Source organism: Liolophura sinensis, chromosome 1, assembly GCF_032854445.1.
Source record: "Liolophura sinensis isolate JHLJ2023 chromosome 1, CUHK_Ljap_v2, whole genome shotgun sequence".
Lineage (NCBI taxonomy): Eukaryota > Metazoa > Mollusca > Polyplacophora > Chitonida > Chitonidae > Liolophura > Liolophura sinensis.
The window spans coordinates 81,131,611-81,251,318 of record NC_088295.1 but is presented as its reverse complement, the minus strand read 5'-3'; the positions used below and the strand labels follow the sequence as shown (position 1 = coordinate 81,251,318).

Sequence of the window (119,708 nt, the reverse complement as noted above, 5' to 3'; positions counted from 1 at the left end):
TTTTATAATAATTTCCAAACACGGATCTCAGATAGCATTACCCCGATATGAAAGCATATACTACAGGTTGAGAGATAACAAATTTTATTTATTGAAGTTACACGAAAATTACAAGATGGTTTTATCAGAAACAGGGTTTAGGGCGACAGCTGCTTACAATTTAGGTAACTGATGTTGCTCACGGTCAAAACATATTGAACTCTGCCTACTATCCTGCACATTTCTCTCCAAGCTTTTTGGAAGAGCAAAGATGTGAATATCTTGTTCTTCAGATGGGCTAACCATGTGAAAAACAAAGAGCAGAGCAGACCAGACCAGGTGTCCCAAAAATTGAAATAATTAATAGGGAAACTGGTGTTGCTGTCCGTTAGAACATACTGGACTGACCATTATCCTGCATGTCATTTTTTTTAAAATAATTATGACGTCACGTGAGGCAACATGAAGTTCTTCATGTGTTAACTATTCCATTTTGAACATTACGACTTTAAAAAGAAGGTATTGTACCTGCATTTCCTTTGGCAATAATATAAAGTTCCAACATATCAATTAGTACAGTTGAGTGTTTCTTGTCACTGACAGAATGGAATTCTGATAGCAAGTACGATTGATTTGAAAGTGCGGAATACTGGTGACCAGTTAAAAGTAACTCACTATACAGATACCAACTGGTCCCATTTACACCAACACAGACAGTAGTTCTTCACAGCTCTAATGTTTGATATATTCTTCATCCCAGTCATTACTTCCAAGAACTTAGAAAACCTCAAAACTGGCATCGCTAAGCCTCAAGACGTCTAAAAATTAAAGTCTGTATCACAAAATAGACCACTTAAAACTATGCATAAATATACTTTTATTTATTTTTTTTGAAAAAGTTAAAAGCGCTCAAACATTTGAAATTTAAGGTGGACTTTATGGACCATACTAGATTTTAGGAACTCTGATGTCGCACAAAGTATATCCAACTCTAATCACGATACTGAATATTGGAATAACATATAAGTAAAAGCTTACTGAAATAATGTTCCAAAAATTTCTTCCTTATGGTGAACATCAGGAAAAAAAAAGGTGTTGTGACATCAGATCATAGATACCATTTGTATGGCTCATAAAGCCCACTATAGTATTCAAGTATTTGAATGCCTTTTGACAATCTGAAAAATAAACGAAAGTATTTTTACACTGTTTCCAGCTGTCTGCATGATGAACCTTACTTCATATTTTAGCTTTATCTTAAATTCAAACATAATCCAGTCCTTGGAAACTTTTGAAGCATGAAGTCAGACCAACATCTACCATGTTTTATAATAATTTCTAGCAAGGCAATGTTGTAATGTGAAAATTTCATCCCAGTGACTTTTCATTGAGCAATGTGCAGCATTGTGTGAGTAAATTTTTTGGTCTGACCAATTGACCTCTTGAATCAATAATTTAGGCTGGATCATATTAAAACCCAGTTTGCCAATGCTGGTGTAACATTTTGTGGAACCAAATGATTTGGTTATCCAGTGTATATTAAACATGAGGGCTGGATCGAGGTGTGAAGGAAAGAAGAATTTTCTGCATGGAGATGTTTAGCTCTAGCAGGCTTACTCATAGATTATCTGTAGAGGCTACGCCCTAACTTCTTCCTCTTCCCTGCAGCCACATAATACCAACCTACCGTGCTGTCCCTCTCAGTTTGATGCTGGCATCAATAAAACATTCATGTCGGTATACCCCATGACCAAGCCGTTCGTTGTACAGAGTCGTCTGGTGGCATGGGCCTCTAGTGAGCGCATACAGGTACATATCGCCTTACAGTAAACTCATTTTAGAAAGTCTTTAGTACTGGACAGCCATGTTGACACTACGTCATCATTTTGGGGGCCCCTCTTGTCCAACACTCGGCTCTTGCCAGACTTTACCAACATAGTGAGCAATGGTGCAGTCTCAGTCGGTAAAGTCAAGCAAAAGTGAAGTGTTGGACATGTGGGCCCCGAAAATGGATCACTATTAATGATTTTTGTGCCCGTGTGCATTTGCTATAGACTGTGCAACCGGACAACACGGGACAACGAGCAGTTTAGGCACGGGAGTATGCCGACATGAATGTTTTATTAATGCCAGCATCAAACCAAGAGGGACAGCCCGGCAGGTTTGTATAATACGGCTACAGGGAGTTGGAAAAAGATAGGGTTTAACTTCTATAGACAATAATCTATTGGTAAGCCCGCTACAGCTAGGTGTCCTACATACAGTAATATGTGCAAGCCAGTCGAACGCTAGTATATAACCTCTTGTAGGCCTTCCCCTAACATGAAAACACTGAGTGAACGAATTGATCTTTTCACACCTTTATTTTGATTCTTGTAAGACACAAAAAAGCCCAGTTTGGTTTTGTGTTCAATACTGATCATCTACCTCACCTACCTGGGTACTTACATCAGGTATCCAAAGGAACAGAAGATAGGAAATCAGCAATGTGACAAGTATTCCTCATGAATGGCTATGATGCACCCACACTAGAGAGCAGTCTGTGTGGTATTTTTCCCCGTCTGCCTTAAGCTGCAAAGTCCAGAAGCATGGTTCCATGGTTGTAACACAGATTTCCATGCATTCGTTCACGTATCCTTTCAGCACTGTTTCAGCTGTAGAATGACAGGCAGCAGCATGATTTGAGGTGGCTTCAGGATTCAGAGCAGCGAAACTGGGCAAACCTCCAAACACTGGAGGAGAAACCAGACTTGCATCTTCCGTTCTGTACAACTGGCAAGTTCTGCTTTAGTCACTCTTTCCTGAAACAGACGCCTAAAACTGCTGCAGTATGATACTGTAGGAGTTACATTTTTTAGTTAACGACTTATGCATAACTATTACAAGGTATAATTTACTATATTCAGTCACCCTTAATATGAGAACTTAAGATGATGATAAACTGAAGTTTTAACCCAATGGAAAATAACTGCTGATCATGCTGAATGTCTCATTAATAAAATGTACTAGTAGAACAGACAATACCTTTTTCATATAATCACACATTAAGGGAAACATTAGCTGCCAAGGAGACTGGATATTACAGCTACAGAAAGTTTTGGCCACTTTCAAAAGTTAGGAATTTAAAATTTTTAAAACATACAATTTACCTTAGTAATAAAACTTCTCAAAATGTTATGCCATTCAAAACGATTTAGAAATACAAACTGTAAACCCACACCTGCATGGTTATGCATAAGTAACATTAACTTGCTACCCTGCATAAACACATGAACCCAAAAGTCACTAATAATTGTCACAATGTGCGTGCATCTACAAGAAATATTTGACCACATAAAATATTTGTGCACAATACCTTCATCACATGGGTACATATTGTTACCTTGTAGTGAAAGCATCTTGTGACTAATTATCACAGAATTTTTAACCTATAGCAAGTGATTTCGATGTAAATCCCATTGACAGAACACCCAGCCCATTCCCATCCCATTTACGCGCCCAAATATTTTCCATCCTTGGGTAATGTCTTTCCTAGTATCTCTGAAAGGTGCACTAAAGAGGAGAAAAACACTGAAACATCCAAAACAAACATTTAATTCAGCACATATCATGCCTAATGCATATCAATACAAAATTGTTTTAACATGAAAGCACTTCCGGAGAGTTGAGTCACAATGTAAATATATATACATGTACAAACATACGAACAATTCACATTAAACTACTAGCAAATGATCGTAAATACAAATGGTTCCTCAACAATGACAAATGATTGTTGATTATTTTCACTTTGATTTTTCTTATGAATTCTCTAAGTAACGTATACCACCTTAAACCTACACAGATCCTCCGCCACCCTCACCTCCCTTTTCCCACTGAAGCTCTCAAGTCCTCAGACCTTTCATCGAGCCATCTTGGTGCGTCACTGTGCAGGGTAAAACATTGCCATCAATATCAAGTCTACACAAACATCATGACAGTTAAATGCACATGAAAAGGGTATATAAATAAGACAAGCCGTCATGCTTTAATTCAACTGTTGCTTTTCACACACACACAAAAAAAAAACAATCAAGTACTAAGAGAAAAACTAGACATTCAGAATTGAGTGTCTATCAATGATCCAGTCATTTGAAGAGTCTAATGTCATTAATTGACCATCACATGGACAATGGAGAGTAGGAAATTACACAACTTGTGATTTTCTTGGAGCTTAATAATCTCAGTAAAAAGACAGTAGGTCGAGACTTAAGTTAGAACTCTGCAAAACTTGCAAACCAATTTCAATTTTCTGTTCACAAGATGAAAGGTGTTTCTCAAAGATGGAAGTCTACATTTTAAGAAATACCCAAGGAAATCAATGACTCCCCAAAAGCTTACCATGAAAACTAAACTGTTGGGGGTGGAGCGAAGAGTGCAGGCCCCAGTCCGCCTCAACTTTCCTTAGTCAGGGTACAAGCCTACAAATGAAAACTGATAAGAATTCATCTGAAATCAGAAGAACAATATGAAAACATTTTACAGTGAACTTATCAATATGCATTCATTGAAACAAAACAAAAAAAATGTTAGTTATTGTTCAGTAATGTCTAGAATATGCATACTGTCTACATGTAGAACAATGTCAAATTTCACCATCACACTGTCTCGATAGATAACTATCATTTGTGTCAACACCTTCCTACCAACTTCCTTCCATCATTTGTTGTTTTTTTTTGTTTTTTTTTTTCGGGGCATTTTTTTTTTCATTGATACAAAGCTTTGCTGGGAACCCACTGCCTCAGGTCATCTCAAGGTCTTGTGCTGCTGGATCTGAAGTAGCCCCACTTGCCACCAGCATAACTAAGTTGATGATCTGGTCTGTGTGTCGCTGCAACATGAGTGAATGTCTGGACCAGTTTCAGCATTCAAGCCATCAGTCACTTATCTACACCACTCTTGGATGCCATCTTAGCACAACGAGAACAAAACTCCAAGGAGACATTCTCTCCCTCCACATGTAAACACACACCACCTTTCCTGAGCTTTTTTGCAGCACCCTTGTAGTCATGGTCTTCCTCAGCATTTCTCTTTGAAGACAAGAATGAAGATGATAATTTCACTTTTTTCACAGATGGAATGTTCTGTAGCAAAGCTGATAAACTGCTTTCATTGGCAAGCACAGATTTCAAATAAGACACCTCCTCTTCCAGTGCACATTTTTCTTTCCTAAGTGCCTTTGCTTCCTCCTTCAATGAGTTATTTTCAGTTTTGAGGCCATCAACCTCATTTTCAAGACCTTTTATGTAGGTCTTCTTTTTTTCTCGATTCACTTTGGCATTTTGAGCGTTTTTCTTGTTTTTAACTTCAATAGCTTTCACAACTTCTTCAGTGGTGACTGATTTCCCCACAGCTATAGGGGTCACCAACTTAACTACTTTAACAGCCGAGTTTTTGGTGGACAACGGGGTAATAACGATTTTGTCATTGGCCTCTGTCATGGTGTTGGCCACTTTGTCTATTTTTTCACACAGCACCACAGGGGATTTGGATGGCTTTGGAATATGATTTGTAATCACGTTGTATGAATTTTCAAAACTTTTAGTTTCCTTCACATTCATATTATAGTCTAATGATTCAGAGTCTGTCGTACTCTGCTCAACATGGCTACCTGGTTTGTCCTCAACGTTACCTTCTCCATCAGGGCTCATCAGAAATGACAGCAAGTCTGGATCGGCATCAAATAAAGGCTTTTCCTCTGTCAACTCCATTCCTTGATAGTTTTCAGACATGTCAGAATGTTTAAAGTCCATCACAATATCTTCGCATGACAGAGACAGTGGGCTCATAACATCCGACATGTACACACTTGATAAACCACTATCAGATTCATGGCCGGGAGACTTATCACTGGTTACCTGTTTTTCCACACATCCATCTCCAAGGCTAAAGTAACCATCTTCCCAGAATGGCAGTCCATCTAATGTGGAAGAAAAGCACGACCCTGAAACACCATCAGACACACCGAGAAATACATCTTCCATTGTTTTTTCGCGATCAAAGTATGTCACATGAACAGGGGAGTAGAAATGGAACAAAACTTTTGATAAACGAACAGATTTGTCCGAATATCTCGTAAGTTTCAATCCATACACTACGACCTGCCAAATTTGACTTTAAATATGCACTAACGTTGTACAAAAAGGTAAATACAATCTCTTAAGTATCTATACCTGAAAAACACAATCTTCTCTCTATAACCACAAAGCAGGGAGTAGCCACAAACTTGCTCAACTCGTCACCAAGCTCAGTGTCAAGACGTTCAGTGTACGTTCGCAATGTCAGCCAAATAAACACGAACCATAATTGGTCAGACAGAGTCACGTGACTCTTAAGATACAGGTTTGATTGGTTAGCTAAAAATAGCACTGAGTTCACCGTCACAAGACAGTAACGTTCGAGGTACGTATGTTGTGGCCGAATCACCGCCTATGGTGAATTGAGAAAACATAATCCAGATACTCCAGCATTTGCGTTTGCGTCATACTGCTAACATAAACTAAATCTTACACAACCGAACCATACCCGGTAGATTTTTATGTTTATGTCTTGGATTATATTGCTAAAGTATTTTAAACCATACATATCAATACGCCAGTGAGTTATTTTAATGATCAGCAACAACAAGGGCAAATTATTTTGAAAAGAAGAAATGCCGTTGAAAAAATAAGAATTAAACACGATTTACAACACCCAGTGAAAATTACAATTTCTTGTTAAAATATTTCGCTCTCGCGTTAAGAGATTTAAGACCACGTGGTCAGTGTATCGAAATGGCTGCCTCCGACCATCCGGAAGTTTTAGATAGCTTGATTCATCTACAGGATACATTGATGACAGGAGAAATGGAGATGGGGTTAAATATGCAGACACCTAAATGGGATCCCTGCTTCTGCGGGGACTGGGAAAAGCCTACTCCTCAGTGTCTCTTAAGGATTAAAAGGTCAGTCACATAAAAATCACTATCACTGTCAAGCCACTCAGCCGATGTGACTGTCACATTCACACTGTGTCAGAGCTCTTGATATTGACTTCACAGAAATGATAAAATGGTGTCATGCTCAAGTCTATGAAATCGTAAAGCGATAGGCCTTAGCAGCATTTGTTTCAATGATGCACATGTGATGAGTGCATTGCTATCCAAACAGGTTATCTCCCTTCCCATAGACCAGGACCCGGTATCACGAAGCACTCTTAACGTTAAGTTCACTCAACTACCACGGCAAACAGTACTGTGAGCATTATGTCGTCATGGTAGTTGCGAGTTCGTCACATTAAAAGAACTGCGTGAAACTGGGCCCAAAGCTTAAAATGCAAATAAGGATAAAAGCACTCTAAAACCTAGCCTTGTTCTCTGACATATTCTGCGTATTTTGAGTGTGACGTCAGGTACATTACAAACGTATCTGCCCTACAGTTGGTCATTTATATATAGTATGTTCGCAGTGAAGAATGCCTATAAATAAAGTATAGCTATGAAAGGGTTGTTGTGCTGTCCCAACTCTAGGAGTTGACATGACAGTGTACAACATATCAGAAACAATGACCCAAGGTTAGTGATGAGATCATCGGAGCTGATACGCTGTTCCTGCCCCAATTAGCGCCATCTGACTCCAGGGGCAGGGAACCAGCAAATCTAAAACTCAGTCTGATTCCCTTGACATCACATTCAAGGTGTACATTGCAAAGCTGCCTGCCTTACGATTGATCAGCTATATGTAGTATCACATTCGCAGTAGGGGAAGCCTATCAACAAGGTATGGCGTATTAAAGGGTTTATGTGACCACCAATTGCTAGCCTAGAATTTGACCTCGCAACATACAGCAATACTGTGGCATCACAAAGCTACACACAAATATAACAGTAGTGGTTACATGAAGTGCTGCATCAGGAACAATGAATTGAGTTCAGTTATGCCGTCACCGCACCAAATCTGTTGAGACGAATTTATTCTGTGCCTGCCCTATCGGCTGAAGCGATTAATGCCATCTGATGTCAGGGGAAGGGAACCAGCCAGTCTAAAAACCTGCTCTAATTAGACATCGCACAGGGAAAATAGTGTCAAGTGTGTTAAGAATGGCCATGTATTTTAAATCATTCTGAATTTTTCCTCAACCTAAAAATGACAGTATAACCATCCATACATTACAGTGTGTTAGAAGCAAACAAGTAGATGGGTCATGAGTAGTACTCGCTATGTCATGGCCTAGATTGGAAGTGATATTTTCAAGATTAATGCATTTCAGTTTCAGCAAGAAGTGTTTTGGTGCTTTTGTATGAGGGAAATTTTAACACCCAAGATTTTGAAACTTTCACATGTGCCCCTCCACACATTGTGTGTTGAAAGGGTAGAAGAATGTGTTTTCTTCGAAGTTGTCCATTATGATTTGACTCTGTCCATTATAATATGGCTTTGTCTTTTTAGCTCGCCTTACAAAGTAAGGAGAGGTATTGTGAGAGAGGGATCAGGTGCTGTCAGTGGCAGTGTCAGTGTTCAGTTTGGTTAAAGTTTTTGGCCAATCATAGAGTTGCAAAGGCCACCCATAGTGCACAGATACTTGCCAATCATCGGTAGTGATTTGCATATCAAAAACCAAAGGAATTCTTTTACTTCATAGCTCAACAGTTTGCTCAGCTATTCACAGGGTTGCAGTTGCCTCCTATAGTACATGGATTGCCAAATGCAGTTCGAGATTTACATATCAAAGACCTCTGTGCTAAAGCTGTATACTTACTCCCCACAGTTTTACCACCACAGTGATTTACAACTCCATGACATATGAAGTCACTGCTCTGCAATCCTTACCATGAACAGTGATAGTTGTGACAGTATAATGATTTTGGTCTTTCTTGTTGATTTAATGGCAAGATCTTAGCACTATATATTATAATTAGAGGATAATATCTGTGTATGATAGTGTGAATCATTCTACTTTTTTTTGGCTAAGAGGTCATATCACATGACTTGAACATTATGCAGTTTTACAAACTTCTCAAACAGGCGAGCTACCAATATTCTTTGAATGGCTCGTTATAGTTGAGACTCGACCCTTAATCTCTTGTACATAACTTCTGTTGCCAGTTACCTATAATGGACTGAATACTGACAGGGCTTGTATTTCAGTAATTGCACTCATAGATGAAAGACAATGTACTCACTGCAATGTATTATTACACACTGTCACATGATGGAAAACTACATGGCCTTTTTTCATTTACAGGGACATTATGTCAATTTACAGTGAGCCCCCTCCAGGAATGTGTATTGTTCCTGATAAAGATGACATGACAAAGGTAATCTACCATTTTCTTTAATACACATGATTCATTTGTCTCATTCAGGTTAAGAGTTATCATGACATTGATATATTGTTTCATAAATGTGAAAGACCTCACATTACCTGCTCTTTTGAAATGAAGATAAATTTGAACCTGTAAGGGTGTTATGTAAAATTTAAACCAGCCCTAAAACTTGATAACAAGAGCTAAAACTCAATACTAGTAGTTTGATATATTTAGAGAATAACCTTTTCTGGTAACCCACTGACACTGCAGTTTCATATGCTACCCTTCAAAAGTCTCCTCATGTGAATTAACTCATAAAAGGGCATAACTCTTAGCGTTTTATATATTGCAAAGTTTGTAACCGTAACTCCAAAACTCATGGTACTACATTCAGTTTACTCCAAGTGCTCTGGTTTTTTCCACCAATGAAATTGATCTCTGTCATATTTCTAAAATATTATCTAGTGTGGCAAAAATAGATACATATATATATTTATAATTTTCACTGTGACTGATCAATAATTTTTAAAGTTAAAAATGTACAGAGGTTTAATGCACACAGTTGACAGATTAGTTGTGATATATACTCCAGTTCCTCAACCTTTTTACATGTTTGCAAGGTGTTTATTCAAGCATATTGTGAAACCTTTATTCTGTGTTGACTGATAAAATTATACTTATTGTGAAGCCCTGAAACTGGCCAATCCAACCAAATTTAGGTTTGTCTCCAAAATCAACCTTAAAATGTGCATAAATTACACTGAAAGTTGATCTTTCGTATGTGAAATTATTATGGTATTGATTGTTTGCTGTTACAGATCCATGCCTTAATTACTGGGCCTTTCGATACTCCATACGAAGGGGGATTTTTCTACTTCCTTATAAGATGTCCACCAGATTATCCAATCAGACCTCCCAGAGTAAAGTTGTTAACCACTGGAGGAGGCTCTGTGCGTTTCAATCCAAACATCTACAAAACGGGAAAAATCTGCCTCAGCATTTTAGGGTAGGGTGATGGACTTGTTTGAATGGAGTCAGATTACCATTTAATGTTCTTGTGTTCGGTTTGTTGCAAAAACTTTTTCAGCCATGAAAAATTTTCTGATCTTCTGTCTATAATATATGTGTCCATAAAGCTTAAATTAAATAAGCAATAATAATTTTTTTAGTGTGAAAAGTGTATATATACATGTTACGCCATTTTTGAAGAGTTAATAACGGAACGCATAGAATTTTGCATCTTTTATTGTCTTGACATGTGTCAGCTCATGTTTTGAGATGTATTAAACAGATATTTTGCGGAAAGAAATTCAGATTGTTTGAGTTGATTTTGTCAAATACAAATGAGTTGCATTTTGATTCTTAACTTAACACCCCAGGCCTATATTTTCCAAGGGTGTCAATTAAGAGCATTAAAAGGAGAAGTCTTCAACTGGTCTAAACTGTCCTCCTGATGAGATAACATGCATATGAATCAGCTTCCAACTCATAGTCAGATACTTGTCAGTAGACGTGGAAATCTTAACTATATTTATATGAGGTTGAAAATAACAGCGCAATTTTTTGGCCCACAGCATGTGTTTCTTATTAAAGATGTCTTTCTTTGTCTACTCACAGCACATGGTCTGGTCCAGCTTGGAGTCCAGCACAGAGTTTATCCAGCGTTCTTGTTTCTGTACAGTCACTTCTTAATGAAAACCCCTACCATAATGAACCAGGCTTCAAAAGGGTGAGTTCCATCAGTATACAGATCATGCTAGGGAAAGATTGTAGTAATATGTCTGCAATTTCCACAAATTTTTAAGCACAAGTTACACCTATAGTATGGGGTCATGGGGTCATATAATATGGTGCCATCATCACCCTAGGGGTGTATATAATTCGACTGGACAGATATGTTGGGCTAGCTTTTACCCATTGACGTTTGGGGGCATGGCCTGCACATTTACCTTTGAAATATTAAGAAAAAAAAGCCTTTTGGCAATGGTAGGTCAAAAGTGTATTGTATGTGATCTGTAACTTTTGAGGTGGAGTGGCAAGCAAATGTTGAAAGGGACCATTTGAATTGTACAAACTAACAGTTGTTATTTCAGTAGTGTCACCTTAAATGCACATGTAGGTATTGGTTTGCCAGATGTCTGGTTTAAAATGGACAATCAGTCCAGAAAAGTGTTTCAAGCTGTCATGCACATTTCACACCCATGCAAGTTTTATTTCCATGAAAGTTAATGTTGAGATTGCTTGGTTTTCTAATCACTATATTGTACACTAACTAAAAGTTTGATATGTAAGACTATCACAGCACAGCGATTGCCTTCGTCCAGTTAAAATTTATGCAGAGCATATCTCAGCAATTATTATGCATAGGATTCTCAAACTCACACAAAGTGTGCAAAATAACATGAAGTTATGCAATGAAGTTGTGATTTTTTGTGTGGTTGTCTGCATTTGCTCAAACGGCAGAATATAGGTGTTTTACATGTACGTGTATCTTGGGCATGATATGGCATGTATGTAGGATTCTCAAGCTTACACATAACCCTCTGTGGCCGAATGATCCAAGGCGCTTGCCATGACGATTGCTGTAGCCTCCTACCAATGAGGTCAAGGCTAGTATCCAGCTCATGCTGTATTCTCCCTGGCTTTAAGTGGTAAGCTTGTCAGCGAAGTACCATGGAGCATGGGTTCTGTCAGGCTTCCTCCCACCATAATTCCTGCTGTCATATTAGCTGAAATTCTAGGTACTTAAATTTGACATGTAGGATTCTTGAACTCTCGCAAAGTGTGGCAACTGATCTGAAGTGATGACCGAGTATCAGTTTAGATGTAGAACACTCTGGTGCTGTTCTCTTTCATTGCCTTTCTGATATTTTTGATGTATGTTCATGTTACTTAGCATGGTTCCTGGCAGAGTGGAAGGGGTACTACATCTTTGCAATCTCTAATTGCTTTCTTGTTTGTATAATTCTTATAGGAACGGAATCCAGGTGACGCAAAGCGATACAATGATATTATTCGTCATGAGACGCTTCGTGTGGCTGTGTGTGATATGATGGAAGGGAACCCACAGTGCCCAGAAGATTTAAGGTACATGCACAATTACACAATGTACTGATTCTTTACATCTAAGTGCCAGTAAAAGTGCCATATGGTTTAAACCTAGCACATTCGATTGTTTAGATAATAGGTTCAAAAATTTGGCAAGCCCCATTACATTAAGAACGAGAAAATGATCATTTCTTCTTGGAGTGTATACTCCTTTAAAGGGATAATGGCATTGTGACAAATTTTCTAATATGGAACCGAACTTCATATATACTTACGTGCGCTTTGTACTAACCGAGTGAACGCAGCCAAACCTGCTGGTAGATCATGTCCATCACTAGTTTCCACTGTTGACTATATGGCTAATGAACTCGTATGTCTGCTTGTGACGTCATAAAGTCCCAGGAAGTTAATGAGTGCAAACAGGTTTTGGGGCAAATCCCAAAGTTGACAAAACACACTGAGAAAATCATTAAATTTTTAAAAACTCAACTTTTTAACCTACTCACTTTGAAAACGATATACTAGACATTTTACTTTTTGGGTAACATGTAATTTTGCTGAACTAGGACTTTAAGCATAGTTTAATCATTCAGTGGTTCAGTAAAGATTGATAAAAGGGCACAGCAATACAGTGTATTATTATGAGGTGATGAGGAAGTCTAGCTGGTATATTTACTACCTCTGACATCTTCTTGTTTTCTAGGGAGGTAATGGTCAAGTCTTTTCCATCATACTACGATTATTATACTTCTGTCTGTGAGAGGAACAGTCATCAAAGCCAGTGTCCAATGCAGGTGAGTTAGTAACAGGTATTAGGTAACATTACTTAACGAGTTATCTGAGGACATGAAGACGTGAACTTTTTTGTGTTATTTATCCACAGGAAGAGAATTGCTTTTGTAATAAATGATTCAAATAAGCCTTGTTTTTTTTTTTCAGGATCCTTTTGGTGAAAAGCGTGGTCATTTTGATTACCAGTTAATACGACAACGCCTGGAGCGTCTCAAAGCTACAGTGAAGCAGGAAGAGTCTTCCTCAGATGAAGAATTGTCAGATTCTGGCAGCTCGGAGAATAGTTGACAGCAATCAGGCAGAACAGATGGCACAAACATTCTATCAAAGGCGGGTGGCAATATGTTTTAGGTGGTGGACAAGGTTGTCACACCAATCCTGCTGGAGCATTCCTCTGAAGCCCCCTGAAGGGCACAACCCTGGCTGGAAACAGCCATCAGTGCTAACATAACAGACGGTGCGCCCATTCCCTGCTAGTGTATAGTCAGAAACCCTGTTTATCATCAGATACACGAATGATACAATCTCTGCGCCAGTTTTCTCTGGTAATTCTTGTTATCACTGGTGTTTCAGTGAATGATAATTTCTTTAGCGAAAGATCTGATTGTTACCTTGCTGAATCATGTAGATTGGAGAATCTGATCATAATGCTTTGTTTGTTTGTTGTTGTTGTTCTTGTTTGTACTAATAAATCAAGTCACTAGTCAAGTATACCAACACACATGGCACTGGTTATTGATACACATTGTGAAATTAGGAATTCAGGTTGTTTTTTTTGTTCATAAAAATGGCAGCATTTCTGAGTGAAATAGTATTGCCAGAATTTATAACATTACAAAATTATGGCTTCATATTTTTACAAAAACTGCTTATCACCCATTCCTGGTTTACTACATATATTTTCAACAGTTCCATTGATTAAGTTTAGAAATCTGTTGCAGATTTGCCAGCTTTTTCACGATGATCAAATAGAAACTCAACTTGCACAAGCAGTGGGGAAAAATGTGTCTCTAAGCTCCAAGCAGCAATGTGACAGTTTGGCTACTTACCATGCAGTAGTGCCTGAGTATTCACTGAGTATTCACTGAGTATTGACTGTAGCAGTATGACTACTATTTGTTTGAGGCAATAGGATTATTTAACCAAATCCAGTGGCTTAACTCTCTGCCAGATTTTAGAAACACTGCATTGCTGAGTTAGCGAAAAAATGTATAAATTCAGTGAAGTAGGCAGTATCGAAAATTAATATTTTCAGACAATAGTTATGCAGCTTTATTGGAATATTATCTTTGTCAGTAATATCCTAAAATCTACTGGACAAGGCTCAGTAAAACTTCAGACATCTCATGGGTTAACTGGCTGTCCCCTGATTATGGTAATCACAACTGATTTCTTATTTTTCACAATGATAAATTTAAACTGGCCAGAATGCTTTGCAAGGGAACAGAGCTAAAATTATGACAGGTAATTTTGCATTTTTAGGACAGTTTATGTTAAGAATTATAACGTTTTGTCCAGGATGCTATGACTGTCTGATATCTTTGCTCTTAGCTGTTATGCTCTTTCTGTTCTTGTGCGAGTAGCATGAGTTCTCTGGGATGGGCATTTGTAACTAGATCTCCAAGTCTTTCTTCTGTAACATACATGGGATCTGGTGGAAGTGCTTTTTTGGAACATGTACTTGGAATGTCCCTGAAGAACTATAATTTGTACTTCATGAGTTGACATGTTTTTGTAATGGGTGTAAAATTTACAGTGTGTTTATGTAAAGTACACAACACTTCCCAGATGTGTTTTTGGCAATATGCCTAGATCTCCAGGCAGTGCTTGTGTATAAAGGTGCACAAGCTCGGCAGGACAGGTAAATGCCACATATTGATGATGTACTTCTGTGTTGGGGACGAGATATACTTGTGTAAGGTGCAGAAAATCTCTAGGATGTGCCTAAGATGTGAGCATGCTAGATCTCCATGCAAGATGTGTGACCTCGCTAGGACTTGTTTTCATAAATATGACATGCAGGTAATGTGTGTCAGCTTAACTACTAAACTAAAGAACCTATACCAGGGATTTTGGCAAAATGTCAGTGTTTGTTAATCAAATAAACTTTTCTCTGTTTTAGCTCAAATTATTGCCTTTCAGAAAACATCAGACTTTATAGTGTTAACATGATTCTAAAGTTTGAAGAAGTTATAAAGTGAACGGTATTATAGATTTTGCGAAGTTCATTGCCCATTTTGTACGGTAACGCAAGGTACAGTGAAAGGTGATTCTAAAATAATAGCAAGAATTCGATTGGATTTACGCTGATTGATTTTTGCCAAATATCTCTGGTGTTAAAGTACTTCTTTAAAATACTTTTACAAAACTTAAACGTTTGAAGAAAATCTGACAAAATGGTATGTATTCTTCACGCATAGTGAACTATTTTAATTTTCTAAGTTATTTTTGTTATTATTTTTTTCTCACTGTCCTGTATATCTTGTTGGCTTGCCTGCACAAAGTACAGGCTTAGTTAATGTCATCTCCTGGCGGTGTCCAACAAAATAGAAAGCGATATATGTTCTCCAAAAGTTCTTAATGTATTGAAATCAGGTTTTGCAAACATGGAAAATGCTATTCAGGAAGGGGTTGTTCCATCTTTGATTTCCTATGCCCCTATTAATGACAGTAAATTACAAAATTCAGGACTTTCCTCTTGTATGTTGGAATCAGAGTTGAAGTAAATGTAAAGTCGTATCTCAAAAAGCACACATCTGGTGAGCTCAAGTTTTTGTATACGTGTAAAGCACTATACCACAATAGGGATATTGCATCGTTGATGTTCTGTGTTGAAGTAATTGCCATAAATTATCGAATTCAAGACCCTCCCGTCTCTTGTGTATTAGAATCCATGAAAAAAATTCTTTTTATATGTACAAGTGAGCTTTTTGGCAGCCTTTGCTTGCAACCAAATTAAAATCTTAAGGTTTTAGATGTAATTGCTACCAAGTTAACAAAGCTCAAAATAGTAACGGAATCAATAACTGACAGTCATTGTTTCATGTTCAGCATATGTGCTGAGCTACTCTGTGGTTATGGTGCTAGAGCTAGCACTGATAAAATAATGTTAATCAAAATTTCTTCAGTTATTTTGTTTTTTTTTTTTAGCTTTTTTCCCCAATGCAATGGGTTATTGGAGATATCACCTGTCAATGTATTGTTTTTATTATCGGGACAGTAAAGATTCGATAACCGTTTGAGCACATGTCAATGGAAGAATGCAATGAGCAGGCGATCTATTTTCTGGTTTGCTCAGAATAACGACACCTGGTTTCTTTAATAACGTTTGCTTTGTTTGCTAAAGTATGCTAAATTCCCATGTTTGAAGAAGCAGCATTCGTTTCTCCAAACCCATGCTCAGAAGATTGTGAACATGTCGACCACGTGTTCATGATACTAGTAATTAGGGGCATTACACTAGTTGGAAAAGTGTTAGCAACGGTATGAAAATGTTTCCCAGCGGCTTTGAACTCTTAAACCCAGAATAAGGCTTCTAGTATCAAGTGGGTAACAACCTGTCTGAAAATATCTTTCCTACCCTCTTTGAACTCTCACCCAGAACAAGGCCTCTGGTATCGTATCAGTAGGCCTATCAAACTGCATGGGTGAAAATGATTCCACCCACCAGGGGGAAACGAAGGTAAAGTTACAAAGCAAAAATATATAAACGTCACATATGGGCCACCTTGCTAATATCCCAAATAACTGGACTGCTGACCTGACCCCAAACATTTTACAATATACATGTATATAATATCGTCTGAAATGGCTTGAAAGTGCCTTACACTTCTGATGTATGTGTGTATGTATACGCTTGAATGACCTGGTTGCCAGGTCAGTGATCAGTGATCCATGGCCTCCGACCAATGGAGTCATTGTGAGTTCAAGTCCAGCTTCCTCCTCCTCTGTAGGCGGATACATGGTTGTGAGGTATCAACACGTGGTGCCGGGTTTCCCTGCATCATAATGATGTCAAACGTTGTATTAGTGAAAAAAAAGTACCAATCAAATAAATAATACATCTATTCAATTCAAAGAGCACATACATATTGAAATCTCAGGTTATGTAACATCTTCAGACCTATTCTATCTGCACTCAAGAGCCTGCAAGTCCCTGCGCCAACAGGTAAGGAAGCAAAAATGTACAACGGCCCGCCGTTGTAAGAGTTTTTATTTTGTATTTCGTCAGTTATAGCTCTTTTCTCTCACGAACAGACCTATACATCTACCAGCTTTCACAATTCGCTGCTCCGAACACGACATACGTCCCGGGAAATCCCCTGTATAATTCCCCTGTATAATGTAGGCCAACAGGTACTATTAATAGAGATGAGTCAGAGCTGTAAAGAAAATTCAGTTCATACGTTATAGTTGCCTATATACGTCTGTGACATTCCTCGTAAACTAAACAGGAAAACTACAGGTTCGAACTACACATACGTTCGGGTTATTACTGCCGTGGCTGTCTGAACCAAACGGGAGGTATGGCGTCAAGTAGCAGTTGGGACCCTGACAGCTCCGATGAATCTCCGCTTCCCAAAAAGACGGTTGACCGTATTCTATAGTAAGCTAGACCTCTTCTTTTTTGTTTCCTGTACATGTGAAACATTTCAGCTTGTCGGTAGTCGTACTTTGTGCAGCACCAATTCAGAGTTATGGCCAAATCAAGATAGTTATGGCCAAACCTGATCTTGATTTTGTAGTTTTTTCGATTTTGAACTGCCACTAAAATTAAATCATATTGAAGGGCGAGTGGCCTAGGCCTATGAAGGCCTACACGTACAGGCCTACATGTAAATGTGAAGTGTGTTCAGATCATGATAATTACTTGCGCAACGATACGCCTGTAGGCCTATACTAGTACAAGATATATATGCATGCATAGTTTAAAGAGGATCGCTGCTCATGCTGTCTGACTCCAAGAAACGATGTTGTACCGATATAGGCCTATAGATAAGCTAATCAGTAAATTTAATTATGTTTTGCCTTTGTCAATTATAAGGGAAGATATGGAAGAATTCAAGGAAGGCTGTCCTCTCCCATACACATATGTATACTTCAACGACGACGATATTCGAAAGGTACTTATTTATTAAATACTTGGGGACGATTCCATGAAGTCAGACTTTGAAATACGATTTTCAAGCCTTGATGTTACCATTTTGACCATCAAATCAACGCTATCCTATGACAAATGTGTCAAACTTTCTATTTTTAGTACCAGTATCGAAAACTAAAGATTGTGACGAAGTTTTAAAGTTTAACTTAAGTCAGAATTGGTTTTGTGAAATTGGCCCCTGTATGGACCCGCATGTAAATATGTTGACGCTGCCCTTTGTGAAAAACTAGAAAGGACACTTATATATATGTTGTTATATATATGTTGTTCTGCTTCAACTGCTCAACCATGTAATCTGTGAATAAAACATTGTTCACTTGTCATGGTATAACGGAAATATCCTTGAGTACGGGGTAAAACACCAATAAATAAATAACAAAAGAAACAAATAAACAAAAATTGTCCGCTGAAGGTTTGAAGCTATTTTGTGGGCTTGAGGTGATTGTGGTAGTCATACAGAAGTGCTCTAAGCATAATCAATGTTAGAATCCTGGCTGATTCGACTACACAGTTTACAGTAGGACGTCACCACTGTCCAGGTATATGGCGAAGAACAGTAGTTTCCCTGGAACTCTACACAGTTTCCTCCTTCTTGACATAAGCCTAACGGCAGTCATGCATAAAGTATATGGCAACTCTTCATTACAGCTATCAAGCCATAATCAATCAAATGGGTAAACACTGATCTTATGCATATAAGGCACCAGTAATAATGTTGCACACGCGAGTGATTAATGATTGTTTGTTTATTACAACAGTTTATATCTATGTAGATTAGATTATAATACATACTAGAATCAGTACATCAGCCCTATACATCTAGTACCCATACCCTATGATGTAACTTTATACATGTACATGTACATTGGCAGTGAAAGCACCTAGAATATAAAGTACCCTTGCACAATACAAGCTAGCTGTTTGACACCATCTTGGTTCACAGAACTTTCAAATCAAGGAAAGTTGTAAGGACTTATAAATTGTTAACATTCATTTATTCCCATGCAGGTGGATGTCCTTATGATTGGTGAACCACATACGCCATACGAAGGAGGATTTTTTTATTTCCGGATTCACTTCCCTCCAAGCTACCCGAAGGAGGCACCGAAAGTAAAACTTGTTAATACAGGCGGGGGCAGAGTACGTTTTAACCCAAACATATATGCGAATGGGAGAATATGTCATACCATGTTGGGGTACGTGTGCTGTAGTGAACATGTCATTGTGTTGACATATATACATATATATATACGTATATTTTAGGTATAGAATGCAGGGCTAATTCATTCAATCTAAATGCATGCGTGTTTGAATAGAAAAACAATTTGTACTCCCTAGCTGCATGTGTATATACAAAACAAATTGTTTTCAGCTCGTGTACCTGTATATCAGTTATACTGTCGTTAGTATACAACATCTAATTCATTATTTTTATGCTGGTTTTTGCCTGCGTTTTTATTTTTCTAACTTGGGACGCAAATTTGAGGGGTTTGTTTTGTATGTTAAACCATGCTCTCAGTTGTAGAAAACAAATGTAGGAAAAAAGACTGTCTTTTTAGGGGTTTTCCATAATTCCAACTCATATCAGCAGTATATGCATGTATATATAGGCGTAAGCATGATCCAGCACCTAAATACAAAACCTTCTGTCTGCATGTATTTAAATTTCATTTCGTATGTAAAAGTTTTGGATGACCGTGACCTTTATATTGTGAATATATTAGTGAATATTCTACGCAACGTGGCAACATACAGGAGTGGTAATATATAAGAGTGGTTATATGTCGGTTTCACTCGAAATAACCATTGCAGGCAATGATATGCATATATATCCGTGCAGCTGGTTACATTATTTATGCTGATAGCTGAAGATACATGACTAGCTATTAAATTTACATGACTAGATGATTTAAATTTACAGAACATGGGAACAGGAGAAGAACAGATGGAAGCCGGAATTCCGCCTTCTCGATGTTCTCTTGGTGATTCAGGACATGTTACAAGAGAATCCGTACAAGAAGGAACCTATTGGATACAAGAAAGAATTTCCTGTAAGTTAAACACCAAGGTAACTTGCATGTGCATGTAGTTCCTTCATTATCCGCACAATCTGTATATAATCGATAAAGCATGAATCCAATTCAGTTTTTTCATAATTTTGCAAGCTTTTTTATATCCTCTCAACGAAGTTAGGGTGTGTTAGGGAGAGGGAGAAGTATACTGAAATCATCCTGTCTGTCTGTCTGTCTGTCTGTAGACTTTTGTCCTTGCATCTCCTCCCAAACCACTGCTCCGATTTCGATGAAACTTATCAAACATCTTGACTATCATCTGAACTTGTGCATGCTCAAGTTTAAGGGCAATTACTCTATGTAAGACGTTCAGATCCATTCAGATTTTGTCTATGCAACTCTTCCTAAAGTACTGAACCTGACTCCATGAAACTTAACGTATATCTTCCTGATTATTTAAACTTGTGCATGCTTAAGTTAAATTACAATTGGGTAATTATGTGTATACTTACTCCTGCTAAGATACGTATAACGAAATTTCATGTACACACATTTTGCACATGCAACTCCGATCCTGCTAAAGTATTGCACCAATTTCACTGAAACTTTGTGTTTATCTTTTGCATCATCTAGACATCTACATGCTTTATAATAGTGAAAAATTGGTTATTATTTTTATTTTCATTTGCTCTCTTTTATTTTGGAAATGTTGGTTTATGGAAAGGCAGGAATTCAGGAATCCGAATTCAAGTTATACAATTGGTGTTTATGAAGCGCGTATAATAAATTTTTGTTAGAAAAATTTATTAAGTCTGAAGATTATGTCTTACACGATGTGACAAAATAACCATGCAAAGAACAGAATATAAACTTGGGAGGCATGATCTCAAAATAATATAAATATAAGGAGGTTGTTCAGAAAGCATGTTTTGTAAGTAAAATAACGGTAAAAAGTGATGCATGCCTTCGATGTATATGGCGTAAGCCTGAAACTAGGTAAACATTATTTTCAGCGAACTGGTGTATAAACACTACATGCAATATGAGAAAATAATACACGATATAGATTTTTTTGTATATATAGAATAGATTCTACAGACCCTATGCTTGGTATAGAAAACTATTAAATATAAAAATAAAAATAGGCACACAGCATAATCCAAATAGTTTGAAGACTGGGTGAATCTATACTCCGGATATATGGCCCGATTCTCTTATAAGGCCACAGACCCCCATCAGTTTTCCATAAGTGGCAATGTTAACGTTCAGCGCTGTAGCTCAGTCCCAACCATTCCGTGGCCAATAAGCTTTGGTGCATAACTGGCCCAGCCTGTGAGAAAGAAGCCATAAAAATCTTGACATAGGTTGACCTTCAAAATCCGGACCTTTCTCTGCCGGCAGATGGGAGGGGTGCCTAGCAAGGCCAAGTGGACGGCACTCGCAGCCTCATCACCACCTGTCTCCTTGTGTCCTCTCTCCCAGAATTTCAAACTTTCATCATTAAACTCATGCCTGCCCAAAGCTGAGACAATTTCCATCATTTTGATACCAAACATGCACGTGTACACCAAAAAACGGCAGGCTGGCAGCAAAAAAAAAAAAAAGAAAGGCTTTACACCCTAAAATACATAGAATTACATTACAAAACGGAAGTTGTAATGGGGGTCTGTGTCCGTAAAGACTACTGAAGAGGTTTGTCCAGTACCTAGGCTCTTTTAAATCACCCACTGACTCGTATAACGCGTCCGCCGCGATAAGGGTAAAAACAGGCATTCGTATACTAGCCGTCAACCGAAATGGACGTTCTAGGTCAATAATCCTAGGGCCAATTCCCAAAACAACACAAACCACCAAAGAACTGAAGGAGTATAAGGTATGAAAATTACGAAGGATTCGTGCGAAGAGAAGCAGTTTACAGTTTTCCATTATGACGGAAAGGCGCATGCAATGTTCGAGGTGAATGGATGAAATCAGTATCTGTATAGCAGACCATATTAGTTTGTAAGTTGTCAATAATCAGAATATGTATCTCAGCTGCCCTTGGATTGCAAGTGTTCATATGTAAATACGCGGCGATCTAATTCAACACGACAAATATATTGTGCTTAGCCCCAGGTTTAGCGGAATTAAACACAGTGATAAAGCAGACTGCCAGAGGTTCTGAACACTCTGTCCATATTTACTTTCAAGAGAGTTACGCTCATTGTAAAAGAGTGAAGGTGTTTGACGGAATGACCTACACACACCAGTCTTTGCTGTAATAACTTTTGGCGATGGTTGAAATAGTCACACAATTTACACACATTATCTAAGAAATGCTACTAGGCGAAATGCCATGTGCATATGTCAAATTTGAGTTTATCCCTCGTCCTAAAAGGGCCAATGGCCTTTATCATGAGATATAATTTATTAATATATAGATATTTATTGATAAAGCTATATATACATTTCTTGATATATTATTTTTAAAATATGAGGGTTTTCGAGTTTTAACTGTTTTTGGTTATTCTAATCTGGATTTAAACATGTCCAAACATATGTTTCATTCTTGATCATCATATCGGAAACCCCAACCGCCTCGTGTTTTCACCTTGCTCTCGCCACGATATGGCTGAAATATTGCCGATGTGGCGTTAAACCATAATCATTCATTCGTTCATGCGTCCTAAAAGGGCGTGACAGGAAACCGTTTTGGTCTTTGTACAAATATAAGTCCAGATAAGATGTTCCATCTGGAGAGTCTGTAGTTTCCTTTATATCCAAAGAAGATGGAGATATGTTTCACATATTTTTGTCGTATTCAAACCACAAAAAGGGCAACCAAAGGGGGCACAGTTTGTACCCATCGGAATACCTATAGGGGTTTTTTTTTCGCCCCTGCCATTAGGTGGAGCGTATTATGTTATAGCAATTTTCTCCGTCTCTCCGTCTGTCTGTCTGTCCGTCCGTATTCGTGTCCTGTTGTTTTCCATGGAGAGTTTTACAACTCACATTTGTTCATTTCCGCGGTTGTAGTAACCAGATAGGCATTTTCCTCATATATATTATATAAATAGATATGATTTCGTGTCCGGGCTGCAACTCCAATTGTTTCCTGCAAAAAGTTTTCATTTTTGGTGGACACATTTGTCCACTTGCGCAGTTGTCATGGTAACCACATCATTAACACCCATTAAGATTCCCCTCAGGGGTTATTCTCACCACAGTGCTGCTGGTATTCTTTTAAACGTCTTAAATAAATGCATTTGTTAGGGCGTTTGTTCACCTGAACTCGTCTCGATATATGGTTTTATATATGGATATATGGTTCCCGGAATTTCACATAAATTAGAAATTGAAGCATCTCAATAAGTAACAAGACATCCCATGCATGAAGCTGCGACAGATAACATCTTACCAGATAAGTCTTTGTGAGCAATAGTAGTATTGAGAGTTGAGAGTATCCCAAATGGATATATCCTTTAACGGTGTTAAACGTTCAGTTCCTCTACATGACGTTTATAGTTCTAAAAATCCACATGCAGTTGACTCCTGATTTGCTTCCAATTGCACCGTACTTTTTTCCAAGATGACTGTACTTGTTACAGTGACTTCGTTAAAAGAGTAGATACAAGTTTAGTGGTATACAGCTTCTTGACAATAAGGCTGGCTGTGGTTGGGGATGTATACATTTTTGAATCCAGTAGTTGTGGTATATCGGTGTGATGGGAAGGTTCAGATGACCTCCTTCTTTTGAGAAAGGACTAGTGTATTTAAATAGATTCTGCAGAGGTTAGGCCATTAAAGATTACGTTGACGTTGCGGTAGTTGTTGTTGCAGTAGCTAGCTCCCTTACAAGAACCTGATAGTAACTGGGAAGAGCATTACAGGGAATGAAAACCGTATTGTTTAGCCACTCTCCAATACTCTTCCCAGGTAGTAATAATTCTTGGAGACAAATATGATATTGTTAGGATCTTTGACCCCAGGAACAATAACGTATTTGATCTGAGGCCATCAAGTACCCGTTGCGCGGTAGCTAGGGTCCTTCTGAACTTGTTTATTTATTTATTTATTTGATTGGTGTTTTACGCCGTACTCAAGAATATTTCACTTATACGACGGCGGCCAGCATTATGGTTGGTGGAAACCGGGCACAGCCCGGGGGAAACCCACGACCATCCGCAGTTTGCTGGCAGACCTTCCCACTTACGGCCGGAGAGGAAGCCAGCATAAGCTGGACTTGAACTCACAGCGACCGCATTGGTGAGAGGCTCCTGGGTCATTACGCTGCGCTAGCGCGCTAACCGACTGAGCCACGGAGGACCCCCCCTTCAGAAACTTGTTTTGGGGTTACAGGAGCATTAGCATTTATGTATGCACAACCTTTTTCTTTACTAGCTCAAGCCCGGTGTCAAGAACTGAAGCTTGTACCTTTTCCCTTTTTGACCCCAAGTTTTCAAGTACCGAAAGGACAGTTTTCCTATCCACTTTCATGTTTATTCTTTTCGGCTCTCTATACTTCGGTATTGTAGGGTTACCATGCTGGGCAGTGTTTGTATTGAAGATAAGCTTTACAAACAGGCCAAAAAGAGGTAAAGATGTTAAGAAATTCAAACCAAGTAATCTGCTGTATGTATACATATTATCTTACGTAGCCTCTGTATAGTTTTATTGTTCTATAACTCGCGTGTTATAGAAATATACATGTATATACTTCGATACAGTTTGATAAATAATTCTGCAGGATGACCGTTTCAATTATAATACTGCAGGATTTGCCGGGCATGGAAAAGTATAATGAAGTAATTCGTCACGAGACGCTGAGGGTTGCAGTGTGTGACATGCTGGAGGGTCAGGTGATCATGCCGGAGGAAATGCGGTAAGGCCGTGTGAATTTATATTGTCTAATCAAGTTAAAGAATGAAGAAAAGACAACTGCGGGACGTGCTGTGGCTCATAAGGATCATTCATATGATTTTTAGGTTTTACGATATTTTCTTTTTAATTGAATTTCCACTCAGACTGAAATGAATTTGCTCCCAAGTGATATTATTTTACACTCTAGCAGGATGATTTTCACCCAATATGCATTGATCTTCACGCATACAGGTCAACCAGATGAGGTCTTATTTTCACCCAGGTGAGAACTGATTACTGTCCAGTCTGGTATTTGTCAAACACATGCATACACAGAGGACCTTGCCGGCAGTAAAATTAGAAAACCCCATCATCGTTGGGTTCACAGGTGTGCCCATCACTTAACAGTCAGCTGTTGAAAGAGGAAGCATACATTTATTGTATTGAAATGAATGAATAAATCTATGGTATGCCAACACTGAATGGTCAGTGGGCACGTTTGGTAACCGTCTGTTGTAGGTAAATGCCCATACAACTGTACAATTATATATAGCTTCCAGATCTGACCCCGGGGATGGGGGGCTTCAGCAGAGAGAGGAATTTTCTACTAGAACTGAAAGGTTTTGACCACCATGACCGTAGCTCGTATACATCTAGAAAGTGGTCGATTCGCAGAGCGCCCCATGGAGTTGAGGACTGGGGCCGATTGTACAACACTTCTTAAAGATTTAATACCAAATTTAACTGCATAAGCCAAAATCTTCATTTTTGTACATAGCCAAAAAATAATTTCATATTGTAGTTAATGTGAACTAAATCTTCGGCTGTTTGACTTTGGACAACTCCATGGCTGCTGAGTTTGGCTAATTTTTTATAATATGACTGATTATGAACGATGACCCTGATCCACTCTGACTAGCATCTGTCGCTTGAAACGGAAGAGAGTTGCAACTCTTGAGTGGGATATCTCGCGTTTTTGTTTGTAGTCTTTCTCATCAAATTTATTTACTTGCCCGGTTTTGAAACCGATGATATAGGTATGGTTTTCTATTATACGCAATGGAAAAACTCATACAAGTCAAGGATGTCATAATTTATCCTGGGTGGAAGGCAGTTGTCACCTTAGAGAAAAATCATTTTCAGCATGGGTGAAAATCAGTTGCAAGCTGTTATCGATAGCTTTCATAAATATGTTATAAAATATATTTATGTTCTTGTAAAAAAAATGCGTATTTGTCATTCTCTGCAGTTGTACAGTGAAGAGACGGTTTCGTGAATTCTATCCCTGCTACATGAAGACATGCACAGAGAATACCCGGTTGAATGGAATTTCGCTAAACGATCATGTAAGATGGTATTTTATTTTATTTGATCTGCTGTTGTACAATCTATTAAATCTTTCGCGGCGGCAGCCCATATATACGCCGATAGTTTGCATATGTTAGTCTGGATTTTGTTAATTACTAGAAAGGGCTCTATCTACGACAGCATGGCTTAATTATCAGTATTTGTGGTCTTTTTCAGGCAATATGGTATGGCAATCTATATATGTCACACGTCCATGGAAAAGTTAGTCAAAAGCAATAGTCGGTATCTGGAACATCGGTTTATTCCAGCCATAAAAGTATAATTGCAATCATACATAATATATAAGGCAGTGGAAATTTCTTGAGTAAGGTGTTAAACAACAAAGAAATAAATACACATAATTTATTTATTTATTTTTCTTCTTTTATTTCATGTACGGGCGCCTCCTCACCAGGATCCATTTTCACACATTGTTGATGGACTCGTTTTTATTACGCCTATTGGTGTTCTTCCCTTATTAAGGATGGTAAACTTGAACCCAGAACCTAGAGAGGGGAACTTTGACTATTCCAAAATCCAAGAGAGACTGCACAAGATAAAAGAAAAACTTGGTGAAAAAGAAGAAGAGAAAACTGCTTAATATTTGATCATTGATGAATGTTTATCGACCGTTAGCCATATATACGATCTTGTAGACAAATACATTGCCATGCATATGCATAAATATTTGCATGTGACGTATTAAGTAACAGTATACGTATGCATTATCGTGTTCCTGAATTACCTCATCAAATAAACATGGAGGTATTTAGGTACAAGTATACGGAGTTTTGGGAAGAGAAAAAATTAAAAAAAAAAACTTTGGGTGAAGAGAAAATTTTTTTCTTACGTCGGGGGGAGGGGGGGGAAGGGGCCTAACTGGCCGATCACAGGTCGTTTGCTATCAAACAGCCACAGTCACAATATGGCAGCCACAGGCGAGCATCTCTCACTGATAACTACATGTTTTGACTAGGATCTTACCATGAGATAAATAACTTGTATTTTAAATCAAGAACGAGGATTTAAGTCAAGAACGGCTTGATCGCACCACACGTCAATTCCAATCTGTTTATGAACACATATTCCCAGCGGCCACGCTCAGTGCTTGTGGGCTTATGTACGTGTACGACGGGTACGACTATATATGCAGGTTAGATATTCTTATTCACGTTAAATAAAGTCATATACCATATATACCATATATGTTGCGAAATGACTACGTCACTCGTTTGGTCAGGGTTAGATTGATACAACTATGTATGAAATGAAACAGCTGCAATTGCTCCGTTTAGTTTTTACAAAGGAAAATATTGAAAACGTCTTTGTATATAATCGGCAGAAATAATTGCGCCCGAGCATTGGAATATTCTTTTGCGTCACCACTTCTTCAATTTTTTTCAACGTTCTATTAAAAGGAGAGAAAACCTAAAAACAATTAAGCAGCAGTAGAAAGCCTTTTTTTATTTATTTATTTTGTTGTTGTTTGTTTTTTGTTTTGTTTTGTTTTGTTTTTTTTTTTGCTTTTGTTTGGTTTTTCGTTTGTTTTTACCAGATTTTGGACACACGAGTTCACGGTTTCACGGGCATTTGCTTAGCAAATTCAAGCTCTTTCCGGCGTGCTGACAGCTTGTGTACTATTATATATACTGTGTAGCTACTTATATAAAAGGTGACACTGTAAACTCGTGTAATGTATCAAATTGCCGCAAGTTGTTGATATGTCATGCATGTATTCCTTTTAGCCTTATCAGGTTATATTGATTATGGATTTGTCACACTTCAAAGGACCATGATCTAATAAATTAGAGTGTTTTTCCAAAGCAACAATCTATTAGTTAATTCACTGCAGTGACACCTTTCCACATGCCATGCATGTATACATTTATCTTGCGCATACGTTCTTGATTTGCTCGATGTTCTTTCCAAGCTTATGTATACTCTTATACATAATATATACGGGGGTAACTTGTTTGGAATAACAACCTCATACAGCTGCACTGATACCACGATTCCCATACATCGGAGATACAAGGCAGTTTAAAACGAAGATAATGATTTAAGGAAAATGAACAAAGTTGTGCCCCCCCCCCCCCAAAAAAGGAAAAATAAAAGTTATGTGTGAGGCATGTTTCTTGTAAGGACGACTTTTAGATTTTGGAGGGGGGGGGGCATCTATTTCATCAGTGGTTGTTATTGAATTTCGTTAATGACGTGGGTGACATATCCATGCATATGTGACTATTTATATTTGTCCGAAAATGTGCCAATCTTTGTTTGCCTCAATCTTTGTCGTTATTTTACATAGCACAACGACCAATGTATGTGTCCGTCCCTCGGAACAGAGATATGCATATTTTGCTTAACTTGGTTTTAGCTTTAAATTTTTAATAACCATTAAACATGACCGCTGCATCCCTATCTTAACTGTATCCCTATCTATACAAATAGGACACCCTTCTCGTATTTAGGGATATTTATAACAATATAGCAATGTCAAATGAATCATTCAAAGTTTGGTGTTATCTCATGCAAATTACATATCTGTGGCTGTTCAACTGGTGTAAACTGGGTTCCCTGAACTGTGAGATGAACACGACAGGATACTTTGATTGGTGTTATAACCCGAGGCTAAACACAGCGCTACATGCACAAATTGTCATAGCTAATATATACGTGTATAATCCATATCAAGACAGAAAGAGATCTGCACGTGTTATCCAGCTCACGGACATCATGGCATATCAGTGTATCTTAGCACATACTAAGGTCAGTCATATACTGATAGTTTTATCTAGCATACGGTCTTAGGGATTATTTTCAGCCCTTTATTATTGTGCTGTCATCAGCACAAACCTGTAGGTAGAACATGGCATATTATATAAACCAATATATGGTCGAATATCTAGCAAATTTTCAGATACTGGACATCAGTGCAGTAGACCCTTATATTATGCAGCCCGGGGCCCGTCGTCAGTACGGTAGGCATCTCAAATTCACGAAGTGCTTGCCATGTTAAATCTAAAACCACCCATTTTGTCGTAAATGGACCATCAATAAAGAATCTAATATGTGGGTTGACGTTAAACGTCGTTAAACTGAAAGAAATGCATAACGGAAATCCCCTGAACTATAAATAGCAAGCCAATGATGTGGCGCTTGCAATAGCTTATGGGCGAATCAGATTGTATCATGACAAACACGTCAGAGAAGTGACAGAGAGAATTGCGAGTTGGAACGAAACTGTCCACCTTGCGGATTCATACATCGAGATGGCGACTGGAGGCGACGACTGGGACCCATTCTGTGCTGGGGACACTGGACTCTCCAAAGAATCGAGAGAAAGGATCCAGAAGTATGGTAGTTTATATCCTTGAACGTGAGCGTGTTGACACGCTGATCATATAGTGCATATGTATCTTATTAATAGACAATTATTATTTTAAATATTCTTCAGGACGGCGAATCAAATAAATAATATATTATTATATATATTTGCAGACATGTATGGCGCTTAATCTGGTGTGGTTAGATGACTGAAAAGCTTTCCACTAATAGCGAAATTTACATTGTAGGCCTATACATGTTAGCCTTTTTTTTTTTCTTTTTTTTTTTTGACGCCATCTTAGCATCACGTACACGATATGCACGGGACGCAGCATAGAAAGTTAAATGGGACAAAGGTGGGACAAATACTAGGCTGAATGGCATATTATAGTACCAGGTCTGTTATACGATTTATACCTCGAGTACTGTAGTTTTATGAATATTTGTGTGAAAAAAACATGTATTGTCTGGTACTATACATGTTTAGTCAACCGATCATTTTGATTTATTTATTTGATTAGTGTTTGACGCTGTACCCAAGGGTAGGCCTATTTCACTTATATGACGGCAGCCAACATTATGGTGGGAGGAAACCAGGGAGAGCCCCGGGGAAACCCACAGACATCAGTAGCCAGTCATTTTGAATATCACATGGTGGTAGATGCATGTATGCCTTATGTCTCCTTATTCTACATTTACACAGGGTAGACATGAAGAGATTTTTTGAAGAGAAAAGCCTTGAGCCTTATATATATGTGTACTTTGATGAGGACGACATGGCAAAGGTATATATGTACCTGTACATACTTAAACGTGTTCAGTTCAGTTCAGTTGCTAAAATCATTGAATATAAAATCATACAGGAACATACATGTATTCACTTCAGGTTTCTTCATTATTAAGGGCATTGCAAAAATAATTTGATTAAAAGATGTAGTATTAATGAATAAATGATTAGGCTTGAGTGCCAGAAGGTGTACTAGAAGCATTCAACCTGTTGATATAGTCAGATTATTATGAATGGAATTGAAAAATTAAGACATTAAAAGAATGGTATGTTTATTTATTTGTTTTGTTGGCTGTAAGTTTTCACTCCTCTGACTCCTGCGGGTGGAGGAAATTAATTGGAGTGCCCAGACTAAACAACTGCCTTTTGCCAGCTACCTAACAAACCTCCTGTCTTATAGCTGGACGCTGAAGCTCTTAGAGCAGTATTTGAATATGCTAATTGTAACTCATTGGGTAACGGTCTCAAAGTCATAGTGAGCTAATGGTTTAATCATGTGAACCAGAGAGAGCACACAGGAATAACACAAATGTTGGTCCTGGTTTTCAGGTCCATGTGTTAGCTGTTGGAGAACGCTGCACACCGTACTATGGAGGCTTCTTCTATTTTGTTGTCCGATTTCCACACAACTACCCTCAAGACCCCCCTAAAGTTAAGCTAATGAATACAGGGGGAGGCAGGGTTCGATTTAACCCCAACATCTACATCAATGGTAAAGTCTGCCATCCCATCCTAGGGTATGTATCGTGAATCATTCTTAATTACAATCTACACAATATCCAATGATTAGTATTGATCGGAAGCACAGGCCATTATATACAGCTGGTGATGTCGTCAATTATTTTCATTTGGTACATAATGAGAAGTTGGTTGCTCACAGCCACAACATAGAACCACAATATGATCACTCCAACATCAGGTAAAGTGTTCACTCACTTCAGGGTTGTGGTGCTTTTTGTTTATATGAAAACGGCATCGCGTTGAAGGAGGCCAGCATAAATGCTGACAAAGTAGTGGTGCCCTAGTGGAACTCACTCATACCAACTTTAAAAGTATATTTGGACTTGGTTGACTTGTGCATACCCTATTTCTTCTGAAATTTGTGACACCTGGTCTGCTCATTTCAGCCAATATATGCCAATATATTTGTAACTCAATGTAAATGTTGTTTCTTTTTTCTCACATGGTTACACCCTCTAATGAACAAAGGATAATGTTTGTCACTTATGGCAAGCTCCAAGTGATGGAAATGCAAGAATTGTAAAATTGATTTAAACACCTTATACACACTACAATGTGGTGGTGATGATGAATGATAGTAAATTCAGTTTGTTTTTTTTTTGAGATCTTGAAGTGAAGTGAGTCCTACACGGGCATTTCTGACTACATTTCTATATTGTAGTTCCAGTTTTAGTGTGTACTGTCACAGTGTGTTTTAGCATCTCAATAAGGTTTTCTTCTATTTGGGTGGGTAAACTCGCCTAGAGCATCGTTCTTGTGAAGCACAATACTTATTTCATGAAACACCATTATTGTGAAGCACAATACTTATTTCATGAAACACCATTATTGTGAAGCACAATACTTATTTCATGAAACACCATTATTGTGAAGCACAATACTTATTTCATGAAACACCATTATTGTGAAGCACAATACTTAGTTCATGAAACACCGTTATTATGAAGCACAATACTTAGTTCATGAAACACCATTATTGTGAGGCTTGTTATAATAACATGTGGGTGTTCAGTACAATCTCTGTATAGATTTCTGTGTAGATATATGTTGACAGTTATTTGAGTTTTTACTCAACATGTTTCACTTGGCGTTAAAGCTCATAACTGGCAAAAGCCAGATAGTACGTGGGGAACTCCACCACATTTTGAAATCTATGTGTAAAACTTCTGACAAGGTGGCAGCTGGAGTAGCAGGAGCTGGACTTGATCTCACATCCTCAATGGTCAAGAACGAATGTTTTCCACAATATTAGATGGTCTTTATTACTAAAGATTGATCATTGTTGCTTTTGTTGCACAATTGAAATGTTAATAAGTTCCCAGAAAAAAATTTTATAGGGAGTTTTAGTAGTGCTAATTAATACTTTTAGCTATTGTTATGTTTTTTTTGTTCCTTAGGACATGGTCAGAAAAGTCATGGAAGCCAGAGAATCAGCTGTTTGATGTGCTTTTAGAGATACAAGCTATGCTGAATGAGAGACCATTTGAAAATGAGCCAGACCCTTTTCATCCAGGATTTCCTTTCCCAGTATGTTGAAAACTGTTTTATAGCAGATGATTGTATTATTTATGGTGTAGATTTGTTGTAAATTCTTTTTTTTTATTTTTGTTTTTTAATCTTTCACAGCTGAGGAAGCAGTAGCTCTTATACAGGGGAATGAACTCCAAATTTGAGGTTGTAGCTTAAAATTATGCTCATTGTTGCTCTAAGAGGACATTATCAAGAGTCCAGGTGAACCAAATATATTCCCCAAACAAAGATATTCCCATTTTATATACTGGTACCGGTATAGTAGATATTGGCAATCTTTAGTTACTGGTACCATGGCAGACATGAAAAGATCCAACACAACATCACCTTTGTACTTGTCAGTATGTGTCAACTAAAAATTAATACTGCTCATGCAAAATAATTCGGACAAGAAGCCAGACCTATCTGTACAGAGGATGTATATCTGTAATGATAACCTGATAGCCAGTTTCCTGTTGTCCACTTTATACCTGGGCCATTCATATGCAGTACAGGCCAGCTCCACACTGCAGGTATTGAGAAATCAAGTCAACAAAAGTTCATATTAATACTTTGTCGCAGCCTTATATGATAGGTCTTGCAACATTCTTCAGAGACAAATTGGCATCAGATGAGATACTTGTTACCACCACAGACTGTTTCAAAGCGATGTTATCTGATACTTCTCAGTCCTTTTATGGGTCAAAATCCTATGAGGGCATTTCTGAGGTAGCAGTAGTGAAAATTGTCACGGATATATCGAAGTAGTTGGAGTTTTAGTGTGACAGTAGCGTAGTTTGTTTTAGCATCTCCATAAGGCTTTCTTCTGTTTGGGTATTTGGTATTTAAATCCACCTAGAGCATTGTTATTGTGAAGCACAATACTTAATTCATAAAGTACCGGTCAAATTATGTTTATTTATAATAAAATTTTCTTGTTGTCTGTTCACACCCAGGGGTTTTAGTTTATTTATTACTGTAGTTACGAGACCTCAGTAACTTATCAGTCATTTTGTCGGGTCTCCCATTGTTTTGAAAGCTAGAAGGCATACTGAAGGTACATACCTTCACCACAGCTAAATGTGCAAATCACTCACTACAGATGGATACAGACAACCTGAATATGTTGAATCTTTCAGAAAAATCACTGCATTTGGATCCAGATCCCCAATAAATATAATCGACCAGTGCTTGGTTTAAGGCCGGCTGTGCACAGGTTTAATCAAAATATGCCTGTAAGACATCTTGTGAACTGCCTAGTGTAAGTCGAAAGCTTATTCTGTCAGTACAGGATTTTAACAAACCTGATATTGTTGAAGAAGAATGTCAGTGGACAGGGGTTGACCATTATCTCTGCTTGACCACAGTGGGTACCTTGTGTGATTGTTAACATAGCTGGTGCAAATCTGGTTAGTTCGATATTTAAAGTGACTTCAATGTTTCTTTTTGATAGGAACTGCCTGGTAATGACATGAGTAAATATAATGATGTGATTCGTCATGAAACATTGAGGGTAGCCGTGTGCGACATGCTGGAGCCTGGTACTGTTGTCATGCCAGAGGAGATGAGGTAAAGATGTAAAATCATGTTCAGAATGTTATGAGATAGCTAATTACATGAGGTCTTCTCACAAGACTGTGTGGGTAGTGATATGTGTGTGACATACTGAAGGCTGGTAGGCCTACTGTCATGCAAGAGGAGGTGAGGTAAATTTGACAGACTATATGCATTTAAATACTTTATTGAAATGTAAAGGATACATGAAAAGGAACAATAAAACACAGATGGTGTTTCTATGCCAACCTAAGAAGATTATTCCATGGAATTTTTCTTTAAAAAAATTTCATTTTGGGGTATTTTTATACCTGTTGATTACCCATCTATATTATGCATATTTTCTGTCGATGGTCGAATTTTACCAGAAATTATGTCATTGTTGATCTTGCTCAGAACTTGGTGAAACACCCCAGATATGCCCCGAGCCCAGTGAACCATGTCACTACAGTGTGGGCAAGGTGACATGTACGCAGATATTGCATGGCTTCGCTCAAATCCCCGCCTGCCCCATAGAGTTTTATTTAAACAGGTATCATTGCTGATGTCACCGCTGCAAGCTGCTTAATTTCCAGACTGACTCTGGGGCTTAAGAAAACTGTAATTTGAAGCCATTTTTACCCCCCAAAGTGAAAGCTGAAGATTTATTTGTACAGTTATGTTATTACACATCACATGATAATCTGCACATAAAGAAATAAAACCAAAGCGTTTCATGTATCCTTTAAAGTAAAACTATACGTACCAACTTCAAATTCATTAGACTAATAGAAGGGGAGAGTAGAGAGCTAGATTGGTCACTGCTGTCAAACTTCGTCTGCTGCACAGGCATCACATTCCAACCAGTCTGAGCCGGATTTGTGTCATTTCTTGCATCAATTTGTATTCTTCAGACACCAGTTTACAAATGGATCAATGTTATTAATTAAAGAGATTTTTTGGTTATTATTTATTTGTTGAAATATTTATTCTGTGTGAACTTCTTCTTCCAGAACCAAGATTAAAGATATTTTCTTTGACAACTACAAAGATTATATTGGCATTTGTAAAAAGAACAACCACTTAAACGACATCAAACTGGATGATCATGTAAGTGTCATCATTTGGTTTCCATTTCAAACATCTGACAGGTTAAATACTATTGCTTTGAAGTATAGTATGTGATATTTTCATTTCCACTGATAAGCTTCACAAAGTAGAGTATTGTGATAACTCCAACAAAAGATACAAGCACAATAGTCTACCCAGTATGTAATATTAAGGCAATGTTCAAGGTCTACAGAATCATGGGAGCATCAGTTTAGCTGCATTTCTCAGTGTAGTTAACAGCTATGAATGCACAGCAAACCACTAACCCTCCATCTTTCTTCTCTGTGAGTCTATGTACCCAATGAAATCTTAAGATGGATTCTACATTGGCAGATAAGCGTTACAGTAAATAATAATATCCCTGCTCGCCTATTCCTGTGGATCTCGTGAAATTTCCGTGGAACTTGAATAAAGTTTTTTCTAGAAAATGGAAATTTTATCTTGAAATCAAGACTGTTGAGCGGAACAGCAGGTCTTTGTCCAACACATGCTAATGAGTAACCTGAACAGAGCTTGGGGATTATTACATGCCATAAGGCCTTGTATATGTGTTTAACCTTTTGAGAACCATGTGACAGTAAAATCATCTGATCATTCAGCCTTACATTATTATATTTGCAGGATCCATTTGGACATATAACTGTCAAGATGGGCTTAGCTGATCATGTATGGAACTTCAATTCCCATCCAAGAGATGGAAACTTTGACTACCACAGCATACAAGAGCGCATACAAAAAATTAAGCAGGAAGTTGACAAAGAGAGAGAGAGATCTGTATTAAATGACTGGCTACCCTAATTATTTATTGCCTGTGGACAGAATTAAAATTTTTTACATTCACATCTATGTTCAAGAATAATGACTAAGTTAAGACTAAGTATAACTTACGCCAAGACACCATTGTGATCCTGGGGCATAGTCTTAACACTGCAAAATGGGGGCAGAGGTACATGTTTTTATGAACCATTTTCAGGTGTACATTCTATGCACGTTCTGTACCTGTACCTGTATCACACAATTTTTCTCCGTTGCATTGACCATGAGACTTCAGTCAACATTAATTTGAGTTCATCAATATCCAGAAGGGGATGGAAAAAGACGAAGCAAATCTAATGACTCTTTGATATAATTATTAATTGTATTCATCCAATCCACGGAGACAAATTTCAGTGGCACTTCAGATTATTTTCACTTTCATTTCATTTTTATGTTTTATGACAACCACTTTTATGACTAAGTATGACGAAGTCATGTTCATGGATAGACAGATAAGTACAAGTCAAATTCGTCAATAGACGGGGAAGAACCTGTGCATTTCATGGATAGACAAGCCAGTTTCATGAATGAACAGAAAACAAAGACGGAGGAACTGGGATCAACCATTTGCTTGTCAGCCATGTGGCGTGAAGAAAACCAGTCTTGCATCATAATCCAAAATTATAAATCTTAACAGTTCACGGTGATATCTTCAGTTCATACAGATCAAAACATGGCCAAAGGTTGACTTTTTTACCAGTTTACCTCCCCTTGTAGTGTAGACAGCAAGATGTTCAGTGAACTTCAAATCTGAGATCATGCTGCCTTCCTCCCCGGCTGTACGTGGGAAAGTCTTCCAGCAACCTGCGGATGGACGTGGGTTACTCTCAGACTGTGCCCGGTTTCCTCCCACCATTATGCTGGCCGCTGTCGTTCAAGTGAAATATTCTTGAGTACAGCGTAAAACACAAATCAAATAAATAAATTAAATAAAATCAAATATCAGACCTGTTGCGTTTAAATTATGGAGCCCATGATGTAAATTCAGTTCTGCCATAGAGACCGTTGGGAATTACAAATACTTTATATAGTAGACTTTCAATTTATTTTCAGTCTGTCATATTGTATACTTGAACGATCCGTGAGAGCACCTTGCATTATGTGAATCTCTGCACTGGTTCATTTGCATATTATCTCGTTCGGCAGACAGTGACGGATTTTCCCATCCAATTCTCTCAATATACCACTTTCAGAAAGTATATTTATTTTATTTGATTGGTGTTTTATGCCATACTCGACAATATTTCACTTATACGATGGCACCCAGCATTATGGTGGGAGGAACTCTGCCTGGAGAAAACCCACAACCATCCACAGATTGCTGGAAAACCATCCCACACACGGGAATCAGCATGAGCTGGACCTGAACTCACAACAACTGCACTGGTGGGAGGCTTCTGGATCATTGCCTTGGCCACGGAGGCCTTCCTTGGAAAATATAGGCCGACATTTAGGAGCCGAATGCAACTCATTTTTTTATTCAGCTGAACCAACTCAAAAATTCTGAATTTCTATCAACAATATGTCCGTTTAACCAAAATAGTGAAAAGATGGTAAAGAGATTTGCAACAAACTGTGTAAAAGTTTCAATTTCCAAAAAGCCAAGCCAAATTTCTGACTAAAAGAGTGTTATTGATGAATGTACATAGTGGTCTATATATCTGTGGTCTATATTACAACCTCTTATTAAAAAACACAGTGCAGTGGACTTGTTAGTTCAAGTTTATTGGAATGCAGTCACACCAGTATTAAACAGTTCTGGTAAAATAGAACTACATGTTCTCTGCTCTAGTTCCTGTACGGTGGCCTTTGTGCTGTCTACAAGATTTTCATTTCCAGCTGTTTCTGACACTTGCCATATCTATGTATACAGCCTACACAAGATTCTTCTAGAGTTTGATATACGGTGTTATATTTTGTATTTTACGTCCAATATTTCTGATATCATTTCTATTTTCTGCATGAACAGATTTGAGAAACATAATTTACAATGACCAATAAACAAAATGATTGAAAAACAGCTTGAATTTTGTTATCACAATTGTCTGACATCCATGACTAAAAATCAATTCTCCCTCCCTCCCTCCAAATAGAGAAAACAGCCTGAGCAATTATCAGAATCATGGCAAACTACATGCAAAGAAGAAAAATAAGAAAACAAGAGGAAAACAGACAACTATTCACCAGGGACATCCATTCCAATGTAACTTACTTGAGCTTTCCTGTAATATTTAAGCTGAACAATAGTGCAGTGCAGAATCAGCATCCACTTACCCAAAGCACCCCACATTGACAGGTTTTAACTGTATGCACGTCACTTTCCTCAAACAAACATGCATTCAATGCTGCAGTAATCAAGTGGTTTATGTATGGATTGACTACAAAGAACTGCTTATTTAACAAAAGAAAATTCTTCCCCCAAAACACCATATTTTTGTTACATTACCACTTAAGGTGGGCTGCATTCATGTGTTCATCCACTTTTCTATCCTACATAATAAGAGTCCACACAGTGAGCATGTAATAGTCTCATCATTTGATGTACAAGTACAGTATTTGGAAAGGTTTACAGCCTTCCTCAGCACCAACTTTGTTACATATGTTCTGGATGGTTTTTCAGGCAGTTGATGAAGTCTTCACACTTGAGCTCACCCTTGCAGATTCTGTGAATAGCTGTGAACAATGGAAACCTGAAACACAAGCATGACAAGAATCTATAAATTTACAATGCATAAAATATCAACCGTAACTGTGTGCATTGGTTAATATTACATGTACTATACTATCATAACTGCATTTTCCTTAAAGGTGAACTGTCCTATTTTTATTTCTCTCTTCACCTGAGTTGCATACCTGTGATATGGATAAAAAAACACTCACACTCACATCGCTTGTCTGCCCTTGAATGGTGCTGGTGTGACAAATATGTGTGAAGTTACAGTGGTACTCTGGTTAAGAGGCACAATGCCGGCTACATTGGATGTGATCCGCGCTCTTTGACAGGAAAACTGCTTTTGTGACCAGGAATGTTGAAAATAGAAGGTACTGCTTCAGGTTCCAACCACCATCGGATTTTTTTACTTTCCATTTCACTTTAAAATCCAATTCCAAACACCATTTTTAGTCTCTAAGCTGGGTCAAAACACACCTCAAAATAGTTGGAGCATAATTTTGAGTGCTTATTGAGCAAAAAATTGTCTCGTCGCATGGCGATTATCCATTTTCATCGCATGGAGGGGTCTGATGGGAAGGCATGAAAAGTAATCCCATAGTAATTCGGTGTGCAATAAGCACAGCCCCAGAGGTGCACGAAACGGCATCGCTCCACTGTGATTTCATAAACTAAGGAGACATCCAGGGCAGATAAACATGTAGAGAACATCAAGCACCATTAAACTTGTCCTATCGGCCTTGAAAAAAATGTTTTTTTACAACATCTAGCGATTTTAATTCTTTTCATCACTTCGGCTCCGTGTTTCAGATACCTCTAGGATATACTGTGTCAGTTTTGCAACAAAAATTTGATCAACCTGGACAGTTCACCTTTAATCTTCTATGCATAATGTGAATATTATTACTATTTCTTAAAAACAAGTAAAAAAAAAATCAGCATAGATGTGAAGTTGCCAATATAGTAACTCTTCGTTTCTGTCCTGAAAGAGTAAAAAATCTGATACAACCATGAAATAATTATTAACATTGCTATGGTAGATAACCACTGCTCGCATGTTTAGGAAGCAGACTAAGATGGGTACTTCAGAGAAAACCCAATTCAAATTTTGGGCATTGTCCACTAAGCACTTTGTCACCACATGTTCCGAACGTGTGTTGTCAAAATGGCTGTTACCTTAACCATTAATAGACTAGTGCCAGCGAAGCCTAGCCAAGTACATGGCTAAAGATGAAGAGATAGAAGGCATATAATCCCAGCAGGCAACACCCATCTCTTCCAAACAATATTTACAATAATATTGATCTGTATGTGTTCACATTTTCTTGCCTTTTTCAAGAACAGCATTTATACTGTTAGGAGTATTGAAAGCTGAGACACATATTTTCTCAACATTCATCAGCCATCATACATGAATTACATACTTTTCCTCAAAGCCTTTGTTCTTTAACATGAAGTTGACCTCAAAAGCTGTAGGTGGTCCTTGAAGTTTCTGTCCATTCAGCATTTCTTTTTCCAACTCCTCTATACTCTGTCAATAGAAGACAATAAATTGAACACTGGTGTTTTCAACAATCATAAAAGAAAAGTCCTGACATTCCAGAATCTCTCCCTGTATGTAACCCTGAATTCTAAATAAATTTTGGTGACAATCAGTGCAATTCCTCAACCCTCCTTGCCTGCATAAGGGTGCTCCAAACTGTGTGAAGAGACTTTATCTGCTCTGGCATTACACTGCAGTACCTGTGAATTAACTCTTTGCTTACGAGCAAAACTGTATAAAACGTTCACGTATTGTATAAAGAACAAATCAGTACACCACTGGATCGACTACTGACAGGCAATGTACCCATGAACACGGAAAAGGATCAGGAAAATAACCTACGATAATGTTCTAAGCATCACAAACTGAGCAGTGGTACTGTTTTTCAAATGTGCTCTGATCCAACATAAGATTGATTCATTTGATTGTGTATACTTTTTTGATACTTTGTCATACTCCAGATATTTTCACTCATATGGTTGTCAGTCGAGGAGATCTTACCCACAAAACATTTGTCGAGTACCTGACAGACCACTCAAGTCAGATGAATGTGGGGCGGATTCGAACGCACCACCCCACTGGAAAAGGTCTAGTGGCTTCCCAACAGCAGCATTCAACTCCTTCTGCCAGTCAACACAATGAAGTCAAAGCTACACAGTGCTGTTGATGACAAATTCCATTTTTGTTTTCTTCATACTTTTATGAATGCAAGGAATAAAACTGGGACAAACAAAAACTAGAAGAATATTTATGGCAATAGTTACTGCGTAACATACTCTTGTGCCAGCCATTTGCAGAATACACAGCATACATTCTGTTTGCATCTGAATTTCTTTTCAATGAAAGATTAAAATATATTGTGCAAAAAGTAAATCAGACCTTTCCGGTTTTTGCATAAGCCTCTGCTACACGTCTGTTTCGTCCACCATAGCATGTTGTCACTAAATCTGCCACTCCACAACTTTCCAGGAACGTGGCCATTTGTGAACCTGTATTACAAAAACACACAGTTGACCTACACAGCATCTATCAAACATTCACATCACTATGTGTCATCATCACTAAAATGGATACAAATTCAAAAATATCAAGTGTATTATACAGCAAAAATCTAGCGGAGCATGCAGACAACGGGCTCCATGTTAAATCTGCGCACAAACAGCACAAACTTTAGCAGAAAGTGCAATCCAGTAAAAGACGTTTGGGACAATGTGCAATAAATAACGCTCAGAGGGTGCAGAGGAAAGACTTGGTTATTTATTTTTCAGTCGAACTCCACTGCACTCAGCATTATTTCACAGTATATTTGGCATTTAGGGCAAAATTGTGAAAAGTAGGAACAGCTTAGGTGAAATATAAAATCTACTAGTTACAGAGATTTGCAAATGAATTCAGCCCCAGCTGCAAAATTGTTTGTAAACTTTAAGTCTGTTACATGAAATCTTTTTTAATTTGATCAGAGGTCATTCACAGGTTTTGTATTTATTTTAAAGGTGAAGAAAACATAAAAATGATGTCAAAAGCAGATGAAAGAGCACGAAAACTTATCCTCAAATATGGTCTTAATTTTTTTTTTTTTTTTTTAGATTAGTCTGTTTAGGAAAAAAGGGTACTTTTGCATGGTGGATATTTGGAACCACCTCTTGGTATATATTGTATTTACATAATAATGTCACAATTCAGAGTGTGAGCATGTCTAACAAATTTATCTGAATATAATTTTGTTGTTTATATACAAACAAACGTATTTAATCTAAATTATGATAATATTTATGAATATATTAAAAATATAAATATAATCAAAATCCAGATTGAACACATTTGTTAGCTGAAAATACAAATGTAGTTATTAAACATGTGTTACATCCTCATTTATAACATTATTACACAGACAATATACTAGTATACCAAGAGGTGTTCCTAAACATTCACAATAACAAATTTATTTTCAAGTGTCTTTTTCTCTTTAAAGTATAAGACTGCACCTGGTTATTGTTTATTTTCAATCAAAGACTAGTATTCAAAGTAACTTAAACCACCATTAAACGTTTTTTTGGATTTTTTTCAACCCAATAAAAGTTTAGAGAAACTGTGATTTGGACAGCTCTTCAACATGTCGCCATTATCCTGAGAAGTGTGATGTCACCTTTACTCTAGCTCTTTAACGTCGAAGATATTTTTTGGTATAATCGGCTAGGCAGTATATTGCTGGAAAAAGTTGTGGATGTTGGTGATGAAAGCCCAAGTAACCAACCATGTATAGACAACCACAGTGCAATATTCTTGGATAGGCACCTATTGCATAAAACTGCCATAAAACTGATCAAACTCTCCATAAATAAAATAACTGTTGGTAGAATAGGCCTACTACCATTTACAGGGATCACTGGCTCAGTATTTGAGTATGTGCGGATTCGTCGCTGGCACCTCGGTTGCAATGTAACATAGAATGTACGGCCACTGTAGAAGGGTTGACCTGGGATCCAGATCAAATCGCCTGCAGATACAGTTGGCATTTTTGGTTCAGCAAAAGCACGTTGTGAGAATAGCTCCATGTACCTCTACACCTTCCCAACGGGGTTGAGCTTCACAACATTCTATTTGATTTTCTTAGAGTAGTGCCCAACTTCTGCCCACTAGCACCTCAGGCACTTTTCTTGTGTCTCCTGCAAAAGTACAGACCAACACAAATATGCGTGCTACAATTTCGACGACCTCACCTTCATTCCTTAGAACATTGCCAGCCTCGTAGATCATTGTACCTTGTTAGAACTAAACCAACCTGTACTGGCGACTGCATCCCGTGTGTAACAGACCAGTGGCTTTCAGAGCAGTTGGCCCCTTTTCAAATTTTGCAGAACTGAATTAGTGACGTATGACCACACAGGTGAACTAGGTTTTTGGCTAGTACTTCCCATCTGTGTGAGTGAAATATATTGTAACAGTTGTAGGCTTCAAATGAACTAAGTTAAGACGGCTTCGGTGAGAACTCTCCACACACAGTAGGCGACATTGTTTATACTCGCCACGGCCATCGTGATGCACAGGTTTCATTTTAACATGGGCAATAATCTTCCAGACTGGCAATCTCCTAAGGAATGAAGGTGAGGCCGCCAAAATTGTAGCACGCATATTTGTGTTGGTCTGTACTTTCGCAGGAGAACTGAGAAAACAATTTCAAAATGATGTCTATGTAGTAGTTCAGTGTTATTAGCTATCACTTCATGATGTGAATGATTTAGGCAACGTCACATCCTTGACCGCGCAATCAAATTTAAACGCATTTGAATGGACATAATTCCCAAGATGGCTGTCTTGCTTCACATCAGCTGTTAGCTCAGTATTGTCATTTTATTTTATCTCTTATACGGTGAAATCACGTCAGAATAAAGTACAACATTTTTTAGAAAACTTGAACATCCCACTTTTGGGTGAAATATGTTTTAGCCAGGTGCTGTCTTCTCCTTTTAAGAAAAATGTTTAGAAAATATTCTTGACCACATTTACAACTGACTTTTTGAACTCTATGTACTCTTAATGTTTTCTCTGCCTTTAAGAATACTTTCTCACCTCCTTGTTGCTTGATACATACAGAAGAAAAAAAAAATTAATTAAAGCAACCCAATATCCTACCTGGATAAAATTCTTCACAAAACTTCACCATCTCCATGAGCCCAAGCCGTATAACTGCTGCTTTAGTGTTGTCCCCATACCCTAACCCATCAGCTATACCAGCTCCTACGGCAACTACATTCTGCAGTACAAAAAGAATACAAAACCAAAGCTAACGAGCACGGCACTGCCTTGATCCATTTCAATCTACCACACATTCCCTTAAGCAGCAGAAGCAAGAACAAAACCACACATGCAAAGCATTAAACCAGTTAAGTAATGAATAAAAAAAAAGCAAGGCTGCCAAAGGGCTAGCCTGTAGGAGACACATGAATGCAAAACTTCGAAAGTTGTGAATTTGTTAATTTACAGTAATGCGATGGAACAACCCCTTGTCATTGTGCTTTATATGCATGTAAAATTCCAGGTCAATACATGCTGTACTATCTGAGATACCACCCCTAACATTTACTGGACTGCTTTGATGGCCTAATAGTTAGAACATCTGTCTAGAGTTTGGGAGACCACAGTTCAACATGACTCGGTCAGGTGTCATGTCTGGTGTCTCTGGCATAATACTTCAGCGGCAGCAACACTTGGTCGGCATGGACTCGCAATGCCACAAGAAGACACAGCCTATGCACACACCTAATAACTCCTCGTCATATGACTGAAGAATTGTTAAGTACGACGTTAACCCCAAGCAGTCATTCATTCATCAGTGCTATAGATAAGGGGTGTACAGATCTAAATACACTTAAAAAAAACTTTTTGGAAGCAACTTCTGCTTCTGTATTGCAGAAAATCATCTTAATATCGCTCCCAAATGTCCAATTTCAATTCTCATAAATCGTCACTCCGCAGTGTTAAGGTACCACTGATGGTCCAGCTCCTGACATATCGATGTACTTATGATTTCGGGAAGAGAAAAGCTAATGCAATGGAATAAAAAAATATTCTGAGAACAGCTAGCAACATATGCACAAAAATACTTCAGGATTTATACTATATACTGCCAATAATTAAAGCACAAAATACTAAATTCTTGTCTACTATCAATATCAACAATCGTTTTATCATCATAGCAGCCTATGTATAAATGTATGCACATGTAGGCCTATGTCTTTTCTTCACCCCCTCCCACTCTATCAACTTCATACTTTCCAGGTGTATTACCGAAACAGTGAAGTGTTGAGCATTTGAAAAAAAACATGTGTTCTGCGGTACCACGTAGATGGAAAGTCAGAAGTAACGTACTCCGTCTCTTTCAAAGTCAGGAGAACAAAAAATTATCTGTAGCACAGATTCAGACTAACATTTAATTTAACATGATTCTAGAACACAATACATGTGAATTTTGCAATTCAACGAAATTAATGCACACAGCGAATCAAAGATGGAACACCCCCTCATGTTACTGTGCTCTAGATGTGCCCTAAATGGGAGCTTAATACATGCAGTTCTTTTTAAGACACCACCCCTAACATTTTGTTCAACATTGCTTTCCCTATAAATTGGATAACGATGCTCGAGGTAGGACATTTTCAAAACACACATATCATGTTATTCTCAGTCATTTAAGCCTTTAATTTTTTTTGTTCACATGGTTACTTTTATGACACATATAAGCTGGGGAAATCTGATTTCTTTTCACATCACAGCCTTGCTTAGTTAATGGCAGTTCAAACAATGCTGTTGGATAAGCTCTGAATTTAGTCCAGCATGTCCCAAATCAATAATTAGTTCCACACAACTAGTATTGAAACTTGCATCTCAAAACCATGTGAAAATAATAAAACAACTGAGAAGAGATAGTGAGACTTCAGTTCTTTTTGAATGTCACAATAGTAGTTCTATTTCATTAAATAAATGATCTCTCTATGCAGTTAAAAAACCAATTCATCAGAAATGCAAGAAATTCATGCCATGTAACTACAACACTGAAGAGACAAAATGCGTAAATATGTTCTTACCTTCAAGGCGCCACAGACTTCCACAGTTTGTTCATCTTTTACACACACTATTCTGAAATATTCCGTTTGAAAGACTTCTTTGAGTAAGCCACTATATTCATCAGATTTGCAACCTGTTGGGACGAAAAATAAATAGGTAATCACCTTTATGCATACCGTGGTTTTATTATTGTACATGTAATTTCCAAATTTCATACAACTTTCTGTGATAAGTATGTACATAATACTTTTTCACAATATATAACTGCCTGATTAAATATAAGTGTCATATAAGTTGGCCAGCCCAATATCTGCATGTAAGTAGAAGAGAATGACAGAGTGAAGATCAAATGGTCTATACAACAAGTATTTATGGTCTCTGGAGTTCAGGATTACTGTTACCTATTGTAGCTTCACAGTAATTCTCTCCAGCAACTTCATTTGCTATATTTGCTCCCATCAGCACTGCACAGGGAATCTGCAGGGCCTGTCTAATTACGTCAGAGATAAGAATAATGCCGCCTTGCTCCCCAACATCAAAGCCCTAAAATATAAGTTGAAATCATATTTAAGTCACTACATTCTTTTTTTTTCTTTACGTAGAAGGACATAAATCATGTTATACGTGTTTTACACTGAAACCAAAGCTAGTCCTCCTAGATTAGTTGATATATGCCTTCTGGTTTTCATCTTATTTTCAACTCCAATGACCTTTTCACCCGTGGATGAAATAAGCTATCCATAATGAATAAGCAAGAAACAAGAGCGAGCATGTACGCCTTGACCAGCTGCAAGAGCCAGTCTGCAAAACTTTTAGATGTAATGCTTAGGTAGGTTGCCTTGTCCCAGCAATTTTAAATGTGCCTTATATGTTTTCTCCTACATGACACAATCAGGAAATCTGCTAAAAATCTGCTACACTGTCAGACAATAGCTTATGAAAGTGCAGGTTTTATTCATCGATGCTGCTAGCAAACTTATAGTACATAGTTTCCAGTGGCATGATCCCTGTGTGTTCACAAACCTTGATAAGAGATACAGCAATGGCACCTGACTTCACACTTCCCTGTAGCTGCTTACAAATGCCTTTGACAAACTGATGAGGCACAACAAATATTAAAATATCTGCATCTTTGGCTGATTCCTTCACATCAGGGACAGCTTTCTGTGTGACAAAAAGAAAAAATGCATCACTACACCTGTTTTCATTGGAGAGAATCTATAATATGTGCTCATTAGTTGACTTCCTGAGCTGTGCAAGAGCTGACCTACCAAAAGAATACAAATACCACGATGTGATTTATAATGGTCATCTGCTTCTGAGAGCCACCTAAGATGACTGAGCCTAAACTCATTTCACTGACCTTCAGGCTAAAATTAGTTTTTCTAGACAATAATCATTTCAGGAGAGGAACCTGTTAAGCTTTAACTGAAGTAACTGCACAAAAGTTTCTGTGTAATTAAACACCACATCACTCAATGTGCTCCTTGTCTGGAAATACTGAAAGCCCTTTCTGAAGTAGGATTGGTCCCTGCTATTGTTATTTAAGGTGCTGGCTTAAACAGTTTGTATGGCCGCCTTGTTTCCCAAGTAGGTAGTCCCCACAAAGGATGTCAAAAACTCCATACATGTAACTTTCACACTCTACTGCCACTGGAATCTTGCACTAGTTGTCATAAATGCTTCCACTTAGGCCACTTTGGGGGACTTACCCGTTCTTCAGTAGATTATGGCCAGTTACCACCTATGGGACTAGAAACCATTACATTGGCCAATAATGGATCTCTTTACACAGTGAAATTTAAGAACGTTAAATACATGTATGGAAACACTATTTACATGCAAAAGAAATCCTTATGTTACACCTATCTAACTTTTACATAATGTTTAAAGAAGGCTTTTATGTTTACCTTAACCGCACACAACACAAGCATTAAGAAAAACTGACATTTTTGGGACCTCCATTTTTTGTCTCCAGCCCTTCGATTATTCTAAAGGACAAAAATAATCTGCTCCTTAGTCCCGATGATAAGGCCTGATAAAATAGATGCTCCAATCTTGCAGGCTACTAGAATTCCAGGTTGCCAAGGTTTGAATCTAAATTTAAATAAGTGAAAACAACTGGATGTTCGCTGACCATTTCGAATTTCCTAAAGTCCCCAACTGATCTCTCTGAGAGGCTCACTGGGTTATGAACTTCTCTGGCCTTCTTTAATCATTTTTGTCAACAGCCTGCAATTACCACATTCTCTGGTAACTTGTGACCGGGCAAGTACTTGACATTCTCGTGGTCGTTGTTGATGATTTCTGTTAGTTTCTTTCCATTTACCATCTCCTCATACACATACATACACACTTCTTCCTGGAACTTTTTAGACAATTCTGGGTCCTTCACATTATTTCCAATAATTTTTGCTATTGCTGATCCCCTGAAACAAGTACAAATTGTCAATATTTTATTTTGCACCCTTGGTGACATGACATTTAAGTGGCAATATGGTACATGAATCCATTTAAAAGAGTGAAACAGATCTATCTTATGTACATGTAAGTAGGCAGTACATAGCATGGGTTATTTTTAAATATCAGAACAGTGTACAGAGTTGTAACTGAGACAGCAATGTTTAGACTCAAGTCTAAAGCTCAGCCCCAGTGCTGTAAGGACGATCAATGCTGGCCCTATAGTTAAGTTTAACACTTCCATATATACATGTAGAATGGCCTGAACTGGGTCAGTTTTCCCTTCTTCCAGGTGCTCCTAGGCAAACAAAAAAGGAGGTCAGTAATGAGTTCTACATGTAGCTCCACAATTTAACCACACACTGTACACTGACTAAAGTCTAGACTGTGTAAATATAGGTTTTCCATGTCAAAACAATTGCTAGAGAATGAATCTATATATACAGCAGAAAATATACAATTTGCAATGTACTGTCACATGTAAGTTTGTTCACCCCAGATTTATGATGTAAGTTTATGTAGCACATGCATTACAACCTACTGTTAGTCATTACAACCTCACACCATTTAAAATGGCTGATTCATGCCGACTGATTTGTAACCCTTGTCCAGAATGAAAGAGGTTTAAGAGTCCTGTATTGTTTTCAACATATCCACATCCAGTAGTGACAGTTACATTGATAATCCCCTCAACCAACTGAAGGCAGAGTAAATACTGGACCCAGCTGCTGCAGCATGGCAATGTCAAAAACCTAAAACTAGCAAGTGAACTTGAATGTTTGGGTTCTAAGGTGGGCCTAATATGTGGTGTAGAGGTCTTGTGTGGTGTAGAGGAAAGCTTACAGCTTTTTGTTTTAGGCTTCAGGCCAGTAATGAAATGTCATGTTATTTAAACATCTGTGAAGGCAATGCATTCAACGGATTCTGAATTATCACACACAGCAAATAATGGGGACGTAATAGCGCCTAAGTAAGCTGGTTGAAATAATAGGCGTTAGGTTCTAACTTCTCCACAGAAATTAAAAGATAATTTCTGAGTGACTAATGAATCTGAAATTACCCATTCAATCCAACAAGATGCTTGCCTACCTAACAATGCATTTAAGTGAAAGATTCTTACTATGGCAGAAGTCATCAATCAAAAATGGAAAACATGAATGGGCAGGCAAAAAAAAAATTAACTTTCACATGGAAAGAATATTTCAACTCCTTCAGCTGTAGGTTTAAAGCTATACAGTGCCTACCAATGAAATGAATCAAGTTGAAAAACACCTACATGTATCTAAAATTCTCAGTTCAAAATTGAGTTTCTCCAACTTGGCTAATACTTTATTTTTTGTCTATCAAGTATGAATTTCACCAAAGACATTTCTATACAAACTCCACAACCACTCCCACTCCCAAAGATTTACAACTGCCCCATCTACATGTAATGGGTCAAAAGGGTTTAACCATGAAGGTTACAGTTTATAATGAACTGCTCTTTGTAAACAAGTTCCTGTAAAAACAACTGATGTTGGAAAATTTCCAAATCTCCAGTACTTTCATTGACTTCATTAAGTCATCTGGTTATGCAATGTTTAACAAATAAACCCAACAATGCCTCAAAAAATATCCAGTGCAAAAGAATAAACACAACCGGTGAAAAGTTTACTTACTTGGCCCTCAGCCAACATGGGGTCCCTTTTTTTCACGTTATTTGTCAGTGCTTTTACCCTTGGCTTTTTCAAACTTTCTCTCACATCCACCAAAATCAATCACATTGGACCAACAATGATCTTCATATACATATACATAAACTGTACTTCAGCCTTCACAGATTCAAGTTAAGTTCTTGCTAAATGACCATGTTTTATAAATTCTGACGGACTCTTCTGTACTGTTGTAGCTAGGCGACCTCTCAATAACTGCATATGTCTAGAGTATCGCCACACCACCATACATTTGGTGCATGAGTAAAAGCAAATTTCAATGTTACTGATTCTCATCAGTGATTTCCCCACTACCGAGTCAGGCCAAAGCAATGCTGTTACCAGCCGACGTTTTGAAACAGTTGAATTTCTGACTTGTTCTCCGTGCAACATGGCTGACAAGAATATCTGCCTTACCTATTTAAATTTAACTTTCTGCAAGGTACTTTAATTTATTATTAGTATGAGTCTAATACACTTCTTTGCAAGGGGGTGACAAACTGAGCTTTATTGATGAAGACAATGATTAACTCATCACTTCATCATTTGCTTTTTTTTTTTTCAAAGCCATTTTGTACGAATTGGAAATAACCCACCTCACAATCTCACACAGGCACTTCTACCTACATAAGAAGCCTTGCTTTCCAAAAAACATTCCACTTGTGTATATCTTATCATTACAACAATCCCACAGGCACTGGTTTTACACTGTTTTTAGTATTATTTACTCCATATTTCTCATTATTCTTAAACATATATTTAGTTTAGCAAATGAAGAAAACTGATAGATCCCAAAAATGCACAATAAAGCAAGCATGGTTGAATATTTCCATGTTTCATGAAATCATGCAATAGGTTACTGGTCCGCAGGCTTACAGTGCATGTACAAAATCTACATGTACATTTAATCTGTACACATAGCTGTCAATAACGTGAACGCAATACAAAATACTTCAGATGTTTGGAAAATGAGACTTCAAGGTGTTCAATGTAATTTCCAACAACCTTGATATACATAGGTGTGTAGGCTATAGGTCTATGTATCATACAGCTCTTCAATATTTTGTTGCAACTGCATGTGTATCAAAGCTTTTCTACATATAGCATTTAGCAAAAGAATTTGGAACATTTTAAAATGAATATGACACAGCAAATGAAAAAAAATTAGTGCAAACATTTTTTTCACAACTTTTAATGCGTCCTGTATAGAAAACACTGACTTACACATGAAAATTTATGTGCTTATTTTTTACTTAAATTAATCAGAGTAGAATTATATACACAACTAACCATCCATGATCATGCTTCTTTTATACGTAAATTTAATTTTTTAACACAACAATGTTTGCACAGTGGTACGAACTTGTAAGCTGACTATATGTACAATACTGGTACGTATATACTGCTGCTCGTCTGTGTACAAAACAATGAAGTATTATATATGGGTAGCTATAATGGTCCGATGAAATAAGTTTGATCGTACCAAGTGATCATTCTACTCTTGAAGTGCTACTGGATTCTGGAGAACCATGTTTTTAATACTGTGCAGAAGCAAAGGGAGGTAACTTCATAAAATGAAAGCATTTAGGGGCACAGTGGCAGTACGTGTTTATCGTTCTCTCTCCGCCTTTCTGTAAACATTGACGACCACATATAAACCTCCGAATAAATTTCATTGTTTGATGATTTTCAAATTCCCTGAAATACTAAAGTTAAGATCTATAACCGATTAAGGAATATTCAAGCGCTGGATACAAAGTGTATTGCCTAACACGAACAAGGAGACCCAAAAACTTCCTCCAGGCCAGCTGAACCTGTATGTGTGTCTTCGATCGATATTGGATTTTGTACAGGATATGGAAGTCCTTGAACAGGTTGAGCGATATAACAAATAGGTTGTTTGGAAGTATTCTGTACATTATGAAGTGGTATTGTACGAGTGACAGCTCAATTTAAGTTTAGCTGTGTTCAAAATCCGTACTGATGACACGTCCCAAGCGTCATTTAAGTCCAAAGCACATTTCCAGTCAAAAAAAGGAAGAATAATATTAATAATATTGTCTTTAATTTTCTTGGGTCATTTTTTATATCTTCCACGTCTCTACATTCACTAAACTGAACATGCCTAAGATAAACAGGTGCTATGATGCAAATAACTTGAAAAACAGGAAAGCACCATCAGCAGTGTACTTGCTCTAATATTAAGAGATCGGCCGAGCTGGTTTGTTAACAAGCCTTTTCGAAATCGAGGCTGCGTATCTTGGTATATGCGTATGTGCTTTTTGGGGCTAAACACAAAACTGAAGACTTGGCTTAAAGTTAAATTTGGTATGAAGTCTTACACCAGTTTTGAACAATCCTGCTCTTGTCTACAAGGTGGTTTTATGTTCAACCATTTGGGAGGGCTCTAACAGGATTTTTCATGTTGAGTATTAAACGTTGGAAATAAAAATTGTCAGAAATTGTTCGTAAAAAGAAAAAAAAATGACTCCGCAAGTTTTATCTCATCATGGAGCTTGGATAGGTCTAATAGATATAAATGTCTGAGAATGATACATTTAATGCGTACAACAGTCGAGTATTGAGGCCGTCCGTCGGTAATCTACGTACACTCTGCCACGTCGTTTACTGTGCTCTCTCTCCAGCTACACCAGTGTGGGGATGTCCAAGACATGCGTGTAGTAGTACACCGAGCTACCCTTGCTAGCCCGCTTACGGGATGTAGAGTCAGGCAAGCGATCACCGTCCCCGGGTTATTCTATGTAAGCTAGCTCAGCAGCTTACCTTAGACCAGCCTCCCGTTCTTTTATGCGGACAAACACAGTAACTAGGCAAACATGCAGTCCTTATTCAATCGACGAAATAAGTCGACAGTGAATGGGAGGCACGGTTTTACAGGTCAGTCGAAAGCACACGAAACAACTTCTCAACTGTGAGTGTGTGAATTGTGGTAAGTCCACGGGAGACTTGATTTGTTCGACTTGCACGCATCAGTGTCTTTAACCCAACGCATCCCTCAGGCCTGCACTTACCAATTCCCAGATCCGACAATGCAAATTTTCTTCTTATCGGACATCGTGGCGTGCTTCTAAGAAATACTCCCTCACACCGAATTTTGTTTTAGCAGTTTACGTCGTCGTCTGCCATGTCACGTGGTCTAACCCTGTCCTTGACCCTGACATTTGATAATAGACGGGCGACTTTGATTGGTTTAGGGAAAATGACGCGGGAAACTTGGCTAAGGTTGTCTCTCTCGTCCGTATAGTTTTTGTCAAATTTAGATCATACATAGCGTACCGTGTGTGATTGTTTTATGTTATATGAATTACTAATTCACTTTCAAAAAAGTACACATCATGCTTTTCCCGAAATTATAAATGAACAAGTTGACAGCTATAACAGGGTATTATAGATTACTCAGTACTAACTGTCCGTACACCTTTAAGACAATGTAAAATTTCGTCGAGTTCAAAAAACTATTCTGTTCAACAGTTCATTTTCCTGACCTTGAATACAATGTCTTCAATAATAAATGATCATGACCCAAAACATCAAGTAAAACAAAGGTTTATTTTTTGTATATGCTACAAAGTAAAAAACTTAGTGTAATTACAAACAAAACAGCAACAATTTTGAAGACTTGTACAAGTGAACTGAGAGAGAAATATAGACATAAAAAACACACAGAAAAACAGTAAAATTTTGAATGACTTGCCAACTATATTGACATACAAACATGGGTTCCCCAAATCACAAGTTATCGCTGTATTTTTAAGCCTTGGATACCTTTGTCAAGCACTAAGTACTACCCAATTCGCTCTAAACAACACAGACGTGGACAAATGCAATAACTCACACTCCACCGCAAAGCAAAGCATTCATAATCCTGAGGGAAATCATGTATGGTTTATCCATGACGCATTACATTAATTCCATTGCCTCAATTCAGTACAAGAAACTGTCAACATACACTTTTTTTCAAAATTTTTTGCAAAACACATCTGTTTTTTTTTCTTTCTATAACTTGGAAGAAAATACTTGCCCTGAGCACAGTTAATATGCCAGCTAGCAATAAAGATCCATGAACCTGCATCAGCATGAGCTAGTAGGTTAAATGAATACACAGCCTAAATACACACTATGACTCTTAACTGCTCTTACAAGCATATACAAATTTGCATATTTCTTATATAGCTGAAACTATGTAAACAGTTAACACGACACATCACTAGAAGAGGACCTCTGGCTATAAGCATGTCACTTGTGCTCTGTTCTACTCCACTTGACTTTGGTCAAACCTGGGATTAAAATATCAGTCTATCTTAACCAAAATTAGCTTACTACCCAGGCTGCATTGTGTGCTATTTCTGAGTTACAGTATTATGGCAATGGTATTTAAAAGATGACAACTGCATAACACCACATTTTAGTGGAGATTACTAACTGTAATCAAATCTTTAAAAATTTTTAAAGTTTGGGTTGTCGTATCTTCTCGAAACAGGTTTTTCTGGCTTGATAGGGTGGAATAGTGGAGTTACTGTATGGTTATCAGTTTACTTTACAAAATTCTTTTGTCAAGAGTTATATTTACTTTTGCACATTGTCATAATTGGATGTTATTAGAAATTTACAAGACTAAAGTCATTGTTTTGGTATACGTCTCAATATTGTGTAATAGCTATAACAGCAGTTTCTGCATCGTCAAAACACAGTTAAATGCCTAATGTCATAGTGCCTAGTTTCACATCTTACAGTGACATTTCTCTGCATCTACCAGTTCAAAATGACACAAGATTTGGCACATAGGGTCCTAAATTATACATCCAACAACAAGTTAATAAAGAGTAAAAATTACACTATTAAAAAGTTTTGTAAGTATGTAAGTAAAAATGTAAAAGCATGTAACAAGAAGGTCCATGAGGAAATTAATGGAAATGTTCCAGCCTCATAACACTTGTAACTTGAACAAATTGTACTATGTTCTACCACAATAGCTATATACAACATCCTTGACCAAACTGCTGAACATCACACTTTTCTCAGACAGGCATGTCTCACATTTGTCCCGTCTTATGACTCTTCACATAAACTGCCAGTATATCCTCCATTCCACATAGATAGAACTTACATGGGGTAGCAAGGCTACCAAAGAGCTAGCCTGTTGGAGATACATGAATGCAAAACTTCAGCTCAATACATAAAGTATGGAAGTCATGAATTTGGTAATTTATGGTTATTAATATACACACAGAAAATCAACAATGGACATCCTCTATATGTGCGTTATTTTTTAAGATACTACCCCTAACATTTTGTTTAAAATCGCTTTCCCTGTTATTGGACCCAGCCGAAGCCGATGCTCGGGGTATAAACATAACCTACACCTGTTCAGGACCAAAAATGAGGGATAAATTCAGAGAAAAAAGAATACTTTAACCTTTCACCACTATCATCAATATATCAGATTGTGCATGAAGTATGAATAACCCATCATCAAAAAAAAAGAGACAGATCAACAATATTAACAAAGAACAATAGTCTGCCACCATCGCATCCAATGCTCTTTGTCAGTTTAAAACTGTATAGCTTTATTTAAGTATCCCTACACTCCAGTAAACTGCATAGGTGTTTTAATAACTACAGCAACAATAAGGGTATATCAAACATGTCTAAAGGTAAACATCCTCCTCTTAACACACATTTGCAGCCACCCACTGCTTCATTATTAAATATGCATTGCAAAGCAGATCTGTAACACATACCAAAGGTTATGGTAATCAATATATTAGACAAAATGCCACTGCACAGAAAATGATGTACAAAATGAGGAAACCAAAGTAAACCTCAATGAGAAGGGGCTGTCATGCCCCCATGCCTTTTCCCTAGTAAATAAATAATCCCTAGTATAAATAGACATGCAAATGTACAAGAAAGTCAAAAGTACCAAATAAAAAATCACAGTTTATGTTCAATACCGATGCATATTGAATGCTTGAAATACTGAGTTCACTGAACATCACAATCATATAGCATTTTCACAGATTTTTATACAGTAAATAGCTCTGTAATGACCCACATCATCCACATCTACATCACTAAATGTAGGACAGATTATTGTCTATAGATAAATATGCAGTATATTAGATCAAACATTTATGGCTTCTTACACTCAAGCATTCTTACCCAGACGCAACATATGTCAGTGTGTTAAGTTACAGTCTTAAAGATCAGTGGCTAAAATAATCTTATCTGAACATTATAACTCCACCAATCCCCAACACTTCAGCAACACTTGAAAAACATCCACAAGCAACAGCACTGAATATTATAATGCTGAGCTTTATACAGTTGTTCACAGGTCTACATTCTATTAGAGATCCAAAGTACTTATATTAACATTAACATGGATGCCGTACAAAACATAAGTACTATTGTAGCATTAAGACTAAAGGTTAAAGGTGTTCTGGATGATCACGTAAGCAAGGGATGAACTCTTTTGGATCAATTATTCGTGCACAAATTTTATGGATTGCTGTAAAGAGAGGAAAGCTGAAATGACAAAACCAAGAGAAAATTATATCAAGATTAAATCATATTATATGTGCATCAATAACATGGTTCACAAAATATTGAATACAGTATTTAACCTCAAATTTCGCTCATGACTAAGTAACTCATTTTGTCTGATACCACTCTTCGTAATAAGGTTTTTTGGAAGGCAGGATGATATCTGACTGGAAATGTTTCAGCACGACAAATAACATTTTATTTGCTTGTTTGGGGCAAATTATTAGGTCAAATAACTGATCAGGCCAAAATACAGTACATGGTTTAAAACTAGGATATTCTTCACGTGTACGGAATACATGTATTTGTCACCCACCTTTCCTCCAAGTTACTTTCCTTGAGCATTGTATTTATTTCTCTTGCCACCAATGGCCCCTGAAAGCTCTGACCATGTAAAATCTCCTTCTCTAATTCCTGGATTGTCTGCAAACAAGACAACAGAGTAGATTTACAACAATTACAATCAAAACGGAGAAACTATGAATGCCTTCATGTCACTGTTTTCAGCGATTAAGTAGCTATGAGGTGTGCTACAACAGGAGGATAAAAACTAACTGCTGGCATTCATGTTCTAGTTCAATTCACTGTATTGAGGTAGGGAGTGGGGGGGGGGGGGAGGGGTGCACAACCGTGTACTTCAAGCTGAGTCATCAGGATTTGTTTGTGGTTATATTTATATTTTGACATTATTGCTGATTGTGAATTTGAAAGTTTTAGATGTAGGCCTTCATAGACATGATATGTGGCATGATATCGTACAGGACATCTTGTAGGACATGATGTTGCACAATGTATACGTCCTCTTAAATTAACTAAACCTGTATTAAGACATCATCCCACTGAGCTCTGACTGAAAGTAATAAAACAAAATTTTCTTTTTTATCGTTGTGCGTCTGGGTGTGAAGTGTCAAAATCTAGTGAGAAAAGTGACGTCTAACATGTAAAATAACACTTTCATCAAAGAAGAAAAACCTGACATTCACCTGGCCTTAAATATAACTATTAAATATGTATATTTTCAAAAAGCCTGCAGTTGATAGTGAAGCAGAATATATCAAAAATACCCTCAAATATTGCAAATGAAATACAAGGTGAAAGTAAACCCTTGCCTTGAATGAAACTGATGGGAGAAAAACAGAATGATAAGTGCATGTAACAATGTATGATGTTACCTTTCCGGTCTTGACAACAGCTTCCCCCAGAGCCCGGTTCCTGCCTCCATGGCATGTGGCCACCAAGTCAGCCACTCCACAGCTCTCAAAAAAGGTAGTCATCTTAGATCCTGTCAACACCACAACAATGGTTTCGGGAATGTACAGCATATTTAGTATCTTACATTTTTCACTACAACAAGTGTGCAGTACATGTGCAGATGTACAATGAAATGTGCAGATGGTACACTAAATTCCATAAGTAGTAGGAATGAGTTTTTGTGGTAATCACCTTTAAGCAGATTTAGGTCAAGACGTCAGATCTCAAATGGAGTTCACCCAGTTGCTACCTAAATTACTTTCTATTTTTTTAATGTATTTTATTGTTCATATTTGATATGTTTGATACATGCCACAGGAGCTCTTATCTACTCATCACACACTATACAGCAAGGAGTGAATGTCAGCCATTTGTAATTTTTGATTGTAGGCAGAAATTGAATCAAACATTCCATGTTTCAAGTTCCGAATGATTTCACTGCACTGCAGTCAAACGAATGTTACACTTCCAGACACAAAAAAGAAACCAAAAAACAATTTCAGCTATTAAATTAAGGGGAGATAACTCTTCTAATGTCCTCAACTGTGCCAAAACCAATGACATAACTTTATATTTTAGAATGCATTACACTAGTAAAATTTTCTCACAGATACAAGGCTTACTAAGTATACAGTTACCTGGAAAGTATTTCTCTCCAAATTTTACCATTTCCATGAGACCAAGTCGGAGGACAGCTGCTTTGGTGTTGTCCCCACAGCCTAACCCATCTACAATGCCAGCTCCAATAGCAACTACATTCTGCGCGAAGATATTCAAAGTAAACATACGTTAAACATAATGAATTTGGGATAGAAAACACGTTTAAATACAAGCATGTAATACATGTATCAGATATAACTTCAAATGTAAACTTAGTGGACACGCCTTTAGAGCAGTTACATTATCACAAGAAAAACAAGTATGTTAACCAATGGCATCAAACAACAATCAAATAAGGTTTTGTTCATGCTACACATCAATAAGTAGTTGACTTAATGATGTACTAGCCTTGAGGGCACCACACATCTCCACTGTGTCTTGGTCTTCCACAACAGAACACCTGAAGTATGGGGTTTCAAATAACACTTTTAACACCTTTCCATTTTCAGTATTTCTTGTGCCTATGTAGATAAAAAAACAAAGACAAAAAAAAAATTTACAAAGTAACCACTTAAACTGTACTGTACATACATGTAAATACAGAAATAACAGCCAGCTGCTCTTTTGCAGAATTATTATCCGACAATTAGCATACATTTAGGAATGTTACACTTCTGTCTCCTGGACAAAATCACCAGTAGTAACTTTACATACCCTGAGCAAAATGGATAGGTACATTGTACCAGGTATATGTTATTTGCAGCAAATCAAAATTTCTAACCTCTATATGCTTACCAATTGTGGTTTCACAGAACTGTTCACTAGCTACTTCAGGGGCTAGGTTAGCTCCCATTAAAACACCACATTCTATTTGCAGAAGGTCTGATATTGAGTGAGAGATCAGTCGAATGCCCTTTTCTGCTTGTTCAAAACCCTGAAAATTTAAACCCACAATTAACACTTGTACACAAAGAGACCTGCTTATGACAATCATCATGATCAGACGAGAGCACATACATGTATGCCTACCAACACCAAAAGAGATTTATTATAACCCTAAGACTGTTCTACTTTGGGTCACATCCAAATCTAAAACATAAAGCTAAACATAACTAATGATGCTTTACATGAAACCATTCACAATAAGCAGGATATTTCAGTTGAGTGGGCACAATAAGTGAATATTTGAAGAGATAAAATTTTGTAACTTCGTATTTGGGGCTTGTTGTACTTGCATGAATTATTTTGTATGGAGACAATACTGTTGGCTTATTTGCATGCTTGAGGAAAAGTCACAATGTTTCAGTCATATCACAATGCTTTAAAATGTGTCACCTGTGGAGGGATAATTAGCCTTTCCATTTATGTTGCTGAGTCCTGATTTGACCTGAAGTCTTAGGTTTGACTCACTCAACCACTTAATAATTTCATGTTTTCTTTTCCCATCACAGGCCAGTGGATATTTAACAAAACACGTAAATCTCACACAAGAACATGGTAAACAGTCCACACAAATATTTCATCCTAAATGTTTACATCTTTAAAGTATTTCTGGGACAAACATGGGCCAGTTGATCCAGGCAATTAGATAACTTGTATATACCTTAATCATGGATACAGCTATTGCATCCTTCTTGATGTGTCCTTTCATCTCTTCACAAAGTTTACGAACAAATTGATGAGGGACAACAAAGATGAATATGTCTGCATCCTTTACAGTTTCCAATAAATCAGGCACTGCTATCTGTAAAAAGGAAAAATAAAATAAAACAAACCATAATGTGACGTAAAAGGTGAATCTTGGTACATGTAATTTAAGCAACACAATACCATATTGCTCATCTTAAATAATAGATGCACGTCATATTCCACGACATTTATATAATATTAATTTGAATGAATTTCCACATTAAATACTACATTTTAACTCATTTCAAAGTTTATAGCCCTCCCAACCTCATTTATACCACAATATGGTAGAATGGCTTTTTTCATCAAGAAATTTTGGGATGCAATTTCGTCAACGTGCTTTCAGAAAACGTGCTTATAAGTTACAGTACTTCTATTTTCTTACCACACTGTCTGGCACTTTGACACCGGGAAGATATTTCACATTTTCATGTTCTCTGTTGAAGATCTCAGTTAATTTTTCATCATTGTACATTTCCTGGTACATGTACATTTTTACAGTCTTGTCAAATGTATCACCCTTGTCCAACACGTTCTGGCCAACAATCTTTGCAATAGCTGAGCCCCTGCATAGATGAATACATAAATAGTATTAATGCAGCCAGCAATTAACTTAAAGGCTTAGTGTCCAGATTTCCTGCTGGTCATAATTATAAAGATTATAACCTGTTTAAACAGTATATTACTGAGAGTGCTTCTGAGAAACATAAAAATGACTCTAAATATAGCAGAAACAACACATTTACTGCTCTAGCCCATCCGCAGTTGGCCGTCCTATCAAGCAAATATACTGCCGTATCAATCTGAACCCACCGACGATGATGTTGAAGTTCCGATTTATGGCACTGACATGACTGACTTCCAAGTCTAAGTTTTCAGATGTTGCATTTGATGTTTGTCCAGGCATTTCCACCTGCACTGGCAATACAGACTGGTAATCCATAGCCTTATCCTGTGCAACACTACATTTTGTGTGTTTGATGTGGCTAACCTGCTCAATCGCCATGTTTGACATGACAGAGATTTTGACTTTTTGGTCGAGTGCACACTTGCAAGGTAAATCATATCACTAAACTGACACACATCGGACGTAGAAATGGACATGCAGGGATTGCTGATAACCACATCATGCAACACATCAACCACAACAGTATGTTGAGGGCAGCACACTGAGAACCATGAACTGCAGGGTACGTCAATACTTACATATTGAGCTATGTTTGTGCAGAAACATATAGCCCTATATCATATGCAAGCATTAACTAATATCAGTGATATAAGTTTAACAATGTTTTAGGGTATGCATTTATTTATTTATTTGATTGGTGTTTTACGCCATACTCAAGAATATTTCACTTATACGACGGCGGCCAGCATTATGGTGGGTGGAAACCGGGCACAGCCCGGGGCAAACCCACGACCATCCGCAGGTTGCTGACAAACCTTCCCACGTACGGCCGGAGAGGAAGCCAGCATGAGCTGGACTTGAACTCACAGCGACCGCATTGGTTTTAGGGTTTGCAAGTTGATAGTAATCATTATGATGTACATGTAACTTTTGTTCTTCCTTGAGACTGTGAACTTAATGTTATGATTAATGCAGGACAAAATCTTAGCTGCCAATGACAAAATTAGCGCAATCCATTGTTAGATGCTAAATGAAGCATTTACTTGCTACCGGCGCTGCGCCGGGAATAGGCCTACTCCGGTCTTCAAAGTGTCATGACACTGTTACAACAACAACAGTCCTGATCAGCACGATAATTTGGATCAAATACACCACACAACACCCACCAGTTTCCCGATCCAACGATGCAAACTTTTTTCCCACCCATGTTCAAGCTTCTCCACGTCAACTTTCTGTGAACTTCGCTAGCCCATACTTGGCCCGTTTTCAATGACCTTGCCAATGTTATCGGTAATAAGCCCCGGTACGCCACCTTGTGAGCAGACGACAAATTAAACAGAAATGTACGAGTGTTAAACATGCTCGAAAACAACGCCAACGCTGCTCAACCTGACCACAGGGATGCCCTAGCGAAAGTAGTGATTTGTGTCAATACGGTAAGCTTGCTTTCCCTTGCGATGGCGCTGAATGATGCATAACAGCTGTACCCTACCGACATGATACCCTCTGCTCAGGTTTCATAACAGTTCCCTGCAAGGTGTAGGCCACTCTTCAAAAGAAATAGCCTGTTCAAGCCTACAATATATAAGAAAATAAAAAGATGCAGTCGAGAAAGGTTTATTTGATGATAGTGAAAGAGCCCACCTCCCTCTTGGAAAGCACAGGATTTTTTTTTTTTTCAAGCAGGTCTAAAACAAAGAAAAATGGCTAGTTACTCTTTTATAAAATTCCCCTGGTTTCCTGTAAAAATACAAATAGTATATATTGCACCACTGTGGAAATCAAAGTGGTTATACTATATTGCACCAAAGTGAAATATATTATTCCACTGATAGTGTACATTTTGGTTACTTTACGTACGATTCACTAAATTTGCTGATATTTGCTATAAGAGATGGTTATTAATCGCGTAGTATAATTAAAACACAGATCTGCCAGGGCTTGGCCAGCACCTTGTCCCGACGCATGATCCAACTGACGTATGGGAAGTTAGCCTACCACTAGACCACGAGTACTGTTGGCCTATAGGCTACATCAGATTGGGATAGTACTTTCGTCCGATTCCCGTAACATTTGGCTAGTTCTAATTACTATTCAAAAGTAAGGAACGATGCATTGTATAGGCCTGGTCTCATGTTGACAGGAATCACTAAGGGCGAGAATTTAGATGTTGAACAGACTTTCCTTACATATAGGCCTATATCCACCTTAATGACTAAATTTACACTTCAAGTGGCGTGCAGAAACGGAAACCAATTTCTAAGTAAAATATATGTAATCATTTCAAATGTTCATATTGATAATTCAGTTAAATATATGTCACACTTAACTTAATTCTGTATTATACAGTCGATCTTGTGAAAGAAGGGCATTGCACGAAATACCCCTGCCTGTCTTGCACGAATGCGTGCATGCAGGGCTCTTGACCGATGAGCTATACAGATATAGCCTTTCTGAGTCTCGTGCACCTCCTGATATGTTGTCATAAACTTATATGTGAATAAACATATTATCTTCCTAATCACGATCACAATTCATTTATTTGTTTGGTTTGTGTTTTACGCCGTACTCAAGAATATTTCCCTCATACGACGTCAAGCCTTATGGTGGAGGAAACCGGGCTCAGCCCGGAGGAAACCCACGACTATCCGCAGGCTGCTGACAGAATTTCCCACGTACGGTTGGGGAGGAAGCCAGCATGATCTAAACTTGAACTCACATCTACCGCATTGGTTCTGATATTATATAATGTATTGGTCACAATTAATTGCCCATTAATGATTAACAAGGCAAAGCCAGTTGCTAAAACGTTTTGGGCACCACTGACGTTTGGCATAGGCCGACAAAGTTTCATACACATGTAGGTTTTGGCCAAATCTGGGACTGTATATAACCATGGCATCGTACCTGTACATTCGTGTACAGGCATGTGCGTGAATTAATGCAGAAATATATGTCCATATGTGTTTTTAATTTTTATATCTGTTTATACAAATGTAAGTAATCAAATATTTGTATGTATATCAAGAATTCAAAGTTACGTTCACAGCTTTATATATATATATATATATATATATATATATATATATATATATATATATATATATATATATATATATATATATATATATATCAGATCAGTGATGGCCAATTATACTACGAAGAATGCATGCTACTGTATAAATTGCAAATAGCCCTATATACTGTTACAATATATACATATACATTAATAGGCATTATTCTAGAGGCTCTGCATATTGCCAAAAATATTTACTAGTTCCGCTGTTTTCCATCATGTTAACTCTGCAGGCGTGGATATACCTTTGGTGCCTTGCTTTCCCCAAAGCATTGTCGGGTTTTTCATAGGAACCTTTCAAAATCGGTAATAAAGTTTAATAAACGTTATAACGTGTCCCTTTGCTAATATTATAACTTGTTCAAACGCAGAATCATTTCAACACGATATAATACAGCTACGGTCTGATATTTAATGAAAGCTTATTCATGTATATTGAGCTAGCGCAGCGTAATGACCCAGGTGCATCTCACCAATGCGGTCGTTGTGAGTTCAAGGCCAGCTCATAGGCCTGTCGGCAACCTGCGGTCGGGGGAAACCTTCGGGCTGTGCCCGATTTCCTCCCACCTTAATGATGGCCGCCGTTGTGTAAGAGAAATATTCTTGAGTACGGCGCAAAACACCAATCAAATAAATAAAATAAATAAATCATTTGGTAAATATTAAAAAATGACTTTATTAGCTAATGTTTTTATTTTTTATTTTTGTTTTGCCAAAAAACCTCCCGGTATATAACTTAACTGCAATATTACTTTCGATTTAGAATATACATGTCGATTTATGCATGGACGACGTTAATGTTCCGATTTATGACACTGGCATCTGTGGTCAGATTTCGATCAGATTCCGAGTTTTCATATACGTTGAATTTGATCTTAATTTGTCCAGGCATTTCCGACCACACTGACAACACGGACTAATAAGCTATAGCTTTATCCTGTTTTACACTGTGCATTTCGCGCGTTTATCTTAAGATTCAGTATTTATTTATTATTCTCTCCCTGCATCCGCTTCGCCATAAATATCATTCTAATCCCCAAAGTATTCTAAACCCATACCTGTATGGGATGTCAACTACGGTACATGTTATTGTCGGCATTCCCAAAAGCCCATGTCTATAGGGCATATAATTGTGTGCAACATAAATAAATGTACGATGTGAACGTCGGTGTCAGTGTACAGACATTTACTGTCAATCAGATTTCATTTCAGTTACTAGTATTTCATATCTACTGTGTACAGTGCCATTTTGGTTTTTCAGCTGTATTCCTTTCGTAGCTTTCAGCTGTGTAATGGCTAGAGCAGACATGGCTGTGTTTGGTGGGTACAAAATCCTTATGTCGTGCTGTAAATCGAAGCCTTTCTGAGGGCCAAATCGTCTGGAAAGTTGAAAAAATAACTCTTGGTATCTGGGTTCCTGGGCGAAGCTCTGACAGCTCGTAAAGCTTGGACTTGTACGACGTAAGGGGGCCTCAGTGGCTCAGTTGGTTGGCGCACTGGCGCAGCGTAATGACCCAGGAGCCTCTCATAATGCGTTCGCTGTGAGTCTCCGCCTGTACGTGGGAAGGTTTTTCAGCAACCTGCGGATGGCCGTGGGTTTCCCCCGGGCGCTACCCGATTTCCACCCATCATTATGCCGGCCGCCGTCGTAGGCTATAAGTGGAATATTTTTGAGTACGGCTTAATACGCCAATCAAATAAATAAATGTACGACGTAATTCGGCGAAGACTACCGATCGATTGTTGGCGGGAAAAATGCATAAATTAAAGCAGTGTCATTACCTAGTTATTTGAAGTGCCATATTACGCAGATGAATGTACCCCTTTTCAGTGTTTTGTTTACACTCAATTTAACAATATATGCAGGGGTGTATACTTGTGAATAAATAGTAAATCTGGACACTAATCCCTTAACTAGAGCTCATCTCAATCAGTCCGCTGAATGCATACAGAATTAGTTTATCTCTTCCTCTAACGAAAGGACGTGGGTTCAGTGTGAATATATAAGATGTTATCGTCCTTGTCAATTTGCCCCAGCCATATAATTATCACGGGGAGAAATGGGAGCGTGATGAAAGCACGATTTATTTACCGTGATGCAATTAATGTAAGGCCTATGTATAAAGCGAACCCGGACTCGTCATGTTATAACTGTAACTTGGACGCATCTTCGCAAGCCTACGTCCTCTACGTCGCTTTAAAAGCCAAACTGTGAACAGGAAAAAACTCAAATTGTGCTTGGTCCCCAATAAAGTATACAATAAAGTATCGGTTTGCAAAGCATGGCTTCCTGGAGCAAAACATTATAACTAAAGCTCTGTTCGAATTTTTCATTCAAGTCTTAAGATGTTTGATAAGCAGGCCTTTGTGTTCTTGTCCGCGAAGCTATTCTAAGCGATTTTCTAGGAGTAAAATAGACTTTAATCATATCAAAGCATATAGGCCCAGGCCTAGTCTATGACGGCTCCGCGCAATTCACAATTATAATGTAAATACACCGCTCTAAAACCTGCCTCATACTGCGTCCAAGATTGTTTTTATCCGTGTAGGTATGTTTTTATAATTGCTAGAAAGTGTATCAAGTCCTATAAATATGTGGGCTAGTTGTCTACATACACCAATGTCACAAAGTAAAATACGGCTTTGCGGCTGTGCACGTTTTCATGCTTGCTCTGGAGGAAGTTTGGCGGAAGGATGGCAAAGTGAGGTCAAAACAGAAAGATGGGCATTATCGTGTCTAGGTTTAGGGTAATGTCTCCAATTTGACATCTGTGTTGCTGAAATACTTTTGTTTATGTTTAGATTACACACCACCGTCTTTACTTTTCAGTCACATGGCCACTGCATGTCAAATTTTCGATCAAGGCGAGTGTTGTGCCCGTCAACAAAGTTGTTGTTGTTGTAAATGTATCAATATGATTATGACTAGCTGTCATGTTTATATATATATATATTGATTGATTGGTGTTTTACGCCGTACTCAAGAATATTTCACTTATACGACGGCGGCCAGCGTTATGGTGGGAGGAAACCGGGCACAGCCCGAGGGAAACCCACGACCATCCGATGACAGGCCTTCCTACTTACGGCCGGAGAGGAAGCCGGCATGAGCTGGACTTGAACTCACAGCGACTGCATTGGTGAGAGACTCTTGGGTCATAACGCTGTGCTAGCGCGTTAACTAACTGAGCCACAGAGGTCATCAGTGTCGTATAATTCACTGATTGACGACACAGGTATCAGATTTTTACAGAGAATCTCTCTTCTGTCTTGTAATTATATGAGATTCAAGTAAAATTATGGTTAACCTGTCCCCTCACTAAATTCAGAAACATTTTTCTTGACTAAACTGCTCAGAGGCGTAGTTCAGTTAAAGTAAACATTTATATCTATTTTCAACAATTTCTGACATTTACCCACCTCAATGTTCAGTTGTTGAATTCTAAAACACTTTAGTTCCATTCCACAAGGCACTTTGCAGAACAAAAATGGCTGTTAAATCCTTTCCAAAATGGTGGCACATGCTGATTTCTGGAGTGCAGCAAAGAGAATAGGACCTTTATGACCACTCCTGCAAATGTTAAACCATTCCCGAGTTAAAATGTTGTTGAAATCCATAGAAACATTTCCTTCTCACTGGTCAAAGTATCTTGGTGCTGTCATGGCGAGTTTGGTGTACTTAAATCTTGGATCTGCATGCCAAAAGATACAGAAATCAACCTAACAAGACTAACCACGCAGCCAGGCTTAAGTGACAACTTCATCATTGATGTAGAATAGAAAGAACAATTTGCCCTGTCAGTCAAGCGAGAAAAATTAATTCTAAAGGCTCCTGTGGCTATCATGAGGCATGTGCTTCATTATCTGTCTTTTCTGCACGTGGGATCAGCTACAATCTGGATTTGAACTACCCAGAGACAGAAACTGAAATAGACCAAGATTAGTTTGATGTTAGCTGTGGCAAAATTTTGTTTGGCCAAGGATGGCCTCAAACCAACTCCAGAGCGCACTACATTTAAAAACCTAATGCAGTTGGTCCAGCAGTTTGTTAGCACGATTTTAGGGCTAGCATTCACAGTCTAGTCCTACCACCTCACTATGCTTTAACTTCTAAACATCGAAACTTCGGCTGGATCTTTTCCTACACAGTCATGTTTTGACATTGCGATCTCACCTTGTCGTTAAAGCATAGCGAGAATTCACAATCTGGCCCTAAAATTATTGTAGATGTTTGCGATAAACCAAAGTACCCTAAAATATGTTTCTATGGCCTGAAGTTTGCAGACACTAATTTTCCTTACCTTTTCGTCTGTTGATTTATCGAAAGCGCTACATCAGCCAGTTATATCCTAGGCTGTGTAGGCCTGAGATTCCTTGGTGATGCTCAAAGTGGCCTACTGTACTGACAGCCTCATCATATTTGGCAAGGACAGTTAACTGTATCAGGTTTTTAAGTTGCTCTGATGTTGGGGCTGAGGCCATCCTTGGCAATTTTTTTTTTTTTTTTTTTTTTTTTTTTTGCCGATTCTAACATTTAAGCATCCTGAAACCAGCATTTAGGGCTTCTGCCATGATGAAATGCAATATGAAACTGACTAACTACATCGGTTTTGACAGAGGCCACATGCATGTAAATCAGACACCCTATTGTTTAGCTGTGAAGAAGTTTTATTATATTTGTTTCAACCCTGATGACGGCCTCACAAGACTTCTTTTTTCCTGTGACCACTGTGAGCTATAGTTGTGACATTTTGTTTCCATGTCGCATCCATCTGTTGTTGCAGAGGAGTGCATTTTTTACATGTTTATAAACATGATGTATGTGTGTTAATTCATAGCATTTCATGCCTGGTAACACTTACACGTGGTTTGCATATCTGTCAGGTGACGTAAATATGGAGAATAAATGTAGGTACAACAGCAACCTGAGCTACTGTGTGATTAAGATTTCCCTTTTTTATCCAGCTTTATTGTGAAAGTGTGTTATATACTTACAATGATTAATATCTCCACAAGTATGGTATTTAATGGCAGTTAACATATTCTTATCCATCCTTAAATTGTTGTCACATGAATTTTTGTATTTTTGTATTTTTTTAGAAAAAGCAGACGACTGAAGAAATCTTAGATGGTATTGACAAGGTAAACCATGCAAAGGGACAAATGCGCTCAAGCTTTCTAGTGATTTAGGACCAGATTTTAACTACATATTCAAGTTCGTTTCGTGAAAATGAATGTTCAGATTTAGAAGATTTAAGGTTACATTTTTGTCATTACTTGCATAGTTTTTGTTATTGTCATGAAATTTTTTTTCCTAAAACAGCATTACTTTTTTTTCAGAGAGTGACAGAACTACAGAAGTTTCGATGGCGGAATCAGCAACTGAAAAAGCAGTACATTGGCAGCTTGATTCTGTACTCAATTGTCATCTACATTTTGGCAGCCTTGGTTTTTTTCTTTTACTATTTACCAGACACCTGGAAAGACCGTGTAATCTACTCAACACCACTCTTAATCTTTCCAGTGATGTATGTATATGTATTCCTTAGCAATTGACTTTGCCTCTGTTGTTTTACAGTGGACTTAATTTATTCCTAGAATTGCTTGTCCTGAAATACTGTCTGTTTCTGTGTTGAGTACCTTCAATTTCGTAAGTGTATAAATGCATGCACAGTGTTATGTGTGTGAGTGTATAACTGAAAAAGAAGAATAAATGATTTTTTCTAAGACCGCAAACACATGTTTCAGTATATGTACCTTTGCCTACAGAACGTTGTACATCAGAACAATATATACACCATGTCCATTTGGTAAACATATAATGAATGAGTTGCCTTTGTTAAAGTTGTTCTCCCTTCGTTATTTCGACTACTACTTTACTACTACCAAACTGTGACTCAAACATTTAATTTTGTTTTCAGAGTATGGCTACTGAAGAAGTTTCTACATTGGTATTTCGTGAAACGCATTGCCCAAAATGGTAAGACATTGAAAATCTTTAAGGGGTTTTATGAGGTAATTGGTGAATGAAGTACACCTTGAATGATAATCAGTATAACTTTAAACTATCTATTTTGTTCTTTTTCAGATATTGAATTGGAAGAGATTAGGAGCAAGAAGAAGCAAATTGTAAGTATTTTATATCATTTTTTAAAGATACATGTATCAATATTGATGTATTCTCTAACAATGATTCTAAAAATGCTGTTGTGTTTAATAGTAAAAAATTGTTTGTTGTGAGGGAGTATTCCTGATCAGAAGTTATCTACTCTGAAGACTTCAGTAACCTTCATGTAGCTGGCATGAGCATCATGGTACATTGAAAGCTCTTACTGACAGAGCTGTCAAATGAGATATACCATTACCAGCATACTGTTCATCATCAGTAATATTTTTTAAGGATATTTATAAAAGGTCTGCTGTCAGTAATAATTATGAGAATTTCTGAAACATGTTGGAAATATTCTCTGGAAATTTATCCTTTTGTTTTGACATGCAGCTTGAAGAAGTCATGGAGAAAGAGACGTATAAAAAGGCTAAGGAGATCCTGGAGAAGTACGACCCAGATAGATTTAAGAAGGTAGAGGTGAGCATGCTGAATGGTGTACAAGTAGTGGTAACCTCAGTTGATGCATGTGCTGAAAGCAGCTGCATTTAGTAACTCTAGTTTACTAAGTTATCATTAAAGTGCGTCATTTGTGTTTAGCCCTTTTGTTTCACATATTTTTCATACTAACAGAATTGTAGTGATTTTCCTACTAGCGACTTATGCGAAACTATATGTACAGGTTTTTTTGACTGTCAAATGCTCACCATCTGCTGTTACTTTATTCAGTATTGCAGGGTTCAAATCAATGCTTCACCTATTTAAACTAGTGAGCTTGCTCCATTATTTTGGCTTGTTCAAAAGAGACTAGTGGACCAGTTAAGTCACCATATCTGACCGGCTGACAAAATTAATACTGTGAACACTCAGCCCTTGGTCACATGCTATTATAATGATGTTGCTGCTATCAGATGTCCCTGCATTAGTTTGTGCTTTATCATCTCTGCTTACTCTTCCGTTTGAATTGTTTACTTGGTTAGACTGCTACAGGAAATGTTGCAGCCCTGTTCTTTTATTTATTAAGACTTTGAAAATATTGAAGATCAAGCAGGAAGGTGTTTCAAAACATGTCAAGTCATGCTCATTTTGAAAACGAGATTGATGGAAAAGGAAATGACACTTTTCTACTGGATGAACACTGAAAGTTTGGGTGCTTGAATACATTCATTGTATATACTCTGATATACTCTACTTATGCACACTGTGAAATACATGGTGTTACGTGTATATGGATGAAACAAGAATTTTAATATTTTTAGTTTTCTGGAAAACATGGATTGAGTTTTTCTGATGGAACAGTCATAACAATGTGAGATGCTGACTTATGGAACATGTAACAAGATTATTGCTTGTCCCATTTCAGAAAACAGTGATAGTTACTAAGCCTGTGATAACTCCAGCCTCATCAGGTAAAACTTTGTTTACCACATTTTGTAGTTACACTGTCTCATCAGTATCAGTCAAGCATAAACAAATAAGTTTTTCATTTGTGTTTTCATTTCAAAACACAAATGTGAATTGATGGATAGAGCTGACTTCACTACCTATAATACAGCAGTGGGAATATGATAAGCAAAGGATGAGCTTGGAAAGTGACTAAGTACAGTGTATAAGATGCAGCTGAGAGATTGAACTAGAGTGAATTTTATACATGTATAATGTTTCCATGTTATATAATCAATGTCAGTGGTTAGTTTCTTTCTAGGAATGTATGGCTATATTATAATCATTATTTGTATGTTTGATTTGAATTTTACAAAACTTTAGGTCTGCGACAAAGATCTGTGGGGTTTAGAGGTCCATCACCTCAGTCTGGAAGAGGGCGTGGCATGTCTCCTGCAGCAACACCACGCCTACCTCAGGGTCGTGGATCCCCTATGCAGCCTCGCCAGATTATGTCTGCTGGCAGAAATGGCAAGCCAGTGATGAGTCCATACAGTAAGTGACATTGTTCATCCCTGTAAAAGGAATAGGTGGGTTGGAATGTGAGGTTTTGCAATGAGTTACCAGTACTGCAATTCCTGAACCTTTTCTCAATGAAAGAAACTTTAAGTGCAATTTATGCACAATCTTATTTAGATTTTGGAAACAGAATTACATTGGTTGAATTGGCCAGTTTCAGGGCTTCACAAAAAGTATGATTTTATCAGTCAACACAGAATAATGCCTCAGAATATCTGTGAATAAACACCTTGCAAACATGCAAAGAGGTCGAAGAATTACAGTAGTTAAACTATGGTTCAAAAAGTTAAAATTACAATTGCTGTGTGTCAGCTGTATACTTGCTAAGCTTTACCAGTTTTAACTTCTAAAAATTCTTAGAAAGTTTTTGAATGCAGATTTAAAATTTTGACTTAAAGTTACATGTAGAACCAGCTTTGTGGAATCTGAAAAAAATGAAAACAGAATTATATGAAGCAAAATCTTTCATATTTTTGCTTGTGGAAATGCAACTTGTAGTGGTATTTTTGGCACATTTTGTACAGAAATGAAAATATGTGTTGATTTGATTATATTGCCTAAATTTGTCAAATTATTCATCATGACATGATGAATATATAATATATAAGTTCTTAATGTTCCTTTGGTATTGTGTCTGTAAGATGGCTTTTGTTTGCAGATCAGCCACCTGGGCCTCCCTTACCAAGACCAGTCTTACCACGAGAGCGGGGTAAAATGGACAAGCTGGTCGAGTACTTTGTTGGGGACGGTCCCCAGAACCGTTACGCTCTCATCTGTCGCTACTGTCACTCTCATAATGGAATGGCACTCAAAGAAGAGTTTGAATATCTCAGTAAGTTTGAAAGAGATTTCTTGCCTTATGTTTTAGTCGTCCAAGGTTTATAATTTGTTTCATATTTTTCATTATCCTGTGTATCATGTTGAGTAATTAGCATGATCTGGTTTCCTCATGGAAAAGGCAGGGGAAAAATTCAAGATCAAAAGTATACAATGAAATTATTTTTGTATAGGCATAAAAATAGATTTTCTAAATATATAATGGATTTGTGAAATCTATGTATTTGAGATTTGGAGGTATACATTCTTCAAAATATGTCAAAGTGTGCTGTTTGAAGATAGGCTAAAAAATATGAACCGTACTTATTATGAGGAGTCCAGGAAGGGAAGGATGTTGTCTACCATGGTCAGAAATAAAACCTGAAGCACTAGGGTGTGGCCTACTTGGTGGTAGCCAATCATTTGTGGCCTTCTTAATGCAAAGGCTTTCCAGTCATCTTATTTCGATGAAGACTATAAAGTTACTTTCTTTTGTGAGTTGCATGTTACTAGAACAGCAATATGGTTTTACCTTTGTGGTGTGCATGCACTTCAATACAGCTTTATCAAGGAAGCTTGAGGTTTGTTAACTTCTAGTCCCAAAGCAGTGTCAGGAACAGTTTTTTCAAAAAGAATGATCATTTCTATTTTTTGTTCTTTTTTTTTAGCATTTAGATGCTGCTATTGTTACCAACTCAACCCAGCTCGTAAGCAGAGACCATATGCACCAAAAATAGACTTCACCTCTCCAGCCCCATCAGGTAGTCCATTTCCCAAGGGCCCCTTCCAGCAATCTACTCCAAAACCCACTCCTACAGGTATTTATACTCTGTGCTCTTAACTTGTCTTAACTTTTATTTTGGCAAATTGTGGTCCTTACCACATTTTGAGCATAAAGATATATTTATTTGATTGGTGTTTTATGCCATACTCAAGAACGTTTCACTTCTACGATCATCATTCTGGTGGGAGGAAACCGGGTGAAGCCTGGAGGATACCCACGACCATCTGCAGGTTACTGGCAAACATTCCCACGTATGGCTGGAGGAGGAGCCAGCATGCGCTGGACTTGAACTCACAGCGACTGCATTGAAGAGAAGCTCCTGGGTCATTGCATTGCATTGGATTGCTAAACCCCTTGGCCACGTAGGCCTTTAGCATAAAGAACAGTAGTATTTCAAAGTACAGGCATAGCCTGTGTCATACCCAGAAAGTTGGCTTGCGTCAGCATCGCCGTCTAGTAACTGGGAAAGCATCGTTATAGTAAATGATAGTACACGTATCTCAAAAAATGGTGGTACCTAAAAGAGTAAGTCATGTATACAGCCGAGGTTTTTTATGCATGTAAAGCACAAAAGGGAACACCCGTTGTCAAGGCTAAGTGTGTGTATTAATTGATGTAAATTACGAAATTCATGGCTTCATTACTTTATGTATTGAGCTTTCCTACCAAATCTCAGTCTTTTTTGAACATATTATATATTGTGAAAATCGTCTAATTCATTGTCTCGAACAAACATTAACTGTTTTTCTGTAAAAAAAATAACAGACTAGTAAGAAAAGCAAAACTACATCTTCACAGGATCAAAACCAGTGAGATCAGGAGCTGCAGATCTGACTAAAGGCGAGGAAGATGGTGGCTATGATGGGGAAAGTGATGAGGATGAGTCTGAGTCTGGGGAAGATGACAACACAGAAGATGAAAAGGAGAGTAAGGAAAGACTAGATGCAATTGAAGATGGTGGACAGTTACCTCCCCCTGGTACAGGAAAACAGGAAGTAGAGGGCCCGGCCTCTGAAATAACCAATGGTGTTCCAGCTCCTCCAAGTGAGCAGCACACGAAGACAGTTGCTGCGTCGAAACCAGACATTCATGTCAATGGCCAGGACATTGAAACAGAGGAGTCCTGTCCAGACCATACCAATGGCCAGTCAAATGTCTCCTCACTGATGCAAGAGATGAGGATTTCATAATGCTGTGTACAGAACATTGCATAGGCAAGTTTTACTGCATCCATGTTGATTGACTAGTTTTGTCAATCATCATAGAGGCCAGTAGAATTGGCCAATGATAGCAGTTTGTTTGACTAGTCCCCTAACATGACATAATGATATATCTCCTGTCAGAGGCCATCCCTTCATTGGCATTGTTGTTACCAAGTAGAACTGCTGGTTCATCTAGTCTTAGGAACTGCTTGATAAATTCTAGATTTTGGGCTTTTGGTTACTTTGAAGAGTAAACTTCACAGCTATCGCCCCAAGTGAACAACTTTGTAACAAGGGATATGTGCAAGGCCAGTGAATCAGCAGGTCTTCAGGTAAAAGCAGTACCACTTGCTTTGTACCTGGAAAGTAGAACTACTGTACCTCTGTTAGAGTTATTGTGTGTTTTACTTCTGCAGTTTTTACAATTTATGTCACCTGTGCATCACTAAGTATGGTGTGTTGTATTCAGCTGTTGTACAGATTGAAATTTGTGCAATGTATGGATTGTTCAGCAAGTTTTCAGAGTAAGTGTGGTTTCTTCACACAGTACTCGTCACAGGTATCCCAGAACTAAAGGGAGATAAGTCATTATGTCATGTCAGACAGTCTCTCACGGAAAAGAGGTGCTGTAGTTAAAATTTTGACCAATCAGGTTATCTCAATACCCATCTGGTGCAATAACATGTTACTCTCTGTAGTAGGTAGACCAGTGACTTGAGATTGTGGCCCAAGTGCTATTTACATTTGTTGTGTTTTGGTTTCATGTACTTCACTATTTTGAATGTTATGTAATTTATTCATTCCCACAGTGCTGTGTTATTAATGCCTTGTATAGCTTATGTTGCAACTCATTTTCAGAGGCTGATAATTTACACACAATATTCTGGTCATCAGTTTAAATTACGGTCAATGAAGTAGTGGTAAAAGATTAAACAAGCCAAGTCTTCATCCACCAATAAACTTGCCATCACATGAAAGCATAGATATTGCGGATCCTAGGTTACTGCTATGAATATGGCAGAAAAACTTTTGAATCATGCTACTCGTCCATTAATTCAGACTGTTTGTGGGTCTTCATTATGCATAGTAAGCAATCTGTTAAAGGTTGTACGTACAAGTTATAGAAAATGACATCGAGTGAAATAATGAGTGTACATACTGATGTGAAAAATTCCTCACCTTGTCATTGTACAACTTTTGTTATTTTCTGCTATCTATGTGCATATGTACAGGTTGTCAGAAATACATTTTTGCCAAGTTTTTTGTGCCAGTATATTATACCTATCCATATTATAGAAGAATCAAACACTGGCTGAAATACTGCTGTTCTGAGCTGTAATTATGGAGCAGCATTTGAAGAACAGGTTATCATCTTAATCAAATATAGGTTATGACAAAAGCGTGTTTGTCATGAGCAGTTTTATGTGGTGCCTGATATCAAACTCTTGATCTCGTATGTTCTTTGGAGTTATCTTAACACTGAGGCCATTCAAGATCCATTCCAAAAATCAAAGCCTTACTGATGTTAAAATAAAAGTACTTATTTGTATTTATGCTTGTGTTTAATGTAACACACCTTGCTGCTTAACAATTGGGTGAATATTGTTACGCTTCCAATTGAATATTTGCTTGTTCAGGGTAGTCTCAGAAAATTATACAATTTCAAAAATGTCATGACATCTAAATCAAGCACATTGTGTACTCCAGTGTATGTCTCATCATGTTCCCCTCTGGTCCTAATTGCTCTGTAACTAGAGTGTGTGAGAGTTGTATGCCTCTAGTATATACATATATACATGTATGTACCTTCTTAATACCGAAGTAACTTCATCAAGTCTTCATGATGACTAAATCTCAACTCAAAAGATTTCTGTCTGCCAATGAGACACCAAGTGTCAAAACTGGGCAACAAGAAACAGGATTGGACTAGTACTTTAATAAATGAAGTAGTAAATTATGTAGTATATAGATTTATATTTGTATTGTGTTGCTTACAAAATACTTGTATTTGTTCTTGTTCACACGTTTTCTGGTTTGTTGGATGGCTATTCCAAAAAGAAACAGCTATATACATGTACATTGGGTTTTGTGAAAGTCATTCTGGCTGCCAAGGAGAATCCAGTGCAAGTCTGATTTCAGTTTTGTGTCAAAAGTTACTCTCCATCACACTGGTAGACAGCAGTTTTTTTTTTCACTTGTGATCTGTTGATATGATTTACCCATATCTAAAAATGTAGTCAGTACATGCCTAGTTGCACATACATATAACTACAGACAAGTTTACCAATTGTGAAGTGGTCGTTGAATTTGTCATTTTCCAAGTGTAATCTTAGTTTTTAATAAAACTTTTTCCAGCTTATATTCGTAATAGTTTGGGTAATGAAACATACTTCCAATGCATTATGCGTCATCTACTAATCAAATGTACAAAGCTACGGACTTCGCTTGGGCAGTGCACCGAGGTGTGTTGGAAGGCTTCAAATACCAGTGAGATCTGGTGACCTGTAGATTGATACCTGAAAAGCCACTTTGGCCAAGGACTAGCCCATGTAAAACAAGCCTTGGAATGGAAAACTGCTTATGGGGCCCAAGATGTTAAAAGTGGTCGAAGATGCTCGTGTGGCCATTTGAACAAGACCACTTGTCTTCCATTATTACAGTATGCATATCTCCATGTCAAGCAGGAAGGTTCATGAGTAACTTGCCATGACGGTGTTAAGTAACAAACAAATAAATAATTTCTCTAAGAAAACTCATTAACAATTGTGAAACACCATCAAGAAGTTTGCTTAGATTTGGTAGCAGGGCTACCAGAAGCTCATGCATGAAGTGTGAAACTCATGCTGGCTTCCTCTCTGGACTTATGTGGGAAGGTCCGACAGCAATGTGTATCAGGCCGTCATAGTATAAGTGAAATATTCTTGAGTATGGCGTAAAACACCACTCAAATAAATAAATTCGCGTAGGAGACATGGAAGTATAACTTCAGCACAATATACAAAAGTACTGGCGTCCTAGGTTTTCTCCCATCATAATGCTGGCCATCATCGTAAGTGAAATATTCATGAATACAGTGTAAAACACCAATCAATAAATAAAAGTACTAAAAACATTTACTGCTAAATGAATTCTCATACAATGAAGAAAAAAAAATAGTAAGGTCATGAATTTTGTAATTTATGGTAATGAACACATGGTGGCGATAACACTGGAACATCCCTTTCATGTTATTGTGCTATATATGTATGCAAAACCTGAGCTCAATACAGGTAGGACATTTTGAGATACAACCATTAACATTTAACTTTACATCACTTTCCCTGTTATGGGACACGAGGAGTAAATTTATAAAATTTATACCAAACTTGCTTTCAGTGTTGAAACATGACAAAAACTGTATGTGACAGATGTATTTATTTCTTACATAAGATATGACTGATGAAATGTACAATCAGGGGAAGGGCATTAAAATGAAAAAAGGTTGTGAGAGATTCAATAAATAGAACAATACATGTGGAAGGGAACAATTATCTAGAAATTCATAACCTGACAAACGCTGGTAAAAGAAAATATACGCAGGATTACTGTATGCGTAGCATCAGACGGGCAGTTAGTGACAAACCTGTTTGTAGAAAAATGCGTTACTCTGACCACTGTGGTCTGCTTTCATATGATCGACGCTAGTATCAAGATTTATTAACTTCTGCTTCAGATTATCACGTTTGATACCAAAATTTCATTGTGAAATTATAATGACCATAGCAGCTCATTTCCAAACACATGACACTTCTTACAAGACTTTACACTCAGCTTTACCTTTACCATACAAAACAACACAGTGAGAACATGTCACAAAGCTCAGGAAGTACAAATGGTACTAAGACAGTTGAAGCATGTGAGTAAGGTGTCCTCTCGTAGGTGTGGTACGGACATGATGCTGACCTCCCCTGTGAGGTGTGATTTGAAGACAACAAAAACAACGATGTACAGACTGTGACCCTGACAAATACCACCCCTATGAGCTATGGTTTAGGGGAGGGTGTAGCTGGGGAAGGTGTGCCAAACCTTTCCCCTTCAGGACCTGAAACAAAACAATACAAAATGTAAACATGGATGCTCCATAAATTTCTCCAAAAGTAATACACAAGTCTATAATCATGCAAGGGCTTTCTCATCTGACAATAAATATTCTTTAAAAACAATAAGAATATTTCACTTATACGACGGCAGCCAGCAATATGGTGTGTGGAAACCGGGCAGAGCCCGGGGGGAAACTATGACCATCTGCAGGTTGCTGGAAAGCCAGAGAAAGCCAGCATGAGCTGAACTTGAACTCACAGCAACTGCATTGGTGAGAGACTCCTGCGCTAACCAACAGATCCACCTAGGCCCCTAAAACAAATTTAAGATACACAAATATTATTTATATCTCAGAACACACATACTGGTGTGAAGACATAAAAACTCAGAAAGAAGAGGAAATGATAACCTCTTAGTTCTGCTGAAGGATTAACCATAAACCACCTACAATTTCCTGAAATTTTTCACAAACTAACCACCTTGCAGTATTAAGTTGGTGTAAAATGCTGTGAAGTTTTTTTTTTTTAATTTTTCATGGGTTAATGACCCCTGTGTACTACAGTTCATACAGTAGGATGAACAGTTGAAGAAAAATTCTGTAATACAATAGGGGATTTACTGTACTTTTGCAGATGAGCTTTGGTCGTAATATTCACATCTCTTCCATTAAGTTACACCACTTCACAATTTAAAAGCAGGGTTCGTTAGAAATGAGAAGTTCTGTTTATACCTGGAGTACCTGATCCCATTGGTCTCATTCCCATCTGTGGCAGGGGTGATCCCATGGGGGGCCCTGGGCTGGGCATGGCAGGCATGTGGCTGGCCATGGGGGGACCATGGGTGACCCCTGTGAAACCCTGGCAATGTGAGGAGGGGAAGTGGCCGCCTATATTCTGATGACTGATGGGTGTGCCTTGGTTAGGGTAGCTGGGTGACATGGATGAGCTCTGACCCAGTGGTGTGGGAGCTGAGCTAGACATTCCACTGTTCATGGGTGTGGCCTGATGTGACCCTGACGGAGGAGCGGGAGAGCCGTGTGCGACAGCTTGGGGGTGGGTGGCCGGACCCTGGGGTGGCATGGGTGAGCCATGAGAGGGGTAACCCTGAGCCACAGCTGCTGCTAGGGCTGGATTCTGACTTGCAGCACTTGCACCACCAGGTCCTCCAGCTCCTGAATAATGGGAAAGGAAATGTTACATCATACAAGTCAGCTGTTAGGTGTTAAGTACAATCATACGTTTAAAGATAGATCTTCAATGTCCCGATTAAATTTAATTATTTCAATGTTGTCTAACACTTCACTTGTTAATATTTTGTTTACATCCACAGTTAAAGCCACTGAATACCAATGAAACCACTGCACCCACCATAGATGCTTTATACCAGGAATAATGTCAAAATCTGAATCTCATTTTCTTTGCTTAATTATTTGACTATTGTTTTACACTTGACTTCAGAATATTTCCCTAAAAGCTAAATCCCTTCAATCTCCAGGATAAATATAATTATTTGACTGTTTATTGTACATTTCACTAAAGAATACTTTGTTTATATCCATAGTTACTAAAGCCAATCAATGTTCCCGTTACATTTAATTATTTGACCATTGTTTTACACTTCACTTGTTAATATTTTGTTTATATTGAGGGATTAAAGCCCTTGATTAAACCACTGTACCTAGCCAAATCACTTTATAGCAGGAATAATCTGTAAACATCTGAGTCTCATTTTTCCTTATGGTAATGAAACAAGCCTTTCCATTATGTTCTTACAAAAGAACATTATGTTGGTGAACAGCCACCACACAATAGTAAATGGTTTGAGAAAACAATAGTCACTACCTCAGACAATAACACTTCAATCATTTTCTGAGAATAAAAGAAAAGACAGATTTACCTGGATCTCCCTGCTGCTGTCGTTGTTCCTTGTCCAGTTGTTGAGCAGCAATCTGCCGGGCGCGGTACTCAGCTGCACGGATTTGTTCCATGTGGAACTGCTGCCTCTCCTGTAACAGCTGTTGTCTCTGGTACTCCAACTGTTCACACAAAATTCATGTCATCACTTAACAACCATGAACTGACTGAATACATATATGAGCTCCATTTGCCAAAGACTGGGACAAACTAAGAGAGCATGTTAAATTTGCTGATTTGTATTTATTTATTTGAATTGGATTCAACTCCAGTCTTTTAAGAGTGTTTGGAATCCAATGTTACCATGTTTTGGGGGGCCTTGGTGAATATAAACAGCTGACAGGTCTTACTAGACCACTTCAACTGTGTGAAAACTCATCAGTAACATCCCAAAGGTCAGTACCTCAGGCACTCCTGTTCTCTCCACCATAAAAAGGCCCCCATCATATATGGATCCTGTACTCAACAATATCTCACTAACATGATGGCAGTCAAGTTTATGTATGTAAAGGAAACATACTAGAACTTGGAAAAAAACCTACAGCCCCTTCACCAGGTACCTCACATTCCTCCTGACTCAAAGCCATAGCCAAAGCTAGGTTCGCGAAAGCAACATTAAGAGACAAGGACTGATCAGCTATGACAACTGAAGGCTGCTTTAGTTGAATTAAAAACGGCCATTGCAGATTTATGGTATGTCTCCAACTTGTGAATTGTACAAACACAGCAAAGAAACAGATGTCCTAAGGTGTGGTGAGTTGGGATAAAGATTGACAGTATTTCGCAGCATAGATTATCCTTGTCAGGATCAAATTCACTGTTTCTTTTAAAATTTGGGACACCTTGTCTGCTCATTTTAGCCAATATATATGTAATTATAGCAGGAATATTGAGTTTCTTTTTTTTCACATGGTTAAACCATCTAATGAACAACATACTTGTATCTTTACTTTTCCAAAAGGCTGATAAAGAAATTTAATATTCTACTTTCAACACTACTAATATCTGTCGCAAATTTTAGAAGAATTAGGTAGACACTATTACAAATTTGTGGAATACTGACACCCTTATGTGCTATGGGGAAAATAAAATAGTTTGTAACAGAATACCAGCAGGTATATGTACATTTTCCTTTCCAATTGTGGTGGTAAAACAATATTTAACATCAAACTTTGCCTGCTATAACCAGAAAAAGCCAACTTACAGCTTCTCTCTCCCTGTCCATAATTGTTTCTAGCTCCTCAAAGTGTCTCAGTTTGATTTCTAACTTCTTCATCTGCGTCTCTACCAAGAGAGCGACCAGACTCTTGATCTTCCTCTCCTCAACAGCTGCTAGGTGCTGCACAGGAAACAGAAAATATGGACAGGTGAGATAATGGTAAACAGCCAGCTGGGATGACATGTTCCTACAGACAGGTGGAATAATGGGTAAGAACATGCTTAGAGGATACACTTAAAAAACAATCAGGTCAATACATGCAATAAAAAAACAAAACCCACTCGCCATGATACCAAACCAAACAAATTTATAAATTGAAATTTATATCTTTTTTGATTGGAGAAACAGTCATTACATGACAGCCATTCACACATTTAACTATTTCAGCACCATCCTGGATGAATAAACACAAGAATTATCAGTTCATATTGACTAACCTTGGCCTTAACAGCAGCTGCAGCAAGTGCGGCTGCTGCAGCAGTGGCAATGTTACCACCATCATCTTTAGGCTTGGCAATGGATACAGTCCCATCTTCAGGCTTCTTCTCTTCTTCTTCCTCCTTCTTCTCCCCATCCTCTTCCTGTTTCTTCTGAAATCGCAGAAATATGGAAAACTAGAATCCAGATGTCCAAAATACCCACCAACATTTCCAAAAAAAAAAACAAAAAAAAACTAAGAATACCTTAAAATAAATGACAGGATGAGGTGTTGCTTAGTTTACCTTCATATAGATTATTTCATGGGCCATTCATGGTGTGCACTGATTGCACTACTGGTACATCCAGTTCGTAAGGAGAAATGTAGCAATCAGAAAAGAATACAGTGTACACGAAAATCCTTTACTGCACTATGCACCTGAACTGGAGTAATTCTGAAAATAATTATCCCGACTGCCATTAAACTTAACCATGCATAATTTCAGATGATAGGCAAGATGTATGGTAAGTTTCATCAAAATCGGCAGTAGTCTGGGAGAAGATGCATGGACAGCATGGAAAAGTATGGTTACGTAAAATCCTAAATGAGCAAATGCATGGACAAAATCGCATCTACACAGAGAAAGACACCCCGCCCCGGCTAACTTTAATTTATTTATTTATTTGATTGGTGTTTTATACGGTACTCAAGAATATTTCACTTGTACAATGGCCGCCAGCATTATGGTGTGAGGAAACCGGACAGAGCCCGACAGATACCTACGACCAGATACCTGATCCGCAGGTTGCTGTCAGACCTACAGCCTGAGAGGAAGCCAGCATGAGCTGGACTTGAACTCACAGCGACCGCATTGCTGAGAGGCTTCAGGGTCATTATGCTGCGCTAACCAATTGAGCCACAGAAGCCTCCCACCACTAACTTAGTTGCTGGGGGTATAACAATTGGTTTATCTTCTGTTCATTTAAATAACTATCAAGAATGGCCAATTAAAAGCGCACACTTCAGTTCATTTCAATCAATTACTACATCCAGCAAACTTTTGAGGTTGAGCAGAATGCACACCTCTTTTTCGCCTTCTTCTGAATCCTTGTTTTCCTCGGTGTCTGCTTCTTTTTTCACCTCTGCCACCTCTTCCTTCTTGGTTTCACTAGTATCCATGCTCTCCTCAGTCTTTTCCTCTTTTGTTTCCTTCTCCTCTTCCCCAGCCTCTTTCTTTGGCTCCTCTGTTGTGGTTGTGGCTGATGGGGGGTGTAGAAGGAGTGGGTGTGGTCTTGGAGGGTGTGGCTTGGGTGGGTGTGTCTGGCTGCTGAATACCAGGTTCTGCAGGCTCATTGGTTGCTGTATGGACATAAAAAGATCCACATCAAAATGTGCCACACTCAGATATCAGAATTCCTCTTTAAGTAAGTTACTATGACAGCCTGGTTTGTTTGGTAATATCAACCAAATTTTGTTTGTATTGGTTCCTTAACGTTACATCAGATGTTTTACAGCATGTTCCAGACAAATTCTCACACTTTGTTACATCAAAGCTACATTTGTGACATACGCAAAAAGTATGTCTGGAATGTACAAATTTTCTTTAGATATAAAGAATACATGAGGAACACTACAACAGCAATTTGAACAAAAATCTGAACATGTGGGTCTTTGAACTCACCCAATACATCAATGAAATAATTCACACAAACCATTAAAAAAACTGCACAAACGTAATATTTAAAAACAGGTGAAGTCAAGTAACAGTGCCAAAGATCAAGGACTACCAGGTACCATTTACAAACTGAAAAGGCCAAGGGAGAGGAGGCGAGTCATCACACATGGCCAATATGTGACAGAGACAGGACAGTTTTGGTGGGTCAATTTACATTCAGTTAAACACGGAAAAAGTTGTGGAGTGATTCTGAGCTGACACCGAAGGTCAGTTGATCTTGACATTTTACTACCTTCTTCCTTATCAGAGCTTGTACCCGCAATGCCGCTCTTATCCAGTCCGAATGTGGCCGTCACCTCCCTTCCCGCTGTTGATGGCTGCCTCCACTGAGCGCACATGGGCGTCAATCAAGGCAGGCGGAACCTCTTCCTTCATCTTTGAGAACTCCTCTGGAAATCAAGCCCATCGTGGCAATCAGAACATTTATATTTTTTATTCAATACAGTATTGTTACCTATTTTCATTTGAATGAGTAACCTGAAGAGTAAACTGTGATTCCCAAATCTTTTTGAATATTGTGTGCATTATTCTGTTTATCTTTGTGTTAAAGATGAAAAACAGTGGAAACAAATATATGATCTTCTGTCCAGGATAAGAGAAAGGAAATCATCATTTCATAGAAAAGGTGCATAAAAAAATATGGATGAGTATTTACACTGTGAAAGCTCAAGTGATTTAGGGACTTACCCAAGGCAGACTTGGCTGCGGCACTGGCTACCCTTGGGTCAACGACTGAGGCCAGGAAGGCCACCGTGGACATGACAGGATTGCCACTCTGTGAGAAGGGCACAGGTTGGTACGTCAGGGGACCTGTACATAGGGGAGAAAAGTGGACTGGGTTACAGCAAACTTTGTCAAATTCAGCGATCGGTCTTTATTTCTTATATTTCTATTTACGTGTATTTATAAAAACTAATTAAAGGATACATGATATGCTTGGTTCGTATTTCTTAACTTCTAACGTATAGAGCTACAAAAAAGCTCATTAGCTTTCTTCTTGGGGCTTCAAACTGCAGTTTCTGTAAGGCTCGAGCGGTGAGTCTGGAGAATAAGTAGTCTGCTGTGGTGATTGTGATACCTGTCAAACCTAGTGTGTTAGAGAGAGAACCTGACCTGGAATGATTGTGATACCTGTCAAACCTAGTGTGTTAGAGAGAGAACCTGGCCTGGGGTGATTGTGATACCTGTCAAACCTAGTGTGTTAAGAGAGAGAACCTGGCCTGGGGTGATTGTGATACCTGTCAAACCTAGTGTGTTAGAGAGAGAACCTGACCTGGAATGATTGTGATACCTGTCAAACCTAGTGTGTTAGAGAGAGAACCTGACCTGGGGTGATTGTGATACCTGTCAAACCTAGTGTGTTAGAGAGAGAACCTGGCCTGGGGTGATTGTGATACCTGTCAAACCTAGTGTGTTAAGAGAGAGAACCTGGCCTGGGGTGATTGTGATACCTGTCAAACCTAGTGTGTTAGAGAGAGAACCTGACCTGGAATGATTGTGATACCTGTCAAACCTAGTGTGTTAGAGAGAGAACCTGGCCTGGGGTGATTGTGATACCTGTCAAACCTAGTGTGTTAAGAGAGAGAACCTGGCCTGGGGTGATTGTGATACCTGTCAAACCTAGTGTGTTAGAGAGAGAACCTGACCTGGAATGATTGTGATACCTGTCAAACCTAGTGTGTTAGAGAGAGAACCTGGCCTGGGGTGATTGTGATACCTGTCAAACCTAGTGTGTTAGAGAGAGAACCTGACCTGGAATGATTGTGATACCTGTCAAACCTAGTGTGTTAGAGAGAGAACCTGACCTGGAATGATTGTGATACCTGTCAAACCTAGTGTGTTAAGAGAGAGAACCTGGCCTGGGGTGATTGTGATACCTGTCAAACCTAGTGTGTTAGAGAGAGAACCTGACCTGGAATGATTGTGATACCTGTCAAACCTAGTGTGTTAGAGAGAGAACCTGGCCTGGGGTGATTGTGATACCTGTCAAACCTAGTGTGTTAAGAGAGAGAACCTGGCCTGGGGTGATTGTGATACCTGTCAAACCTAGTGTGTTAGAGAGAGAACCTGACCTGGAATGATTGTGATACCTGTCAAACCTAGTGTGTTAGAGAGAGAACCTGACCTGGGGTGATTGTGATACCTGTCAAACCTAGTGTGTTAGAGAGAGAACCTGGCCTGGGGTGATTGTGATACCTGTCAAACCTAGTGTGTTAAGAGAGAGAACCTGGCCTGGGGTGATTGTGATACCTGTCAAACCTAGTGTGTTAGAGAGAGAACCTGACCTGGAATGATTGTGATACCTGTCAAACCTAGTGTGTTAGAGAGAGAACCTGGCCTGGGGTGATTGTGATACCTGTCAAACCTAGTGTGTTAAGAGAGAGAACCTGGCCTGGGGTGATTGTGATACCTGTCAAACCTAGTGTGTTAGAGAGAGAACCTGACCTGGAATGATTGTGATACCTGTCAAACCTAGTGTGTTAGAGAGAGAACCTGACCTGGGGTGATTGTGATACCTGTCAAACCTTGTGTGTTAGAGAGAGAACCTGACCTGGGGTGCTAAGCTAGTCCTGCATTCCCAGTATGTTCATCAGTGACATTTCCCAATATTACCAACCATTTACAGAAAATATGAATGAAGCAGAGCATAAAATATGCCTCAAAAACCCCAAAACATTTATTACTTTTGGGGCATGTCAAAAAAAAAAAAAAAAAAAAAAAAAAACTCTTCACTTTATAGTGCTTTTTCATGTATTATATTAATTTGAGTGTGTGTATGCATGTTATCATTGATAAAATTATCTTCTCTGACTGCGTATGTGGCTAAACACAGATCCCATCTGACCAGGTAAACCATAGGGTAACACATGCCTGCCTGGAGACCTCAGAGAGCCACTCACCCAGCTGACCATTATCGTCTTCCAGGTATGGGTCCTCAATGGGTAGACGCAGAAAGTGTAGGATACACTCATCTTGGGTCCTGCTACCCACGTGCTCAGACACCTTATTCCAGTCATCCTTGTACATCTCCATAGCTTCCAACAACAACAATGTCTCCTGATCAGTCCATTCCCTGGACCGAGTGGCTGCGCCTTTATCCTGCCAAGCAAGCAAGCGTAGTTGTTACACTCTGAAGATCACCTCTGGTAAGGCTGATCCACTTTTGTACATTATATTAGCATAAAATCCCCATGGATAAGGGGACAGATAAGGACATTCAACTAATAAACAACAACAAGTACTAGTTACAAAAACAGCAGTCTACCAACAGGCAAAAATATGACTACTGTATAAATTCTTCAGCTTTTTCGCATCTTTGCAAGATTTTTATTCAAGCATTTTCTAATAGCATTATTCTGCATCAACTGATGAAATTATACTTTTTGTAAAGCCCTGAAACTGATCAACCTATCCAATGCAGTTTAGTCTCCAAAATCAAACTAAGAAAGTGTATGAATTCCACTGAAAGTTGCACTTTCATATGCTAGAAGGTTGAGGAATAAGGATACTGATCTGTATCGCTCATCAATGTGAAGGTATTAACTAAGGTATTTGCACAACTTGTCACTACATGTAGTCATGTACCAAAATTACACCTTACCTTAAGGGCCTTCTTAGCATACATATCTGTCCTCAGCCCAAAGTTCTGGTCCCTCTCTTTGTCACCATCCTTGTCTTTGTTCCTGTCTGTGAAATTCATCACCTGCTGAGCTGCAGATGGCTGTAGGACAAAAAAATAAAAGATACTGAACAGCTACAAAGCAATAAAACATGGCAAATTATGAGGTTTCGATTTGATTTCGATAAGTCACTCGTTCACTTAATTTATGCATTCCTTTTTCCTTGCCACACCATTGACTATTGCACTTAAATATATTACACACAACAGTCATAATGATGGGTGAGGAAACCAGAAAGGCTTGTAGGAACAAGCACTTCACCTCTTCTACTCAGTTTAACAAACTAAGTGAAGTATAGCTCTAGCAAAATCATCACCAGTTGGATTGGTATACTAGACCTCATTTATACACATAGTTAAAGATACAATATGGTAATTTTTTGGTTCTTTTTGAGCTGGATGAAGTTATGGTATCACTTAGAACTTATCTCAAAGGACATGCTTTAAAAGCTCCAGGAGATGTCTCTTGTGTTTTTACCTGTGATGTCTTGGGAGGGTTGACTGGCTGAAGGCCTGATGGAGTATCAGCCAGAATGTGAAAATGTGAAGTTGGAGGAGGCCCCATTGGGGTGGGTCTGCTCTCAGCATCTACCTGGTAATTCACCAAGCCCCACTGCTCCAGAAAAGCATGCACTCTGAAAATTAACAAGAAGAGATATATTTACATTCTGCCATATGATGCTTATATGATGAACTGAAGTGCTTGGACAAAGGACTCAAGGCATGTAATATCAAATACATCAAAAGTTTAAGGTTGTCTCAAAATGGTTCAAAGTAATCATTTGATAAGAAAAAAGGACAACAAATTAGTTTTTGTTCTAATGAAAAAGGTCTCTGAGCAATCAAAAAGAAAATTATACCTGTGTACAAAAACTACCCTACCTCATTATTGCACAAACATCTCCTGCCAAGTTTCGCCGACATGCTGTACTTGTGAGATACTCCTGGGGGTTTAATCTGTATGTGTCCAGCATAAAATTCCTGTATGCCATGTAGCTGAAAAGAAGAACACTCTAATATTATCAATACTGTTATTTCCACCAGAACATTTGTGAATTATTTCAATAGTATACGTGTGTTGAAACATACTTCATGCACACATAGTGCAAACATAAATCTTGGCAGTTAAAAATGCCCATACTCATGTCAAGTTTGTTCCACAGAATTCTCTTGCAAAAACCACTTAACCTCACTCTAGTCACCATATCACCATTCACAACTCTCTGTGTATCTTTGGAGATAGTCTTGGCAAATGCCACAACTCACATTTCAGGTGTTTTTGATTTATTCTTGCCATTGAAGAATTCAGGCAGCCCCCTCCTCTCTATGGCGTGGATACTGTTATAGTCAAACCATGCTGAGTAACTGGGAATGATGATGTGATGGGTCTGTTCTGTAACATTGTCGTCCTGCTCATCTTTCTTCTCCCCTTCCTTCCCTTCCTCCCCAGCTGGTGTTCCCTCTCTTGTCCCTGTCCCCTCATCCTTCTCCACCTGAATCCACACAGCAGTAATTTTAACATCAATTAAAACCTACGTTTTACAAATCAACACTGAACCTGAGGTAAGTGTTGACTGAACTTTAATTTCTTCTTGTTACTGGTACTTTGATAAAAAACCTTGGCAATTACCATGTATAACACAGTTTCAAAGAAAATTTGAGTAAAGATAAAGGACAAAGTGTTGTAGGAGAAAACAAATTTGTGTTTTATACTGTACAAAAGATATTTCACTCGTACTGAACTGGTTAGGTATATTGGTGGAAAAGACCAAACACAGTGCCTTTTTCGATGTTTAGGTATATGGGTGAGTGCCTATTTCAATGCTCAGACGAGTACCTTTTCTTCCTGATCTTCATCCAGATCCATCATAGTGCCACCCTTCACAGGCTGAACCTCACTATCTTTTTGACTCCGTGACCCGGGTACTAGATGAAACAAAACACAGACATGATCACACACAATCACTATGTCCAGGAAAGCAGCACAATAAATAACGACAATGGAGTTAATGATCAAAGTATTGATGCTAAAACGTATCACCAGTCATAATGCAGCTTGACTTTACCTTGTTTGGCTAGCTGCACTTCTTGTATGTTAGGTTCTGGGGTAGGATCCTCCATGTCTTTTGTTAAATCTTCTTCTTCTTCTCGCCATGATTTCTTCTTGGGTCCTGTAACTGCTGGGCTCCTCAAGCTACAAACAAAAAACAGTGCAGAACCAGAACACATTACATTACTATAACTCAGCATGATCTGCTTTGGTCGTTCTGAATCGCAGAAATATGAAATATTTGTTGTGTTTTAAATACACATTTTATCTGTTTGGGATTTGGGGGGGGGGGGGGCTTACTTTTTGCAAATTCAACTTTGTGAAGTTACCTTTTTCTCTTCTTTTTGTCTGCACCTGGTGACGGGGAGCGCTTCCTCTTGCCTTGTTTCTTCTTGTCTCTCCTGTCCGAGTCTGGGCTGGGCGTTATCTACAGAAAACATCACCACCATGCTAGCACTTATTACACATAAATTTGTGCACACTTCTTACAACCACTGTTTTCCTCTACAGGTGAGGGGAATGTTTGGTATCATGCTGCGCCTCACATTAAAGTTGGGTCAGACAGACAACTGCTATAGGTAACAACCCCTAATTTTCAGATCAATGAGATAAAGAGAACACAATGAATTGCCTACTATTTAATACCAGAACAGTCTGTTATGATATGCTTGTATTGGAAAATATCTACTGTTCTAACTTATTCTATGACACTTATTCATATTTTACAGGAGGTTATTTTTGTTCCCTGAGTATAAAAAAGGAGGTCATTTACAATGACACCAAATCAAAAACCAAATAACAGTTATTTTTTTATTTCCAAATCAACTCAAGCATTGAAGCAAATCTAACCACTAACTTCCAAACAGTAATATAACACCAGATCAAGTCCTACAGCAAGACACATATCAAACACTGGAAGAACTGACATGATTGCTTCTTTACTTTTCTCGCACATTTCCACTCAGTGGCCTGATACAAGAGTTAACACCTTCATCTTGGGTTTTAAGGGTAGTTTTCACAAACCTAATCCAGTCAGCTTAAAGGCATCTAGCACGTTGTACGTTCATTACTGATGGTGAAATGTGACACTCAATGGTGGGTAGCATAGGGCCTTCACGCAATCTACAATAAAGCTGGGCACACTGATCTTAAGATAAGACTTACATCATCAAGACTGAGCTTGACCCGGCTACTGCTACGCTTGCCCTTCTTTCCACCACTGCTCTCACTCTGTAAAACCGTACATATAGCAGCACATTAACACAGGTCACATGCAGATCCTGTCTACACCCTCACCCACAAACTGTGCCGCCCTACTACTACTCTCCACAGTGTCTCTTCAAAATGTGGACATCATTTTAAACAATCATGTTTATCAATCAAAATCACAGCAATACTTTAAACTATATCAACAATAGGAAAGGCGCATGATAATTCTTGCTAAACATGTAGATTTATCACCGGTTTGAATCAGCTTCACAAAGCACTGTACATGTATTAAAATTAAGTTGCAAACAGAAAGGAAGCATCTTTTCCAGCATCTAAATAGCTTTAATATCTATGACACACATACAACTACAGCTCCATCACCAACACGAGCAATGACAAAGGTCAAATGTAATCTACACAACCCAGGATTTGTCAACAAGTTTAGTACTCCACACTAATACATTTGAAAAGACTGAGTGAAAACGTTAGAATAATAATAATTTGGACACTAAAAGTTTCAATCTCAAAATGCTGAACAATGACAATACTTACACTGGAAGTTTTGGATGCTGTTAATGGATGTCATTGCAATTACAATTAAGACTGATATATATTTTCGATGATTCTGGCCACCCCTTCTCCTCGTGTGTACGCTCATTCCATCTTTAACATCCTAACATGCAACACCCCTTCACCATGTTACCATGATCCATGGTGATCTACTTACGCTGCTGTCCTCGTCCACAAGGTAATCCTCTTCATTCATCCACTCATTAAACTCTTCCAAATCCAACAGCCACCTGGCATTCACCTGGCCACAGACAGAAGTAGGGTCATAAGGTAAACAAAATCTTAGAATTAACATACTACATAGGTTATGTCAGACATCAACAGATGTGTGTGAAATGTGTACCACTGCCATTTGGAAACTTGGGAATCTGAAGCCCATCAAGTATGGTCAGATTATTGTTACACGGCAATACTTACTTTTTTTTTCTTTACATCATTATTGCAAAACTGTGACTAGGACATAGAGTACATAACACTAACACCACTTTACCAAGACCATTCCACATTATCACACTGCACCAAACTGAGCAAAATGTAAATATTAAATACATCCACAGTAAATCAGTCCAAAGACTACACTCAATCGAACTTAAAAAGTTTGACAATCATACATGTCACAAGATAACAGAATATCCAGTCTCCAAGACAATAATTAGTAGAATGTAACTGTAAATGTAATTATGTAATTGTGTATTGTGAGCTGTGATCACTCACCTCCCAGGCTCCATTGGGTGTGGTTGGGGGCTCCACATCCTGATCTATATTCACATCTGCAACCCAGGTGTCATAGCTGTAACACAGAATGCATAAATCAATTCATTTATCAGTGGTCCTCGTGATCAGTGGTCCTCGCCTCAGTACCAGAGTACTGTAAACTGATGAGGTATTAATTAAGTACTTGAGGATCTTCAGGAAGAAGGGTTAACTGATATATATATGAACATCTGCGCTGTGATAAATCTGTTTGTACTTCTTTTGTAAGTGTGTGCAATCTTGACAGATAAAAATCCTGCTGACATCAATCAAGTAATGAAGTTATTCTGATGGTTTCAAGAAGTTAAAAACTTCTTGAAAACACACAACAATGACTTTATTGTCTTTTTTATAATTCATAAATACACTTTTGATTTCGTTACAATACTTTAAAATGCTTAAAGCATTAAAGAACACAACAAAACTAACCTCAGCCACATTCTTCTAAAGATGAGGTAACCAACATTTTAAAAAGTCTAAGTTACCAGAATGAAGCCAAGCACGAGTTGCCAGCCACCACATTCATACCTGTCAGGGAAGTACCACCAGTGGACCATTGTGTGGCGATCTCTCTTTAGAACAGGTCGCAAAAACTCATCTAAATGGCGAAAAAAAAAAAAAAAAAAAGACAATTTGTTTCAATAATAATTTGAAAAGACATTCAAAGAAAAGATATGGGTTCCATAATTAACAGTAATTAAACCCAAGCCTGAATTATGTATAGCTGTCATATTTTCCCAAAGAAATAATGAGCAATACAATGTATGTATAAAACAGGTAAGAGGTGTGTTTTAATACAGACAGTCTAACCATATGTCTACAGATTATTAAAACTGGGGAAAAGTTTCAAAGGAACAGGTTTACTCAGGAAAGTTGGCTTGAGCTTTTTTACCAGCAACAATGTGCTAAATTTCAACCCATATCCGTAAATCGCCTTCCAGTGATGATAACATTTAGAATGAATGAATTATTATGGCTTACAGCCTGTTGGACAATATTGCAGCCATATCATAAAGAGATGCTAACATTTAGTTACAAATGACTATATTTATCATTCAATAATAGCATAAAAAAACCCATAACTTTAGGTTTATACAAATCGCTAAAATTGTCTAGAGGCCAAAGGGATACTGCTGACTGCTTTTAAGTGTGAATTAACTTCAGTATTACTACTCAAAATGGGGCTTTACCTTCATAGTAACTGTTAAATGAATTAATTAATTAACTGAAGAGGGGGCCAACATTCAGACTATGTTCACTGGCTTAAACAGAGTCTTTGCCTTCAGAGTTTCTGTTGACTGGTTTATATGGGACCTAAATTTAGGGTTACCACTGAAGAGTTTAAGAGGGGTCCTACATTCAGAGTTACAGTTGACTGGTTTCCTTATTTATTTGGTGTTTGGGTCATAGCCAGCATGATGGTGGCAGGAAAGCAGGCAAAGCTTAGGGGGGAAACCCACGACCATCCACAGGTTGCTTGCATTCAAACACAAAATTTTTCAATAAAGTGATTAATTGTAATAAAGAATTGTCCCATCTGCTGTGAAAATCAACATTATCATGTAAAATCCTAACTACCACATGTATCTTGTTCCACAAATGAGCAAAACCCGCTGAAATGTTTTCATAAACCCTTTCCCTGATTGCACCACGATATTGGGATTAAGGCTGTTGTTTTTGTTAACATGTACATGTATATGAGATCCACACCGCCTGCTTCAGCAGATGTCTCTATAAGCAGTTCACAGTTTATACAGTTCCCAACTGGTAGCTACAAGCTTAACATTTACCAGGGGCAGGTCTTCACAGCATGTAATCCCTCAGTGAGTAAATGCCCCTAGTCTGAGAGAACTAAGGAAAAACAATAGCACTGGTTCTACTTTTGGCCAAATTTAAGTATTTACAACTCAAACATGGTTTTCATTCTTTTAAGTGAGTGGAAGAATAAGAAAATGTAGAATCAAAATGTTAAACAAAATTTTTTTTGAAAATTTCACCTCTGAGGTGTTCTAATATGATTCTAGGTAAGGTCTTAGGAATTACAGTTGACCTGTATAAGTAGGGTCTTACCTTCAGGGTTACTGTTAACAGGAAGAGGATGAATGATGTGAGTGGCATCATCAGGATTGTCTGCAATCGTGCCCTGGTGACGCTTGATGATATCCTTCAGTTTGGGAATCAGCCCACGGTCATTATCAGGTCTTATGAATATATGAGGTAGAGTTAGGCATTTGTTCTGTACCAAACTTTTCTCTATCTGCATGAACATTTCAACATTCCTGTCCATGCGTGATGGCAGCTGGAAGTCAAACCGACGCCTGCAACCAACATAAAAATATACATGTACACACTGTGACTACTGTATTTCACCTAAAGCTGTTGCAGATCTGTCACCTGATATGTTTGGGTTAGAAGCACATAATGGCCTTAAAGTTATACTTTTGATGCCAAAATTAAAGTCTTCCTGATTTAATGTAGCAATTTAAGGTGAATGAATGAATCAAAATCGAGCAAAAGGTGTCATCTGACAAATGTTAAACTTTAGATGAATTATTGTACATTATTATTAAGGCCTGAAGTGATACACATTTTTCATCATACCAGATTATAAATTAGTTTGCAACTATTCTCAAACGTACCATCCTTGGTCACTCTTGAATTTGTAAACTGCAGCCAAAATATGGCACAGTGCCAAGCCAGGTTTGAAATCTAAGAAGCATCGCATCTGAAAAAGAACATAAAAATGGTTGCAAACGGGTATAGTAAGAGTCTTTCCATTCCTATGTTTCAGTATTTAAAACTGTACAAACTAAAATAAGTGAGTCATTTCAATTCTGACAATTTGGCAGTAAACTTCTTCTCTATTCATTTTGCATGAAAGTAAGTGGCAATTCAAGTTTAGTAATTTACTTACAGGCAATTTTGTCAGGGCTGGGTTGCTGACTTGCTTCCCAAAAGCATCCTCCTGGAAATGTAGCAGCTGTACTACAAGACTTGCCAGGTTCTTGTTCGTCGGCGGTTCTGCTTGAATGTACTGATTTAAATAGAAGCAGAAAATGCAAGCTGAACTCATTAAAAGTATTTCACAGCAACCACAACCAATACATTCACTAAGACTCTATATTGACAAATGGAATACATTAGAAATTTATCCTGTCAACAAATATATATGTATACATGAATATCATAATATCATTGTCTATTTTTCTTTGAGACAGCATTTTGGGTTACATCGGAAACTCTATCGTTTATTTACATTGTATAATACGAAGGACAGGAACCTGTAAAGTGACACGGCTAATGTTGTAAATACAATTCATGAAAGACAAACTTTGGGGTTACCAATTAAGGCAGAGGTGGAAGATGGACTGACAAGATTAGACAGCACATTTGGCAGAAGTTAGATTTTATAACATGGCAGACATCGCTTTGACTTCCTTCAAAAGTTTACATGGCGGAATTACTGTTAAAATGATGGTTTACTGATGCTGGCTTTGACGTGTCTACACCTAGGATTAGATCAATTAAATTAAACGTTGAAGCCTACTTTCAACAATTTCTAATATTTACCTGACTCAACTTTTAATCGATGAATTAAAAAATCCAGTCGGTACATTTTGCAAAGCGAAATGAAGTGGGCCTTTAAACCAAATTTAAAACAGGCTGCTAGAATAAAGGTGAGGCCACCGAAACTGTAGCATGCATATTCGTGAAGGTCTGTGCTTTTGCAGGAGACACAAAATAAGAGCTTGAGGTGCGATGCAGCAGAAATCTGGCACTACTCCAAGAAAAGTAAAATAAAATACAAGGTTTCATAGCTCTGAAAAAGTGCAAACAAAGATAGAGATATTCAGAGCTAGGGAATCAGTGCAATACAAATAAATGGACGTAAATGTCAGTGAAATTTATTGTTTAGGGTCAAATGACAGTATACTTGAGCGCTACGTAAGGAGTGCTCAGATAGACCTCGAGCTGTAAGTCCAATCGGCATTTAAAGGGTCTCACGAGTTGTTCACATGGATATCAGCGAGGCGCAGTAGGGTCTCTCACCCTTGGATGAAAGGCGTTATTTTATGGTAGTTGCTAAACAGAAAACACATATCTGTATGCCCACTTGACGGTGGCATTGGCACCTAACGTAAAATCATTGTCTTTTAGCCGTGGTTCTTTACGAGAGCCCCCACCTAGGCTAGGCTACATCTGCCTGAACTCCTGAGATGCCTGAAATGCCGACTGGAATTATTGAGCGAAGAAGTAACCAGAATCAATGAGTTATTCCCCTTGAGGTATGTCACTGATTGCACTTAAGCGTTGTTGAAAATTAACAACAAATACGGGTACCATCGCTGCTTTTGGACAACAGTTCACTGTCCAATACGCGTCAGCACGTACACAAACTTTTTAGACCAGATCTTAACTCATCGCAAACTCACCAAAACCGTAAAACAAAACAGAGGACACATAGGCAGACAAAGGACCGTCGGCAAACCCACGCCGGTATGCTTGCCTTGAAAACTTTGATGTAGTTTCAGAATTTCGTACATTTAATGGGCTTAGCGTTTGTATACCTTTTTGCAGTTTTTGTGGAGCCATGTTCGCACAGAATCGAACTGTGCGATCGTCTCTACAGACTCAAAAAACTTCACGTTGGGCCCACCGTCCTTCTTCCTCTGAACCGCCATTTTGAGTGCCTAACACTCGTACCTTTTCATGAGCTGAATTAGTCTCTCGTTATGCTCCTGTGACCTATGACAGGGATGTTCCTGAGGTACTGATAATTATCAGGTTTATTACAGCATACAGATGCTGGCACAACAACTTGCTGTGGTAGGCTCAGGCGTTTGTTAAAAAAACATGTTATATTATAATTAAGCTGATATATTTCAGTTTAAAAGTTTTTGAAAAGTTATTTTTTCAGCTTAAAAATACTCATTTTTTGTTGGAGGTAAGGTAAAAAAGTAGTTTTTAAATAAGCATGCACACGAAAGAAAATCCTTCATATTTTGTACACATTTCTTTCATTTTATCTTACTTATTTATTTATTTATTTCGGCGAGACACGTCTGCCCGATCCTATGATCAAAGAAACTAGGGAATGACTTAAATTTTCTGTTTAAGCAATTCAATCTGGTTTCTGTATTTGCCGACTTACGCAGTTTTCTGGTTTTCAGCAATAATTAATTTTCTTCTTACAGTTCCATTTCGACCTGAACTACAAAAGTTAATGAGCTTTACCATATATATGGTTGTAGGAGGCCACATACGTCAGTGCGCCACATACGACAGAATATTAACGTCGCAAAAACATGCAGAAATACGTGGTTTTCTAACCTAATTCTTCTTCTTGTACATGTATAATCCAAAGCTACTTTATTAATATACAAGTGACGATGTAGAAATCCTCTGGCATGTCTCTCTCTTTTTTTTTTTTTTTTCAGAAGCGTCGATTTTCCAGGCACACAGTTTCCAACATAAAGCAAAGGAGAAAGGTTGCTTTGCGAGACTAACAGTATGGATTGACCGCAAATTGTTGGACTCAATCAGATCACATCTTACAAACAAAGCATGGCAGGGCGTCATTCGACCAATCAAATGCCACAATACAAAGCCCAAATTCACAGCGAAGTAGAAAATGGTGAAACAACAACCACGTGTGTATTATTTACACATACGTACAGCTATAGATTAGGTACCTGTGTGCAGTACCGGTATGGTACCGAGCATTTATAGTTTAATAATAACATATTTTTATTAATGCATGTACCTTATAGCATGAAAAAATCATTTAATCGCATTTGGTTCGCCTTTAAACGTGTGAATTTTAAACCTTGAAATTCCGACTGGGGATCAGGATTCATATATAGTTTCGAGCACCGGGGATCCTGGCAGTGACCAGTACGTCATAAGTAACAGAGAGGTAAATGGACCTAAATGCTGATTTTTCTGGTGCAGCAATTACTTTAGTTTCCCATTTTGCCACTAGGGGGCGTTATCTGGTAACTCCTGTTCGTCCCCCAATTTTATCAGTGGGTGCAGTATTACAAGACAGTGTAATTGCAAGACACCGTGGGGTCGCTGAGTTAAATTATGATTTAATTATAATTATATAATTACAATTTAACTTAGTTATAATTCATGTACAACGCACAGAGCATATTCCTGCAATTGCTGCCCTTCACAACTATACTTCAACTTCAGTTTGGCTTTCAATACTTGTTTGCAACGTAAAACACGAATCAAATGAATAATATAATCAACACATGTTTGCGTACATGTATGTTGGCACGGTAACTTACAAATCTTGTAGGTAAGGTGCATTAGTCAGGGGCTTTAGGTCACCGGGTGTTGTTCTGAGTGGCTGTGTAAACAAACATATGTTTCATTGACAACTGGGTTCCACGGCAGTGTATATGTGTAACTGGAGCAGCTTTCCAGTGCTTATACTAGCAGTAGTTAGCAGGAATTGCCCGTTAGCTCAGTTGGTAGAGCGCTGGACATCAGCTGCAGAAACCCGAGTTTGAATGTGACCGACGTAGTGAAATCTTTCAACCATTCCACTGGTACCTTGACCCAACAGGTTCCAAGAAGCGTGGAGCTCTGGGCCAGTGATCTTGGGTGTGTTTTGGGAGAGAGGGGAGGATTTAAGTGGGGAGGAGTGTAACAGGAGCAGCTTTCCAGTGCTTATACTAGCAGTAGCTAGTGGAAATTTCCCTTTAGCTCCGTTGGTAGAGCGCTGGACGTCGGCTGCGGAGACCCAAGTTCGAATCCTTGTGTCACCCACGTAGGGAAATTCTTCAGCGATTACATAAGTACATGTAAGCAAATTGTACACTCATTCCAAGTTGGTAATTCTTAACTTGATGTATTGTTATCATACATTACATTCAGGCTACCATATTTTATCCTGGCCAAACGAAAACTTTCTGTGTATTTCACACTTGTACCTGTAATCTCAATTCGCTGGAAACTACCTCAGCATTCTGCAAATAAGTATGAAGTTATGTTACAAAATTACCACTACACATTTCTTTCAAATTCAGTTTCATAAAGGTCAAAGGGGAAATGACAGCCATTTTGCAATAATCACTTCTCATTTCTCATTTTGTTATGTGCATGGGCAGTTATCTGCTGTAAATTTCACTCACAAATATTAAAATTTACCCTCAAGTTCTTTTATTTCAAGCTTTCTCTGATATTCATATTGTTCTCTGTTTCAGTGTGCATGAAGTAGGACCATACAATGTGCACTCTCATCAAATGCGCTGTGAAGTTCACGCTGTCAACTCTAAAGTCACATCGATGCACCTTGTCAAAAACTCAGGCTTGTTTGTACTCTTTATTTTTTTTTGTGTGTATAATTTAAACGTAGTAGTTGAACTATGTCTAGTTATGTTAAGCATTTAAATACTGTGTATTCCATCGCTGTTTTCTTTCCTGCCTATAACCTAGAGTTCCTCTTCAGCCGTAAGTGGGAAGGTCTGTCAGCAACTAGTGGATTGTCATGGATTTCCCCCGGGCTCGGCCCAGTTTCCACCCACCATAATGCTGACCGCCGTCGTATAAGTGAAATATTCTTGGGTACGGCATAAAACACCAATCAAATAAAATAAAGAAATAAATATAACCTAGAGTGTTACTTTACATACTACTAGCACTAATAATCAGTTTATTACACACATATTTTCTTTTCTACCATTTCATCATTTGTTTTGTATGCACGTGTAATTCAGCTGCCAATATCATTTTAATGTCTAAACAGTGTTTCAAATTCTTGGGTGACAAAATAATTACTCTTGTTACAGGTTATCCCCTTCATATGGAGCCCACCAATTCTCTAAGCTGATGTGTCTAACTACTCAGTGCTCACAAGTGGTGGAGCTGTGCAAGCTTGTTCTTGGAGAGTTCAACATTGACTGATACAGGGGGTAGTCACTTAATTGGTTTTCACCTATTCATTCATATTGTTTGTGCTTCATTTTTACATATTACTTAGTTTGTAAGGTTGTTTGTCTTGTAAGTACATCTGTAATCAATACTCATCTTAACAATTTAGGTTTAAAAATTTTTGGCTATCAGTATTTGTCATACAAGTGTGCCATTTAATGTATTTGCTTTCAGTATACATATTAATAACTGGGTCATACCTAGTATCTTCACATTTCTTTGGGGTATTATAATCCATTTAAATGTTTTTTGCTAATGTAATTTTCTGTTCATACACTCCCCTCAAAATTTTCTTATCTGCATCAGTGGGGAACTCGTTCACGCATGAATGAAAACATTCCCAAACATGAACTCCTTTATTTTTTGTTCTTTCCTTTATTAAAACACAGTTGTCAGGGACAGAAGAAAACAGTGCATTTTAGTGTCATTGAGAGCTTGTGTGTAGCTCATCCTCAAGTCTCCCATAAAAGTGTATGTTGCTCAGGCCTAAGCATTTCACAATGGCCTTTGTGGCAGAGGGTTTAGCTCTGTCTGTTTTCCTCCCTTCCAGGCAGCTGTGTGTTCTCTCTTCAAAATTTTGAGAGAAAAGTTTGTTTTTGGGAACTCATTTACTGATGGCCAGGTTAAAAGCCTCTGCCTTGTTAGTACTCAGCAAGTGGCTTGTTTTACTCAGAGCAGATTGTCCAAGGCTAAAAGCCACACGTTGCCTGATTGTATAGTCAGTCTAAGGGCTAGCAACAAGTTCAAAATTGTCACTCACTAAACACTGTTTTTAATGCAGTTATCTCCTTTGGTTCCTCCCCACACATATTAATAATATGATAGTAGGGTAGTGGAAGACGCCCCATTATCGACCCTTTTCTGCCCTCCTGCTGTCTGGAACCCTGAAACGCATATACAGAGAACAAGCCAAATGAGTGGAAGATTGCCCCTTTAGAAATAATTAGAAATAATAAAATTGTTCTTTAGAAATAATGGTAGATCATTTATGTATAGTATAAAAAGTAAAGGCTGCAATATGGAGCCAGCCTTGCAAGACACTGGCTTTAATATCCTTAGCATTATACATTTCTCCTCCACAAACAACCATTTGTTGTGTGTTAGATAGGTATCACTGGAAGAATGTAAGAGCAGTTGAGTGAATTTGTATGCTTTAAGTTTTTTAAGTAATATATTGTGATTAACAGTATCAAATGCCTGCTTGAAGTCTACAGGTACAGTTCCAATAACTTCAGTGTTATCTGTCGCCGTAAACCAGTGTTCAACCATTTTCAGCAATACAGTTCCACAAGAGCGTAAGAGGGGCAAAAACCACATTTATTTTTGCTCAATAATTTAAAATTTGAGAGATACTCGTATAAACAGTTATGTAAATGTCGTTCAGTGATTTTTGAAAAACTGAGTAGGACAGATATTGGATGATAGTTTTCAACTTTGAACCCCTTTTGTGAAGAGGGATAACCATGTCTGGTCATAACACATTTGTTTATTAGCATGGTAAAAGATTTTGCAATAATAGGGGCAGATGATGAAAGAAATTTAGAATTGACATTGTCCAGATCACTAGCCTTATCTTTATCAAGCCTTAAAAGGTATTGTAAAACAGAAACATACAACATATTTGGTATGGAGTAAAAAGTATCATGAAGAACTTTTCCCTCAACTTGTTCCCTGAGTTTTTCAAGACTTTGAACAAAATTGTCCTTGTTTATATTATTAATATCTATTAAAGAATGGGGACAGTTGAGAAGAAAGTATTGAAAATATGGAAAATTTTAGCTGGATCATCTATTAAATTGCCATCCTTCTCAGTCATAGCCAAATACTGCTTGCACAAACAGTGATCTCCCTGATAACACAGGACAATGGCATCTGTTACGCAAGTCAGGTTTCTACATATGAAGTCCTGTATGTCACTTGGAGTCTGTCAGTAGGCCTCTGTACACTCACTGTTTCACCTAGATGCAAAGCCGTCCACAAAGCCAGTTTCCTGTCTTTCTTTCACTCCGCTGTCCTTGTGGGGAACACATTGTCACAGAATGCCATCACTTTCACCCTGCTGCAATGGCTTTTCCCCAAGTGGTGTGTCCAGATGGTGCACTGACTCAGTGGTCCATGGCTACTGCGTATAATGAACTGTCCGCATCGGTTGTTATGTGTTTCACCTTATCTGTACTATTGATGCCTCATTGTGCTTGACTAGACTGTCTCAAACTACATTGCAATGAGTGCAACAAACGGCATGCAAGTTCAGCATGTTCAGTAACTGACCCATTTTCATTGCTAGTGTGGGTTCATTCCAACTAGCAGACATTTTCATTGTCTTTGCCTGCTTGGGGTCGCTGTGAGTTCAAGTCCAGCTCATGCTGGCTTCCTCTCTGGCCGTAAGTGGGAAGGTCTGTCTGTCTTCCCCAAGGTTCTGCCCAGTTTCCACCCACCATAATGCTGGCTGTCATCGTATAAGTGATGTATTCTTGAGTACTGCGTAAAACACCAATCAGATAAATTAAATAAATAAATTTTTGCCTGATAGTATCTCCATGGTACAACTTTCTACTTTTAGAAGAGAAGCCGCACTCAGCACAGGCAAACCTCTCTGTGACGCACACACCCCAAGGCACCTCGCTGTTCAAATCTCAGTTCAGCCCTTCAGGACAGTATGATGTTGTGGTCCAGTGGTAGGCAAATGCGGTATTCTACAGCTCGGCGGTCTTTCCCAGGTGCAGCAGTCTGTAGGTGTTTTACTCAGCTTTTGATCTCTGGCATTCAGCCTGCTGGTAAGAGTCCATGACAGTGGGAGCGAATGGGCCAGTACACCAACATCATAGGGCTGTAGATCGCAGTCCAACAAGTTCACACATTCAATTTTTGTCCAATCCATGCAATCTCACACAGCTGCTGTTGCTCATATGTACATATGTTTTTGGCACATTCCTACCAGCCTGAGTGTTGCTTTATTGCCTCTGATTGAATAGTTTTTTTCTTTTCCTAAACCTTGACACCTGTCTCTTTCTCTGTCCTTTTGCCATGGCAAACACTGTGTTTCTCAAAAAGTACAAAATCTCATATCTAATGTGAGCTCCACTGAATAATTTTATTCTGCCAGGCATATCCAGTTTCAGAGTTTATATGCACCAAAAGCACTTACCTGTTATGTATCCCCGACATTCATTGACACCTTCAGAACCTATCACTTATGCACCACTTGACAGTTAAACATTTACATGTAAAACCTCAAGTTTTCCTTTTTGACAGTTTTATTTGATTGGTGCTTCCTTGTGCTAAAGCAGCATAAGTTTCAGTCAAGTCAGTCAGTTCAACCATAAAATTAAGGTTCAGTCTTACAACAAATCACAGGAATCTGGGAAGATGTCAAAGTGACACGTCAGTAGTCACTGTTGTCTGCAGCACCCGTCACACTATACAAACTAGCCTCTATTATGATTAGTCAATGTCTCTTAATATCATTGGCTCTTTTCATATATTCCCACTGAAAAAATTAATAAAAAAAACCAATCTGAATGTAGTGCCTGTAACATGGACTTGACCAATCACAGGATTGCAATTGCCACAAACAGTACACGGATTGCCAAATGCAGTTCACCATGTGTATACAAATACCACAGTCCACAGTGGCATCTTTTACAACCACAACGATTTACAAATCTATAACATAAGAAGTCACTGCTCTGCATTCTTTCCGGGTTGATTCCCTCTTGTGTTCGTTAAGATTATTTGTCTTTATTATTATTCTCACCAAAATTGTGCCGCGTTTCTGGTGAAAATGGTTATTCTGAAGTTTATGAAATTTTAACATGTTTGTCTGTAGGACTTGAACGAATGAATGATTATGGCATAAAGCTGCATTGGCAATATTTCAGGCATATTGTGGGGGACTGTAGGACTTGAAGTTGTGCATCCTAACTTTTAGGTAGATTTTGTCACGTGACTTGGCAGCCATCTTGGATTTTGATGAAAACCTGAAAAAAATCTTCTTCTCCAGAACGGCTGATGTGACTGAGCAGAAATTTCAACTGAATGTGTACAAAGCCTAGGCTTGTTAAGTTTGAGAATGAGAACTTTCTTGGTTGAAAATTGTACAAGCTTGCTATTGGGTTAAATTGTCTTGTAACCCCAAATTTCGTTTTTTGCTAATAATGTCTACACTTGTTCAGGTGATGTTCTGCAAATAGTCCTGTCATATGCATTTTTTGACGCTGATTCCGAAAATGCAATTTTTGCAAAACCGGAAGTGACATTATCAAAACCAGAAGTGGGTATACCTCCTTAACCAGTGAAGCTAGAGATGCAATCATCCCAAGGCAGGCAGACAAATTTTACATTACCGGAAGTGACGTCAACAACCCGAAAGTAGTACATGCCAAAAAATTTGCAGTTTTTTCATTCTCAAAATTGAAAAACTTCTAAGCGAAAGAGGCTTGACAGAAATGCGTGAAACTTAGATAGGTGACAGACTTGGAGATGTGCTCTTTTGAGTAAAGATTTGGGTGTCCTCAAGTCATGTGATGTGGCGGCCATATACATTTGACATGAAAATGTTTGAGAGTCATTTTCTCCAGAACCCTGGCTGATTGTCTTGAAATTTAGCACACGTAACAAGCGTTCCCTGGAGACTGTTTGGAAGAAAGAATGCAATGTTTATGCAAATTAGGTTTTACATGATACAGAGGAAGTGATATCACGTTTTTTTGTGTGTGTGTGTTTTTTGGAATTTCAAGATTCTAAATATGCTATCTGACATAATTTGATGTCCAGATCACGAATTTGTTCTTATTTTTTCCCTGTAAGATGTAGTTATGTTGCAAATTGTGATCAGAAATTTGCAATTTCCCCATATTTGTAGGTCTTGTGACAGAAAACTGATACACCTGTAGAGTTCAAGATTGCTGATTGAAAGGGACTATATATGTACTGTATGTATGCTGAAAATGTTTGAGTTGTCTTAAGGCAGGATATACAGGGCTTCAAAATTTGATAAAAGGTCGATTTACGATTTTTTGGCACATTTACAAGACATGTTACATAATGCATGTACAATCTGTTTGTGTCTAGAATGAATGTAGAAATATTGTAAGTGTGCCACCCAACATAGTTTGATGTTCTTATCTCGAACCCGGTCTTATTTTTTTTCTTGATGTGTATACTTTTGGCCTAAATTGTGATTAAGCTGTGAAAAACCGCAATTATCCCAGTATTTGCTGGACACTAGACAGAAAACTGCTATAGTTGTAAGCTGAAAATGACTGTATAATAAGGGCTATGTATGTTCTGTAAGTATGCTGAAAATCCTTGAGCTGTGTGGAAAAGAAGAGGACATACACGCCTTTAAACATTGCCCACAGGTTGATTGACTACATTTGACACATTTATATGTACATATTATGTAGTGTATGTACAGTGCATTGATGGTTACGAAGAATATGTGCTTTCTATCAATGCATAGACACCATTCAATTAATTTACTGTTTCTGCAATATTACGATTGACAGAAAGTGTTTATGTGTCATTTTCTTGACAAGGTTTAATGCGATTAAGCTGAAATTTAAAATGCAGATAGAGCATGTTCGAACAAATGAAGGGTGCAGAAATTAGTTGTTTATCTTGAAAACTGTGGAAATGCGCTGATCACTGAATTTGTCACAGAATCAATATTTTCTGAATTTAAATATTTTCTGTATTCTACTTTATGTAGTTTGATGACCTGACCACAAAGCTGCTCTGAAACCTATATCTGCTATGTATATAATAAACAGTCATATTTCTGACAGTACATAATAATTTTGGCCTTTTTTTTTAATTTAATTCCGACATCTTAGTACTATCTAATGTATGAATGACATGTGTATGTGACTGTGTCATTCTGCTGTATTTTGGTTTAGAGCACAGGATTTGAACATATCTCACTGAACACTATACAGTTTTATGAACTGCTCAGTCAGGAGAGCTACAGGTGTACACCGACTGCCTTGTTTGCCATTAATCACATTCTTCAAAATCAGCAACAGAGATTAATTTTGATTTGTCATTCTGTCTGCTCACCCGTACTCTGTCCACCTATCTGTCACACAGGTCTCATTGTGTCATTCTCATAAAATTTTGTGTGCATGTGTTCATTTTGTGTAACCTCACATCAAGTTTGAAATCCAGCTTACTCCATGAATAATTGTTGCATATTTCGTGTGTCGTATTAATCTTAATTTGCCATAATTATGACCTTGAAGGGTGCTTTACTTTTCAACTTCATGCATATCATTGATTCTGTTAACTTTATTCTTAATGTTATATTCGTATCCTTGAAGGTCTGCCAGCAAGCTGAAGATGGTCGTGAGTTTTCCCCAAGCTTTGCCCGGTTTAATACTGGCTATCATCATGTAAGTCAAATATTTTTGAATACTGTATAAAGCTCCAGTTATATAAATAAATAATGGTAATGTTATAAATAGTCTTTAACGTCACGCCAACTTGCTTTTTTAAAAAGGTTTTTCCCTCGCTCACAGCTTGGGGCACATTGGTAACAGTAAGCATTTGACAACATATGGGTTTTCTCCAGCTTCCTCCACCCATAAAAGTTACTGCCATCACATTAGTATGTCATTAAACAACAGTTAAGTTAGTAAAGAAATAAATACACAAGGTTAAAAAAGAAAGTTACATAATAAAAGCTACAGAATACACAAATAATAACAAAGCATGTTCATTTTTACATTCATTTTTCGTTTTTTTTGCTTTTTTTTTGTAGTAGCTGTCTGGTTGAATAACAAATATTCATGAATTTCATCATATTTGGCCACTGTCCTAACAGGTTTGTTTATTAATTCCATTCATATAATTTACCCCTAAAGGGTACATTTATCGTACATATACCTCGCCCATCCAAGCTTACTCAACAAAGCTCTGTGAGTGTAGATAATGTAAATACTTCAGCGTTCCACATTTCATGCACACTAATTACTTTGATGAGCAATTGTATTGAAATCTTTATTTATTTAGGGGACAAGTTTCTCTTTTTTTTTCCTATTCTCACATTGTATTCTTCTTTTGCTTTTCTTCGATCTACAATACTTACAATTGTAGTTTACAAACAAATTTGAAGGTTTATTATACTTTCTTTGCTTCAGTCTGTGTCAGCTACCGGTGTATAAACCCTTTGTTTGCTTAGTTTCAAAAGATCCATTTTCAATTATTTTCATTGCATTTTTTCCACTTGTAGTAAAATAAAATTGCTAACTTCTGGTGACTTGCAATCAGCATCTCAAAGTTCATCAGATAGCATAGTTTTTTATGTAATGTTTTCTAATAACTGGCTGCAAAAAACATAAAAAGGATTTCACAATTTCCAAATTTTAGTGACTTATATAGACTAGCATGCTATTAAAGGTTTTGCACTAAATTCAACATGGCCACCAAGTCACATTACCCAGTTTGCTGATGGACATATTGCATTTTTTTTCCTCCAAATAGCATCAGCTGATGGGATGTTACATGTGCCAAATATAGGAGTATAAGGAGATATACCCACTTCTGGTTTCAAGGATGTCACTTCAGGTTATGTGTTTGTATATTTACAATCATTGTCCAAAACTGCTACACATACAATTATTTTGCAGAAAGTGCAAGTTGTTTGTTTGTTTTTTTTCTATGTCCTACTTTTGGTTTGCAAAGGTAAAATTTGTGTCTTTGCATTGGCATTATGCTGGGACATCATTTGTTAAGGAGATGTACCCACCTCCAGCTTTTAGGATGTCAGTTTCAGTTTTATACAAATTGCCAGAACTAAATCAGACAGTGTAGAAACTATGGCACAAAGGCTACACAAAAGGCAAAACTGTCCAGTGTGGCAAAATAGTTACAACACACTAAAATAAAGAGTGTTAGTTTATCTACATGCTTACCACTTTTTAGCCTCACTGTAGCAATGGGTCCTGGTTGTGTGACTTTTAAGAATGAGAAAAACAGCAGATTTTTAGTGTTATCTGCTGTTCTCTGGGCATCGCAGAAAAAAATGGAACGATATTTAAGTTCATCAGGCAAAACTTCAATCTAACTGTGTACAGGTTATGTTTGATGTCACATGACTGAGTTTTTTTATTTTATTTGATTGGTGTTTTATGTCATGCTCAAGAATATTTCACTTATATGATGGCAGTCAGTGTTATGATGAGAGGAAACCGGACTGAGGGAAACCACAACCTTCTCTTACTTTAAGAGGAATACCACATTCCAGTTGTAAATGCCATAAATGTTACCAAAAAGTATACTTTTTGTGAACCAAAGCAGTCATGTTTTCTTAATTTCTCCTGATTATGGGTATTAATTCAGTGAGAGGCATTACCTGCTGTCAGTAGACATGATGTGGACACTTTCAACACCAAGTGCACAGCATGTCTTCAAACTGGCATTCTGGTTTGCGTAAACAAGGATTTGCATTCAGTGTGTATGAAACATATATGGGTGTATCATTTTCCTTCTAGTGTTTGATTTGCCTGATGAAAAATGTTTTCTTCATGCAGCTCTGCCAAATATATATTTTCTCATTAACATCTGTGATATTTATTGGCAGATTGACAACTCCATTTTCTGATATGGTGGAACAGTTTGCACTGTCATCGTTGTCTTCATCTCATTGAACTTCAAGCAAAATGCAAGCCATCAATCCAGGACCTCCTACAGAAATGCATCCTACACCTTTCACAGACCTAAATGTACTGTGTGCAGTAATGCTCGAATGACTATACTCGGGAACGTCCAAATATGGAGAAGAGTAAACATTAATAACATATTTGTAATAATCAGCTCATTACATATTATTCTTGCTGATAGTATGAGTACATCAATGCAGAAATTGCAAAGTTCTTGCCCACTTGTTAAAGTGAAGGTAGAAAGTGATAATATTTAAATTGTGTAATATATATTACATATAGGTGAATGACTTAAAATTTTACCCCAAAAGTTCATTTTTAGAGGCAAATAAATGTTGTCAGATATACTTTTGGTGCGATAACTTACCTATTCCTTAGGATATCGTCCTACTTTCCAAACAAACCCCAAAACACCTTTATAACATTAATAGAACTCTCAGAATAAGACACAAGGTACAATTTTTGTGATGGTCCAAATTTAAGGTCATATACCATGAATTTCCAAAGTACTTTAACTGCCTTATCGGTGTAAATGTTCAAATAATATGTCTTTGTCCATGTTCATTTGTAATATTTTTTGGTTAAATAAGTATAAATAAAGGGTTCAAAGTTTATTTGTGTTGTGATCAAATTAATTTATTTCTTCATGAGTGTGCATGCTCAGTTGACAACAGTATCCTTTCATCCCTTTCACAATGGTGTCAGAACAGATAAGGTAAACTGATAAGGCCTCCGTGGCCGAGATGGTTAGCGGCACAATGACCCAGGAGCCTCACACCAATGAGGTCGGTGTGAGTTCAAGTTTAGCTCATGCTGGCTTCCTGTCCGACCATATGTGGGAAGATCTTCCAGCAACTTGCAGAGGCCAGTTGGTTTCTCCAGGCTCAGGCTCTGCTCATTTTCCTACCACCAAATAAATAAATATAAACTGCATATGTATATCATACCTGCACATATATATCATACCTCACAATATGTATATTGTGAGGATTGTGCTCATTCAGGCACTTCTTCCCAGTGACTACTGTATCCTGTTTGGTGGTATGTGTGGTCTATACTTCAGCCAAATATATACTGAAACTTAGCATATTAAATGCATGTCATTTTATCTGTAGTTCAATGCCTTCACAATATTTCAACTTGGTCAATGGAAATGGGACCAATGGAAACAAGACAAAGGAAGCTGTTTGAATAAAGGCCTACCACTCCCTGTGTTTTCGGTGTTTAATGTTACGCCATACATATACTTAGGCATAAGTAGTCATTAAAACTAACTGTATTTCAGTGTGGTTGTAACAAGCTGTAAAAATAAAAACTAGGAAATAATTTAAAAGAATTGTAAGGCTGATGTATTCACTATTTCTCCATTATTTGGTGTTCAGAGGCCGGTCACCCCAGTGAAGAAACTGTTTAGCAGAAAATCTGCCACCTGAATCACAAACTTTTAAAATTTACATCATGTACATCCGATGTGTAACAACGCCATTCCAGTGTAATAAATAATTACTGTATCATTAATTACTAACTAATACTGTTAAAAGTTTCGAATTCAAAGTTTTAATCTGGCAAAAAGAGAACTATATCCCCATTATTTGTGCATACCATAAACCAGGCTTTTCTCTCTAAGTTTTATGCAACCTTTGACCGTGTGAAATCGAAACAAATAAAGAATATCAAGAAGAAGTACGTCAAGTTTCATACAATTTTCTGCGCTCACTCTGTTGGCTTATATTCGTGTTTTCAATGAAGAAATGTTTTCATGTCAAAGTAAAGGCTGAAATCATTTACAAGAAACGCTGTCCAGCAAAATAGGTCCATGGATTTTTTAAAAAATTTTTTCCAACCATTTTATGGGTTTTAAACATCAAGTTCTAAAGTTGGATGTAGCGACCCCAGAGGGTATCCGTCACACAGTATAACGCCAACCATATGTTTATTTACAGTGTTTAATGGTCTTTTACCTGATATATTCTTCATGTTAATGTTCCTTCGTCCTTAACGGTTCTGTGAAGTGGTGATGTTGCGAGTCCAAATTCACTTCAAACCAAAACATAACCAAATCGAAATTTATTTGTCAATATGCGCTATTTCTCTGACACTGTGCCTGATTATATATTTATTTATTTGAATTGTGTTTTACGCCGCACTCAAGAATATTTCGCTTGTAGGGCGGCGGCAAGTGTTATGGTGGGAGGACACGGGGCATATCCCAGTCGAAACCCACGACCATTCGCAGGTTGCTGCAGACCTTCCAAAGGAATATATAGTATGTTATCTACAGCAAGAAAATGGATGAAAGTACGTGTGATACAGAATTTGTTTAATTTGAGCCCTGCTTATAATGTGAGGTAGGGCTGATATTTATACACTGGTTTTCACTCAGATAGCAGTGCGCATATGTCTAGGTTAGGTAAATCTACCTTTTCCTGTTTCCAAAACTATATTCATATAAAATCAAGAAAATACACAACTTATTCTGCCTACGTATATGAAGAATGGACTCGGTAACAAGTGGCTGAGGAGCCCGAAGTGCCAGTTCATCACTCAAATAGCAGGTGTCTCTGTCCAGGGTTAGGCTAGGGTTAGGCTAGGGTTAGGTGAATGCTACCTTTTTTCCTATTGAAATGCGATGTTTTATTCAAATTAAGAAAAGGTGTGACATACTGTGTCCACATTACTTACATAAAGTATAAATTCAGCAGCACTAGCACGAGTCAGCAGTGGCAGCTTATAACTCAGTTCGCAGTGCGTATATATGGGTTAGGGTTGGGTCATTGTTAGCCTGTTATATTTGAAATTCGACATACCGGTGAAATTAAAGAAATACACGGCATATGCAATATATTAATTGGATAAACAATCCATATAGAGCAGCACGTGGCTTAGTACCACTGAGGACCGCTAGCTCATCTCTCGGAATGCCCTTGAGATCTCCAAAGTTAGCTATTGCAGCATTATTATCCAAGAGCCCTCTCACCAGTGTTGATAGCTGTGAGTTCGAGTCTAGCTTATGGTGTCTTTCTCTCCAACTTTAATTCGGAAGACCTGGGACCACCCTGAGGACTGTCGTAGGTTTCTCCCGGGCTCTCATCATAATCCTGGCCCCTGTGGTATAAGTGAAATATTCTTGAGTACAATGTAAACTTCCAAAGAGATAAATAGCTATGTATGTATCTATGCTTGCGGTTTAACGTCGTACTTCACAATTTTTTAGATAAATAACTAAATTTGCCAACGAAGTGCTATAACATATGAACGTTGTACGTGGTGTTTTCCTCAGAAAATAATTGATGACAGATATTATATATGCAATTTGACGCAAATATTTACGACTTTAACGTGTAAAGAATCAGTATCTATATTTGGTACCTCTTGTTTTGAAATGCGCAGATCAATGTTACATACTCTAACGTTTTAGGCATATATATATATTTATATATATCACTATTCAAACTAACTGTATTCACTGTCATCTTCAGACGGGTAAAATGTTGATTCTCCTTTCTGGATGTTCGCGAAGGAAAAAGACCACCAAGCAACGTTTGTAACGTGGCAAAACTGCTTAAATATGACGCTAAATAGCAATCAGTCAATAAAGCGGCTTACTACAGCATGTCCTGCCATGAGACCCCTAAATTAACATCAACCAATGTTTATCAGATATTCAATCATTTATTTATTTATTTATTTGATTGGTGTTTTAGGCCGTACTCAAGAATATTTCACTTATACGACGGTGGCCAGCATTATGATGGGAGGAAACCGGGCAAAGCCAGGGGGAAACCCACGACCATCCGCAGGTTGGTGGGAGACATCCCATGTACGTCCGGAGAGAAAGCCAGCATGAGCTGTGCTTGAACAGCTTAAGAGGCTCCTGGGTCATTACGCTGCGCTAGCGCGCTATCCAACTGAGCCAAGGAGGCCCCGATATTCAGTGCGCCGTGTTTTCGTTTATAATATCCATTGCTATGACATATTAAACAAAACCAGACATTTCAAAACACCAGAGCAGTTAGTAATTGCATGTTTATTACACATCAATAACATTAATCTAACCACGTTGTACAAAAAGCTCTGAAATAAATATGTAAACAAGGAATACAAAGTCCATGATAAATTTTATAAACATTCTTGTCCTATTTCACTGAGAGCTTGCAGTCTTACAATATAGTCAGTCTCAGTATGCTGATAAAAGTACAACAGAATAATATAGTGTATATCAAGTAGGCCTATGTCACAGCTAGTGTGGGTCTTGCCACAATGAATAATCCACAGTAATATGCACCGTGAGATGTAAGCAACATAGATTTCTAAGTAATCTGCATAAATCCAGTATAGCCTACATGATGACACAAACATGTTCCTTTATTAAACATTTATTAAACAATATGAAGATATTGGATATGAAGGTTTTTGCGTCTACATTTGTACACAGCATAAAAGTGTACAAAAGCTAAAACAAAACTTTTTCACCTGTATAACTCAGCTGCAGTCTGGGATACGACTCAGTTGTGAGCCGCATAAGTTACAGACAAGTTTAATAAGGCATTCAGGGAACACCGACTGCTCGCGTGATTGAACAATTCGTAAAACGCATGATGTTTAAGTGAGGTGATACAATCAAATACTGTCTAAACCAAAATAAAAGAGAATGACATCATCATACACAGATATCATTCTCTCATTAGATAGTGCTATAAGAATTTGTCATTGATTCAACAACAAACGGCAAAATTATAATACTATCATAATTATAACTGTTTATAGTATGCTTAAGATGGCAGAGCAGCCACTTGTAATCCGTTGAGGTGGAAAACGACACCAATGTGGGAAGTTGGTAATGGTCTTTGATATGCATATGTTGAGCTATGATAGTAAAAAAAATTCCTTGTAAGGAGTTCCAACGTCGACTCGCAGGAGTAATTTATAATATGCAAATCTCTACGCATGATTGGCTATCCGTGTCCTATGGGTGGCCACCGCAAGCCTATGATTAGCTGTACATGACAACAGTCACTGACTGTGTGAATGGTTTAAATATTCGGTCGAGGTATAGGTATGGGCTAGTGTAACAGGCTCCTAGTAATAATACAGGTGTGGACAGCTTTGACACTCCACAAATGTGGTAAAGTTGCTAGAGAGACAGTGAGCTTCTCTAGTTTGGTGTTTGTCTGAGAAACTGTAACCATACTTGGATGGTTTATAGAAATATTTGTTTACAGTCCACAAAACAGAAAAATGCCAGGGAATCATGGCTGTCAATATCGTTCTTGGTAGGTCAGTGCACAAAAATTGTAGATATAAGTGTAAGTTTTCGTGATTCAAAGAAATAGGTAAGCACAGACAGGGAGTCACTGAGCATATATCTCTGTTGCTATCCACTGGTACACAGTTTATACGCACAGACAGGGAGTCACTGAGCATGCATGATCATTTGTGGATTGTGATATTGTGGGATAAGACAATTTGAACCTATATACTGTCCGCACCAGTGAGGGCTACGTTGACTCTACAACTAAAAATATTTGTCTTCCTTTCATTCCAGATATAAATCATGAGTTGCAGAAAGAATCAGAAATGAGACTGGCTGAGGTGAGCTCGTATGTATTTTATGCATTGGAGAAAGGAGTTGAACTGTTCACTTTTCTCAGTATTTACCCCTTGCAATGTGGTTATGTGAGATGACCTGTAATTGTTTCCTAATTTGTGAGAAAATTCATGAAAGAGATCATGACCATAGGACTAAACCACAGGAACAAGTGGGACCAGCCTACCCAAGACACCTTGGTACAGCGCTTCTCACACTTCTGTTCATCCGATGGAGAAGTCATAGTTTTGCTTCATGCCAATGGTGTAGGATGGCAGCTGTCGTACATGATTTCCATGTGTGCTGAAATAATACGCCACTCCATCTTCAGCATTGTACAGACTATGTTTATTATACAGACCTGGGTGGGCTGTGGAAGGTGGGTTGTATAATGTTTATGGTATAGACCCAGATGGACTGTGGAAGGTAGGTTGTTGAGTGTTTATTACACAGACCTGGGTGGGATATGAAAGGTGGGATGTACTGTGTTTATTATACAGACCTGGGTGGGCTGTGGAAGGTGGGTTGTAGAGTGTTTACTGTATGGACCTGGGTGGGCTGTGGAAGGTGGGTTGTAGTGTGTTTATGGTACAGACCCAGATGGACTGTGGAAGGTAGGTTGTTGAGTGTTTATTATACAGACCTGGGTGGGATATGAAAGGTGGGTTGTAGTGTGTTTATGGTACAGACCCAGATGGACTGTGGAAGGTAGGTTGTTGAGTGTTTATTATACAGACCTGGGTGGACTATGAAAGGTGGGTTGTAGTGTGTTTATTATACAGAACTGGGTGGGCTATGGAAGGTAGGTTGTTGAGTGTTTATGGTATAGAACTGGGTGGGCTGTGGAAGGTGGGTTGTTGAGTGTTTATTATACAGACCTGGGTGGGATATGGAAGGTGGGTTGTAGTGTGTTTATGGTACAGACCCAGATGGACTGTGGAAGGTAGGTTGTTGAGTGTTTATTACACAGACCTGGGTGGGATATGAAAGGTGGGTTGTAGTGTGTTTATTATACAGAACTGGGTGGGTTGTGGAAGGTAGGTTGTTGAGTGTTTATGGTACAGAACTGGGTGGGCTGTGGAAGGTGGGTTGTTGAGTGTTTATTATACAGACCTGGGTGGGATATGAAGGGTGGGTTGTAGTGTGTTTATGGTACAGACCCAGATGGACTGTGGAAGGTAGGTTGTTGAGTGTTTATTACACAGACCTGGGTGGGATATGAAAGGTGGGTTGTTGAGTGTTTATTATACAGACCTGGGTGGGCTGTGGAAGGTGGGTTGTAGTGTGTTTATGGTACAGACCCAGATGGACTGTGGAAGGTAGGTTGTTGAGTGTTTGTTACACAGTCCTGGGTGGGATATGAAAGGTGGGTTGTAGTGTGTTTATTGTACTGAGACCTGGGTGGGCTGTGGAAGGGCAGTTGTCGAGTGTTTATTAAACAGACCTGGGTGGGATATGAAAGGTGGGTTGTACAGTGTTTATCATACAGACCTGGGTGGGCTGTGGAAGGTGGGTTGTAGTGTGTTTATTATACCGACCTGAGTGGGCTGTGGAAGGGCAGTTGTAGTGTGTTTGTTACACAGACCTGGGTGGGCTGTGGAGGGGAAGTTGTAGTGTGTTTATTATACAGACCTGGGTGGGCTGTGGAAGGGCAGTTGTAGTGTGTTTATTATACTTAACTGGGTGGGCTGTGGAATGGCAGTTGTAGTGTGTTTATTATACAGACCTGGGTGGGCTGTGGAAGGGCAGTTGTAGTGTGTTTATTAAACAGACCTGGGTCGGCTGTGAAAGGTGGGTTGTAGTGCGCTAATTATACAGGCCTGGGTCGACTGTGGAAAGTAGGTTGTGAAGTGTTTGTTACACAGACCTGGGTGGGCTGTGGAAGGTGGGTTGGAGTGTGTTTATTATACATACCTGGGGTGGGCTGTGAAAAGGTGGGTTGTAGTGTGTGTAGAGGGACCAGGGTGGGTTATGGGCAGTGGGTTGTAGTGTCTGTACACTGTTGAATGGGATATGGAAGTTGGTGTGTAGTGACCTGGGTGGGCTAAAGAGTGTGCATTGTGCGAATATTTGGATGAGCTACGGAAGGTGGGTTTAATATGTGAAGTGTGTTGATTGTACAGAGAACTGGGTGGGATTTGAAAGGTCTGGTGTAGTGTGTGCATTATACAGAGAGAATATTGAGTAGACGGTGTGTAAAATGGCATGTGATGGCAGCAGATGATTCTCCATAGAGAGGAGAGCTGTGTTTTGATGAGAAAACACGGCAGACTGCTTCAGCATCTTCTCAACATTCCACTCAAGCTCAATGGCTCCATCAACTTGGTCCAGTTGTTTGGGATAAACAGTTTCTATAAAATGGAACAATACACTACTTCTTGTATCCTGTGAGTATTGTTAGTAAGGATGGCACAGACTAAAGCCATTGTAAGCATGACTGTAGTGCAGTGGGACACTTTGAATGGGACTATGGCTTCACAATAAACATATGTAACGATTAGTGTGTACTTACAGTTGGTATACAGCGTCATAGTGCTCTACACTAACTGACTTGCACAATTGCACAGTATTACATGGCAAACTACACTTGGTCACATAAATAACAATGCCATTGTTTATATGCACACATTATATTTAATACTACTTATAATAAGGCATAAAATTATAGTTGTGTTAATTTGTTTTAGCAGTACTGGACACATGTTTAATATTTTACTCTTTTATATATTAATAGAAAATAAAAGCTTTTTAATAAATATATTGAGAGAATGATACCCAGGGACTGTCTGGAAACATAGTCATGTAATGCTGTTCTACAACAAGTACCAAGCTCAGGTCAGAGAGAATGCTCCCCACGGGTATCCTACATTTGGTACAACAGTTAACCATTGGGGCTGGTTTGAAAGCTTGCCCTGATAATACATGTAATTTAACATGTAAAGGTAACATGAGAAAAAAAATGTACAGTGTGACAATTGTTTGTTTGGGATTTGAAATTATGAAAGAGTTTCCTGCCTATTGAACTTGAGCTCAACACGTAAAGTACTGAGGTCGTGAATTTGGTAATTTACGGTACTTAATACACTTACAAAGCACAAAGGATATGAACTTAAACAAGTGTCTCCTTAAAAGAGGAAGTTGTAACTTTTAGCATGAAGGGGATAGTGCAACTACTGATTGACCCGTATCAGTATGATGGCTCGGGCGGGGTGCCTTACTTCCCTTCAGTAAAGCGACTCAGTGAAGCAGCACTAGATAAAAGAGCGGTGGAATTCCGTCCTGCAACAAGGAGGCACAGTACCTACACGCTAAGCATTCCCTCATCGTCATATGACTGTAAAATTGTTAAATATGACTTTAAGCCCCAAGCCACTCACTCACATGGCTATACCATCTAACGAACAACATATCTTTACTTTTCCAAAAAGCCAGGAAAGAAATTTAATATTATGCTTTCAGCACTTGTAATAAATGTCCCAAAAATTACAAGAATTTGGGTAGCTAAAATGTTAACAGAGCATGAGCTATGGAACATGTCTTTGTGTTGTGTTCCCCATGTGAGTAAAACCTGAGCTTAGTACATGCCGTACATATGCCTGCATGTTGACTAATAAACTAACGCAATGGCAACGAGTTTTGTAGTTCGAGGAAACTGTCCAGGGTAAACCACCAGCCTTGGGCATGTTTATATTATGTTAGAATGCAAGGCACAGGGTATTGAATGAATGAAAGACTGCCCAACAGCACCCTGAGATACTGCATACCGTGACCTATACCAAGTGCCTATGATGTTTGGGAAAGCAGAGATTGCCTGCGAGCACCGGGATTGAACCTACACTTTGTTTGTCTGTGAGTTAGAGACAAGCTGCTAACCATGCTTCATGTAGCTGTGTGCTATTACAAGACAACTTGAGGCATCCATCTGTGGGTACGTTGTAGTTGCACCACCCACAACTGTCCCCATTGATGCTTGCCATATGTATGAAGGATGATGACTGAATGGTATGTGTTGACCACAGAAATGAAGAGTACCTGATTAAGTATACTAGTACATGTACCTGGAATGTAAGGATACAGCAATTATATTTATGCTTTACAGGTGAGCCAACAATAAAGGTTGAAAGATGGAACAAAAATAAACTTGAAAATTAACCATTTTATTTTGTGATTTTCCTGTTTTTGAAGGCTTTTGGATAACATAAATATGTCTTAAACAATTACTGGGACAATCCACATGTGCCACAAATTAGATGATTTTTGAGTTTTATATTTGCACTGCCTTAAAACATTAGAAAAAAAAGAAGATTTTGCCTGTAAAACAGAAATATTAATTGATGAGGCCTAAAGACTCAAAAGTATTGTACATCTGGATACAGTTCAGAGACCTCCAAGTTGCTCCAAAGATGTACAGGAGAAACAGACGGCAGAAATAGTTAACTGTTGTATTTCTAATTTGATAATATAAAAGAATACCAGTAAGTTAATGACCATGCAACCTGATGAAGAACTGAGTAATGATTTGTTCACTCAAGACAACAAAATTGAATATTATATTCGATTATTATTTTAAATAAAATGACAAACTTTATTCGAATGAAGTGATGATTTACAAGAAAACTGATGGATTGTATTGCATGCACCAAGATTAAAACCAATTGAGACAACAAGCCTCAACAGAGGTGATTTAGACTACCTGTGCAGAAACAAGGTTTGCGTCACAAATGGTGAAAATATAAAATGAAGTGTGAAGTGTTCATCAAAGATGGCAGGATTAATTGCAGATGATGGATTTATCTGTCTCTAGTCACCCCAAAATGTTGTCTTCTGTTGTACTCATGGGAGGAATGGAGAGGATCTGAAAAGAAGAATAGATGGTGCTTTAAAGCATAATAACCAAGCAGAATTTGTTGCATGAACAGCATTTATATCTAAAACCATCTGGCACTGGGCTGAT

The 119,708-nt window shown here is 38.1% G+C and overlaps 8 protein-coding genes and 2 long non-coding RNA genes across 17 annotated transcripts; 5 read left to right on the top strand and 5 right to left on the bottom strand.

Moving 5' to 3' along the window:
* Positions 1 to 3,557: 3,557 nt before the first annotated feature.
* LOC135475663 (uncharacterized) lies at positions 3,558 to 5,971 on the bottom strand. Of its 2 annotated transcripts, XR_010445064.1 has the most exons (3): positions 5,877 to 5,971; positions 4,360 to 4,439; positions 3,558 to 3,904 (listed from the first exon to the last, which is right to left on the bottom strand). It is a non-coding gene; the product is annotated as an uncharacterized LOC135475663 (long non-coding RNA). The 2 variants fall into 2 exon arrangements; XR_010445063.1 differs by lacking the exon at positions 5,877 to 5,971 and having other exon boundaries at positions 4,360 to 4,679.
* On the bottom strand, positions 4,714 to 6,284 carry LOC135475652 (probable basic-leucine zipper transcription factor D). Its single transcript, XM_064755587.1, has 2 exons — positions 6,192 to 6,284; positions 4,714 to 5,962 (listed from the first exon to the last, which is right to left on the bottom strand). The coding sequence occupies exon 2, from the start codon at positions 5,817 to 5,819 to the stop codon at positions 4,899 to 4,901; it is 921 nt and encodes a 306-aa protein (XP_064611657.1). The 5' UTR covers positions 5,820 to 5,962; positions 6,192 to 6,284; the 3' UTR covers positions 4,714 to 4,898.
* A 510-nt stretch (positions 6,285 to 6,794) lies between these two features.
* Positions 6,795 to 14,752, top strand: LOC135475642 (ubiquitin-conjugating enzyme E2 Z-like). Its single transcript, XM_064755577.1, has 7 exons — positions 6,795 to 6,961; positions 9,241 to 9,313; positions 10,123 to 10,310; positions 10,922 to 11,033; positions 12,279 to 12,391; positions 13,056 to 13,146; positions 13,292 to 14,752. The coding sequence occupies exons 1-7, from the start codon at positions 6,852 to 6,854 to the stop codon at positions 13,430 to 13,432; spliced, it is 828 nt and encodes a 275-aa protein (XP_064611647.1). The 5' UTR covers positions 6,795 to 6,851; the 3' UTR covers positions 13,433 to 14,752.
* A 2,816-nt stretch (positions 14,753 to 17,568) lies between these two features.
* Positions 17,569 to 27,630, top strand: LOC135461496 (ubiquitin-conjugating enzyme E2 Z-like). 2 transcript variants are annotated; one of them, XM_064738624.1, is made up of 6 exons: positions 17,569 to 17,750; positions 19,314 to 19,501; positions 20,227 to 20,356; positions 25,072 to 25,178; positions 26,406 to 26,502; positions 26,919 to 27,630. In XM_064738624.1, exons 2-6 carry the CDS (start codon positions 19,326 to 19,328, stop codon positions 27,102 to 27,104), a joined length of 696 nt encoding a protein of 231 aa, XP_064594694.1. In that variant the 5' UTR covers positions 17,569 to 17,750; positions 19,314 to 19,325; the 3' UTR covers positions 27,105 to 27,630. The 2 variants fall into 2 exon arrangements, with proteins under 2 accessions (XP_064594694.1, XP_064594693.1); XM_064738623.1 differs by lacking the exon at positions 17,569 to 17,750 and adding an exon at positions 18,187 to 18,267.
* Positions 27,631 to 29,723: 2,093 nt separating this feature from the next.
* Positions 29,724 to 36,308, top strand: LOC135464590 (ubiquitin-conjugating enzyme E2 Z-like). The gene is made up of 7 exons (XM_064742034.1): positions 29,724 to 29,858; positions 30,534 to 30,615; positions 31,167 to 31,354; positions 32,756 to 32,885; positions 34,321 to 34,436; positions 35,414 to 35,510; positions 36,132 to 36,308. Exons 1-7 carry the CDS (start codon positions 29,776 to 29,778, stop codon positions 36,306 to 36,308), a joined length of 873 nt encoding a protein of 290 aa, XP_064598104.1. The 5' UTR covers positions 29,724 to 29,775.
* LOC135461749 (glycerol-3-phosphate dehydrogenase [NAD(+)], cytoplasmic-like) lies at positions 36,163 to 53,402 on the bottom strand. The gene is made up of 9 exons (XM_064738972.1): positions 53,289 to 53,402; positions 48,348 to 48,534; positions 47,129 to 47,269; positions 46,507 to 46,648; positions 46,126 to 46,238; positions 44,174 to 44,294; positions 41,420 to 41,529; positions 40,422 to 40,528; positions 36,163 to 39,016 (listed from the first exon to the last, which is right to left on the bottom strand). The coding sequence occupies exons 1-9, from the start codon at positions 53,330 to 53,332 to the stop codon at positions 38,920 to 38,922; spliced, it is 1,062 nt and encodes a 353-aa protein (XP_064595042.1). The 5' UTR covers positions 53,333 to 53,402; the 3' UTR covers positions 36,163 to 38,919.
* Positions 53,403 to 53,867: 465 nt separating this feature from the next.
* Positions 53,868 to 62,280, bottom strand: LOC135461747 (glycerol-3-phosphate dehydrogenase [NAD(+)], cytoplasmic-like). The gene is made up of 9 exons (XM_064738970.1): positions 62,158 to 62,280; positions 60,749 to 60,929; positions 60,278 to 60,418; positions 59,470 to 59,608; positions 59,083 to 59,195; positions 58,713 to 58,833; positions 57,996 to 58,105; positions 57,140 to 57,246; positions 53,868 to 56,805 (listed from the first exon to the last, which is right to left on the bottom strand). The coding sequence occupies exons 1-9, from the start codon at positions 62,196 to 62,198 to the stop codon at positions 56,709 to 56,711; spliced, it is 1,050 nt and encodes a 349-aa protein (XP_064595040.1). The 5' UTR covers positions 62,199 to 62,280; the 3' UTR covers positions 53,868 to 56,708.
* Positions 62,281 to 66,742: 4,462 nt separating this feature from the next.
* Positions 66,743 to 75,853, top strand: LOC135475576 (endoplasmic reticulum junction formation protein lunapark-B-like). 2 transcript variants are annotated; one of them, XM_064755511.1, is made up of 11 exons: positions 66,743 to 66,815; positions 69,168 to 69,209; positions 69,408 to 69,595; positions 69,989 to 70,047; positions 70,156 to 70,196; positions 70,567 to 70,647; positions 71,537 to 71,582; positions 71,941 to 72,111; positions 72,794 to 72,967; positions 73,620 to 73,769; positions 74,534 to 75,853. In XM_064755511.1, the coding sequence occupies exons 1-11, from the start codon at positions 66,789 to 66,791 to the stop codon at positions 74,923 to 74,925; spliced, it is 1,371 nt and encodes a 456-aa protein (XP_064611581.1). In that variant the 5' UTR covers positions 66,743 to 66,788; the 3' UTR covers positions 74,926 to 75,853. The 2 variants fall into 2 exon arrangements, with proteins under 2 accessions (XP_064611581.1, XP_064611574.1); XM_064755504.1 differs by having other exon boundaries at positions 70,567 to 70,653.
* A 2,479-nt stretch (positions 75,854 to 78,332) lies between these two features.
* On the bottom strand, positions 78,333 to 97,245 carry LOC135475565 (SWI/SNF complex subunit SMARCC2-like). Its single transcript, XM_064755493.1, is given in 25 exon segments — positions 78,333 to 79,018; positions 79,748 to 80,188; positions 80,914 to 81,052; positions 82,135 to 82,269; positions 82,587 to 82,739; positions 83,651 to 83,826; positions 84,532 to 84,592; positions 84,594 to 84,691; positions 84,990 to 85,112; positions 87,203 to 87,401; positions 87,904 to 88,023; positions 88,460 to 88,616; positions 88,864 to 88,977; positions 89,248 to 89,474; positions 89,819 to 89,907; positions 90,048 to 90,175; positions 90,361 to 90,458; positions 91,196 to 91,261; positions 91,968 to 92,051; positions 92,525 to 92,600; positions 93,092 to 93,161; positions 94,634 to 94,881; positions 95,203 to 95,288; positions 95,478 to 95,597; positions 97,132 to 97,245. Coding segments are annotated over 25 exon segments (3,381 nt in total). The 3' UTR covers positions 78,333 to 78,959.
* A 951-nt stretch (positions 97,246 to 98,196) lies between these two features.
* Positions 98,197 to 109,768, top strand: LOC135461746 (uncharacterized). Of its 5 annotated transcripts, none has more exons than XR_010443390.1 (8): positions 98,197 to 98,480; positions 99,781 to 99,888; positions 100,366 to 100,488; positions 101,722 to 101,802; positions 103,071 to 103,284; positions 106,828 to 106,899; positions 107,268 to 107,330; positions 109,089 to 109,768. It is a non-coding gene; the product is annotated as an uncharacterized LOC135461746 (long non-coding RNA). The 5 variants fall into 5 exon arrangements; XR_010443389.1 differs by lacking the exon at positions 101,722 to 101,802 and adding an exon at positions 99,141 to 99,378; XR_010443391.1 differs by lacking the exon at positions 101,722 to 101,802 and having other exon boundaries at positions 103,071 to 103,227.
* Positions 109,769 to 119,708: the final 9,940 nt, after the last annotated feature.

Excerpts from the sequence above, each read along its gene's own strand:
- LOC135475652 (XM_064755587.1), bottom strand. The coding sequence starts at position 5,819 with ATGTCGGATGTTATGAGCCCACTGTCTCTGTCATGCGAAGATATTGTG.
- LOC135475576 (XM_064755504.1), top strand. The coding sequence starts at position 66,789 with ATGGGCATTATCGTGTCTAGGTTTAGG. Across the intron at positions 69,210-69,407 it reads TCTTAGATGGTATTGACAAG|AGAGTGACAGAACTACAGAA; the intron begins GTAAACCATGCA and ends CTTTTTTTTCAG. Across the intron at positions 70,048-70,155 it reads GAAACGCATTGCCCAAAATG|ATATTGAATTGGAAGAGATT; the intron begins GTAAGACATTGA and ends GTTCTTTTTCAG.
- LOC135461747 (XM_064738970.1), bottom strand. The coding sequence starts at position 62,198 with ATGGGTGGGAAAAAAGTTTGCATCGTTGGATCGGGAAACTG. Across the intron at positions 58,834-59,082 it reads AGATGTGTGGTGCCCTCAAG|AATGTAGTTGCTATTGGAGC; the intron begins GCTAGTACATCA and ends ATCTTCGCGCAG. Across the intron at positions 56,806-57,139 it reads GAAAGTAACTTGGAGGAAAG|CTTTCCTCTCTTTACAGCAA; the intron begins GTGGGTGACAAA and ends TTGTCATTTCAG.
- LOC135461496 (XM_064738623.1), top strand. The coding sequence starts at position 18,196 with ATGGAAGAATTCAAGGAAGGCTGTCCTCTCCCATACACATATGTATAC. Across the intron at positions 19,502-20,226 it reads ATATGTCATACCATGTTGGG|AACATGGGAACAGGAGAAGA; the intron begins GTACGTGTGCTG and ends TTAAATTTACAG. Across the intron at positions 20,357-25,071 it reads GATACAAGAAAGAATTTCCT|GATTTGCCGGGCATGGAAAA; the intron begins GTAAGTTAAACA and ends ATAATACTGCAG.
- LOC135464590 (XM_064742034.1), top strand. The coding sequence starts at position 29,776 with ATGGCGACTGGAGGCGACGACTGGGACCCATTCTGTGCTGGGGACACT. Across the intron at positions 32,886-34,320 it reads ATCCAGGATTTCCTTTCCCA|GAACTGCCTGGTAATGACAT; the intron begins GTATGTTGAAAA and ends TCTTTTTGATAG. Across the intron at positions 34,437-35,413 it reads GTCATGCCAGAGGAGATGAG|AACCAAGATTAAAGATATTT; the intron begins GTAAAGATGTAA and ends TTCTTCTTCCAG.
- LOC135461749 (XM_064738972.1), bottom strand. The coding sequence starts at position 53,332 with ATGTCCGATAAGAAGAAAATTTGCATTGTCGGATCTGGGAATTG. Across the intron at positions 40,529-41,419 it reads CTTATGCAAAAACCGGAAAG|AGTATAGAGGAGTTGGAAAA; the intron begins GTCTGATTTACT and ends TTCTATTGACAG. Across the intron at positions 39,017-40,421 it reads AACAAAGGCTTTGAGGAAAA|GTTTCCATTGTTCACAGCTA; the intron begins GTATGTAATTCA and ends CTTGTGTTTCAG.
- LOC135475642 (XM_064755577.1), top strand. The coding sequence starts at position 6,852 with ATGACAGGAGAAATGGAGATGGGGTTAAATATGCAGACACCTAAATGG. Across the intron at positions 10,311-10,921 it reads ATCTGCCTCAGCATTTTAGG|CACATGGTCTGGTCCAGCTT; the intron begins GTAGGGTGATGG and ends GTCTACTCACAG. Across the intron at positions 13,147-13,291 it reads AAAGCCAGTGTCCAATGCAG|GATCCTTTTGGTGAAAAGCG; the intron begins GTGAGTTAGTAA and ends TTTTTTTTTCAG.